Below are 144,179 nucleotides of genomic sequence, written 5' to 3' on the forward strand. Positions count from 1 at the left end.
AACACTGCAGCCAAAGTGACTTGCAAAACAGACAAGCTTCACGGCCCAGTCACCACTTCCCTGTAGTGCACCACTAACCATCTTCTGATTCTGTACTCAATTAGTTCAAAAAACTTGGGGCCGATCAGTAAGTGAATCAAGAGTAAAGCCTATAATTAACACTGGGGAGGACAGGAAGAGTTGCTATGTAACTTGCTCACTAAAACTCAGCAGCACCAGTTTATTTTCACCCCTTCCTGGGTGAGTTAGTGTGATGGTTAACCTTGACTGTCAACATCATAGGATTCAGAACCATCATGGAAACAAACGTCTGGATATGAGTATGGAGGAGTTTCTGGACTGAGTTAATTGAAGTGGGAAAATCCACCTTAAATGTGGGTGGCACCAATCCACGGGCTGAAGTCCAGGACTGAAGAAAAAGGAGAAAGTGACTGAGCACCAGCATTCACCTGTCCCTGACTGGGGATGTAATATGACCCACGTGCCTTAAGTTCTTGCTGTCATGCCCTCCTTGCCGTGATGAACTGTACTGTGGACAGTAAGCCCAAAACACAATCAATCCTTCCTTTGTTACAGTGCTTTGGTCAGGAATGTTGGCACAACAATCAGAAAGGTAACAAATTAAGTATGTTAAACAGTCAACACAAATCATTTTACTACTAGCCTGATTAGAAAGAAGTTCCTCCTGTTCAAGAGACCACGATCACTACCAGGGTCTTCACCAGGAGTGCCGACCCCACTACCAGACTGGCTTTACACAGGTTTAACAGACAGCTAAAGACTAAGTGAATGAAATGCCAAGAAAAGCCCCAACAAGCACCTATGTGGGGCGCTGACTGGTCCTTTGCATGCAGTCACTCCCAGAAAGACACAGTATTGGACCCAAGCATGGGTGGGGTAAACTCAAAGCTCAAAGGCTGTAGAGGCAGCTGAGGGGCTCACATTCCACCTCTGTCTCTCAAGGTCATTTGCCTTTCTACCTGTCATCCTACCACACCAAGACTTCAGCACCTAATGAGGGGGAAGCAACACCATTTCACAGGAACTGGAAAGACAAGCTTGTAATGAATATGCACAACGACTAGATAGTGTGGTGATGGACAGCAGACACAGGGCCTCATGTCCATCACTAGCCACTTCCCCAGCCCATGCAATGGACCTGTTAGAAAAAAAGGAAAGTATTTTTCAAGACTATTTTAAATGAGTAAGCCTCCTCTCCTGGTCATTTAGGAGCAAAAGATCAAAAGCTTTTCATCTGAGCCTTGAATCTTCTTCTGCCTCTGAAATAGCCCCAAACCCATCCTCATCCAGTGCCATGATTCTCCCTCTACTGCAAGAGCCCCCAAGCCACACTCCAGGCCTCTCCCTTACTGCCAAGGTCATTTCTAATCTGCCCAGCCATCTTACTCATCTTCCTTGTGTTTCTTTCAGCCTTTGCTTTTAAAATCGGTAAGAGCTGCATCTAAGAACCTACCATCCAAGCACACTAATGTTCTGTCTTCACTGTGTAAGCAAACCATACACTCCTTTGCCAGGAATCCTTCCCAAACCCTCAAGGCAACTTCTAGTCCTCTTTCAAAAACCCTCATCAACTAACTCCCTCCCTGAGCCACAGTTGTACCTTATAAAAATTTCCCATTTCCCTTGTTCCACCAGGCCAAGGTCATAAGGCTCCAGAAGAAAGAAGGTAAAAGATGGGACTCGGGCTTCTTGGCCCTAGAGCAGATTCTTTGCACTGAGGTGGAGCATGGGAAACTTTGCACATCAACCTGCCAAAGACAGCTAGGGTTGTACAGGCATTTGTATGAAACTATCCTAAGTAAAAAAAAATTGCAAGTAGACACTAAGTAGCATGTGAATGCCAACTACAGATGCCATATGTGAATGTATGACACAGTCTGAAAAAACAGGGACACAAAGTAGCTTTACTGTTTTCTGTAACCAATAGGCCTAGACTATCCTTCATTGGGCAATCTCACATTAGCAGTATTTATTCTTGGGCTGAAGCTGACAGCCATGGAAATTCTGATTAAGATTCACACCGTGCTACACTTCTATCTTTCTTCGTTTTAATGCACCTGCTGCCAATGGCAGTAGACTTCATTATCCTCAATGCTGAGGCAGCATACATAAAAAAATACAAACACGTTCATATCGATTACATGACTGGCTTTTTCCTTTGGAAACTCGATACTCAAGTCACCTCCTAGACGAAACCAACACCCCATGAGCTGCTCCTGCTGGAGGTGAAGAAGGGAGGGTAACTCAATCTGGGATCCTGAGGTCTTATTCAATCACTGCTCAGACCCAGTTTTGGATCAGGCAATCTCGAGGCTTTGTTACCATCTACTCAAAGACGCTCCAAATGAAACAAGATGGTTTCATGAGAATCCCCACACAACCAAGTCACCTATCGACAGCTCCCGTGAGTCTCCCAGCACACACAGCTACACTCCAGAGGGGCAGTTTCCATTCGGTGTGCTGAGGCCATCTTTAATTGTACTGTAAACTTCCAGCGCCCAGTTTCTCGAGGCTTCTTTGACCACCATCTGGGGAACTTACCTTCCTCTCTGGCTTCTGAATTTCCGGCAGGATGACACAGAATGGCTTGATGACTTCCAGAAATTTGACTTTGATGGAAGAAACAGAAAGAGAAAGTTAGGTACAGAGTAACCTGCGGGCACCTGGGGAGTCCGGCACGAGTGGGAGCCGGGAGTGGGGGCGCGGAGACCTAGAGGGTTCGGTCTCGGGGCGCGGGGACAAGGGGTATCGGGGCAGGCCGCGTTCCGCCGGGATCGGGCAGCACTGCCGGCGGGCGCCAAGCAAGAAAAGGGGACGCATCCGGGCTACGCCGGGGTGGCCCTAAGGGACTCACTCGCCATGGCGGCGGCTGATCCGACTCCACGCCCTGCTTCAGGTGCGCTCCACTTCGAGGGAGCCGATGCTGCTAGCTCCGGAGCGCGTTTCCTCAGCCGAGAGACACGTCAGTGATAGCCCGGCAGCGAGCGGGGCGGCGAGGCGGGGCCGGGGATGGGCCACCGCCGCTTCCGCTTCCTGCCACGCGCGCTCACCGCGCATTCGGCGCCAAGACCACAACTCCCGGCATGCAGCGGGAGCGGAGGCGTTGTCAGGAAGATGGCTGTAGGGAACGCCGGAACTGGGTGTGTGCAGCTGCGCAGACTCGGCCGGAAGTCCGGGCAGACTCCGGTCGTGTAGTTTAGGGACGGTGTACTTTGTGGCCAGACGGAGCAGGCGATTCGCCTTTCCGTGTTGGTGGCCTTCAGTGCCAGTGGTGGCACGTCGGCACCCAGTAGGCCTCGGCTGTTGCGCGACACGCGCGACGGGACAGCTGTGTGTTGAATCCTGCACAGCACGCTGCCTGCCGAGGGTGTTGTGGGCAGCCTCTGAGGGTGCCTTAGCTCCTGCCTTTGTCTGGCGGGTCGGTGTGGGCCTCGGCACTGCGCCTTCAGGGAAGGCCTCTTCCCCGGGTTCTGTGGAACTGGAGAGAGAGGAGAGATGAGGAAACGGAGCCAAGCCTGACTGCTCCAGATCTTCAGGATAAGGAATCCCGTTGGGCTGGAGCAAAGGCTGTGTGAAGGGTCGGGGTGAGGTGGGACACTGGAATTTGCTTTTGGAGGGATCTCTGATTTCAGTGCTGTTTGCTAAGTCAGAGACTTCTTGCTGTGTGCCTTGAGCGCTGGGATTCGGTTCCTTGCAGCCACGTCCAGACTCAGCGTTTGTGGTGGCCGTGTCTTGAGAAACCCTTGACACTAGGCCTGTGTCATTGAAGGGACATTTGGATTTAATTTGGCATTAAGTTGCATGCGGTTACACAAATCCTGGTAGGCTCAGGGAACTCACTGACTCAATGTGCTGTGTTAGCACAATTTCAAGGTTTCGTTTTGTTTTGGGTTTTGGTTTTGATTTTTTAAAATAGGTGTAGCCCTGACTGTTCCGGAGCTCACTCTGTAGACCAGGCTGGCTTTGAACTCACAGAGATCCACTTGTCTCTGCCTCCTGAGTGCTGGGACCAGGCGTGTGCCACCACAACCAGCCACACTGTTTTTTTGAAACAGGTGTGCAGTGTTTTTGCATTTGCACATTTTAAAGATTTTAAATACTAGAAACAGATGCCTAGGAGAGACAAAATCTGAATGAAGTTTTGATTAAATATTTCTTTGGGATTTATTTTTTATTGTGTGTGTATTTGCTATGTGTGAGTGCAGGTGCCCTTGGAGGCTAGAAGAGGTACCATCTGATGAGAGTGTTGAGAACTGAACTCAGGTCCCCTAGAAGAGCAGCAAATGACCTTAACTGCTGAACCATCTCTCCAGCCCCTTGATTCCGTATTTTAAAATACAATAAGCATGAGTCTTGTTAATCTTCAGGACAATGAAGAAGTTAAAATAGTAATGGAGTCCAGACCTCAACTTGGTTTAACACTATAAGAAGTCAGTACAAAATAAAATTTGTCTTTTGCAAAACAAAGTTCTGGAATAAAAAAGTAGCTTAATTTTTTTTTCCCCAGCCAAGAATTTGAGCATCTTATTGTTTGTAACAGGACAGTGGGTGCAAAAGTTTTCTTGAAAAGTCAAAGTAGAACTGAGAATGTAACTCTTATTGGCAAACTGCTTGTGTAATGTGTAAGGCCCTGTGTTCAGTGCTCACAAAACAAATAACACCAAAAATCAAATCATAATACCAAAGGATTATAGTGTTTCACACATATGTTTCTTCAAAATACTGTTAAAACTTGTGGTTTGAGTGGAAAAATTTTAATCATCAATGAGAAGAAAATCTAAGAGAACATCATACATTAACTATTTTAAAACTAAAGACCTCCTAGTGACTGGTGAAAGGCCTGGTGACTTAGGCCTGCAGTCCCAGAACTCAGGGGCTGAGGGAAGAGGATGAGCAGTTTGAGGACAGCCTGGGCTACAAGACACGAACAAAAGCTCTAAATAAGAAAGAAAGAAAGAGTGCCTGCCTGGCCGTGGTGGCACACACCTTTAATCCCAGCACTTGGGAGGCAGAGGCAGGTGGATCTCTGAGTTCCAGGCCAGCCTGGGCTACAGAGTGAGTAAGTTCCAGGAAAGGTGCAAAGCTACACAGAACCCCCCCCCCCCCAAAAAAAAAAAAAAGCAAAACAAAGGAAAAAGTTCCAAATTAGCATGGTAAGGATAAGACAGGCCGGGGCCAGTGAGATGTCCCTGGGGTAAAGTACTTCCATCCAATGCAGGCCGAACGGCCTGAGTCCTGAAATTTGGCTCCTAGCTTGCGAAGACACTGGCTTGAGAGAACAAAAGGGTGGCTGGGGTGCCCATGCTGGCATTGGTAAAGTACACAGGGTGGATGCATCTTGATAAATTTGTATGTGTGTGCACAGGATCCTTCGGGGCCTCTGTGGGCTTCCCTGTGCAGCCCACGAGGAAGAGCTCCCCCCTGGGTAACCACTGCCCCGATGTCTGATGTCTGTCAGTCACACAGATTACCTACCTCTTCTGGAACTCTGAAAACTGCAGCATTCCGCATGGAATTCTTCCACTCAACCTTACCTGTCAGTTTGTGCTCCTTGTGAGGTAATTTCCTCCTTTTCCTTGCTCTGTAATCTATAATTGGTCATCCTGACGCTGAAGACACATTTCCAGATTGGGCTGTTTTTTAAAACGCTACTGTGAATATTTTCATACGTATCTTTGGGCTGCCATGTTTTTATTTCTTTTTTTTTAAATTACACTCATAATATTTATTAATTACACTCATGATATTAATTGCATTTGTGGTAATCATTGATTACATTCACAGTATTCATTCAATAACTATATTTATGATATGATTTATTACATTCATGATATAATGTCCTGATACTACTGTCGGTTTGTGGGGCTTTTCCATCACACAAAACAGAAACTCTGTATTTAGGAAATCATTGCTCTATATTCTTTTCTTCTCCATCTTAATTTCTCTGGAGTTTTATTTGGGGACAGAATTACTGAGTCTGGATGTGTAGTCATTATTCCAAAAGGTCATGCATCCGGCTAAAAGCTATAGGATTCTATTGGAGGGGGTCAGAGAGAACGTTCGGAAAACCATCAGGTCCCTGGAAGCTGCACTTGAGCGTTCGGATATGGAGCTCTTCACAAACTGCTGCCCCCAAGCTTGCTTGCAGCTCGGTCCTCCCTGTTGCTCCACTGTTCTGCCACTGGGTCTTCTCTCTCCTTTGCTCCTTACCTCCCAGGCTTGCCTTGGAACACGCATGCCCCACTCAGCTCTTGAAGCTCAGCACAGATGTTACTACTACACCGAGCCTCCCTCACACCCCTAAGCTGGGACCAGTTTCCATATACTATCTGCTTCTGTGGCTGATGTAACCTGAGCAAACTCATGGAGCACATTTACTTTGTTAAAATTACCTCATAGTGGGCTGGAGAGATGGTTCAGTGGTTAAGAGCACTTACTGCTCTAATAGAGGATGCCCATTAGGTTCCCAGCACCCACATCAGGCAGCTCATGACTGCCTATAATTCCATCTCCAGGGAATCTGATGCCCTCTTCTAGCCTCTGTGGGCGTGTGCCCAAGCAAATAATTAAAAACAAAAGCTCAAAGCCAGATGTGACACACGCCTTTAGTCCCAGCACTCAGGAGACAGAGGCAGGCAGATCTCTTAGTTTAAGGCCAGCCAGTGCTATACAATGAGACCCTGTCTCAAACAACAAACCTCATATGAACTTGTCTGCCCACTCTCAAGATGACAGCGGCATCTCCAGGCCCTCATGTCTTATCCAGATAATTAGAACTACTGTCCTTGCCTCTCTGCCTACAGAGCGTGTGCCTAGGCAAATTTCATCTATGAATAAATCGAACAATCTGCTTTCTTATCACTGGCTCTTACAGCTGATAGTGGAGTTAGAACCACTGACATCCCCCCTGCCATTCAGTGGCTCGTGACACCACACAGAATGTCCGCCTGTACTTGTCTGTCATGCCATTTGGCAGAGCTACTGTGACTTGGATAGCTGTTCTCAAAAAGCCATGTGTCAAAGCCTTGCTCACCAGGTTGACCATACTGGAGAGGCAGTGACAGCTTTAAGAGGTGGCACCTAGAAGCCGGGCGGTGGTGGTGCACGCCTTTAATCCCAGCACTTGGGAGGCAGAGCCAGGCAGATCTCTGTGAGTTCAAGGCCAGCCTGGTCTACAGAGTGAGTTCTAGGACAGGCTCCAAAGCTACACAGAGAAACCCTGTCTCAAAAAACAAACAACTAAACAAACAAAAGAGGTGGGGCCTAGTAGGTCTTTTGTGGGGGGGGAGATGCCCTTGAAGGAAATTGTGGGATCCTTGTGCCTTTGTTTCCTGGACATGAAATAAGTGGATTTTGTTCTACTGGCTAGTCTAAAGCACTGTGTCATGGGCTGAAATAAGCCCCTTCTTTTTATAAGTTATTGACCTTGATTGTTTTCTTACAGTGGCAAGGCTGCTAGTGACTCAGGATCTTTCCTCTTGGAGTTAGGAACTCAGGTTTTCACCTGTTGGCCTTTGTAAGTACTGTTAAGACATGGTGCTTGCTAATTCATGTCTCCTGTTGCTGATACAGTTGGTTATTGGACACAGGGTCCACTTTCTTTTCCTCCTCCTCTCTCTCCTCCTTCCTCCTCCCTCCTCCCTCCTCATCCTGCCTCTTTGACACAGGGACTTAGTATGTAGATCAGACCGGCCTTGAACTTGCAGAGATACACCTGCTTCTGCCTTCTGTTATAATATGCTAGGATTATAGGTGTGTGCCACCATGCATGACTTTCTTCTCTCTCTCTCTCTCTCTCTCTCTCTCTCTCTCTCTCTCTCTCTCTCTCTCTCTCTCTTTCTTTCTAAAGACAGGATCTCATGTATCTCAGGATGGCTGCAAACTTGCTATGTAGCTATAAATGACCTTAAACTTCTGAGGTCTCCTGCCTCTATCTTCCAAGTGTTAGGATTACAGGTGTGTGCCACCACACCGAGTTTATGTGATGCTGGGATTGAACATAGGGCTCTGTGTGTGCTTGGCAAGCACTCTGCCAAGTGAAGCCCATTGCCACCCCAAATAGGTTTCCTTTTTTTTTTTCATAGAAGATATACTTACTTTTATTTTGTATGTCTGCATGTATGTATGAGCACTACATGTGTGCAATATCTGAGGAGGCCAGAACAGGGTTCAGATCACCTGGAGCTGCAGTCACAGATGATTGTGAGCCTCTATGTGGGTGCTGGGAACTGAATTCAGGTCCTCTGTAAGATCAGCCAGTGTTCTTAACTGCTGAGCCAACTCTTGTTGCGGGATATTTGATTGCACAGTGACACCGAGACTGTTAATAAAGTTTAACCTTAAATCAGGGCAGAGTTAGCGACTAGATGACCAGAATTAGCCATAGAGGTTTTGGAGGACCCAGGATACATACAGAGAGATAAAGGCAGAAGTAGGGAGGGGTTTAGAAAGATTTGTGGGCCCTTGTGGATAGGGAAAGGAGAGAGAAAGGAGGTCACTGGTTGCTTCTCCACCGCTTCTCTGATCAATCAGGTTTTTACCCCGATATTTGACTCCTGAGTTTTTACTACTAATAAAAAAATTCAGATAAACTCTTCAATCTTTTGCACCTCTTTTATTTTCTCTAATATTTTTTAGATTTGTTATTTTATGTGCATGAGTATTTTGCTTGCTTATAGGTCTGTTGACCACATATGTGCCTGGTGCCTGAGAAGAGGACATCAGGTCCTTTGGAACTGAAATTACAGATGGTTGTAAGCCACTTGTGGATGCTGGGAATTGAACCTGGGTCCCCCACAAGAACAACAAGTGCTCTTAACCCCTGAACCAACTCTCCAGCCTCCTTTTATTTTCTTTACTTTGATTGTCTAGGGGTTTACAGCTCGCACCTTCAAATGACAGAATCCAATTTCAAATGGTTCCATATTAATTCAAAATGTGCATAAACCCACGGGTAGCGGGACTTCCTGTCCTTTGCTGTGTTCATACAGCTCCCACCCATGGATGTCCCATATCCCACAACACTGGCTCCAGTTTTATTTTTGTTTGTTTGTTTGTTTTTAGGGATAGGGTTTCTTTGTGTAACAGCCCTGACTGTCCTGGAATTCTCTCTGTAGACCAGGCTGGCCTCAGACTCACAGAGATCTGCCTGCCTCTGCCTCGGGAGTGCTGGGATTAAAGGCGTGCACAACCACGCCCAGCTTACCAGTTTTACTTTTATCAGTTGACTTCTCTCTTAAAGAAAATTTTAAAACAAGAAAACCATTTTCCTAGGTACCAACACATTTCCCATTCTAGAATTCTTCCTCCTTTCCTCTGGTCCAGTTTGGGTCTGGCCGTCTTCCTCTGAGGGACCCCCACTTCCTACACAGTGCTTCTTCTGTGGGTCTGCTGGAATACAGTATGCCAGCTGCGGGCGTTTGAGGGTCTTAGTCATCTGGGTCGGTTTTGCAGGACCACTCTTGGAGATGCTGTTTTGTTATCCCTCCTCCTCTGCCCTGTGATGGTGATGTACCTGTGACTCACCTATGTGGGTTCCTGAAGCAGATCGGGTGGGGTCTGAGGCACCAAATGTTTCATAAGTACAGACACCTCTGCAGGGAAGAGGCAGGGACATGGAGCTCCCCCCCCCCCCCCCCCCCCCGGCCCAGTTGCAGGGCATTGGAACGGAGCTGCACTCAGGGACAGCAGGTTACTTGGAAATGTGTTAGATTGAACCAATCAGCTCTCTCTTCAAGGTGAGCTAGGCATTTACAGCTTTCACCAAGGTCAGAAGATTGACATATATTCTCTTCTCCCTCCTGGCACTGTGGTTGCTCTGTCTCACTCAAGCTACCGATCCCTTCTCTGTCAGCGCGTGATACGCTCTTCCTCTTGTGATATGCTCTTCCTCTTGTGATACGCTGTTCCTCTTGTGATATGCTGTTCCTCTTGTGATACGCTGTTCCTCCTGTGATACGCTGTTCCTCTTGTGATACGCTGTTCCTCTTGTGATACGCTCTTCCTCTTGTGATACGCTGTTCCTCTTGTGATACGCTGTTCCTCTTGTGATACGCTGTTCCTCTTGTCCCATGGTTTTGTTTCTTTTCATTACAGGTGCTTTTCCCCTCTAGACAAAGTTCCTCTGGGTTCTTTTTCTGTCTCCTGTGTTTTCTCGTCATGCTGAGCATATTTTTCCAGCAGTGTTTATTGTGCCTGTGCACGCCATCACCTCTGCATTCCTTCTGCTTCTGCGGACAGAGTTCTTCCCAGGTTGTGGACTGTTGTGGCAGGCAACCCCCGTCACGGTGTGTGAGGGAGTTGCTTTTATCATTGTGACAAGACAGAGGAGAGGAGAAATTCAAATGAAGAAGCATTGGTTTCACTGCCATGGCTGCTTGGCCCCATGCACATGGGCAGAGAACTGTGGCCTTGGAGGGGAGCTGTTGTCTTCCTGACCAAGCAGAAGCACAGGGCACAAGAAGAAGGACCTGGAATAACACACTCCCAAACCTGCCCTATTTCCCCCAGTCGGGACCCACCTCCCAAGGTTTCCAAGCTTTGCTAAATAGCACCTCTTACCAGAGACCAAGCATCACAACAGGAGCTAGTGGGGGACGTTTCACTTTCTTTGTTCTTTGCCCAACATAATATTTTTATTAATTATTTGGGAATTTCATACAATGCACCTCATCACACTTGTTTCCCATTTCTCGTGGGTCCACCCTCCCACTCTTGTGCCCTCCCCACAAAACCAACAAGTCCACCAAGTCCAATTTGTGTTGCCCACATACCCACTGGAGCGTGGTCAGTCTCCCAGTGGATGGTCCCTTAAGGGAAACTGAGTGTGCTGCCCCCGGCCCCCACAACCCTGCGAGAAGCCATCAATTGTGAAGAGGGACATGTCAGCATTTTTAGCATTTTTTTTTGATTGTTTGTTTTTCCAGATAGGGTTTCTCTGTGTAGTTTTGGTGCCTGTCTGGGATCTCGCTCTGCAGACCAGGCTGGCCTCTGCCTCCCGAGTGCTGGGATTAAAGGCGTGCGCCACCATGGCCTGGCTCTTTGTCACAATTTTTAAGGACTCTTTTCAATAGCTTCTTGTTGAGACTGTCTCTTTTTTTCTTTTTTGTCGGGGAGAGAGGTTGTCTTCAATGTCTCCCATTCTCAGTTATGAGTCTTTAGTCATTGATAGCACTGCAAAAGCTTCCCTGTCCATAGCAGCTGGCAGCAGCGTGGACCACGGACATCACCATGGCCCCCAGCAGCAACATGGACCATGGAAGTCTTTCAAGGAGGCTCAGTCCAGAAAACAAACCATTCCTCAACTTGGATACCTTGCTGCTGCTCAGAGTCAGGGCAACCATGCCGTTGGGGAGTGTGTCTGAGGGCAGGGCCTGTGCAAGCTCGAGGTTGCTATACACCACCCTGCCCATGGCCCGAGCCTCCTGGCAGACGAGGACTGGACCTACTGGGCAACAACATTCTCCTTTGTTGCTGGGGCTGAGCTTCCACACCTATGGCCACTGTCTTGTCTCTAATTCCTCTTTTCTCTGCCTCTCGCCATGCCGTTCTGCCATCTTCTTTTCCAGTTCCATGAAACCACTTTTTTAAAAAGCATCTTCCCATAAGACCTGCCTTTTAAAAGTTGTTCCAGAGATACTCTGTGCTCTTCAGGCTCATCTTCTACTGCCTCATCTCCCCTCGTAGCCTCTGTGGATCATGGAGGCTTCTCAGAGCAGCTCTGCAGCCCTATAGATGTGGCAGCTCCCACCATCTTGAATCTCCCAAGAATCTTTCTTATCAATGTTTCACTTTGAAATGGTAACTGTAACAAATTCCTGTGGTGATCAACTTACAAAGGGAGGTTTATTTTGGCTCCTGATTTCATAGCTTTCAGCCCTTGTTTACATAGCTCTGTAGTCTCAGCCCATGGCAGCTTGGTGCATCCTGCTGCCAGGGTGTCTTAGTTAGGGTTTCTGTTGCTGTGAAGAGACACCATGATCACCGCAACTCTTATAAAGGAAAAACATTTCATTGGGGTAGTTTACATTTTCAGAGATTTAGTCCAGTATCATGGTGTGCCAACATGGCATAGAGGCAGACATGGTACTAAAGCTGAGAGTCCTATATCTTGATAGGCAGGCAACAGGAAGTGGTCTGGCTCACTGGGTGTGGTTTTAACATAAATGAGACCTCAAAGTCCACCTCCACAGTGACACACTTCCTCCAACAAGGTCACAGCTACTCCGACAAGGCCACACCTCCTAATAGTGCCACTCCCTTTGGGGGCCATTTTCTTTCAAACCACTACATTTCATGTTCTGGACCCCAGAGGCTTGTAGCCATATCATAATGCAAAAATGCACTCAGTCCAACTTCAAAAGTCCCCATAGTTTCACATAACAGCCTCAAACTTATTCAAAAGTCAGTCTCTTCTGAGATTCATGCAATCTCTTAACTGTAATCCCCTGTAAAATCAAAATAAAAAAGCAGATCACATACTTCCAACATACACACACACACACACACACACACACACACACACACACACACACACACACACACAGGATATACATTACCATTCCAAAATGTAGGGAAGGGAGCACAGTGAGGAAATACCGGACCAAAGCAAGACTGAAAATCAGCTGGGCAAACTCCCAACTCTACATCTCCTTGTCTGACTGATGTCAAAACACTCTTCAGATCTCCACTCCTTCCAGCTTTGTTGACTGCAGCACACTTCTTTCTCTTGGGCTGGTTCCACTCCCTGTGAGCGGCTCTCCTCAGCAGGTATCCCACGACTCTGGCATCTCCAACATTTTGGAGTCTCCAAGGTAACCCAGGTTTCTCGACAGCTTCACACAGTGGCCTCTTTGGGCCTCCATTCATGGACACCCCTGACACATGCCTGGCCTCAGCGGCTTTCCTTAGACGCAGAGACATATTCTATAACCTCTTCTGTCCTTGATTTTAAAGCCAGAACCGCATGACCGAAACTGCCAAGTTCTGCCCCCTTATTCAATTACATCGTCACCAGCTTTCTGTCCTTCACTGCCTAAGCTTGGCTGTCCTGAAACTCGATATGTAGACCAGGCTGGCCTCAAACTCAGAGATCCAACAGCCTCTGCCTTCTGAGTGCTCGGATTAAAGGCGTGCGCCATTAAACCTGGCTCTAAGCTTTTCTTTGATTCCTTTTCACAAGTTGGAAATTGAGCAGGGTGGGATCTTGCCCTGAGGTCACCACTCCCTTTATCCATTTCTTAATCTGTTTTCCTCCTTGAACACAGGACTTAGCTCCATTCCACTTCCTGGTGCTTCTTTTCTACCTCAAAGTTTACATTTTCTTGTTCCTTTTCATTATAAATCAGTGTAAGAGAGACCAGTAATAACCACACAACAGAGTCTGTACTAGGCTCTTTTGAGATTTCCTCTGCCAATGAAATTACTCCAAAACTCTTCACTTTAGCCTCAGGCAGACTCTTCAGACAAGGGCAAAAAGCCACATTCTTCACCAAAATATCATACGAACAATCTCTAGGCAACATACTAAAATTCTTCTCCTCAGAAACATCTTGAGCCAGCCCCCGCCCCCCCCCCCCCCCCCCCCCCCCCCCCCCCCCCCCCCCCGGTTCAAATCACACTCAGCACCGCTGTCTTCCCTGCTTCTACTAGGATGGCCCAGTAAGCAGTACTTAAGCATCCCACTGCCTTTCTAACCCACAGTCCAAGGTCCCTATTCCTACCAACAAAAGCATGGTCAGGACTATCACAGCAGTACCCCAGTCCCTGGTACCGACTTTTGTCTTAATTTGGGTTTCTATTGCTATGAAGAGACACCATGGCCATGGAAATTCTTATAAAGAAAAAAAATTAATTGGTGTGGCTTACATTTTCATCATGGTGTGACATGGTGGTGTGCAAGCTAACTTGATGCTGGAGCTGAGAGTCCTACATCTTGACAGGCAGACAATAGGAAGTGGTCTGGCTCACTGGGTGCAGCTTGAGCATATATGAGACCTCAAAGACCACTTCCATAGTGACATACCTCCTCCAGCAAGGCCATAGCTACTCCAGCAAGGCCACAGCTACTCCAGCAAGGCCACAGCTATTCCAACAAGGCCACAGCTACTCCAACAAGGCCATACATACCTCCTAATAGTACAACTCCCTTTGGGAGCCATTTTATTCCAAATCACCATACAGGGTTTCCTGCTGCAGTCACCACAGGGCAGCTGGGGAGTGAGAAAAGAAAGAAGGCAGGATCCCAATATTCCCCTAGAAGGCATGCCCCGGTAACCTTACTTCAACTAACTCTCCCTCCTAATCATTAGGACCTAATGTGTCCACCATCACCCAATAGCACCTAGGCTTGTGAAAGTCTTTAACACGTGGTTCTTTGGGGGGACATTTATTGATCCAAAGCACAGAGTCACAGTGTCATATTATTTTGGTGTCAAGTGTCATCCTGGCCACCGTGATAAGTGCTAATGTCACTTTCCTTCATGGTTGGCAGGACTTGGCTCTGACTAGCATTTGACTGTCTGTGATTTTGACCTGTAAACAGTTGGCCAGAGTGGCCTTTTCTTCTGGGCCTCTTCAGTCATACTCCAAAGGCTCAGCTCCTCTGTAGCTTCTCGGGCTCTTAGGTGACCCACAGGGCTGTCCTTCCCTGTGTGACCCCTGGGGTTCACACATGGCTTCCCAGCAGCTCTTGGCCAGTTTGGTGTAATCTCACTTGGGCATGTAGAGGTTGGCTTTTGGAAAGAAACCCAGGTAAACTGTGCACAGAATCAGGGAGCGTTCTGGGGGGCTCTCTCCCTTTCTGTGCTGGCAAGATGGCTTCCACAGATGACTGTGCCCCTCCCTGCACTCTGTTCTGCCTGGATCTCTACTGCATCGCAGCAGGGAGCTGGGGCAGCTGGAAGGCCACCTCATTTGTTCCTGTGGTTGTGATTTGAATGTGGCTTGGCCACTCCCAAGTTCCCAATGGAGTTCAACCCCATTGAGAGATATTCGGAGCGTGGACACTTGGTCTGACTGTGGTTTTCAGAGGTGGGTTCCTTGGGAGGTAACTGGGATCAAGCCATCATAGTAAACCCTGTGATAGGATTCTGGTGTCTTTATGAGAAGAGGGAGGCCCAAGGACAGAGCCTCACACACCCCCTTTCTCTCACCATGCAAAGTCTTGCATGTCCTTTGGACTCTGACTATAAGAACTATGTGTAACACTGGATAAGGCGTTCAGCCTCCCAGAACCATGAGCCCGAATAAAGCCATCTCCTTGGTGACGTATGTAGACTGTCCTTTCAAGGGTATGAGCAATAGAAAGTAGACTAACATGCCATCTCCCAGAGGTTGCTGTCTGCACACTGGCACCGGCCAAGGCCTGGAAAGAGGAGTGCCGAGGACATCCCAGCTTCTTGGTGTTTGCAGAAGGCAAAGCTTGTTTAGTTGCGACCACATGACTAGAAATGGAAGCTCCTCAAGTCTTCAGACACCTCACACAGAGGAAGAGCCAGCTTTCCTGTTTTAAGAAAGGTTTCTGCTTTCTGAGTCTGTCCTAAATAACAGACACATTGGAGCCGTACTGTTGCCCGCGGCTCTGCTTTAGTCTCATCCATGTGGCAGCAGGTGGCAGCATCTCCATCTGCTGGAAGGCTTCTGGACCACCATCCGTGGCGTAGACATGTGTCCATGGGTGCCTGGGCTGCTTCCTTTGCCTCTTGTTAATCCTGCCACTGTGGATACTGGTGTGCACATCTATTTTAGTCCTCAGTTTTAATTCTCCTGGGACTATGCCCAGAAGTGACATTGCTGGGACAGATGGTGACACTAACCCACCTTTCCAAGGAACCGCCAAGCTGGTTTTCATGCTGGCTCACAGTCTGACCGGCTGCACTCCAGGTTCCTGACACACTCAGTGTCCTCAGCAGCACATGTTTCTTGTTATTGTACACACATGCCAAAACATCCAAGCGGCTGGAATGGATGGGCACTGAAAGCTAGTTCATCTTCTACCTCTGTGTGTAGATTCCTGTGTTTTGGTTTTTGCATCTGATTCTTGAAGGTTCTGTGTACATACGAGCTCATTTACACACAATTTCATATGACGTAGCGCAAATGGCAGTTTCCTGTACAGATACATCTTCAGCCTGTCCTTGGACTCACAGCAAACACTGGGGTTAGTGCCACCACTGTCAGCCTTGCTTCTTGATCCTTGTAGTGACTACGTAGTAGTCTTGGCATAGATAGGACGTCGTGTATGGACAGTACTGAGCTCACTTACAGTCTGTGCCAGCAGATATGAGGTTATTTTCATATACCTGCAGAGTCTGGAGTATCTGTAGGAACATAATCAAATGTGTTGAGCCAAAGTAATCAAAATTTTGTTTGAAAAGGGCATGTTGTCACGTCCTCTTGACAAGTTCTGATAATTCTTGTCCCATCCCAAATGTGCCAGAAGATCTGTTTCTGACCCTGGAGTGGCTTGTGGTACTTTCAACCCATCATAGGCAGATGTCAAGGTGTCAAGATGTCAACAACCATGAGAGTTCCCCCATGTTGAGGGCCACCCTGAGCTGGCTTCCCTGTGGGTACCAGAGTTGGCCCTGTGCTGGAAAGAGGCAAGGAATGCTGGGGTTGTAGTTAGGGTTTCTATCGCTGGGATAAAACGCCGTGATCAAAAGCAACATGGGAAGGAAAGGGGTTATTTCAGCTTAGAGCTTGCAGTCTATCATACAGAGGAGTCAGGACAGGAACTGATGCAGAGGCAGAGGGGAGTGGGTGCTCTTTGGGACCATAGCACGGAAGCCTGCTTAGCACTCCACAAGGCTGCTTTCCCAGGGGGACCTGCCATTTCCTGGTCCCATCATCTCCCTTTTCCTTGGTTTTTGCCAGAGCACATCCTTGAGGAGTCTTTTCAGAAGCCCACGGAAAATACATCTGGCAGTTCCTCAACACAACTGTTCATTCTTTGCCCTTCCCCTCAGTGAGAAGTAGGACAGAGTTCCCCTCCTGCTCTCACTGGCCCTGGGATATCTGGCCCTGCAGCTGGATTGCAGCTGCAATGGGAGAGCTGGCCCCGCCCCACAAGGGAGAGCTGGCCCCGCCCCGCAAGGGAGAGCCGGCCCCGCCCCACAAGGGAGAGCTGTCCCCGCCCCGCAAGGGAGAGCCGGCCCCGCCCCACAAGGGAGAGATGGCCCCGCCCCACAAGGGAGAGATGGCCCCGCCCCACAAGGGAGAGCCGGCCCCGCCTCACAAGGGAGAGCCGGCCCCGCCCCACAAGGGAGACGGCCCCGCTCCACAAGGGAGAGATGGCCTCGCCCCACAAGGGAGAGATGGCCCCGCCCCACAAGGGAGACGGCCCCGCCCCACAAGGGAGAGATGGCCCCGCCCCACAAGGGAGACGGCCCCGCCCCACAAGGGAGAGATGGCCCCACCCCTTACCACAGGAATGGGAGAGCTGACTTGTGGGCTCAGGAAAGCTAGCTCTGCCCCTCACCTGAAGGGGGGCAGTCCCAGCAAAGGCCCAAACTGACCAATTCAGCTACCTCCCGGGCACAAATTCATGGCTTTGAGTCCACCCCAACATCTACCCCACCTGTGATCTGCACATGAAGGAACTGGTCCTGTGGAACCATAGTCCCAGGATCTCCATGACTCAAGACAACAGCAGGATGTCCAAGAGGAGTTTTGGTGAGGGTCCAGTGTTGATGGTGTACCAAAAGCCAGAGGCCTTGAACCAGACCATCAGCTCATTACAATGAACATTTGAAAGTAAAGCTATCTGGACAGAAGGGTCTACTGTGTGACACACCACAGCTCCCAATGCCACTAAGATGAATGAAGAGTGATGGAGACGTGGGAAAGACAGAGGAGTGTTGTTGGTTGTTTTCTTTACTTTTTTGCTCTTAGCTCTTTTGGATCTTTTGGGGGGGCCCCCCGCCACCCAGCTCCCAAATAAATCACACATGGAGGCTTATTCTTAATTATAAGTGTCCAGCCTTAGTTTGGCTTGTTTCTAGACAGCTTTTCTTAAATTATCCCATTTATCTTTTGCCTCTGGGCTTTTACCTTTTCTTACTTCTGTATATCTTGCTTTCATTTTTACTCTGTGGATGGCTGTGTGGCTGGATGGCTGGCCCCTATCATCCTCCTCTCCTTTTTCTCTGGTTCTTTCTTCTTTTCCTCCCAGATTTCTCCTTCTATGTATTCTCTCTGCCTACCAACCCTGCCTATCCTTTCTCCTGCTTTGCTATTGGCTGTTCAGCTTTCTATTTACATCGTCAGGTGTTTTAGACAAAGTAACACAGCTTCAGAGTTAAACAAATGCAACATAAAAGAATGCAACACATCTGTGCATCATTCAACAAATATTCCACAGCACAAACAAATGTAACATACCTTAAAATAATATTCTACAATAGAGAAGCAAAGTGCTTTGTTTTTTTAATTAATATTTTTATTTTATTTTGAGAGGGATGCTGCGAGGGTGAAGGGTGGATATGGAGAGACTGAGAAATGAGTGGGATTTGGGTTCATGATGTGAAATTCCCAAAGAATCAATAAAATATTATGCTAAAAATACACATATATTTATTAATCTTTGAGAATTTTGTGCATACATACAATGTATTTTGATTTTATTCACCTTTTCCTACCCCTAACTCTTCCTAGATCTATACCCACCTCACCCAACTTTCTGTCCTCCCTTAAAAGTTTTTTATAGCCCACCAGGTGGAATTTGTGTTTCTTATATACTCACGGGTGTGGGGTCATCCAGTGGAACGCAGTGGACCTACCGGGGCCACAGTCTTAAAGAAAACCGGTTCTTCCTCCCCCAGAAGCCAAGGGTGTAGTTTAAAAGCCATCTATTTATTTGAATCTCATTTTTTTTGGTTTTGCTTTTGAGATAGGGTCTTAATCTAAGTCTGGCTGGTCTGGAATTCACTGTGTAGACCATAATAACCTCTGACCTGTGGCAATCCTTTTGCCTCTGTCTCCCAAGTTCTGGGATTACAGATATGTATATATCACCATGCCTAGATAAAAATTTTATTTTTTAATTTTTACTTTTAAAATTTCATTAAAAACCCTGCAAAGTAAAAAAAAAAATCACACACCAAAATTAACCAGACTCGAAGTCTATACAACTTGAACATATATACAGTTAGAGTTGGCATTTGAAATGAAAGATGTGAAGCTTCACATGATTTGACCCTTTCAGTATTGAATATACTTTATGATTTAGCCACCACCCAAACCAAAACATCCATGACAGAATTAGAAGTAGAAAAATAATTAGCTTTATTTCCTCATTCATAAGTCATGACCACTACTTGCATTTAGTCCTTTCTCATCCCCTTTACATTTAGATTTTAAATTTTTTCCTTTTATTGATTTTTTTCTTTTTATTTTCTCACATAATATATCCTGATTATGGTTCCCCTCCCTCTACTCCTCCCAGTTCCTCCTCACCTTCCTTCTCTGTTCTCCACTTACTCCTTTACTCTATACCTAATCTCTGTGGTTGTATGGAATTGTAGCTTGATTATCATTGACTTAACAGCTAATATCCACATATAAGAGGATAAATATATTTGTTTTTATGAGTCTGGGTTATCTCACTCGTTTCTATCCATTTACTGGTGAATTTCATGAGGTTTTTTTTTTTTTTTTTAGTGGCTGAGTGATATTCCATTGTGTAAATGTACCACATTTTCTTTATCCATTCATCTGTTGAGAGACATCTAGGTTGTTTCCAATTTCTGGCTATTATAAATAAAGCAGCAATGAACATAGAGCGAGTGTGTCTATGGTAGGACAAAGTATCCTTTGGGTATATGCCCGAGAGTGGTGTTGCTGGGTCTTGAGGTAGATCTATTCCCATCTTTCTGAGGAATTGCCACACTGATTTCCATAGTGGCTGTACAAGTTTGCATTCCCACCAGCAGTGGAGGAGTGTTCCCCCTGCCCCACGTCCTCACCAGCAAGAGCTGATGCTTGTATTTTTGATCTTAGCTATTCTGAGAGGTATAAGATGAAATCTCAAAGTAGTTTTGATTTGCATTTCCCTGATGGCTAAGGATGTTGAACATTTCCTTAAGTGTTTTCAGCCATTTGAGTTTCTTCTTTTGAGAATCCTCTGTTTAGATCTGAACTCTATTTTTAAATTGGGTTATTTTCTTGATACCTTGTTTTTTAAAGTTCTTTATACATTTTGGACACTAGCCCTCTTTTGGATGTGGAGTTGGTAAAAATCTTTTCCTATTTTTTAGGCTGTCACTTTGTCTGAATGGCAGTGTCCTCTGTCATGCAGAAGTTTTTCAGTTTTATGAGGTCCCATTTATTAATTGTTGATCTTAGTGCCTGTGTTAACAGTGTTCTGTTGAGAAAGTCTTTTTCTGTGCCAGTGAGTTCAAGGCTATTCCCACTTTCTTTTCTATCAAGTTCAGTGTATCTGGTTTTATGTTGAGGTCGTTGGTCCATTTGAAGTTGAGTTTTGTGTAGGGTAGTAAGTGTGAATCTATTTGCATCTTCTACACACAGCCATCCAGTTTGACCAGCACCATTTGCTGAAGATGCTGACTTTTCTCCAGTGTGTTTCTGACATCTTTATAAAGATAGCTTTCTGTTTTATAAAACACCACTAGATTTATGTCTGGGTCTTAAATTTGATTCCATTGATTGATGTGCCTATTTTTGTGACATTATCATACTGTTTTTATTACTACAGCTCTGTAGTAGAATTTGAGGTCGGGGATGGTGATACTTCCAGCAGTTATTTTATTATTCAGGATTGTTTTAGCTGTCCTGGTTTTTTGTTTTGTTTTGTTTTTTGTGTGTATGTGTTTATATGAAGGTGAAAATTGTCCTTTCAACATCTGCAAAGAATTGTGTTGGAATTTTGATGGGGATTGCATTGAATCTATAGATTGTTTTTGGTAGGAAGGTCATGTTTACTATGTTCATTCTACCAATCCATGAGCATGGGAGAGCTTTCTATCTTCTGATAGCTTCTTCAGTTTCTTTCTTCAATGTCTTAAACTTTTTATCATACAAGACTTTTACTTGCTTGGTTAGAGTTACCCCAAGATATTTTATATTATTTGAAGTTATTGTGAAAGATATTGTTTCCCTGATATCTTTCTCAGACCATTTGTCATTTGTATATAGGAGGACTACTGATTTTTTTGAGTTAATTTTGTATCCAGCTACTTTGCAGAAAGAGTTTATCAGCTGTAGGAGTTTCTTGGTGGAACTTTTCAGGTCACTTATGTATACTATCACACCATCTACAAATAACAATACTTTGACTTCTTCCTTACAATTTGTATCCCCTTGATCTCCTTCAGTTGTTTTATTGCTCTAAGACTTCAAATACTATATTGAATATGTATGGAGAGAGTGGACAGCCTTGTCTTGTTCCTGATTTTAGTGGAATTGCTTTGAGTTTTTCTCCATCTAATTTGATATTGGCTGTCACCTTGCTTTAAATTGCATTTATTATGTTTAGTTATATCACTTGTATCCCTAATCTTTCAAGGGCTTTTATCATGAAGAGGTGCTAGATTTTTTTCAAAGGCATTTTCTGCATCTAATGAGATGATAATGATGTGATTTTTGTCTTTCAGTTTGTTTATATGGTGGATTACATTTATCAAGTTACATATGTTGAACCACCCCTGCATCTCTGGGATGAAGCTTACTTGATCATGGTGGGTGATCTTTTTGATGTGTTCTTGGATTCGGTTCACAAGTATTTTATTGAGAATTTTTACATTTATGTTCATAAGGGAAAGTGGTCTGTAGTTCTTTTTTTGTTGGGTCCTTTTGTAGTTTAGAAATCAGGGTGACTGTGGTCTTGTAATACAAATTGGGCAATGTCCCTTCTGTTTCTGTTTTGTGGAATAATTTGAGGAGTATTGGCATTCTCTTTTGAAAATCTGGTATAATTGTGTGCTAAAACCATTTGGCCCTGGGCTTTTTTTGGGTTGGGAGAAATTTAATGACTGCTTCTATTTCACTAGGGGTTATAGGTCTGTTTAAATTGCTTATCTGATCTTGATTTACTTTTGGTAAGTGGTATGTGTCAAGAAAATTGTCCATTTCTTTTAGATTTCCCAATTTGTTAGAGTACAGGTTTTTAAAGTATGTCCTTATGATTCTCTGGATGTCCTCGGTGTCTGTTGATGTCCCCCCTTTCACCCCTAATTTTATTAATTTGGATATCCTCTGCCTTTTAGTTAATTTGGATCAATCATACTGATTTTCTCAAAGAACCAGCTCTTTGTTTCATTGACTCTTTGTATTTTGTTGTTGTTATTTCTCTTTTATTGATTTCAGCCCTCAGTTTGATTATTTCTTGACATTTGCTCCTTTTGGGTGTGATTTCCTCTTTTCGTTCCAGAGCCTTCAGGTGTGCTGTTAAGTTACTAGTATGAGATCTCTCAGATTTTTATGTAGCACTTAGTGCTATGAACTTGCCTCTTAGAACCACCTTTATTGTGTCCCATAGGTTGTGTATTCATTTTCATTCAATTCTAGGAAGTCTTTAATCTTCCTTTCTTGTTTTTGTTTTTGTTTTTGTTTTTTGTTTTTCGAGACAGGGTTTCTCTGCGTAATTTTAGTGCCAGTCCTAGATCCTGCTCTGTAGACCAGGCTGGCCTCGAACTCACAGAGATCTGCCTGCCTCTGCCTCCTGAGTGCTGGGGTTAAAGGCGTGTGCCACTACTGCCTGGCTCTAATTTCTTTCTTGACTCATTTTTTCATTTAGTAGTGAGCTGTTCAGTTTCCATGAGTTTGTAAGCTTTCTGTTGTTTCTGTTGTTGTTGAAATCCAGCTTTAATCCATGGTGGTCAGGATATAGGGTGTTATTTCAATTTTCTTGTATCTTCTGATACTTGTTTTGTTATACCTGAGTATGTGGTCAGTTTTGGAGAAAGTTCCATGAGGTACTGAGAGGAAGGTATATTCTTTTGTAATCAGTGAAATGTTCTGTAAATATCTGTTAGGTCCATTTGGCTAATAACATCTGTGAGCTCCAGCATTTCTTTTTAATTTTGTCTGGGTGACCTGTCTATTGGCTAAAGTGGGGTATTGAAGTCTCCCACTATCAATGTGTGAGGATCAGTATGTGATTTAAGCTATAGTAGTGTTTCTTATCTAAACATGGGTGCTCTTGTGTTTGGTGCATAGATGTTAAGAATTGCACTGTCGCCGGGCGGTGGTGGCGCACGCCTTTAATCCCAGCACTCGGGAGGCAGAGGCAAGCAGATCTCTGTGAGTTCGAGGCCAGCCTGGACTACCAAGTGAGTCCCAGGAAAGGCGCAAAGCTACACAGAGAAACCCTGTCTCGAAAAAACAACAACAACAACAAAAACAAAAAAACAAAACAAAACAAAAAAAAGAATTGCACTGTCCTCTTGGTGGACTTTTTCCTTTGATGAGTATGTGCTGTCCTTCCATATCTCTTCTCATTAGTTTTGGTTTGAAGCTTATTTTGTCAGATATTAAAATGGCTACATCAGTTTGGTTCTTAGGTTCATTTACTTAGAATATCTTTTTCTATCCTCTTATTCTGAGATGATGTCCCTCCTGATGTTAAGGTGTGTTTCTTTGGTACAGCAGAAGGATGGATCCTGTTTTCACATCCATTTTGTTAGTCTATGTCTTTTTATTGGGAATTGAGACCACTGGTCTTGAGAGATATCAATGAGCAGTGTTCGTTGATTCCTGTTATTTTGTTGTGTAGTGTTGTGTGTGCTCCCCCTATTTTGAATTGCTGGTCATGGATTATTTATTCCCTGTGTTTTCTTGGGTGTGATTTACCTCTTTAAGAGAAATTTTCCTTTGGGAAGGCTGGATTTGTATATAGACATTGCTTCAATTTGGTTTTTATCATGGAATGTCTTATTTTCTCCATCTATTGTGATTGAAAGTTTTGCTAAGTATAGTTGTCTGGGATGACATCTGTGGTCTCTTAAGAGTCTGTAGAACATCTGGCCAGCCCCTTCTGCCTTATAGAGTCTCCACTGAGATGTTAGGTGTAATTGTAATAGGTCAGCCTTTATGTGTTACTTGGTCTTTTTCCCTTGCAGTTCTTAATATCCTTTCTTTGTTCTGTATGTTTATAGTGTTTTGATTATTATTATGTGCTAAGGGAAATTCTTTTCTGGCATTCTGTATGCTTCTTGTACCTTGATATGCATTTCCTTCTTTAGGTTAGGAAATTTTTGTTCTATGATTTTGTTGAAAGTATTTTCTGTGCCTTTGAAATGGATTCTGCTTCCCATATTCCTATTATTCTTAGATTTGGTCTTTTCATAGTGTCCCAGATTTCCTGGATATTTTGTACCAGGAGTATTTTAGATTTAATATTTTCTTTGACTGAGGTATAAATTTCTTCTCTCGTGTCTTCAATACCTGATTCTCTTTTTTACCTCTTGTATTCTATTGGTGAGGCTTGTCTCTGAGGTTTCTGTTTGAGTTCCTAAATTTTTCATTCCCAGATTTCCCTTAGTTTTCTTCATTGATTCTAATTTCACTTTCAGGTCTTGAACTGTTTTATTCATTCCCTTCTATTGTTTGTTTATGTTTTCACAGATTTCTTTCTTTCTTTCTTCCTTTCTTTCTTTCTTTCTTTCTTTCTTTCTTTCTTTCTTTCTTTCTTTCTTTCTTCCTTTCTTTCTTTTTCTTCCAGAACTAAGGACCGAACCCAGGGCCTTGTGCTTGCTAGGCAAGCACTCTACCACTGAGCTAAATCCCCAACCCTTTCACAGATTTCTTTAGGGGATTTATTCATTTCCTCTTTAAGGACCTCTGTCATACCCATAAAGGCTATTTTAATGGCTGTGTTTGTGCTTCAGCTATGTTGCAATTCCCAGGGCCTAGTGTGGTGGGTTTCTGGGCTCTAGTGGAGACACACTGTCCTGGTTGTTTGTTGTGGATTACTACTTAAAGATGCATTAAATTCGTTTATGCTGTGGGATATTTGTTTAATGATGCAAAGATGTGTTGCATCCTTTTATGTTGCATTTGTTTAACTCTGTAAAGCTGTGTTACTTTGCCTTTTGATTGGTCTAATAAAGAGCTGAACAGCCAATAGCTAGGCAGGGGAGGGACAGGCAGGGCTGTCAGGCAGACAGAATAAATAAGAGAAGGGAGGATCAAAAAAGGAGGAGAGGAGGATGCCAGGAGTCAGCCACCCAGCCACCAATGGAGTAAGAAGTAGAGAAAGACATATAGAATAGAAAAAGGTAAAAGCCCAGAGACAAAAGGTAGATAAAATAGTTTAAGAAAAGCTAGCTAGAAATAAGTCAAGGTAAGGCTGGGCATTCATAAGTAAGAATAAGTTTCTGTGTGTTTATTTGGGAGCTGGGTGGCAGGCCCCCAAAGAGTCAAAAGAGGAAAACAAACAAACAAACAAACCCAACTACAGTTGTTATGGGTTGTGTTTTTATGCTGGTGTCTAGGCATTTGGGTTCGGGATGATTGTAGCTCCAGGTGCTGTTATCTGGTCTGGTCTTGGTTGGGTGTTTTGTTCCTCGGTTTCTGTCACCTTCTTTCATTCTTAGGAGGGTGTGGTGGCTGTATGTTGCCTGGTAGGGACTTCTTATGGGATTTTGATAGGTGTGGCCTCTGGGGGTTCAGGGTAAAATGTTTTTCTAGGTGTTGGGAGCTGACATTTATGAAAGGGGATGGGCTGGTGGGGGAGGGGAGGAGGCTGAAGGTGTCCACAAGAGGGAAGAAAGCAGAGTGTTCCACCAGGCTCTGCTTAGTTCCCTGGGAATCAGGGGAGGCCACAACAAGTAGTCTGCTGCAGAGCTAGGGGTGAGACTGGGGACTGGATTTGGAGCCGAGAGTGAAGACATGAAGCTCACCTTACTCGCTCTGCTGGCCTACTTGATTCTCTGGCAGGCTTGGCTGGTGGGTTCTCAGGGAATGCCTGTTGCAGCTGGGGGCTGGAATAAAGTGATGAGTTGCGGGGAGGAAGATGGAAGGGGAAGATACGTGTGATCCACCCAACGTGGGGGGAGGGGAAGGAGGAGGCCATAGTTGGTCTGCTACAGAGCTGAAGATGAGACTTGACTGGATTTAGAGGAGAGGACTGGGAAGTGAAGATCTGCAGTTAGCCTACTGGCTTCCCTGACTGGAGTCCCCACTCTGTTTTCCAATTGGCCATTTTCAACAGGAGTGTCTCTGCCTCTTGGGGCCTTATTGTGGGTCCCATATAACAGACTCATGAAGTCTGATGAGGTAGTAACTGGCTCCAGCAGGTGGAATCTCTCCAGCAAGTGTCTGGACTGGACAGCTGCACTTGCTCAGCCCTATCCTCAGGTATAATAGGTATGACTTAACTCTTGAGTGCCCAATCAAGGACCAGAGTCAACTGCCTAACCAGGATGACAACCCATGACTCTCCTACCTTTGGAACTTCCTGCTTACAATGTCCTCCTCCCTGGTGCCACTCACTATTAAGAAGCCTTGGGATGGTTCACAAAGGGATGTGAGATGTTGGTTAACAAACCTGGAAAGACCCAGAGGCAGGGCTGGCTTTGGGGATGATTTAATTTGGTTATTCTGCAATGCCATCATGACCTGGCTCTCTCTGCCCACTTTCCCCTTCTGCTATACCAGTTTTATTTGTGGTGGCTCCTCATGGGTGTGAAGTAGCCCCCAGCCAGCTCCAGGCATCCCTGCTCCTAGAGGCCCTCTGGGGAGCAGTGGTGACCTCTTCCTGTGTCTTCACAGGCAAGCAAGGTCCTAGGACACATGCTGCATGTGTATTGATGCCTCTGTCACTTTCCTGTGTTTCCTGACCAGAGAAAGAGAAGGTGGGGGAACCAGATATTTACATATCATGTGTGGATCATTGTATGGGTAACATAAAGGATTCTGGGTATGATAGGCAGAAAAATTATTCCCTTGCCACATCACATCTGTGCCAGAACCTGCATATATGTTGTTATATGGCAGAGACTAAGGTCACCACTGGCCTGAAGGTTGCCAATTAGTTGATCTCTACAAGAAATCCCCTGAATTGTCCAGGCAGGCCAATTTAACCATAGTTCTGAAAAGTGGGAGAGGGAGACAGAGAAGATGCAGGCGTGGCCGTGCAGTTGTTGGCTCTGAAGATGGGGGAGAGGGCTTCAGAACAAGACAGCCCAGAAGATTCTGGAGGAAGAAACAGAGAGGGTCTCCAGAAGAGTCACAGCCCCACCACCATGGATTTTAGCTCCTTGAGATTCACAAGGGCTCTTGAGTTCCAGAACTGTACGGGGATAAGTCTGTGCTGGTTTAAGCCTCTGAATCCATGGTAACTTGTTCCACTGAGGTTGTATGGTACCGCGGGAAATGTGGGCTCTTGGCATTTTTGCCTACTGAGATGAGTTTGGCTTTTGCTCCTCATGAGCTGAGACTTTATAGCTTGGAGTGGTGGTGCTTGCCTGTAAGCCCAGCACTCAGGAGGCAGAGGCAGGAGGATTGCAAAATTGAAGCCAGCTTGGGCTATAGCAAGACTGTCTCAAGGGTGGGGAAGGGGGCTGTGTTTGCTGATCTGCTTTGTGTAGAAAGAGGAGCCGTGAAGAGAAGAAGGGCCCGAGCTTGCCCTGCCTGGAAGCAGGCCACCTGCTGCCCCTTGCCATCTCTCCACCTGCCTCTGTCCCAGATGCTCACTCTCTGACATGGCATTCCCACATTTACCAGGCACTGGGACTCTTGTTCAACCGAAACCTACACTCACCCACAATGTGAAAACCAAAATGCAGGCGATCGTTCATTAGCAAAAATGTATTTTATAAGTCTGCAGTCAGAGCATTTCTTCATTATAAAGTCAGCCTGAGAACAATGCTGCCTCTTGCTGAGCACAAACTGAGTCAGTGAGGCTGACAGCTGCAGTCCTTTATCAGCCCAGCATCCAAATTACTTCCCCATTGTGTCTCCTGGCTCAGCGTCCAGCAATCCTGCGTCACAAAGATAAGAAGCCCCAGTAGTAGACATTTTATAAGGGGCCTTCTGCGGTGTCAGAAGACCTTCAGTGACAGTGAAGGGGTAACAGGAAGGTCTGTCCAAATGGAATCTCTAACAATAGTTCTCCAGGAGGGCAGAGCGGATTGGTTTGAATCACAAATAGGAAAGTCAGCGGAGAGGCCCCCGGAGCTGAAAGTGAGCACTAAAGCTAGCAAGCTGTCCTCTGGGTTCTGAGTGTAGAACAAAAGGAGTTCATGCCAGACATCTGAGATCCTGGATGCACCTGTTGGGAATAAACCTGAGAATGTTCCCAGCTCCTGCCTCTCCTCCAGCTCTGGGACTGTCTGCTCCAGGGAGACCAGCCACTGTCCTGTGTTCTCCCCCAGCCTTCCCTGGAAAGTTCCCTTCTCAGACTTCCTAGCATTGGCAGCAATGGCGTCCTAGCCCAGGATGGCTCTCACTACCTGATGATGCCCTGGAGGCATCTACTTATGTTCTCAAGGGGCTGCAGACCCAAGGGAGTCTTCACTGCCGAAAGAGCCCAGCACAGGGGACATTGGAACCAACTTAGACGCAGCCACTTCTCTCCCTAAGTCTGAGATTCCCCAAAGCCCTGGGTTCTGTTCTGCACTTTGTCCTGGGAACCCCTGACCATGGTAACAGTAAGAGGGCCAGCCGCTAAAGCCTGTTCATGGTATTTGTGTTGAAACTAGTATTCCACTTAGCGTTTCCTCACTCACTCCACACACCGACCCTGCAAAGGATATGGGGTTTTCCTTCCCATTCCGTATAGGAGGAAGGGAAGACTTGGAAAGTTCTGCCCATGGTCCTGGCCAGTGCGTTCAGAAGATAAAGCCACTGCGGCCCATGATCCAGGTGACAGGCAGCTTCTAACATGCCCAGGTGCGTGAGCAGGAACAGGGATTCTGGAAGGGGATCGGGGGGTGGGGTGGGGTGGCAGAGACCCCTTAGAACCTCTCCCAAGCCTGGTTGCCAATTTGAGGAGCAGCTCTGGCTTGCCTGAGAAAAGGAAACCTCAGATTACTACCCTCCACTAGGGGGCAGAATGAGGACACTGAAACGTGAAGTCCCAGACAGGCTCAGAGAGCTCGTTTAGACATACTGTCTATTCTGGTCACCCCAAACTCCACCCATGTGAGAGATACTGCTACAGAGACTTAGGGGGTGACCTCAGAGAGGTAGACATGGTCTCTGCCTCCCAGAGTGCAGCCTTCTGGGGGTACACCTGTGCTGGACCCCCAGAGTTCCCACCTTGGTGTCGGAAACAAGTTGCAAAGGCTCCAGTTTGACTGAGCCTGGCTCCCTGTCAGGTAGAGGTTGGAACCTGGAGAACACACGCTCCATGCAGGGTTTGCTCTTCTCCAGAAGAGCCCAGGGCATCCACCCTGCTTACACAGGAGCTCTGGTGAAGTTATTGGAGAACAGCCACCCGATGGATCTGCTGTGCATCCGGAAATATGAATGGAGGCAAAAATAGACGAGTTTCCACCTGTAACTGCACATCACCCCTAATATATCCGGGGGCGGGGGAGCTCACCGTGCCCTGCTTGGGCTGAAGTAGGCTTCAGCTCACCCTCCCAGCCAGGAGAGGGATCTGAAAGAGGCAGCAGGCAGCCAATAGGTGCCTCTTCTCTCCTCACTCAGAGCCTGGGTCCTCACACTTAGACCTGCTGTGTCAGCCAGCCTCGTCCTGAGGAAAGTCCTATAGAGCTGAGAGCTGGACGGAGGCCTTGGGCAAGTTCAGTCTAGACACTCAGTACTAACCCCCAAGGGGCCCCTCTGTGTCCAGGAACGCTCTGCTCACTGTGGCCCGTCGCAACAGAGCTGGGTTCCAGGTCCGAGCGCTTGGCCCACAGTGGGCACTGCTGCTGTAGGTCAGGGCTGTAGATCAGGGCAGTTCTAATAGACAGACTAAGCTGGGGCAAAGCTCCAGGAAGGATGGCCCCTCTATCCGGGCCCAGACCCACGCTCCTCCCTCTTTCGGCCCTGGTCACCCAGTTATAACCTTTATTCTCTCAGTGACAAATCCTGTGTGCGAGCAGTGTGCCCAGGCCGGACTAGATGTCCCAGACGTGCACCAGCTCTCCCACTTTAGGGCCTCTGACTGGCCTCTCCCACAATCTCATCATCAGAAGCACCCGTGGGTCTGCTCGGCAGTGCTCTTGAGTCCCCAGCAGAGCAGGCTGCTGCCCTCCATGTGCTCCCTGTCCCACTCACATGCACCCTCGCCATCCGCCCGGCACCGCCCTATCTACTTCATCGGGCTGCGATGCCCCTAAGGGAAGACCCTGTGCCACCCACCCCTGTCACTGCTCAGTACCGCCTTACACAGGGGCTGCTAGGCATGCAGTGAGAACGTCAGCGCCACACAGTATGCCGGGTCTAGCATTCGGAGGCTGCCAGGCCATGGCTCCTCCAGCCATGAGACCCTCAGCTTTGCCCTCTGTGGTCGCCGCCTTCATCAGTCAGATCTGAGGGCGGTGGGATGAGGTCTCGGGGGTTCATCCTAGCTACCAGGCAGACGTCATAGCTGTCATGCATGAGGACGTTGATGGCGACAACATTCCACTGGTTCTCCCAAGGGTCCAGCTCCAAAATTTCCTTGGAGATAACCTCATGGCGATCTGAAAGGCAGCAAAGTAGGGAGAAAAAAAAAAAACAAACAAACATGAGCGTTAAGCTCAGAGGCTGTCACCACTCTATCCAACTACATCCTCTTTGAGGGCCAAGGGTCAATCAACAAACCACTGAAAAGGTACTTAGGCATGTGGACACATGTGTCCTGATAGTTAAGAATTTAAAGAAGACTGCCATGCAGCTCACATTAAAAAATTCTCAGCACAGTTGGAGAGGTGGCTCAGCAGTTAAAAAGCACTTGTTGCTCTTGCAGGGGACCTAAGTTCAGTTCCCAGCACCCACACGGGGCAGCTCACAACCACCTGTAATCTAGTTACAGAGGATCCGACACCCTCTTCTGGCCTCCTGGGAGACACACACACACACACACACACACACACACACACACACACACACGGTACACATACATATAGGCAGACACTCACACATACACATAAAATGAAAATAAACACATCTTTATAAAGTATTCAAGGATTGGTAGAATACGTGCTTGTCTCACGTTGGAAGGATGTTCTGATGCTGTGGGAACTGTCTTGATTTTGTATGCACAAGAGGAAGAAGCACAGCCTGAGTAGTGTGACCTTGACCCAGCCATCGCCTTTCCTGGGCATATAGTTGGACAGATACTGACATTCAGCCAGGATGTGGGCAGGAAGCAGACAGCATGAGAACCTTGGGCAACTTGAGAATTTAGTAAAGGGGGCTTGAGAAAGATGTGGGCGGGGTTTAGGAAGACCTGTCATAGACGCCGCAGTGTTCCTGAACTGACAGCAGCAGGGGTCCGCAATCCTGCACTGGGCGGTCACAGTAACCTCCAGAGCCGTACTTTCTGGAGGGGTCTGCCTGACAGGAGCTTATGCAGGCAGAAGAAGGTAGATGCAGCCACACTTGGCAAGTGTGCGGGTGCCGAAGTGCAGGGATAAATGTCCCGTGCTCTATGTCGTTCTGTGATGGTCAGCTAGGCATGGCCAGGAGGAACTGTAGGAGGAAAACAGCCTAGTGTAATGATGTCCCAGAGGCAGGGGACAAGGCACACCATTCAGTGTCCTGGTGAAGACACTAGGTGATCACGCAGTAGAAGGCAGGCCTGCGGGCACAGGCTAGGCTTCCCATCAGGTGTCTACTACTGTCTAGGTCTTTTGTTTGGTCGACTTTTAGTAATTTATCTTTATTTGTGTATATGTGTGTGCGTAGCCACAGAGTCTAGACGAAACTATCAGATCCCCCAGAGCTAAAGTTACAGGTAGTTATGAGCTGTCCTGTGGGTGCTGGAAACTGAACTCAGGTCCTCTGCAAGAGCCACAAGTGTTCTTAACCCCGATACATCTCTTCATTCCCCTAATATTTTCATATTGATTTTTCTATATTCTTTAATTATGTAAAGATATTTAAAAATCTGTTTTTTATTTCTTTTTTGGTAAAAATACCAATTTTGTTTCTTCTAAAATGTTTTCATGTAAAATATATGAAATATAAACAAAAATTTACACAACTGTCTTATAAATAAAATGTTAATTTTAGAATAGTAAACTTTTTTTAAAGAAAGAAACTACAGCTTTTCTTAGAAAAAGGTTCTTTCTGAATACAAGGAAACGTCTGTAACAGAACTTTAGCCTGATACCAGTTCCGGCCAGCAGGTGGCGATGAAAGCAAAAATTCAAAATGCAGGCTGTCCTGCTTTATTTAGTCATTAATTCGTTCATTCCTTCATCCACTCACTGGTGCTGGGGAGTCCTAGAACCCAGGACCTCTCACACATGCTAGGCAGGGCTCCATTGAGCTACACCCGCACCCCAAATACTTTTCTAAAAATCAAGCTATTTAATCTCCAAGCATTTGTTCGGTCCCTTGTTCTTTCATTCACTAGTCTATACATCTGCTGTAAAGCCTGCACTTTGTTGCCCAGTGGGCCTGAGTGCATGCCTGTCAAGCCTCAGCTGGCCTCTGGGGCTGCCTGCCTTTCCTGGAAGGGCAGCCTGCTGGCCATGTGTATCCATGGCTGATAGCTCCTGGGTGGGTACGGATTCGAGGGCATAGAAAACTGATTTCAGCCTGGGCACCAAGGACTGGTGCAGGAAGCGAGCTGGGCCAACTGTGTTCATTCCTTCTGAGATTTTAACCTGGAGAGAAGGAGCCAAGTCACATGTGACTGAGAATCCATAGGGTCATTACCTAGGGTCATTACCTAGATTCTACTACTTGGCCCTTTAAGTCGCTGACCCTAAAGTCGCTGACCCCGGTGAACATCAAAGCCAGAAGGTTCAAAATGGATTATGTCTAAACTAGAGAAAATAGATACAGAAGGCTTCCAGAGGAATGTACTTAGGACAAGCTCTCTGCAGGGTGCCGGGACAATCGCCATTATAAGATGGCGCCGACTTCCTTGCATTCTGAAGATTTATAACTTATAAGACAATGCTTTCGATGAAATACGCGCCTCAGCTTTGCGCATGCGCAAGCTATATCTTGGTCCCTAGTCAATCCTGTGGTGCCTGGTGGTGGCAAGCTAATTTCAGCCAGTCAAGGAGCGATCCGTCCTTCTTTTCCCTATATAAACAGCCGCTTTTAGTGCTCGGGGCCCCTCGCTTCCAGCTCTCCCTTAATCAAAAGGCTCTCCAATAAAGTGTGATTTGAGAAGAATCCTTGAGTGGTGGTCGTTCTTTCTCGCTGGTCGAGAAGACCGCCGCACTCCAGGGGTGGAGAGTCCAGACAGGCAGGCATATCCCCGCTTCTCACTCAGGCCTGCTTGTAGATTGGGCCCCTGCTGGAGATCCTCACGGGTGCAGTACTGAAGTGAGGATTGTACTGAGCAGAAGGCCGAGGAGCGCCAGGCAGAAGTCAGCAGAGGGAGAAGTGATAGGTCTGAGTGAGGGGCACAGGGCTGAAATCCAGAAAGGCACTGGGTTGGCTTCTCTGATGTGCTTGGAACACGGAGCTCAGGAACTGTTCTAGTCTGTTCTGAGGCCAGATGGGTTGTGGTTTTCATCCCTGGATCCTTGTGCCCAGGCACCCTTCCAATCCAATGCGCAAACATACTTGAGGACGTATGTGTGGCTTACACTGAAAGAGCTTAACTAATGCAGAAGCAAGAGAGGACAGGTATGTTCAGTGAATGCTCCATTTGGAAAAGGGGTGACTTGGGATAATGTACCACTGCTCTGTGCCTCTTTTTCATTCTTTGTAATGTTCTCAGAGGGACTCAAAGGTCACATGTGATTGTATATACATCATCCGTGATCTTCAAGAGCTGTGCCTGGCACATGCCAAAGACAGGCTGACTATGAACACGCCATCGGCCCTCCATGTCCACTGGTTCTGCATCTGTGAACCTGACCAACCCTGGATTTAAACTATGCCAAGAAGGCACCTGCATCCATCTGTGTGAGCATGCAGATTGTCCTCTTGCAGGAACCGTTTGCACCGCTTTTATAATGCACTAGCTCATACCCGAAAGGCAGAGGCAGTTCTCAGACTGTGGGTCAGGTCTCCACATGTGCCACTTGTGAAAATTCTGGCAACAGCAAATGTCTTATAAATGCCCAAGGACTAGCAATTAGTTCAAAGTAAAATGCACATTGCATCTAAGACCTCGCTGGCGGTGCTCACCTGTGTGGCGCTGTGACCTCCTGGCAGTCCTGGTTCTAAACACACAACCCCGACAGTTGCTCTGCATTCATCAACCATACTGCCTAAAACACCTCGGCTCAGATTCAAGCCTGTGTACTGTATGCTAGGAACTGCAGGGGTTTGTTTTTGTTTTTTTAAATCTTATCTTCCATCTTTTCTTTATTTTTTCTTTCTTTTTTTCTTCCTTTCTTTTTTGACATGATCTCTCTATGTAGCTCCGAGCCCCGGCTGTCCTGGAACTCACTATGTAGACCAGACTGGTCTCAGACTCACAGAGATCCTCCTGCCTCTGCCTCCTGAGTACTGAAATTAAAGGTGTGTGTCACCATTTGCAGAAATTTCACTGCTTTTATTGCACACAAAAAATTTCTACTCTTTTTCTAATTTTTAGAGATTTATTTATTTTATTATTTTATGTGTATTGTGCACCACATGTGTGCCTGGTGCCTGTGGAGGTCAGAAGAAAGTATCAGATCCCCTGGAACTGAAGTTACAGATGATTATGAGCTGCTCAGTGGGTTCTGGAACTCAAACCCAGGCCTTCAGCCAGAGCACAAGTACTCAACCACTGAACCAATGCTCCAGCCTGAAATTTCTGCTCTTACAGAAACATAAGTGTTTAATTTGGGACACAGACACTTTTCCTGTTTTCCCACTGTCATTCCTAAACATATACTACTCAAATCCATGATGTCTTTGGGTTGTATTGTGTTACACTATCTGATTTCAAAAATGGCTGTCTATTTGCTGACTTGAATTTCATTAAAAAAAAATCACTAAATGAACTTTGGTTTGGGATTGGGACAAAATTTCCAACAATTTCAGAATTGGCTTTAAACATGCTTCTGCCACTGTGTTCTATGTGTTTATGCAAAATACCACTCTTGGTACTGATGAAAATGAAATTCGAATTTTAGCTATAAAATGTTGAAGATGCTCTATGTGGTGGTTAATATTGTCAGTCTGACAGGATCTAGAGTCACCCAGGAGACAAACCTCTGGGCACATCTGTGAGGGAGTTCCTACACTGGGTTGGTTGAGGTGGGAGAATCTACTCAAAATGCGGTGGCAGCATCCCATGGAAGGGGCCCTGGGTCAAAAAAAAAGGAGGAAGAGAGCTGCGCACTGGCGGTCATCTGATGACTGACGGACTTCCCCCGGACCAGGAGCCAAAGCAAACCTCTCTTTCCTTCCTTAGCTGCTTTAGTCAGGCATTTGACCACAGCTACGAGAAAAATAACTAGTGCACTCTATGTCCTATGCATCAATGCTTGGGCAAGATCTAAGTCTTTATACAAAACTAGACAAGCATACACACCTCATAAGCAAATTTGCCTTAATCTTTAATACTAGATGGTAAAGTTATATGTACGCCAAAGAAGTATTTGAAATAGATGTCTTCATGATTTGCTGTCAATACACTTTGATTTGTGCGCCCTTTTAAAGCACCTGTACCTAGGGTCATGTAATCTCGGGTGAAGAATGCTGCAGGTGGAAAAGCTTAAGAAGTCCCGATGCAAGGTTTACAGATGTGTGCAAACTATGCAAACTGTTGTCATCTGAGGACTGGAGCGTGTGAGGAGTCTGCAGTCCACCCCCCCACCCCCTGTCCCCACAGAGAAATAAGACAGCTGTTGAGAGAAAATCTGAAGAAACCCTCCACACTCACTTATACCCCACTGATATAGGTCACTATTTGGGGATCAGACGATGAGTGATATGCCTTAGTTTCCCACAGGGTGTGCTGTATAGAACACCTATGACGTAGGTGGCTGTAGAACAAACACATCAGCTTAAGTAGCTCCTGAGATCGGGCGGTCCCTGATTACCACTGGAACTGGGCTCACCGACCCAGCAGCTTTAACACCCAGACTCCTTCAGTTCTCACCCCACCCTTGTGCCCATAAGCACCTGATGGCCTCCAGGCAAGATGATGAGTGTTCATTAGTCAATCCCAGAACCCATAATGGCCTGCATCCTCCCTTGTTTGAGGAGCAGCTTGATCCTCTCCAGGCTGCTGCCAACTCCTTCTCAGCCTCAAGCTGGAGCCCTGTGGAAGCTCTGCCTGTGTTCCTCATGCACACACCCTTGTCTCATCCCCGGTGCGTCCATGCTAAAAGACATGCAGAATAGTCAGTCATTAGGATTGTTAGTCAGCCTCTACGGTGGTGACACAATGCCCAAGGCAAATAATTTCTAAAGGACCTGGCACTGATGGTCATGCATACTGTAGTAGGAACACAGGGTGGAGGAAGCTGTTCACTTTAAGGCAGCTGGGGATCTTGGAAGGCGGGTCTCACAGACACCTCCAAGGGTACCCGGGGATCTGGGAAGGGTGCAACCCAATGACTGAAAGATCTACCATTAGGCCTTATATATCCTAGAGGTTTAACCACCTCCCAACATCACCAAACCAAAGAGCAACCCTTTGACATACAGCTTACGGGTGTGTGTGTGTGTGTGTGTCACTACAGACTCAAGCAATAGGAAAGGACACAGCACGAGGTATGGGACTACAGGGACACACACTCTGAAGAGTCGGAGACACTTGGCTTTTCTGCCTTCAACACAGGTGCCCTGACCTTTGCTTTGTACGTTAGGATATTTTCTCCTTTCGGCGGTGCTGACATCACCTTTTGATGCTTTGTTTCAAGAATCCTTTCATCTTAGCATGTTTCTTGTGTATATGCTTGATACGGCCCTGGCTGGACTAGTACTGTGTAGCCCAGGTTGGCCTTAAACTCACGGTCCTCTTCTGCCCAGCCTCCCAGGTACTTATATTACAGGTCTGTGCCACCATGCTTGGCTGTCTTAGTTCTTCATAGAGAAGACAGGGATGCAGGTTCCACAGCCATCTTCTCTTGCTGGCTGATGTTTTCCTTGTTTGTCAGGGCAGCCAGATCTCCACAGCGTTACACATGCTCCCTACTTTAATGTTACCGAGATGGCTCAGTGGTCGCGGCTATCTTGAGATCTGGGGTTTGTTTTGTCAGGCTGGGGGTAGAGAATTTCCGCACTCCAGTGACCGCCCACTTCCCATTTCTCCCTCTGGGGTATTTCTGATGCTTTTTGTTTACAATCTTGAGAACAACTAAATAGTACTTTCAAACCGGAGGGATTTTAGGTTCAAACAACTAACTTAAAAGTTGTCCTGATGGAAGAATAATGAGAGGCTGGATGCAGTGTATCTTAGGGTTTCTATGGCTGGAACAAAACACATGACCAAAAGGAAACTTGGGGAGGAGAGGTTTATATGGCCTACACTTCTACATCACTGTCAATCACTGAGGAAGTCAGGACAGGAACTCAGACAGGGCAGGAACCTGGAGGCAGGAGCTGATGCAGAGGCCATGGAGGGGAGCTGCTAATTGCCTTGCTCCCCATGACTTGTTCAGCCTGCTTTCTTGTAGAACCCAGAACCACAAACCCAGGGATGGCACCACCCACCATGGCTGGACCCTTTCCCACTGATCACTAATTAAGACAATAACTTAGAGCCAGATCTTAGGGAGGCATTTTCTCAACTGAGATCTCTTTCTCTCGGTTGTCAAGTTGACTTAAAGCTAGCCAGGACACAGTGGTATAGAGAATGAGGCAGGAGGATCATTGCAGCCTAGAAGTTCAGTACCAGCCTGGGCAGAGCAAGATCTTGCCTTTAAAAAAATAAAGCAAAAAACGAAAAACCCACAAGACTAAATTCATATAAGGACAAATACTTTCATTTGTGCTAGGTTGGCTGATGTTAATAAAATGACTATTGAACACTGGTAGGTGCATTAACTGTTGAGAAAATCAACTGGCCCTTTGAACAAGCATCTAAGAAACGTTTTCTCCATTCATAGTGAAGGTAAGAGGTTCAGACAAGCTAATTAACTTGCCTATGGTTTTACAGCCCTTGGCAAACACAACTCCAATGTGTAACACTGTTCTGAGGGGGCTAGATAGCATGATCAATACGTTTAACCACAGAAACACAGAACCCTGGGCCAAATGAATCTAAGTATGCACCCACCCAAACATTTCTAGAGTGTACACATTAACTAACAATGGATTAGGGCAAAAGAAAATCTCAATAGAGCAGAAGTTATAGAAAGTGTGTAGCTGCCCAGAACACCACTGAATTCAGATTTCACTATCAACGAGCAAACAGCAGGATCAGGATGTGAATAAACACACCAAGAGGCTTCCTGATGCCACCTGGACTCTGGTGTGGAAGGGGCATCACTGATCGCAAGCAACACTGTTGACCGTTAGGCGGGACAGTAGCATGAGGTGAGTTAATACATCCAGTCAAAGGTGGCTGCTGGAGTATCGAAGAGTGAAATGGCCTGATTCTTACACTTCTTTAAAAGTACTATGGACGAAACAAAAAGAGAAGGAAAATAAAAGCATACTGAGAGCACAAATAAAAATGACAAACTAAAAAAAAAAAAATGACAAACTAGTTGGTGTGGCTATTGGAGTGACTGTGAGGGGAATCTTTTTGAAATAAGCGCTCTGACACCAGTGAGACAGAAGAGAGGAGATGCCACCAATGCACTGCAACCAGGACATCTCCTGAAGGGCTGTGATGAAGGATCCGGTGTATTCTCATTTTATACTCTAAAACCACACGGTATTGTGGCCAAGCAAGCAGGGTTTTGCAGAAGTGTACACGGCAGTCAGCAGGGTGTTAAGGGCAATGGCCCACTGTTTCAGCTCTTCCTCCAGGCCATTCTGGTCCAGGTAGCAAGTGAAGTCATGCTTGGCAAATAGGCAGTCCAAGCAGTGCTTTGAGTAAGTCACTAAATAAATGATAACTGGTCTTTTCTACCTTAGTCTACAAGATGACTGTATTATTCAAGGCCAGCCTGGTCGACTTAGTGGGACCCTATTTCCAAATAAAAAGTGAAAAAAAAAGGAGGGGGGTTGAAGATCAGCTCAGTGGTAGAGGAACTGCCCGGTATGCATGAGGCCCTTGGTTTAATCCCCAGAACAGAAAGGAAGAATTAGTATGATTTTGATTGAATTTATATGCTATAATTTCTGATCAAATTGGGAAGGGCTTACAGCAGAGACCCTAATTAGAAGCTAATTAGATATACTTCTCAATCTTGGGAATTGGGGAGGCCTTATTATCTTTGTGAAATCCCAGTGAATATACTAGCCACATGGAAAGCAGGAAATCACATTGGACTTCTGACCTCAAATCAAGAACTTTCAAAAGTGTGACAGAATCATTTGTATCAAGCTGAAAGCTGTCTCTGAGAGTTTCTCTTATTCTATTTGCAATTCTTTCTCTGTCCCCTGACTCGGGTGCTGAATTCACTCACTTTAGTTTTTCATATCCTCTCACATAATGCCTTCAAGTGTCTCTTCTGAGTGCTCTCCAACCATCTAGAAGATTCCGGCTATGGTTCAAATTTCTCCACAGTCTGACATTTCAAAGTGAATGATGTTTTAACTCAAGACTTGTTTAGAATGTTTACGATTTTCCAGTGGAGGGCTGGAGAGATAGTTCTGCAGTTAAGAGTGTATACTCTTGGGTCCTCAGTTAGGAGGACCCAAGTTTAGTTCCTAGTACCAAGTTTGTGGCTTACAATTGCTTGTAATTTAAGCTCCAGGGGATCTGATGCACACACACACACACACACACACACACACACAATTTTAAAAAATTAAGCTGATTGCCAGGTGGTAGTGGTGCATGCCTTTAATCCCAGGACTCAGGAGGCAGAGGCAGGTGGATGTCTTTGAGTTCGAGGCCAGCCTGGTCTACAGAGCAAGTTCCAGGACAGCCGAGGCTATCCAGAGAAATCCTGTCTCAGGGAAAAAAAACATTAAGCTGATAGTCAGACACCTTCAATCCTAGCACTCTGGAGGCAGAGGCAGAGGCAGGCAGATCTCTGAGTTCAAGACCACCCTGACCTACATTTCGAGTTTCAGGACAGCCAGAGCTACATAGTGAGACCCTGTCTCAAAAAAGGAAAAAAAAGCTGAATTATGAGTATGAATATATTGGTGTTTGTCTATCCTTTGACAATAAAAATTTTAAAACAAAATATATTTATATGTGTGTGAAGAGTTGACTCTCTCCCTCCACCATGTGGTTTCCAGGGATGATACCCAGGTTGTCAGTCTTGTTGACAAGGACAAGCTTCCTTAGCTCCTAAGCCATCTAAACAGCTTTTAAATTTTAACTTAATTGCATTGTGGACAGACATACAGTTCCTACAACTTCTATTCTGGAAAATGCATTGAAATTTTCTTTTGTTCTCTTTATGGTTGCTAACATGTATATTCTTAAAGTGTCCAACAGGAATTCATCCCTTATCTGGTCAGTGGAGGGTTCTATATTTTTGTTTGTTATGAGAGAGGGTATAGTTCCAGCTGGTCTGGAACTTGCTATGTAGATCTGGCTGGCCCAAAATGCACAGAAATCTGAGTGCCTCTGCCTCCCAAGTGCTGGGATTAAAGGCGTGTGCCCATGCCATAGGTCCTACATTCCTCTGAATTAGACTGAGCTCCACACGGGGCTTTCTGTGCTGAGGAATGCCCTCTAACCTGTGCTGGCCAATACAGGCAGGCTTGTGTGATGTTGAGCGCTTTGGATTGTTGTAGTGAGACTGAGGAACTCATTTTTTTAGTTTATTGTTATTAGCTTAAACTAAAAATTACAATAGTCACACGTGGTTATTAACGGTCTTGTTGGACAGCTCAAATGTAAATCTTTTTGCTCTCGTTTCTAGCAACTTGATCTCTGGGTTTCTGAGAAAGGCATCTTCAAGTCCATCCATCTTAATGGAGTTACTCCTGTATTCCACAGCTTCCAGTGTTCTTGCTTTCCATATTTCAGAGCTGAGTTCAAGTGCAAAGGGCTGGCTCATCAGGGTTTGGGGGCGGTAAGAACAATCTGGCAGCCTGTGGCACAGTGCGGTCTGTCGGGAGGACAGCAGCTCACAGACTGGGGCGCTGGGGCCAGAATGCCAGCACCACCCCTTGATATCACTGCTGTGTCCCCTTCTGAGTGGGGGAAAGGAGAGACCGCCTGGGCCCAACCCTGGGGCTGTGGGATACGGGTGCAGGAAGAGGGGGCGCTGCACCACCTCAGCAAGAACAGGAGAGGGCCAGCACGACAGGAGCCTAGCACAGCTCTTGTGCGCCTGAAGTGACTGCTCCTTCTCACGGTGACTGTCTTGGGATGGTTGTTTTTTTTTTTTTTTTTTTTTTTTTTTTTTAGCACGGCCACACTTAAGGTCTAGTTTGCTTTTGTTTTACTGGGAAGAGGGTCTCTGTGTTTTCCTTCAGATGAATGCAGGCAGACCTCTTAAAACGGCAGTCAGGCCGGGTGGTGGTGGCCCACGCCTTTAATTCCAGCACTCGGGAGGCAGAGCCAGGCGGATCTTTGTGAGTTCAAGGCCAGTCTGGGCTACCAAGTGAGTTCCAGGAAAGGTGCAAAGCTACACAGAGAAACCCTGTCTTGAAAAACAAAACAAAACAACAAACAAACAAACAAAAAATCCCAACAAAAAACGGCAGTTAGTTTCGATTGTCTTTTCTGGACTCATCACCCCATCTTCCGTGTGTGTGTGTGTGTGTGTGTGTGTGTGTGTGTGTGTGTTTCCTTTTTTTTTTTTTTTTTTTTTAGACAGTGTTTTTCTGTGTAGCCCTGGCTGTTCCGGAACTGGCTTTGTAGACCAGGCTGGCCTCCAATTAGAGATCCGCCAGAGTACCGGGATTAAAGACGTGCGCCACCACCATCCAGCTCTCGTGCTGTTTTTAAAAACCATGTGTGTGTTGCCTTTTCTAGGAGTCTGTTACTTCATTGACATGGAATAAAAACCACCGTATCAATCATAAGAGAAAGATGATAACCAGACGGGCTTCTCCCCAGAAGGAGGGTGCCCTGCACACACCGTCTGTGTGACCGCAGGTTGTCACCATTCCCACCAGCTTGCCTTGGCAGCTTGGTTTGTCCTCTTGGTGTCGCCCTTGCTACTCTTCTAAGCTCAGGGCTCCGGGAAACAAGGAACCGGGGCTGGCATTTGAGTTGACCTACTTAGGATGAAATATCATCACACTAACAAGGAAAAGGAACAGGAGGCTGAACCCCATGTCAGCTCTTTTCAATCCAGCTAGTCCCCAAAAATAGATGCGCCACATACAGCAGCAGCATATTCCCTGAAGGAGTCAGCCAGCCGTGACCACACCTCCAGCAGCCAGCGGTTCAGAACACTGTCTCATAGGAAATGGGCTCAGCTACGCCAGGGAGTAGATGAATGTGCACTGAGTCTTGAGGAATGAACGTCTGTGTATGTGGCAGACTGCCCTGGGATGCACCCCATGTTTTTTAGGGTGTGCTCTGTGCTCTGGGAGGTACTTCAGTGGAAACACTGGGGACCATTTTCATCTAGATTTACTCTTTAACGCAATCAGAAAACTGGAATCAATATTTGGGGGACTGTACACTGTTTTCCACTGCTTTGCCCATCAGTGATATGCTAACTTGCTGGTTTGTTATTAGGAATAGTGTTACTACTTAAAACCTTAGATTTATTTTTTAGTTATGTGCATGTGTATCTATCTGTCTGTGTGTGGGTATGAACAGTGCCCACAGAGGCCAGAGGAGGATGTCAAGTCCCCTGGAGCTATAAGTGATTGTGAGCTGCCTGACCGGGGTCCTGGGAATTGAACTCAGGTCCTCTGAAAGAGCAGTGCACACTGCTAAGTTCTGAGCCATCCCAGCCCCATAGGAACATTACCGGGGACATGTCCCACCATTTTATGTAAGGCACGCCTCACCTCTTCCATGTTTATGTTCCCTTTACTCAGTTCCTTGTTCTGTGTAACTCCCGTCACGGTGGTGACCAAATACCTGGCAGGAAGCACTTTAAGGAGGAAGACTTTTTTTTTTTAAGCTTAGGGTTTGAGGGAACATAGTCTGTCATGGTGGTAAAGGCATGGTGGCAGGCGGCTTCCTGGTGGCGGGATGAGCGGTGGCTTGCTCTGCTCATGTGTAGCAGACCTGGAAACAGCTGAAAGCAGGCCTGCTCCCCAGAGGCCCTCTCCCTCCCTCTAGACCCTCCCTCCTAAAAGTGTCGTAGCCTCCCAAAACAGCCCCAGCAGTCAGGGACCAAGATGTCACACATATGAGCCTGAGAAAAGCTGTTTACACCAAAACCATAACATAGGTTTATTTCAATTTCCATCTCACTCTGTGGTGTGCTCTACGCTCTGTCCTGTACGTGAATGACTCTGAAGAGGGGAAGGGGCCATCTCACTGCCCGGGTTGCTCTGGCCTACTGAGTGTGTGAATAAATAGTGAAGAGACCAGGCTACTTGGGCTTGTCCCCAGTCGGGGATTTGACCTGCTCTTCTGGTGGCGAGGAAGCTGCCTGTCAATGAAAGCAACACATTAACTGACCCTGGCTCAGGGAGAAGGAGCGGGCAAGAGGAGCATCAGGACAGGCATGGCCAGCAGGTGACAGCCTATCCACGCGGAGGGTCTTTGTGATCCCATAGAACACACAAGTTAGGGACCACACAGATAGGAACGTGTGCCAGCATTCATGCTTTGACCATGCATCTCATTAGTTAAGGATTTCATCAAATTGAAAGAATACACCTGTAAAATTATTTTTGATCAAGGGACAACTGGTATCCCATTAATGAACTGTAAACACATTCTTAGCTTTTCTAAGTTTATTTATAAGAGTATTGAATATGGTGAGGTTTTGTTTTTGTTTTTTGAGACAGAGTTTCATACACAGTCCCTGGCTGGCTTGGACCTTGCTATGTAGACCGGGCTGGCCTTGAATTCACAATGATCCACCTGTCCCTGCCTCCCAAGTGCTGTGATGAAAGGCATGTACCCCAATGTCCAGCTTGGAATGTTTCTATTAAGTTGCACAGATGCATTAAAATACAAAAATGAGCTGGAGGGACGGCTGGGCAGCTACTCTTCCAGAGGACCTGAGTTTGGCTCCTGGCATCGACATGGCAGTTCATGTGGGTCTGTGGTAGCTCTTTGCTCTGCTGAGTGCTATTCCCTGTGAGGTTCCTGAAACTTGCTTCTTTGTTCATCTCCTTAAGGACCTTAGAGTTGCTCAGCTTTAGAAATTAAAACTTGAAAGATATTCATGTTCAAGTTTTGGTGTCAGCATTCTTCTTTCTCTCTGGGGTAATTACAGACACATGCACCAGGTTACAGGGTAAGGGTATTTTAGCTTTGTTGTTTCCCAGAGTGGCTGTTTCATTTGCGTTCCCACCAGGATGCATGAGTCTGTTTTGTCCAACATTCTCATTAGGTCAAGACCTACTTGTCAAATAAATCTTCACATATTTAGCCTTTCTAATAGTTTGTAGTATCTCGTGGCGACTTTAATTCACATTTTCCTAAGGAAATGGTGTTGAACATCTTATTTCAGGTTTGTTTGTCTACTTTGGTGAAGAGTTTGTGCCGACCTTATATCCATGTACTTACTTCAGTGTTTTGCTTCTTTACTTGTTGGGTGTGAGTTGCTTCTCTCTCACCTACCAGATTCAGATTGCTGGGCTTGGGGACCAGTGCCACTGAGCTCCCTAACATCAACCCCCAGTACCACCCTTACTTCACTAGCCACATGCTCCTCAAATGTCAATTTTCTGGCCAGGAATTGTGGTGCACGCCTTTAATTCCAGAACTTGAATGGCAGAGGCAGGATGATCTCTGTAAATTCAAGACTATCCTAGTCTACATATCGAGTTCCAGGTTAGCCATGCTACATGATGAAATCCTGTATCAAAACAAAACAAAGGAAAGGGAAGCAAAAGATTCTGCCACATTTGTTTGGGTCTGGTTATGGATGTTTGATTTTTTTTTTTTTTCCAAACTCATTCTTGTGTCCTTCTTGTCCTGGATAGATTTATATCCACTTGACACAAGTTGGAGTCATCTGAAAAGAGGGAACCTTAATTGAGAAAATGCCTCCATAAGATCCAGCTGTAAGGCATTTTCTTAGTGGTTGATGGGGGAGGGCCCAGCTCATTATGTGTGGTGCTACCCCTAGGCTAGTGGTCCTGGGTTCTTTAAGAAAGCAGGCTGAGCAAGCCATGTGGAGTAAGTCAGTAAGCAGCTCACCTCCATGGCCTTTGTATCAACTCCTGCCTCCAGGTTCCTGCCCTGTTTGAGTTCCTGTCCTGACTTCCTTCAGAGATGAACAGCAATGCTGAAGTGTAAGCCAAATAAACCCTTTCCTCCCCAACTTGCTTTTGGGTGATGGTGTTTCGTTGCAGCAACAGAAACCCTGACTAAGCCACTTCCTGTCAGCAGTCCCAAACTGTGTTAATGACTGGCTTTACACTGAGTTTCCAAATTAAACGATGAACACTCACTTTAATCTTCTGGTTTAAAAATCATTTTGGCTCTTCTAGCTCATTTGTTTAGCTCTTCCCAAACACAGATCCTCAATGTATGTTGTTAGATTTATACACACAACCATCTCCTCAGTACACCTCCCTTTTGCATGTTTGAGACAGTCTCATGAGGCCCAGACTTTCTTTCACACTCTGTGTAGCTGAGGATGATGCTGAACTCCAGATCCTCTTGCCTCCATCCCCAAGTGCGGGGATTAGAGGTGCACCACTGCTCCCCTTTGTTTCGTCCTTTGGCTTTTGCTTTGTTTAGCTTGTTTGAGACAGGGACTCACTGTGTAGCCCTGGATGTCCTGGAACTCGCCCTGTAGACCAGGCTGGCCTTGAACTCAGAGATCCGCCTGCCTCTGCTTCCGAGTGCTGGGAATGAAGGATTGTGCCACCACCGCCCAGCTTGGATCTGGTGCAGTTATGTTTACATGCAGTTTCTTTTCTTGTTTTTGAGGCATGGTCTCATTATGTAGTGCAGGCTAGCTCCAAACTCGCAATCCTCTGAACTCAGCCTTGGGGTGCTGACGTTACAGGGGTGCACCACCACACCCAGGGGCAATCTGACTTTTGTAGACAGCATATAGTAAGATGCAGTTTATTTAGTCTTTTTTTTTTTCTAGGTTTTTCGAGACAGGGTTTCTCTGTGTAGCTTTGCGCCTTTCCTGGATCTCAAGCTCTGTAGACCAGGCTGGCCTCGAACTCACAGAGATCCGCCTTCCTCTGCCTCTGGAGTGCTGGGATTAAAGGCGTGCGCCACCACCGCCCGGCTAGTTTATTTAGTCTTAACAATCCTTGTCTTTTAGTTAATTTAATTAGACCACAGACAAGAGAATGGCCAGAAACAATATGTAAGTAAAGAGACTCAGTTTCTAGTGAAATTTTATTTATAAAACACAGTGAACTAGATCTACCAGGGGTAGGCTACAGTTTTCAAATCCCTGGTTTTGGCTATTATATTTGTTGTGATATTAACACGCTTGAGTTTAGGTCTAATTAATTTAAAAAATCCTTTCCCCCCCTTTCCCTATCTTTGTTTTTAAACTGTGTAAACATTTTCAATGTCCATTTTTACATTATCTTGAGGTTCTGCTGGGCAGATAGGGAATCAGGAAGCCTATTCAGTTCCCAGGGAAGGAGGGGAGGATGTGGAAGGAATGGAACTGTGGTGGGAGTGTTGGGGTGCTGGGAAGCCAGCTGCGGCTGACTGTGCAAACACCCTGGTGAGCGAAAGAAGAGCACCTCAGGCTCAGACTCTGGATGAAATCTAGGCAGCCAGGGATGGGCTGGAATGGAGATGCGGCAGGTCTGCTCCCTAGCATGCTTGCAGAGTTGCCCTGCAATGCTGGGGAGGGAGCAGCTGTCTGTGCTGTAGTGGGGATGTGGGGTCCTGCACCAGAAAAACCCGAGGAACTGAATTCCATGTCTTCTAAGAGCTCACGGTTTTCACAAAATGCCCAAGTTCCAAGATCACATGGTTCCTTGAAAAGCAGGATTCACGGGTACCAAGCATGGGCAAAGGAATCACCTGCTCTCCTAGGGTCACAGTTTTTGGGTATTCTTACATCTGGAATGGGTGTCTGCCACTAGGTGTCGTCTGCCACCACAGGCTTCATCTCTGGGATGAGTTCTTTCTGCCTCTTCCCTTGCAAAGTGCAGGGTTTATTTGGGGGTTGATGATGTTCTGAAATTAGATGGTGGGGTGGTCACACAAACTTTGTGAATATGCTAAAAAACACACCCCATTGTTTGTTCTTTTGCTTTTAGGGAGTGAATGTTGTATGAATTATATGCACTAATGCTTATTTTAAAGGAAAAAGTAAGAACTACCACCCTCCACTCCCTCCTAAGTGGTCAGCTTTGGGGTCTGACACTAAAGAACTGAGTTGAAGTACCCACAGGGAGAAAGTGTGGCGTCACTTCCCCTGCCCCCTTCCTTTGATCCCCAGCTGCCACAAACCCACTTCTGCCTTTTCCTGGGCTGTTACAACACTGCAGTGAGGACACTCCCATATGAGCTTTTGTGTAGAAATGGAGCTGGAGTCCCTCACGTGTGCACTAGGGGTGAACTGCTAGGTCACAGGGGCCACTGGAGGTTTAACCCTTTAAGGAAGTGCTGGCCATGTTTCACAGCAGCTGCACACTTATGCCCTCGCCAGTGGGGTATGAGGATCTGACTTCCCCAGACCTTGCTAACACTTGTTATTATCTAGCCTTTTGTGACAGTCACTCTGGAGGGGATGAAGTGTGACCTCATTGTGGTTTTGATGGTGTCCAGCTCTTGGCCATTGGTTTACATACATTGGAGAAAGGTCTATTCAGGTTCTTTGTCATTAGCAAATTGGTGACTCCCTCCCTACACCAAGAGCTACAGGCAACTGAGGAATGCTGGGGGGGGGCGGCGGGGGGTTTCCCCAAAGAAGAACACACCAACCGGTTAACTGATACCAAATGGTCAGCCCTGAAAACATACAAATAACATTATACAGAGTGATCGGGGTATTTATGCATTTAGGAAGGATATACGGGAGGGTTTGGAGGGAGGAAAGGGAGGGGGAAATGATGTGATTATATTATCTCAAAAAATAGAAGAAATAATTTTTAAAACTTGATTTGTCCTTTTGTTATTGAGTCAGATTTCTTTATGCAGTCTAGCTATGTCTCTTATTTGACAGATATATTATTTACAATGTTTTTTCTCACTGTCGGTTGTCTTTTTTTTTTTTTTTTAAGTGCTTTTAGAGTAACTCGCCTATTCATTGTATAATTCAAAGCCACAAAGATGCCTACTTGGTAGTTTTACCATGACATTTACATTTTTAATCCGTTTTGAGTTCATCTTTGTACATTGGTGTAAGGCAGGGTCTAGTCTCACGCTTTTGCACGTGTCCATCAAATCATTCCCGTACAATTCGATGGCGAGATTCTTTCCCAACTAAACCACCCGCACAGCTCTGTTGCAAACCAAGCGACTATGACAGCAGGGGTCACTTCTGAATGTTTGGGGCTTTCCCACTGAGCTGCTCGGAGTCGTTTGCCGGAACCCTACAGTCTGGACTCTCATAGCTCTGAAGTGAATATTTTGGTTCTTATTATATGGTCTCTTGCGTTTCCATATACATTTTTTCTTTTTCTTTTTTTTTTAAGTTTATTTATTTATTATGTACACTGTTCTGCCTGCATGTATGAGTGCATGCCAGAAGAGGGAGCCAGATCTCATTATGGATGGTTGTGAGCTATCATGTGGTTGCTGGGAATTGAACTCAGGTCCTGTAAAAGAGCAGCCATTGCTCTTAACCTCTGAGCCATCTCTCCAGCCCATACATTTTTTCTTATTTTTTTTTTCATATAATATATTTTGAGCATGTTTTTTCTTTCCACCAACTCATTTCAGATCTTCTATCCACCTCCCTGCCAACCAAACCTTATGCTCTCTTTCTTAAAAACAAACAAACAAACCACAAAAACACCAAAATGAAAATCAAATAAAAAAAACAAAACAAAAAAACCAATGAGAAAAAAAAAAGCCAAAACAAAACAAAAAGCCCACGGCGGGGAGAGGGGGAGTGGGGACCGGGACAGGGATGACAATGGACACACACCAAAAAAACCATGGAATTCTTCATTTTGTGTTGGCCAACTCCATTAGAATGTATATCATCTCATTAACCTACTTTCTTGGCTTATTATTTAATTTTCTGGATATTTTATTAGTTTTTGTGTGTGAGTGTTCTGCCTGTATCTATGCTGTGCACCATGTGTGTTTAGTGCCTGCAGAGACTGGAAAAGGGCACTGGATCCGATGGCACTGGAGTTCTAGACAGTTGTTAGCTGCCACATAGATGATGAGAACCAAATCTGTGTCTTCTTCAAGAGCAACCAGTGATGTTAACAGCTGAGCCACCTCTCCAGCTCTGGGCTATTATTATTGCTATTATTAATTATTTTGTGCTTTTTAATGTACAAGTTCTGTGCTTTTTGTTAAATTTATTCCTAAGTATTTCATTTATTTTGATGGCACTATAAATGTAATGTTTTCTTAATTTTAACATTTGGATTGTTTTTTGCAAGGGCATACAAATATGATTTTCTGCACATTACTTTTGCACCTTGCAACCTTTCTGAACTTGCTTCTTAGTACCAGTAATTTAGACAAATTCCCAGAATTTTCTAAATACAAGATCATGTCATATGCAATTAATTATTACTTTATAATCTGGCCGCTCATGTTTTCCTTTTCTTTTCTAATTGTCCTGAGCAGAGTCTCCAGCACAATGCTGAACAGTTCCTAGTTCTAAGGGCAAAGCTTTTGGTCTTTGCCCATTAAGCATGATGTTAGCTGTAGATCTTCCATAGATGTACGTTAGTGGTTCAGTGTGCTGAGTGTTTACGTTATGAGTGGGAGCTGCATTTTGTTGTCTTTTATTTGTCATCCGTTAAGATGATCATCCCGTTTTTTATTTTATTCTACTAACAGGTGTGTTATATTGATCAGTTTTCAGAGACTTGGCCAACCTTGAGTGTCTAGGAAAATCCTGCTTGGTCATGATATATACCCTCTTTTGTATGTTGCTGGGTTCAGTTTGCGAGTATTTTGTTGAGGAGTTCTGCACTTGCAATCTCTGATTATTTTTGGTGTGTCTATATGTGCCTCTGTGCCATGGGACAGGTATATGTACACACGAGTGCATATATGGAGGCCTGAGTTGACATCGAGTGTCTTCCTCAATGGCTTTTTTTTTTTTAAGATTTATTTTTATTTTTTATTTTAAAAATATTTAGTTGTATGGGTGTTTTTCCTGCATGTATTTCTGTGTATCACATGTGTGCCTGGTGTCCAAGGAGGCCAGAAAAGGGTGTCAGATCCTCTGGAAGAGGAGTTGCAGATGGTTATGAACTGCCATGTGGGTGCTGGAAACCAAACCCCAGTCCTCTGACAGAGCGGCCAGTGCTCTCAACTGCAGAGCCATTTCTCTAGTTCTTTATTTTTATTTTTAATTATCTGTCTGTCTGTCTGTCTGTCTGTCTGTGTCTGTCTGTGTATGTGAATGCAGGTGCCTGTGGAAGCCAAAAGAGGACCCCCGATCTTCTGGAGCTGGAGTTATAGGGAGCTGTGAGCAGCTTGATGTGGTTACTGGGAGCCACACTCCAGTCTTTTACAAGAGCAGTACATGCTTTTAGCCCTGGAGCCGTCTCCTGCCCAGCCCTTATTTTTTGAGACAGCATTGCTCTCTGAACTCACTGATTCTGCTAGACTGGCTGGGCAGTGAGTCCCAGGATCCTTCCTAGTGCTGCGATTACAGGAGTATTTCTGGCCTCTAACACAGGTTCTGAGGGATCAAACCCAGGTCCCCAGGCCCACATGGCAAGCACTTTACTGACTAAGTCATCTCCAGCTTCTGAGCTTTGCTTTTTTTTTTTCCCTTAGTTTGGTAACACTGACTTCAGTAAGTTGAGAATTGCCCTTCATTTGTGTCCTGTAGGAATGTGTGAGAGACTGGCATTATAAGCTCTGGCCTTGAAACAATGCTGGCTTCCTCAGCCCATGTTGGAGGTGGAGAAGAAAGCCTCCTGGGAGAGAGTTAGTGCTCCGTCAAGGACTGTGACAGCTCTGTGTTTTTCTAAGCTAGTTTGCTGCAGACTCCTGGGTGCCGATGAAGACAAGAGACTCTTGAGTCACAGATGAAGGACAGTGTCCTTTGCTGCTGCTGCTGCATGTCAACATTTTAAATGCCAGCTATCTGAGCTTACAATCTCAGAGTGACCTGAAGAGTACCAGCTAACACCTATGAGTGCTAGAAAGAAATCCTGGGCTTAGGAACCATGAGACTTTCCCAAGGGCCAGTGAGCATGTCTGCCCTTCGTTATGGAGGGAGATAATGTGTCTTCTAAGATCATCTGCTATACAAAAAATGCTTAAAAACCGGTCCAGAACAATGGCAGCCTGTGTCTCTGCCCAGAAGACAGGAGAACCCCACAAGCCCCACAGGGACTGGTCTCCAGCAGACTCCTTAGAGCTCCCCCGCCATTCCTCTTCATGCACACTTGATTTGCATATTGTAAGCTTGTTCCAGCTCTCCCAGTTTCATAGTCACATGATACGAAGGGTCAGAAGACTTTGCCCCTGTAATTCCTTGAAGAAGCTGTCCCTACCCACTGCTCTTCTTCCCACTCAGCTGCTTCTCCCAGCACTGACTCCAGCCCTATAAATAACATTTTATAACACTTCATTCTTGATTTCTCAGATGAAGGCGGGTGTGCTTGAGAAACTCTTTGAGTTTGTTCTCTGAAGATTCATGTTCAGGAAACTCTCCAGAGTGGTGGGGCTGGGAGGTGGCGGCGGGGCTCTGAAGAGGTGGGGCTTTGTAGAAGGTGAGCAGATCCTGGGATTGCTCTCCTCAGAGGGGGCTGGTGCAGCTCTCATGGGGCCTCTGACTAGGGAGGGCCCCAGATTGGTTGAGTGTAGCCTAGTTGCTCATGCCCATAACTGCAGCACTTAGGAGGCAGAGGCAGAGGCTCACTGTGAGTTCAAGGCCAGCCTGGCCCACATAGTGACTTCCAGGCCAATTCAGGCTACGTAGTGAGACCTTGTGTCACAAGGCAGAGACAAGAGTGAGCATAGCTGCTGAGTTACTCTGGCTTCCTATTTGCATGAGACCTCTCCCTTCTGCAAACACTGCCACCGTGGTGACACCATGCACCATGCAGTAACTCAGCTAAGGAGCTCTCTTACCAGAGGCCAAACAGTTGGGGTCACTTGAGTATGAGCTTCTCTTCTCCAAAACCGTAAGCTAAATAAGCTTTTTCTTATTGGCACCCAACTTCTGGGATTTTGAGATAGCCACAGAAACAGATAAAGACAATGGCACTGAGAACGCTTAGACTCCCATGTAGACTTAGTTTCATCTCTCACCCTTAGCCTGCCTACTTCCTACCTTCCCATTTTTGTTTTTTTTGTGTTGTGGCATGTCCTGTATGATGTAAATATATGTTGCTATGCTGGGCGGTGGTGGCGCACGCCTTTAATCCCAGCACTCGGGAGGCAGAGGCAGGCGGATCTCTGTGAGTTCGAGGCCAGCCCGGTCTACAGAGTGAGTTCCAGGAAAGGTGCAAAGCTACACAGAGAAACCCTGTCTTGAAAAACCAATATATATATATATTGCTATGATTGATTGATAAATAAAATGCTGATTGGCCAGTAGCCAGGCAGGAAGTACAGGCGGGACAAAGAGAGAGGAGAAGTCTGGGAAGTGGAAGGCTGAGGGAGGAGATGCCAGCCTGCTGTCCAGGGAGCAGCATGTAAAGGCAGCAGGTAAAGCCACGGAACATGTGGCGACATATAGATTAACAGAAATGGGCTGAGTTTAAGTGTAAGAGCTAGTCAGTGGTAGGCCTGAGCTAATGGCCGAGCAGTTTAATTAATATGAGCTTCTGAGTGATTATTTTATAAGCGATTGTGGGGTCCGTGGTGCTGGGCAGGACTGGAGAAATCTCCAGCTACAGTTTTGTTTTTTGTTCTTTTTTTTTTTTTTTCTTCCAAGACAGGATTTCTCTGTGTAGTTTTTGTGCCTATCCTGGATCTCACTCACAGAGGAACTCACAGAGATCCGCCTGGCTCTGCCTCCCGAGTGCTGGGATTAAAGGTGTGCGCCACCACCACCACCACCACCACCACCACCACCACCACCACCACCACCCAGCCATACCTTCCAATTTTATAGGACAATAAAGACACAACATTGGTTAGCTCAACATTCAGTTCTTCTGTCATCTTGGCTGAGCCACACTGGATATTAAAGGAATAAGACATGGTGTTTCTTTGATGCTGTTTTACTTTTGTTAGTTTTCACTGCAATGCTCTCAGGGTCTAAAACATTAAAAACTTTGTGATTTAGGGGCTGGGGAGATGGCTCAGCAGTTAGGAACCTTTGTTGCTTTTGCAGAGGGACCAGAGTTCATTTCCCAGCACCCATGTTGGATCCGATGCCCTCTTCCCCACAGGCTGGGATAGCTCTGTTCCGCACCTCACCTCTGCTCCCCAGGTCTGCTGTACAACAGTTATTTTTCTGGGGTTTCCCCTCATGCTCTCAGGAGTTTCTTCTTTCCACTCTGTTTAATCCTTTCCCTGGGACCTACTCTTTCCTGGTTTACATATAAAGTTTTGGTGAAACATCTCGATTTTAAAACCGACACAAAGGAGAAGGCACTCTGAGACACTGAATGTTAGGAGAATGCCCTCAACCTTGACTAATAGCCCAGCAGGTTCAGACTACGCAGGTGGAAAGTAGTTTTCCACAGAAATTCTGAATGCATATGTTTCATTTTTCTTTTAGCTTCTGACATCACAGTTGAGAAGTCTGATTCTTGGTATTTTGGGTAAAACTCTTCCTCTCTTTAGAACGTTTTGAGATCAAAAGTTTCTCTCTAATGTCATGGTGATGTGCTTTGGCTTGGTCTGTTTTTTACCTGCTTCCCAGGGCATTTGGTAGCTTCCATTGGTCTAGTGACTTCAGTTCTAGGATTTTTATTCATCTGCTCTATGGATGACACATTCCTGTCCACTTTCTCTGTTCTCTATGCCAGAGATTCTGTTACTCCAAGGCTGGGCCTCCTGGACTTCATTTCTCTCCCTCTGATTTTACAATGATTTCTTTATTCTGCTTTCTGGGAATTTTTGTCAACTATCTTTGCTAACATTTCCAGTGTAGATTCAATTTCCACTATAAATCTTTATTTCCAGGAAATTTCTTCACTATCCGTTCCCTGTTCCTTCAACACAGCATTTACCTCATCTCTCAGGCTGCAGCTTTTCCTGGCATCGTCCCTGGTCTTCTGGGCTACTCTGCTTTGTATGTTTTCCTCAAGTGTCTAGCTGTTGGCTCATCTTCAACATGAGATAGCCAAGTTTCAGCACTTGGGATACTGATGCAAAAAGATCACAAGTTCAAGGCCAGGGTGGACTACATAGTGAGACCTTGTCAATATATATATATATATATTTACACCCATACATCCATACACACACACCACACACACACACACATACATATATACATACATATACATACAAACATACATATACACATGCATGTGTGTGTGTGTGGGGGGGGTGATGGGATATCATGGGAAGTTTTTCTGTGAGTCTCATCACAGGAGGACTGACTTGGCTTTGCCCAATCACGGTTTCTGTAGGGTAAAACTGTCAGCATTCTGGATGTCAGGGAAGGAAGAAAGCTGGGGGTCTTTCTCTTAATCCCCATCTTTAGTATTGGGCCCCGACCTCAGCGCCTGTCCTCACTTCCGTCCCTTCTGGGATGAAGGCTCTGTCTCTCTATGAGATCGGGACAGGTGACCGGGTGGTTTCCTGTCTTTCAGTACTCTTCATGCTTCAATATCACCCTTACTTCTCCACCCAGAGCCACCTGCTGTTGCCAGCTCCTGGGGTGTGTGGGCTCTGCAGTACCCACTGTTTTCCTTCCTCCTCTCATTCCAGCTCAGGACTAAATTGTCTCAGGTCTTCACCATGTGCTCCTCTGCTTCCCAGCTTCCAACACTGTGTTGCTTTGTCCTTCCCCTTTTCTTAGACCATGCTGCTATTTCAGGGGGATTTGCAGGGAGGGGGAGGAAATAAAGGTGCTCAACTTGCTATTTTAACCAAGAACAAATCCCTGTTCATTGTGTGCTAATGTATCTATCTTTCAAATGCTGAAGATCTCAAGAGGGCACTTCAATGAACTTCTACCGAATTCACAATATTAAAAGAGATTGAAAGCTAGGCCTGGTGGCTCATGCCTGCCTTTGTAGCACTTGATAGGCTGAGGCGTGACAGTTGTCACAAGTTGGGTCTAGCCTGGGTAACACCGTGAATTCAGGTCATTATGGGTCACAGAGTGAGATGCTGTCTACACAGGGGAAGGTAGGGAGGGGATTCCTTGATTGTGGTTTCCTAGATAAGTAATGGAACAGTAGGTCCTATGTGTACATTGTCACACAAAGAGAGAAAATACAGTCTCTTTAGGTCTGGTGACAACCCCAGATCACAAGAGCATGCTGTCATCTGATTGTTACATTTTGCATAAAATCTCAATGACAATCCAATCAGCAAACCCCAGGCAACCTACCATCTTAGAACTAATGAATTAAAATGGGCTTTGGGAGCTCATGAGGTCCATTCTTTCTCTCCAGCTGGAGGCATCATCAGTCTGTTATAGAACCAAGGAGGGTTCAGCATGAGATGAGTTTATCAGACCTCTGAAAAGATGGAGGACATCAGGTTTTCAACTCTACACAAGGGAAGGTAGGATCCAGACATAAGGCAAAGCTGTCCACCTTCTAGTGCCTTAGATACTGGTGACCACCCATTCTCAGAGGACCCAAGGCCAGCTCTTCTTATATCTCAGCCCTTCTTTTCTGGTCAAGAGAAAGTCAACAGGCATGGGACCAACAAAGCTCACAGACCAAACTAGAGGAGAGCCCAGTGCTTGAACCCTCATCAGGCAATCTTTCAAGGAGCTGCACTTAGATTTCCTATACTATCAGTTTTCCTGCTACTGTGAGAGATTACAACCTCAAGCAAGGCTGATGTTCAAGAAATAAGAGAAACTAACTTTAAAAAAAAGACCTCTTTGGGGTTGGTGAGATGGCTCAGCAGGGCCAGTCTCTTCCTGCCATGCCTGACAATCTGAGTTCAATCCCCAGGACCCACATGGACAACCAGCTGCCAAAAGTTGCTCTTGGACCTCCACATTCAAGTCACCCCACCCATACACACACTAAAAATGTAAAGACCTTTTTGGAAAGTTCTCTAAAGGACAAATGGAGAGAAAGGAAAGTCCTGGGGACTTTCCAGCATACAGCAGTGAAGGGGTGAAGGCAGCCCAGGCCAGCACAAATCCTCCCAGTTCTAATAATGATCACATTCACCAGTGCTGCAGAATGGATTCTGGTTCCTCCGTCTACTAGAAAAATCTGCTGCAGAGCTACAGAGATGGCTCTGTGGTTTAGAGCACTTGCCCCTCTTTCAAAGGACCTGAGTTTGGTTCCCGGCATCCAGGTTGGGTGGCTCACAGCTGCCTGTAAACCCCGCTCCCAGGGATCTGACACCCTTTTCTGGCTTCCAAGGTCACCATGTGGCATACACAAACATACTTAAATAAAAAATATTTTAAAAAATGTGCTGTAGTAGTGCCGACTTCAGACAGGGCATCATTTTCACCTCAAATACTCAAATACAATCTCTAAGTATTCAGAATATTCTTTTTATTTGGATTTATATAAAATAAAATACCAATATTGTCTCTAAAATAACTTATTAATATCATCTAATACTTTGGCCTATTTTTAAATTTCTCACAATATATGAAAAATACCTTTTTATGAAAAGTTTAAATAAAGAACAAAAACTTACTGCATTTAACTTATATATCTTCTAAGTTACTTTTTTGGTTGTTGTTGAAAATTGTGTGTGTGTGTGTGTGTGTGTGTGTGTGTGATTCCTCAGGTACCTTCCACCTTTTGAGAGAGGGTCCCTTACTGGCCTCGAACTTTGCCAAGTAGCCAGACTAACTGGCCAGGGAGCTCCAGCGATCTGCCTGTCTCTGCCTTCCATTTCACAAGCACTGGAATTACAAGAATGCTCCATTATGTCTGCAGCATCCCCAGCTTTTAACATGGGTTCTGGGGGACTGAACTCAGGTCCTTATGCTTGGAATGCAGGTGCTTTACCAACAGAGCCAACTCTCTCTAACCCACTAAGTGTCGTCCCCCGTCCCGTGTCATGTCCCCGTCCCGTGTCGTGTCCCCCCCCCCCCCCCCCCCCCCCCCCCCCCCCCCCCCCCCCCCCCCCCCCCCCCCCCCCCCCCCCCCCCCCGCTCTCTCTAGCCCTGGCTGTCCTGGAACTCACTCTGTAGACCAGGTTGGTCTTGAACTCAGAGATCTGCCTGCCTCTGCTTCCTAAATCCTGGGATTAAAAGCCATGCACCACTACCGACCAGGTGATAGCAACATTACTCTCATCTAAATTAGGGGAAATGAATTCCAATGTTTACAACTAAACACAAGTGGCTAGTCATGGTTCAAGTCTTCATAGGGCTTACAACATAGATTTCTGCATCTTGTTTATCAAATACCCTTAAACACCTCATAAATACAATAATTGCTACTCAGCATTGTTTTCCCGAGACAGGGTGTCTCTGTGTAGCCCTGACTGTCCTGGAACTCACTCTGTAGACCAGGCTGTCCTTGAACTCACAGAGATCTGCCTGCCTGCCTCTGCCTCCCTAGTGTTGGGATTAAAGGTGTGTGCCACCACCACTTCCCAGCAAGTCTCTTCTAACTCACAATGAAAGCCTCATTCTCTAAGATAGTTACTTAAAACTGTATGCTTACAAAATGAAGGCAAGTCTATTTTAATCTGGTTTCTTTCAAACTTTTAAGTGCTCTGGGGCATGTGTCTCATGGGTATGTATCGGCTCAACACTCCAGTTGGTGAAGTCAGAATCAGCTAGACAGTCTACTATGAAGGCATTCTGCCTTATTTACTGATGCAGTCAATGAGACTTTAGAGACATCGGCCTCTAGATTTATGCATGCTTAAAAGCCTCCCTGCTCCATGTTGCAGAATGCAATGATGGTATTGGATGTGTATGTTCAGTAATAAGAATATACACTAGGCATCATTTTAGAAATGCACTCAAGCAATTTACTCCAGTTGTTGGTAGTGGGCAGTAGTGGGGTTTTCTGGGTTGGTAGCTAAAAACCTAACACCCAACGCTTCTGCTCATCCCTCTGCTTCCATGTCCCTTCTGTTTGGAAATCTTTCTTTTATTCCTACTAACAGGAATTTGCCTTCGTCTTCTATTTCTTTCCCCTTCATACTCAACTACTATGGGCTGAATGGCTGCCATGTGCTAGATGTATTAGACTCGAACCCACAGAATCCTCACCATTTTGTAAAGATGAAACCCAAGAGAACCAAGGGAGCTGCTGCAGGCCACTGGGCTCTGAAGGCCAGACTCTTTCCAGTGCCTCACTACTCCTAAAAGCAAGCACTGACCATCAAGTCATACAATGGAGGTAAAAGTCAAAGCCAAGAGGTCCATGCTGTATTTATAGTTAGAGTGGTACCTGCTCCATGAAATCCCCCGCAGACATAGAGCTTGCCATCCACAGCACCTGCGTTAGTGGAATTGGTTCGCAGTGAGAGGAGGGGACTTGGCATAGGTGGGCCTTCCCGCCAGAAGTCCCCATCAGGGTTGTAGATCTCCACCACATCAAGGCATTTCCGAACTTGTCCCTTGTCTCGGCCCACACAGCCAATTCCACCTAAGAGAATGAAGCACAGAAATGGGGTGTTTGGTGTTGTGGAATATTGTTTTAGAGTATGTTGCCTTTTTTCCTACTACTTTTGATAACAATGCAAAAATGTATTACATTTGTTTGATTAAATAAAATTCACCTGCGAGCAGGAGGCTGAGTCAGCAAGTAGCTGACAGGATGTGGTAGGGAGGAACCACATGTAGCGGGGATCCTTAAGAAGGATGGTTGGGTTTTTTGGAAGAAGCAAAGGGAGAAGGTTAGCTACTTGCTATTCAGCCTCTCTGAACAGGCAGAATTCCATCTCAACTTTTGAATCGTGAGTTCTTTAGAGGGATAGGGATCTAGATAAAGTTTCCCTGAAAGAGTTGGTGCCCAAGGGAACAGAATTCCCTCAGGTTGTTGCTGGTAATGGCGGTGATACAGTCTCTGATTAGGACAGCAGTTTCTCTTTCTTTCTTTCTTTCTTTCTCTCTCTCTCTCTCTCTCTCTCTCTCTCTCTCTCTCTCTCTCTCTTTCTCTCTCTCTTTCTTTCTTTCTTGGGAGGAAACGGTTTATTTAGTTTACACGTCCATATCACTGTTCATCACTGAAGGAAGTTAAGACAGGAACTTGCACAGGGCAGGAACCTGAAGGCAGGAGCTGATGCAGAGACCATGGAGGGATGCTGCTTACTGGTTTGTTCCTCATGGCTTGCTCAGCTAGGACAGCAGTTCCTTAAGGGGCAGCCACAGTAAATAATATAAAACAGTTAACAACAGTTTGGGAGCAGAAGCCTCACAGTGGACATCCTCTCCTCCTAGCGTGATTGGCAGAACAGGCTCGCTGGCCTTAGCTTTTCTTTGTCACCTATTTCAAAGGTAATTTCTATGTGACAGCAATGTCTTCTGACAGCAATATCTTCCGTGTGTTTCAGACAAGTTTAATGCCACTATAGTGCAGTATTTCCTGTTACTTAGCGTAAGATTCATTCCGATTAGACCATGCAAAGTTGGTTCATATAATGAGCATTCCCTTTCCAGTAAGAATATTGGTTGAATGGCTCAGACACCCGCCTCATTGAAAGCAATGATTTCCCTAACGTAGTCATCCAGGCCTGTTTTTTCCATGCCTTACTGCAAACTGGCCTCTTGTCTGCATTTGCATGGATACTTTTCCATTTGAAAAGAAGGGCTCTGGTAAATTTCAGGTTTGAGGTTAAAGGAAGACCAGAAGAAGTGGGAGGTAAAATGTCCAGGTCTCTCCCTTACAGCATGGTTTATTCAGCAGATGCTCACTAAATGCTCACTGTTGCCAAGATAATGTAAGTAACAAGGAGTCCAAAAAGATGGACAAGTCCCGCATCCCCGAATTCTCCCCTGCCCAACTCTTTAGAAATTAGTAGAATGAAGGCACGGCACAGTGGTGCAGGCTTTTAATACTAGCACTGGGGAGGCAGAGGCAGGCAGATCTCTGTGAGTTCAAAGCCAGTGTGGTCGACATAGCAAGTTCCAGGCCAGCCAGGGCTACATAGTGAGACACTGTTCCAAACAACAGGAAGTTAACAGAGTGGAAGCGACATACATGTAAATAGATAGAAAGTAAGGCAGGCATCTCAAAGGCTACTTCAGAATAGCCAGGTATGGAAATAGGGAGCAGACATAAAATGTACAGAATTAGGACTTTAAGTCCAGTTGTGTAAGATTTTCCAACCCATGTGATCAGAAACATCAGTCTGCATGTGACTTGTTTTTATTCTCTCTTCCTGTGGTGGTTTGAATGAGATACCCCTCAGAGTTTTTGAATGCTTGGTCCTGGCTGGTGGTGCAGTTGGGGGAGGTTTAGGAGGTGTGGCCTTGCTGAGGAAGAACGTCACTGGGGATGGGGCATGTCCCTGGGGGTGGGCTTTGAGAGTTCAAAGACCTGTACCATTCTTCAACTTTGCTCTCAGCTTCCTGTTTGTAGTTCAAGATGTGAGCTCTTAGCTTACTGCTCCAGTTGCCATGACAGCCTGCTTTCCCTCCATGGTAATGGACTCGTACTTCTCTGGAATGGTAAGCCAAAACAAACCCCTCCTTCCGTAAAGTGCCTCGGTCATGGTATTTTATCTTGGCAACAGAAAATCAACTAAGACACCTCCTAAGTCCCAAGACAACAGATTTTACATGTGGGGGTCATGGTTCCTGACCCACAGGGTAGCTCCTGAGACTGAGGCAGATCCCTTGGAAGAAGGGACAGTCTCGTAGCTGCAATTGTTCTCATCACTCCCCCATTCCATTTAGACCCACTGCTGATATTTGTAAACCATGAAAGGACAGTAAAGCGTTGGCCTTGGCTATACCAGCTCTCGGGGAGGATGCTCAACTCAAAACTAAGAAATGCTTATGGCCTTTATGATAGAGTCCACTTGCTGAGAAGTTGCTCACAGTCTCCTCCCTTCCTCACCGCTGATTAGACTCCACCCTTTGCTGAATTAGTCAGGCAGCATCTTCATCACCATCTGCTTCTCTTTGTCTTGTTCTCTGACCCCACCTTCAGCACCAACCACGGGTCCTGACACATCATGTGTCTGGAGTGAATGAATGAGTAAGACATGTTCCTTCCCCATGTTCTCTCTGCCATTCTTTCCACATTGTATTCCCTCTCTGTCTGGGTATTGTAAGCTCATGGAGGGCAAAGGTCACATCCTCCTGACTGGGCATGCCATACAGTACTCGATGAATTCAGGGATGGGAGCTGTGTGCTTCTCCATAAATGGGTCTTAAGTCAAGTTCTGAAGGTGATAACAGACTGGATGGGTCTCCCCCACTTTGCTGATGTCACCTGGCCAGTTCTCTTAGCATGAACCCAGAGACTGAGGATATGAACTCAGGAAGCACTTAGCTACCTTCTCTCTTATCTGCTAAGACACGTAATTTAGCCCACTATGAAGCCGAGTCTGGGCTGCTGTGTTCTGAAGGAGGGGACACACTGACCTCAGCACAGCTCTGTGTTCAGGGGCAGGCTCACTCTCTGTGGCACTGTGGTAGTGGGACACTTCTTAGTGTAGAGGAAACGCAACTTCCTACTATTGGACAAGAAGTCAGGCAGAAGAGGGTTGAATCTGTGAGAGGCAGGAGACATGCTCTGGTGCTGGCAAAGCTTGCATTGCAACCACGTTAGCCCAGTAAGTGAAGCAAGCAGTCTAGATGGAAGTCGCCAGGAGTCAGGCTGTGGCACCCAGAGCACCAGCCTCTTGATTCTAACTCCACAGACAGGCCCCTTAGGAAAGCTCCCCAATGTGACACAAGCGGCCAGCGTGGGTATCATTCTTGATTGTCTAGGATAATGAGAGTGCCTGTCACCTTTGCTCTGCTACCAAGTGCATGTAGTTACTACATTCAAAACTAACCTTGGGAAATGTGCCCATGCTCTTTGGCCAGTAGACGGTTCACATGCTCTGCCCCACCCCCGGGTGACCCGAGCTTACTGTGTGCTCTGTTTCTGTCCTGGCTGGGAAGCCTGCACTCATTCTCTGTGTCACTGGGTGCAAATTCACCTCAAGCACACTCCATTAGCAGCAGGCTTAATGAGCTTAGACTGAAGGTGAATCTTGATTAGATAAATAATCAAATAAAGGCCTGATCTTTATTAATAAGTCAGCACTGGCTCTACAAGCACAGCCTTTTGATGAGATGAAGCCTAGGGTGTGATCTGCAGCTGCAGAATGTCAATAAGTCAGCTCAGTGGCTTTCATCTCTGTGCTGCCAGAACTGCCGAGCATGACATTCCCTCACTCAAAACCGAGCAAAGGAACAGAAATTACCTTCATAGATCATGCCCAAATGCACCCCACATGCAAAATATATACCTAGATTATTCGGGTGTGGGAGGGGGAAGAAAATTACAACTTGCCACTCTTTCTTCATTTTATTCCTACAAAGATAAAGATTCCTTCCTCTGATGTTGGGCTATGATGGGTTCTTTCATTTCTGGTGGTGTGTGGGAGTCAGCTTGTCCTCCCACAGAGAGCCTGGCAGACAGCTGGCTGAAGACTGTCTTGGACTTGCCATCCGGTTACCCATGAATACAGTCCATACCCTTCCACTACGGGGCAGCCTCAAGGTGGCAGGCTTATTCTACCCTGTTCTGGGCTCGATCCAAAGCAAGAGAAGGATTTCATTAACATTTATGACAAACTACCAAAGTTGCTTGCATTGCTAAATTAGGCTTGGGGTGGGGCACTGACTATGTGGTGGCAGTGGTGGGGCACCCACATGCCATGGTGAAAGCATGTGGACCTTTAGAAACAGATCCTGGTTCACATCCTTGTAGCACTACTTGATAGCCAAATGCGGTTGATTGCTTAATTGTTCTAAGCCTCCGTCACTCTCACCTGTAAACTGAAGATAATAATGCCAGTTGCATAAAGTGTGACAAGGATCAAACTGCTTAGATAATAACCATGGAAAGGAGGAAGCAAGGAGTAACTCAGAGCACTCGTGGCTATCACCAAGGGAATTTTCTTTTACATATTTCCTCTTGTATACTGCATCGAAGCAACATGGCACACATGTGGCTGGTGCTCAGATGACTATTATTTTCTGTCATGTTCTGTGGGGTTTTAGTACACCAGTGTTCTCTGAAATTCTTGAGCGCTTGTGACTACTCTCAAGTGAATTTTTATGTGTACAATTGCTGGTTTATTGATATAGGGTCAAATGCTCCTAGACATTTCTTTTCAACCTGGGTAGAGGATCAGGTCAAGACAGCCAAAAGCTATGGTACTACATGCCTGTAATCCCAACACTTGGGAAGCTGAGGCAAGAGGATTGCCATGAGTTTGAGCCTAGCCTGGGCTACATAATAAGTATGAGGCCAGCCCAAATTACTTAATGAGTATCAATCCAGCCAGGGCTACAGAGTAAGGCTCTGTCTCAAAAAGCCAAAACCCATAAGGCATCAGATGCTCTCTCTGACCCCACAGAGCCACTTACCAGCCATAAGCATTTGGGCTGTGAGAACTGTGGGGAAGAATGTTCTAGAAATCTTCAGCTTCTTGGAGTCAAAGTGGCCCATCTCTGAGCTGCCCGGCTTCTTTCTCCCAGGTGGATCTTAGCCCCTGCCTACTAATGGGATGCTTTTGACAAATCTGCTTCATTCTCATGAAAGCTGTCAGCTCTCTGACCCTCCCCCCAAGTTATTTTAGAATTCTAGGTATCAAGCCTAAAACCTTAAAAAAAAAAAAAAATCAACTTGTCACTTTCTAAAGCCTAACACAGGGACTCTTGGGCATTTTCAGTAAAAAATTCTTACTTCCTCTTACCAAATTCTGGATAATGCTAGGCATTGCTAACCAACAGTATGCCTTGGGTTCAGAGAACTTGGGTTGGTGGTTCCCACACATTTCTCACCAAGCTGAGAATGTTAACAATCTGCTTTGCATTTTATTCGCTACTCAAGCAGAATACCACAACCCACTATCCCCCCAAAAACAAAAATCTCAGGAAAAAAAAAAAAAACCAGCAGAAAGACCAAGTTTCATGAATTAGAGCTTGATTTTGGAGAGAAAAAAGCCACATATTCGAACTGTTTTGTGCCTTCCAAGTCGAAGGTGAATAGACAGTCCTAGAATGACACAACCAAGAAAAGTAAGAAAAAGAAAGTAAGGACACAGGAAGCCCTGGCGCGGAGCCACTGGTGCCACGTGAGCTGCAGTCAAGTCCCATCCAGTAGACCGTGAGCAACCCTAGGCCGTCGTCTCAACCCAGCACTGGGCAGCGGTGTTTCTAGTCACACCCGGCCATTTCAGACCCTGACTTCATCTTTCCTGGTCTCTTCCCATACTGTGCCAGTGTGTACTGCAGGGCCTCCAAAGGCCTGAGGGTTGTTGAGTCCCCAAGGAGAGAACAGCTCAGGATGGGGCTGGAACAGCAACTCTGAGCAAGTTTAGCAGATGACCAGTCTAGGCCACAAGTGAGAGGCAACAGCCCCAGATGAATGGCACCATTGTCTTCCATGTTGTTCTTAGTCACCACTTCTGTAGACTGTGTCTATTTTCATATCTACTCCTTCCTCTAAAGGGGCACAAGGCTCTGGATAATCCAGGTCCTGCCCTCCTCACATCCCTGGCTTTCTTTTCCCGCCCTGCACCTAGGTTGAGACAGCTCAACAGTTGCCCACAGAGTCAAGACCTTTCTCTCTGTCCTTTTCTCAGGCTGCATTCTCTGACACTCCTTCCCCAGCTTGACATACTCCTGTGCCTTTAAGGCCTAGCTTGCCTATCTATATCCTCCCCAAAAGTCATTCCTGTCTCCTAGCTTGCCTACACCCTCCCAGAAAGTCATTCCTGTCTCCATGGATGAGACTTTGTCCCCTAGACGGAAATCAAGGTTCCTAGAAAAATGTGCTCTTGCTCTCTCCCTCTCTCCGCCCTTTCTATTAGATTAGCCTACAGCACCCTGAGGACAGAACTCCCAGCACTTTTTTTCTTCACTGAAACTGAGGTGAACGGATGAACGGCACTTTCCTCACCCTTTCCCAGGTCACCTGTTTCCCAATGACTAACTGTAGAACGAGGCAAGTGCCAAGCCCCAAAGAACTCAGCACTCAGTACCTGGATGGCTTCAGAAGCAGACCACGTGTGAATGAGACTTGATTCTTCTCCACGGGTTTGCCTGCCTACCAGGATGATTAGCCTCTCCTGACTTGGGTTGGACCACCTAACAGGATACAGACCAACTCCCCACTATTACCTCTGCAAAGATCCACCAATCAAATATATCCCAGCTCAAAAGCATAGGAGGCACAAAGCAGAAGTCCTTCAAGGCATGGTGTGCACCTTTGTATTTCCTGGGGTGCCAAGCCTGATGTCTTTCTCTTAAGTGGGGCTTGACAGAATTTGAAGAAAGAAGATCAGAGTGGGAGAGATGGATCAGGAGGTAAAAATATTAGATCTGTTCACTGGAGGACCTGAGTTTGATTCTCAGAATCTATGTAAGAAGCTGGATTTGTTTCTGTAATTTTAGGACTGGTCTTCTGAGTGCTGTTAAGGACACCTGATGAAAGAGGGTTAACATGATTTTAGTGCTTAGCTGGAAACAATTTATTACTATGTACAAGCAACGACGAGTCATTCACCCCAGCTGAGAGCCTCTTGGCCACTGAAGCTCTACATGCAGGACTTCTCTCAGAACAAAGAGGCACTAAGGATAACTTATTTGACCCTCTGGCAACAGGAAAGCACATTTTCGTCTCCATTCAGCATGAGTTTTAGGAATGTCATTTTAAGCAAGGAAAACTTAAATCTCCTGCAATCAGAGAAGCTCATGTCAGGCTGGTGCTCGCATCACTTGTCAGGACACTTTGACCAGATAATGGAGTGCACCGTGCTACAGCTATGAGAAGAAGCACTGTACTCATCCGGGTCTCTTCTAAACCAGCCCAGGGCTGGCTAATGCAGCACAAATTTAGTAAACACTCTGAGTATATGTCACCAACACAGACAGTGTCACAATATCTGTGTTCTCAAAGTTCAGCCTGATGACCATTCATTGCAGAACCGCCCAGCAACTCCCTACTATCAGGGTCCTAGCTCCTTTCAGACTTTGGCAGGTAGCTGCCAAGGACAGGAGCCAGGTACACGCCATTTTAAAGCATAGCCTAGGTAATTCACAATACACTTGTATTTTTAAAAAATGTCAAAAGAAAAGACAAAGTCTTGTTACATTGAAGTTTGGTGCTCTTATAAAATAATTCACCACTAAAGTGATCTTTGGAATGCATTTCCAGTAATAACTTGGACCTTTTATGTAACAATTCCCTTCATTACTCTTTAATGGCATTCAAGCTGAGTCAGTTTCAGACAATGCTATTATATTTTCAGCAAGGCAATGAGGCACAGAATGGCTTCCTGAGGAACAACATTGATGGTTTGGGGCATTAGCTGTGTGGGAAGACTTGACATTGACCATCTCCCTCTCTACAAGGAAATGAAAAGCCTCTATTTAAAAAATTTCCAAAAGCCCTCTAATCTGACTTTTAAAAAGTAGAACTTTACATGAAGGAAGATTAGGGGAAATCTTTACATGAAGGAAGACATGGGGAAATTCATGTTGGCAAACAAATGTTTACCAAGTAAGTATCTGCCACATAAAGCCAGCCCTTAGGTAAGGGACAAAGAGGTAAATGAGACGAGGTCTTTACCTTCTAAGTGACAAGAGCAGTGGCAGGGACAGGGGACCCTTGTGCTGTGGAGAACCAGCAGTTCATCTGACCAAGGGGTCACACAAGCCGCTGGGAGGAGATGGATTGCTGCTGGACCCTGAGGACCCTGAGCATCCCAGAAAGGAGGGTAGGGAACATGTGTCCAGGGGAGGGCCTGAAGCCTGGGGCTGTTCCCGGGGCTTCCAGGATGCAGCTGGACAAGTGGGGGTTGCACAGTGGGCAGAACTGCCTCGTGCAGGCGGAAGGCTTCTACGGGTGGCCTCTGCTCCTCACTTTCTACATTCTGTGAAGTTAAAGTGGAGTTTCTTTTCAATTTGACTTTTCAGAATATACACTTGATAGAAATCCAAAACATATATATGAATATTCACCTTCATTTCAGGAGCAAGCACAGATTATTCAAAAGCATAATTAACAGTATGGGATTTTAAAAGGTGCCTGCTTCTTTACACAGCCCACCATGTGCTTCTGTGCCCAGAGAATCCCAGGGCATCTTAGTAGGAGTGCATAACTAACTTTTGTTTCTTTGAGAAACTAATGCTTCTGCCCCTTGACTAGTTCAACATCATTCCAGAAGCTCTTTCCATCTAAATTTAAGGTTATCTGTAAGAACATGCTTTTCAAAAACAAACATTTCCTTAATTAAAAAAAAAATTAGTACAAGCTGGGCGGTGGTGGTATACACCTGTAATCCCATCACTCAGGAGGCAGAGACAGGAGGATCTCTGTGAGTTTGAGGCCAGCCTGATCTACAGAGAGAATTCCAGGACAGGCTTCAAAGCTACAGAGAAACCCTGTCTCAAAAAACAAACAAACAAACAAACAAACAAACAAAAATTAGTGCAGATTTTAACTGAGGCCCAAATTCAGAATTGTTTACAACTGAAACCAAACCTCGTGGGTGGGGAAGGGTCAGCATCTGACTGCTGAATGAAGGCTTTTGTTTTTAGTGTCTGCAGCACGAACATACTCTGCACGGTATTTTGAGTACTGCCCATGGGAAAACGTGTGTGTGCACCACACAGGGCAGCAGGTGGTGCGAGAAGCAGGCGGAGAAGGTGAGGTTCTCTAAGAAACGCCCCAGCACAGTGATGCCCCCTCAGGGGGCCAAACAGAGGTATCTGGGCTGATCACCATCAGGGCTCTAGTGTGTGCTGGACCTTTTACTACAAGTGATCTTAATCATTTTAACTATCACCTACCACACACTTATTATTCGGCACTTGGCAGGATACACTCTCAAGTGTCAAAGTCAATGAGTCAATGACTTAATGAGAGTATTAGAAAAACAGTCTTGGTAAGTGAGGTGGCCTGGACCCAGAAAGACATTTGCAACATATTCTCTCTGAAGTTTGGATTCCAGTTCTGATTCTTTGGGTGTGAGGAGACACAAACCAGGCAAGGGCAAGAGGGGCCAACATGGGCAGTGGAGGAGCTCTCGTGAGGGGGATGGTAGGGAACAGGTGCTGTGAAGAAATCAATTAAAAATGGCAGGGGGCGCTAACTAAGGAAGGGGAAGGGAAGAATACAGAGGGTCAGGAAGGGAGAAGGAATAAACACTAGGGATGTTTGAAAAAGCCGTGGGTAAACATATTACCTCATATTTACATAAAAACACACAGTGCATAACAATCCCGTCAAGAGCCATAGACTCTAACAAAATCCCTAGTGCCAAGCGTGGGAAACTTCCCTCTGAATTGTTGGTTAGGAGGTCCAAGAGACTCCCAGAACAATACAGGCTATCACTGTTGTCCTTGGTTGCTTCAGAACTTATCACGAAGATGCCACACACTTAGGGTGTTGGGCTGGGAAGAACGAGACTGGAACTGCCCTGGAAAACCCCTCCCTTAGAACCAGCTCTCAGGGGCTCACAAGGTCCTATGCAGCTGCCATGAACTCTAACAGCCACGGCAATATATCCGCAGTGGTGCGGCAGTGTCACTCATGGGTCAGGAAGTCAGACTTCCAGACCGCTGCCCAGCACACAGAGGCCAACCGTGAAAAAGGAAAATTGTGTCTGTATACCAGCGCCATGACAGAGACCTGAAACTCTATTTTGTAACATTTGGGATATATGGTGTGTGTGTGTGTGTGTGTGTATCATATATATATGTATATGATATACATGCTCATGGCCTAATTTCATGTATAGTTTGTAGAGATACACGGTTGTCTGCAGTGCGATCTTGTGCGTGTTGTATAGAATGCACAGAGAATCTTGCATAAACACCATGACGGCCACAAAAGATGACAAAACAGTAACTAGTATCAGAGGGAAGGATTGAGGACTGGGTTGTGGCTTGGTGGCAGGACACTCGCCTGGCATGAAGCAAGGCCTCAGGTTCCATCCCCAGCCCTGGAGAGATAACCAAGGCACCTGCCTAGCAGTTCGAAGGAAAAGAACCATCCAGGTCTGGTTTTCTGTGGCCTGGTTATCTGTGGCCTATTCAGGGGGTGAATAGTCTCATGATTCCCCAGCCATGGACATTATTACTCATATGCAAAGGACAACTTTTGCTGATCTCTCTCTCTCCCTCCTTCTCTATCTATCTATCTATCTATCTATCTATCTATCTATCTATCTATCTATCTATCTATCTAGTGTGTGTGTGTGCATGCATGTATGTTTTCACGTGTGTGTGTGTGTGTGTGTGTGTGTGTGTGTGTATGTATGTGTGTGTGTGTGTGTGTGTGTGTGTGTGTGTGTGTGATGGCATGTAAAAACCTGAAGTTGATACTAGGTGTCTTCTTTGACTGCCTTCCACTTGTTTATTGAGGCAGGTTCCTGACTGAACACTGAACTCCTCCTAGTCTAGTTATTCAGCTGGCCCAGGGTATCCCTTATCTCTTCTCCAGAGTGCTGAGATTACTGGAGCTATTGTGCTTGCCTGGCTTGTACATGAATTCTGGGGATCAAACTCAAGGTTGTAGGCAAGTGCTTTATCCACTGAGATGACCCAGCTAGACCCTAGTAGTGACATAATTTTAAAAATTATTTAACTTTGTAATTGAACAAATTTGGACTTGAACCCTAGACTTAATTCCACTATTTGTATAATGAAAATAATCAAAGAGAAGAACTTACTTAAAAATGATGTGTATGTATGTAAGGGAACGCACACACGAGTGCAGTGCCAATAGAAGCCCGAGCTATCAGATCCCCTGGGACTGGAGTTACAGGCAGTTGTGAGCCATGAAGGAGTTCTGGGAATTCAACTTGGGTCCTCTGTAAGAGCAGTCTATGGTAATATTTTATTTGTACTGAAATGTGATTTTATTTGTATGTTAGTAAATAAAGTTGCCTGGGGGTCAGAGCTATTAGCAAGCCATATCGAAAGCTGGGCGGTGTTGGTGCACGCCTTTAATCCCAACACTTGGGAGGCAGAGCTAGGTAGATCTTTGTGTGTTCAGGGATACAGACAGCATTGGAGACACACGCCTTTAATCTCAATACCAACCATAGAAGACCTGGAGGTCTGTACAGACAGGCAGTGATAAGGCAGTCATGTGGTTGGGTTTACAACCAGTGAGAAGACAGAACAGAAAGTCTTTATAAAGACAGACACACAGGAAGTAGGTCTCTTTCGGAGAGGTAGGACCACCGAGAGAGGAAGGGTAAGGTTTTTAGCTCTTAGCTCTGACCTCTTGGCTTTCTTTTTTGCATTATTTCTGTGTTTCTTATTGAATAAGACAGTTACTTCTACAGCAGTCTGTACTTTTAATCACTGAGCTATCTCTCCAGCCCCAAGAACTTATTTTGAGAACTGGGGGCTGAAGAGATGGCACAGAGTAGTTAAGAACACTGACTGCTCTTCCAAAGGACCCAGGTTCAATTCCTAGCACCCACATGGCAGCTCACAACTGTCTGTAACTCTAATTCCAGGGGATTCAATGCACATAAAAATAAAAATTGAAAAAAAAAACCCTATATATATATAAAAAAAGAAACACATAAGGGTCAGGCAGTGGTGGTGCCCGCCTCTAATCACAGCACTCAGGAGGCAAAGGCAGATGGATCTCTGTGAGTTCAAGGCCAGCCTAGTCTACAGAGTGAGATCCAGGACAGGCACCAAAGCTACACACAGAAACCCTGTCTCAAAAAACAAAAACAAAAACAAACAAAAAAAAATTGAGAACAGAAACAATGCTTTATTGTAAAGGGACTAGCATTTAATAGCTCTTCAATAAATATTACTCTGCATAGAAGAAATTTTTCACTAAGCAGATGGAAGTATGGTAATTTAAAATAATTTTTTCTTGATAAAAATGTTCTGGGATTTAGCTACTCAAACAGGCTGGAACCATGTATTTGGAAAATGTAGCATCTTTCATTTTCCAGACTCTGAGCCTGAATCAAGCTCTCAAGCCAGTTGATCTACTTAAGAGTTTGATGTATCCATGAAATAGACTTTGTCCATGTAATTATTTGAATAGTTCTGGGAAAGTAATAGGAACAAAATGACTCAGAATTGCAAATGCAATAAAGATGAAGCAAAAGGATATTGTAAACATAGATTTTATGGGGGATGGAGAGATGGCTCAGTGTTTAAGAGCACTAGCTGTTCTTCCAAAGAGGACCTAGGTTCAATTCCCAGTACCATGGTGTTTCACTGTAACTCCAATTCTAGGGGATCTGATGCCCTTTTTTGCCTCTTCTGGCAATGCACGAATGTGGTGCAGAGACATACATGTAGGCAAAGCTCACATGTACATAAAGGAAAAATTAAAAAGGAAAAATAGATTATAAAAAAAGTAGTGTTGGTCAGGCAGTGGTGGCACACACCTGTAATCCCAGAACTTGAGAGGCAAAGGCATCTCAGTGAGTTTGAGGCCAGCCTGGTCTGCAGAGTGAGTTTTAGGACAGCTAGAGCAGTTACACAGAGAAACCTTGTCTTGAAAAACAAAAACAATAACAAAAACAAAAAAGCAGTGTTGTGAAATACTCCTTTTGTACACTGTGAAGATATGTTGCTCTCATCGTTAATAAAAAGCTGATTGGCCGATGGCTAGGCAGGATTTTGGGGGCAGAGAGAATTCTGGGGAGAAGGTGGAGTATGAGAGGATAGCATGGGACTCAGAAAAAGCAACATGGGAAGTTCATAGTGAGAGGACCAAGCAGACACCATAACAGGCTGCTCAGTCTTCTCTCAGAGATCAGGCTTCAATTTCAGTTCCCTGAGACTGAACAAGCAGTTTTTGAGTCACAAACAAAGGGCAATTAATCAATCTCCAACACCCCCCCCCCATTAGCAAGGATGAGGAGGGCTGATACATGCAGTATTAGACCAGTCAGCCTCCACAGTCAGCAAATAACCACATAAGGACAAAGTCTGGGACTTGTCTAGGCCTGCCCCAAAATGGAAAACTGTAGCCCTGACCAGCTCCGAACTAGCCCTAGCCAATTAGAATGTACTAATATGATTGCCACTAGCTTAACCCAATCAAATGACCTAATTGCTCTAGGACTTCCCCTTGGCTGTGCTTAAAAGGAGCCCACACGTCCTTATTGGGGTCTTCACCATCTTGCCTTTGTGTGTGATGGCAGGCCACAGCATGCTGGAATAATAAACACTCTTGCTAATTGTATATGTGGATGGTGGTCTTTTGTGGGACTTCTCTAGGACCCTAACACATAGATGAGGTAAACGAGCCTCGGGGCAGCACATAGATTAATAGAAATGGGTTCATTTAAGTTGTAAGAGCTGACTGGAGACAAGCCTAAGCTATTGGCCAAGCATTTTTAAATTAATAACAAGTCTCTGTGTGGTTATTTGGGAACTGACTGATGGGATAGAAAAGTCTGCCTACAAAGTAGACTTTGGCAAACTTGTTTTCTGGGGGTAGATAAAAAGAAAGTAGTATAAAACTTGCTATTTCTATTTGTAAATGGTTCAAACCTGAAATAAAAGTCTCAGAAAAAAATACATTGGGAAGGAAAATTGCTGATTTAGAAGCATTTTTAAAGGCTCAGAAAGGTCCCAGTATTGGATGCATGCCTATTAAGGAGTGGTACAATTTGGATCAGGAGTGTCCACCAAAGGCCCATGTCCTAACTGTTTGTCGTCAGTATTGAGGGACTGTTGGGAGGTGGTGGAACCTTGAAGAAATGAAGCCTTGAGGCCTGGGGTTGACCTTAGTTGCAGAGGGCTTGCAAGGCCCTGAGTCCACTCAACAGCTCTGAAGAATAAAAAAGAAATGAAGCCTTGAAGGAGGAAGTTAGGCCATTGGAGGTCTACCATTGGTAGTATTGGTATCCCGGTCTCTGCCCTCCCTCTCTGATTCCTGCTGCCAAAAAGAGAATGGACTTCCTCGGCCATGTGCTCCTGCCATGAAGCACTGTGAAGCCACAGGCCTAGCAGCAAGGGGATCAAATAAACCCCTGAAACTGTGAGCCAGAAAATCCTTTCCTCCTTTAGGTTAACCAACCACCTCTGGCAGTTGTCACAGTGATAGAAAGCTGAGCAACACAGGGATCTTAAAGTGTGATTCTCCAGATAATCCCTAGAAGTATTTGGTCCATAGGAAAACCATTGTATGTAAAAGACAGCTGCTCATGGCAGGCCAGAGAACAAGGGTCTCCTAGAGCCATAGTCACTTTTTAGATACTTAAAAAGATAACCTCTCATGGTACTTTTCTCCTAATTACTAAATGATGATGACCATTCTAACCTGTTTATCTGTTACCTAAAACATTGGTTGTGTGGCTAATTTGGAATGTGGTATAGAGACATTTTATATCAATGTTAACAATACTGATAAAATACAATGTGAAATAAAATAAATAATAATAAAAAATAGAAAAAATAAATAAAATAAAAATACATGAAAAGTATGCTTGCATTGAGAGGGAGGATAAAATCTCCCTGGGATAGAATGGTGACCACTACAAGACCCAAATACAAATATCAGACAAATACCACTGTTTCACAGAGATGACACACTTTTCTCTTTCCCTATATGGGACTCAGGTCTGTGATGTCCATCAGGTCCAGGACTAATTAATTCCCTACAGTCCTTTTAGGAGTTTTGTCCTCTGAGAGGAAATTAAAGTGGTAAGCCCTCCCTAAGACAGATGAACACCAAGAACAGAGTCCCAAGGTTAATAATCCCAGACACAGTGCTCGCCTTTAGTGGTCCTCAAAATTTACCCCTAACTTTTTTTTAAACTTTATTTAAATTAACATTATTATTATCATTTTTAAAAAGACTTATTCATTTATTATGTACACAGAAGAGGGTGCCAGATCTCATTACAGATGGTTGTGAGCCACCCTGTGGGTGCTGGGAATTGAACTCAGGACCTCTGGAAGAGCAGTTGGTGCTCTTAACCTCTGAGCCATCTCTCCAGCCTCACCCTAACTTTGACTGATATAGAAAACAGTTAATCCCAGGCCTCCCAGGACACAGAAAACCAGGTTAAATTCCTTTGTTCAGGTATTTATGAACAAAAGTACAGCCTAGAATTTTCTGTTGTTATGCAGGTCTATGCCATTGTGGACACTTCATCTGAACCTGGATTAGTACCACAGATAAGTCAGAGCAATTTCTACCCAAGCAAGATGAAAGGCAGACGGACTGTTGAGGAAGTGCGAGGGCGTTGCTGGGACTTGACGTCACATCATTCCACCAGACTGCTCCCCCATCTTTTCTTTGTAACTATTAACTAGAGCGTTGCACAGTTAGAGGCGTTTATCAAGTCTTAAATCGACACAGCCAACTGACCTAAGAAATGTTTCAACGAATGCTTTACAGACAAAGGCAGGATGTGCTCATGTTGTTCAGCATGCAGACCCACAAGCAAAACCCCATCAGTAAGGAGAATGAGCAACAGTGGTGGGTATCTGGACAGCTCCTGTCAGTCTCCCTGCTGCTTGACTGATGAAGAAATCCAAACAGGGACATACAAAAGCCCCACACTCCTAGGAAAAGGCAAGTGTCCTACAGGCTCAAGAAGCCAGCCTCAGATTAGTTTCTGATAAGATTAATCAAGCAGCGACAGCCTTCTCCAGTGAACACGCCTCCGGGGCCCTTGGGGGAGGGTACTCGCCTTCCCTAAAATACAGTGAACTGACTCACCCCACTGAGCCTCCTGTAGGCCTGGCCACCTCAGTAATAAACATAAGCCACAGTTCTAAGTGACAGCAATCCATTCCAGCTTGGTATGTTTACCCAAAATAAGCTCTTGTTCACAGAACATCAACAGTTTGCCTTGGACAATAAGAATTACCTTTGACAAGCTAATTATTCCTGCACAAAATAAATATTAAAAGATTGAAAAATTAAAACCATGTGATCACTTCAGTAGATGCACACAAAGCATTTGACAAAGTTCAACATCTACTTGTAATTTAAAAATAAAACTCTCAACATAATTTGCAGAAAGAAATTTCCTTAAATGGGAAAGCTATGTGAAGATCCTGGGCCAGTACTGTAATCAGTGAGGAAGAAGAGCTTCTCCCAAGAGAACTGGGCTGGGCCATGGCTGCCCTTCTTCCCACGTCTACACAACAGGGCACTGAAGCACTAGTCAGAGAAAACAAACAAGAGGCCGGGGAGATGCTCAGCAGCTAAGAACCTGGTGCTCCTCCAGGGCACCCAGCTTTGGTTCCTAGCACCCACATCTGGAGGGTTACAATCATATGTAACTCCAGCTCCAGGAAATCTGGTGCTCTGATGCCCTCTTTTGGCTTTTGAGGGCAATTGCACCCAGCCAGGTACACAAACCTACAGGCACACACGGGCACACACACACAATTAAAAATTTTTTTTTTTTTTTTTTTTTGGTTTTTCGAGACAGGGTTTCTCTGTGTAGCTTTGCGCCTTTCCTGGGACTCACTTGGTAGCCCAGGCTGGCCTTGAACTCACAGAGATCCGCCTGGCTCTGCCTCCCGAGTGCTGGGATTAAAGGCGTGCGCCACCACCGCCCGGCTAAAAAATTTTTTTAAAAGAGAGAAAACAGATGAGAAATAAAATAAGTCATCCACAAATAAATAAATAAATAAAATTATCTACTTTTGCAGATGACACAATCCTATGCGTAGAAACTCCAAATAATCCATAAAAACTTTTAGAACTAACAAGCTGAATGAAGTTTTAGGAAACAAAATCAATGCAGAAAAAAATCAATGTGTTTCTTTGTGCTAAGAACACCTTATCTGAAAAGACAATTCAATATGTCATAGCATTGAAAAGGATAAAATAGTTAATAAGTTTAACCATGAAACCTACAAAACACAGATGAAAGAAACCAAGGAAGATACAAATAAATGGGAAAAGATTCCATGTTCCTATATTAAGAGAATTAATATGTGTATATTATGTGGAGTGACACAAGGATTCAAAGCAATCCTCATTAAAATCCCAACACTGTTCACATAAGTTTTAAGGAACAATAAATTCATATGTAAAATATATATAATAGAAAATTCATATATAAAGTTCATAATTTCATATGGAACCATAAAAGATCTTGACTTTCCAAATTATTTTGAGAAATAATGAATCTGGCACACAATTTCCTGATTTCAGATTGCATTACAAAGCTATAGTGATCAAAACAGTGTGGTTCTGGTACAAAAATACACACGTAGCCCACAGAACAGGACGGAGATCTCAGAAATAAAGCTGAACATATGGTTACATACTTTTTGACAAGGTGCTGGGAGTACACAATGGGGGAAAGGAGAGTTTCTTCAACAAATGCTGCTTGGAGTACTGTATGCTTGCATGTAAAAAATTGGACCCTTTTCTTGTACCATACACACACACACAAAAAAAAACCTCAAACGGATCAAAGGCCAAAACATAAGACCTGAAACCATAAAAATTATAGAAGAGAACACAGGAAAAGGCTGCTTCACATTGGCCTTGAAAATAATATGATGCCCAAAACTGAGGCACTAAAGAAAAAGAAAACAGACTATATCAAACCAAAAAGCTTCTGTATGACAAAAGTAACAACCAATAAAGTTAAAAAAGTATTTTGAAAGCACATATGTAACAATAAGCTAATATTCAAAATATATAAAGAACTTATATAACCCAGTAGTAAAGAACCTAAACAAGCTGCTTAAAAAGAGCAAAAGGCCTGCTGGAGAGATGGCTCAGGGGTCAAGAGTGCTGACTCTTCTTCCAGAGGACCCGGGTTCAATTCCCAGCACCCACATGGCAGCTCAGACCTGTCTGTAACTCCAGTTTCAGGGGACCCCGACACCCATGGCAAAAACACAAATGCACATAAAAATAAAAAAAAATAAATTTTAAAAAAGAGCAAAAGACCTAAATAAACTTTTTCCCTCAAAAGGAGACATACCATGTCCAACAGACACAAGGGAAGGCACTCAGTATGTCAAAAACACAGTGAGGTCTCACCTCACACCTGTTAGGAAGCTTGTTGTCCAAAAGCTAAAAGGTAGGTGTCGGCAGGATGTGGGGAAGCGGGGGCCTTGCACATGGTCTGCAGCAATGACAATTGGGACAGCCTATGGAAGACAGTATTGAGGTTCCTAAAGAGTGAAAACACCGGTACACTGAATCCTTCTTCTGGGAAACTCCTCCTCTGGGGGGAATGAAAGTACTTCAGAGCAGTATGCGTGTTGTTGAGCCGCAGCCCTTCTCCCAATAGCGAAGATACAGACAGCCAGCCTGAGTGTCTGTAAATGGGTGACCAGCTAGACACCACGTATGATTTAGGTTTAGGAAGGGACCTCTGTGCTAGGAGAAGGCTCAGCGGGCAAAGTCTTTGCGGCACAAGCACAAGGACCTGCATTCAAATCCCCAGATTTGTATGTTATTAAATAAAGTTGCCTGGGGGTCAGAGCTAATGGCAAGCTGCTGTGGATATTGCTCTATATAAATAAAACACTGATGGCCAGTGACCAGGCAGGAAGTAGGTTGCCAGACAAGAAGTAGGTGTGATGAGGAGAGAGGAGAATTCTGGGAAGCGGAAGGCTGAGGAGGGAGACACTGCAGCCACCGCCAGGAGAAGCAGCATGTAAAGACTCTGGTAAGCCACCAGCCACGTGGCAAGGTATAGATTTATAAAAATGGGTTAATTTAAGATAAAAGAACAGTTAGCAAGAAGCCTGCCACGGCCATACAGTTTACAAGTGATATAAGCATCTGAGTGATTATTTTATAAGTGGATTGTGGGACTGTGGGGCTTGGGGAACCTGGAGAGAAGCCCTCCAGCTACAGCAAGCCATAGCAGAAGCTGGGCGGTGGTGGCGCACGCCTTTAATCCCAGCTCTTGGGAGGCAGAACTAGGCGGATCTCTGTGTGGCCAAGGATACAGCCAGCATGGAGACACACGCCTTTAATCTCAATACCAACCATAGAAGGTCTGTACAGACAGGCAGTGATGAGGCGGTCATGTGGTTGGGTTTACGACCAATGAGAAGGCAGAACAGAAAGTCTATATAAGGACAAACACACAGGAAGTAGGTGTCTTGGCTGAAGAGGTTAGCTGCAGCAGTGAAGGGTAAGGCTCTTAGCTCTGACCTCTTGGGATTTCATCTGTGCATTGGCTCTGTGTTTCTTATTTAATAAGACGGTTACTTCTACAGTGCACTAAATGAAATAAACAAGAAACAGACAATTCCACAGGACTTTTCACATGTGGAATCAGAAAAGGCTGAATAAGTGGCTACCAGAGCTGGAGAGGTGGAGGAAATGGAGAGAGAGCGGCCAAAGGACACAGAACTGCCTCACACCAGAGCACCTCAGCATCTTTCAGTCACTTCATGTGGTTACTGAAATTCTGCAGTATTCCTTTTAATAGTTTTTCTTTAAGGATTATGAAATATGTACTTTTTTGTCTTATTATTTTGAGACAGAGTCTTATACTGTAGTCCATGTTGGCCTCAACTCAACTTGTAGCAATCCTCCTGCCCCAGCTTTCCAAGTTAAAGGATTACAGGTGTGAGACACAGCCCTCAAAAAAAAAATGTTCTTAATATTTCATAGTCTACTAAGAACCAGTGCTTTACAGGTCCCCCATGCATCCTCTTAGGCTTTATAAATCTGTCACATTTTCATGTCTATGTACACTGAAAACTGTTAAATATAATAATTTTTACTTCCAGTCTGCAAACATGTTTAAGATCTCCAGAGCAGAACATTCCACTTGTCCAGACATTTGCCATCTCTGCTGAGCTCATTCCACCCTGGTGGTGTGGGTTTTCACTTGGCACCTTTTCCTTCTGTCTGACTTCCATTAGCAGACACATTCGTATTCAGCGTCTTCGCTTTCCTTTGTCTTTGAATACGTTAATTTACGCCCACTCATGAAGGAGGCTTTCGGAGAAATGCAGAAGTCTAGGTTGATGGTTCTCTGTTAGCACTTTAGCTGTGTTTGCCCAACTCCTAGCTCTCCTGGTTTCTGGGCAGAAATCTCTAGTTATCCAGCCTGTGTTCCCCAGTAGATAATTCAGGGATTTTGCCTATTTGTTTTTTTTTTCCCTTTGTTTTTCTGCTGCTAGTTGGCAATGTGATATGAGTGTGGGTTTTATGGATTTATTCCATTTGGGGTTGGTTCACCTTCTTAAGTCTGTGAATTTACAACATTAAACAAATTTGGAAGCTCTTAAGGCATTATTAAATGATTTTGAGGGGCCCACACTTTGGTATTTGAGATTTGGGATCCCAGAGACATAACCAGGAGGCTCTTCAGATTTGAACACTTTCCTCTGTCACCCAGACTCCAACTTCTACGATGAGTCTTTGCATTCGCTGACTCTTTTCCCTGTTGGTTGCTCTCAGCTTTTGCATCCATCCCCCAAACTTCTTGGTTTGTGGAACACTATTTCCTGTTTAAAAATTTCTACTTTGTTTTCCTTTGTATCTCCTATTTCTTTGCTGAGGTTTTTCTATTTTATATAAATACACATACACATATGTATATTTTAGTATTTTAGAGTAACTGCTTTAAGGCCTTTGAAAGATGACTCGTGCCTGGCATGGTGGTGCACACTTTTAATTTCAGGAGGCAGAAGCAGGCAGATCTCTGTGAGCTGGAGGCTAGCCTGGTCTACAAAGTGAGTTCCAGGACGACCAGGGCTACACAGAGAAACCCTGTCTCGAAATACTGGGGGAAAAAAAAGGGAAGATGACTCATGTATTTATGTCTTTCCTGTCATTACTGGTGCTTTTCCCAAGTGATTCAAGATTTTCCTGGGATTTTTTGTTTTTGTTTTGTTTGTTTGTTTTTGCCTGCTGAATAAGAATGGATTGTGCCCTAGGTATTCTGATCATACAACTCTGGGGCTTATTTAAATCCTAGAGATAACAATGATCGTCTCTCCTCTCTCTCCCTCTCTCGTCTTCTCTCTCCTTCCCCTCCCTCCTTGTGACCCCTTCAACTTTAAACTGGTCAGGTGCAGGATGCCAGGTTCCAGCTGTCATCGTGCACTGTCATTCCAGCGTGGGCTCAGAGTTCAAGTGAGTCAGTGTTTGTTGATGCTTTCGTGAAGTCCATCACTTGGGTAATCAGCTGAGAGGCCTGAGCTGTGCTTGTCTGTGATTTTAGTTCTCAGTGTCTGTGGTATGAGAATGTCAAGGCAGGCATCGCCTGGGGTGAGCCTCGGAGTCCATGAGGCTGGCATCTCCAGTTTCTCTCTGTACTGGTTCTCTGGCTAGAAACCTGGGGTTCTAGTCATCCCATCCAGCCACACTTAGCTGTGATTGGCCTAAATGGCAAGGCAGGAGGGAGGGGAGGAGGGAGAGGGAGAAGACAGGGAGAAAGAGGGGGAGACTCACTCTGAGAATGATGTTTCCTTTCCAGTGATGGAGGCCAGAACTACATGGATCCTCTCAGAGCTGTCTGCACAGTACGGAACTGACTTTGGGGTTCCAGCTGACACAGGTCAGGGCACACAGGAGGGGAACCGTGAGAGTCACAGCAGCTCTAGTGCTCCTTTTGCATGTATAGCAAATGTCTTTTGTCTGCATGTTGGCCATGCTCTGCAGCGCTGTTCAGTGGGAAGGTAGGGTGACAATGCTTGCTCTATTTGCCTCAGGTGGAAACTAGATTTGTGGTTAAAAGTCTAACATCAATACAGCTAAGTCATCATTTGGTTAGAATTTGCCTGGAATAGACTTTCCGGTCAGGCCCTTAGACACCACAGCCTAATGAGGCCCTGCCTTCTAGTATTTCTATTATTTCATAACAGTGCTACAGGCTGGTGGCTAGGCCTTCAACATATAAGATTTTGAGGGACAGTGCACATCCTCATGAGAACCATCTGTAATATCAAGGGGCTCATGGAAGGCTGTTATGCTTACAATGCAGGTACCTGACATACATCTTACTTAACTGTTATAACTAACCTTACAATAATAAAATATTTACTAGACCAGAGTCAGGTGGAAGCCAAGAATTTAGTTCCCCTCAACCCTGAGGCTGGAACCTTCTTCACATTAGTGTACTGCTGCCTCTCTGGTGAGGAGGAGCCCCTGGCTGCTCTTTGGGAGATACTCTGCAGTCTATCCCGGAGGTGTTGGGTATTAAATCCACTAGAGTAAGGAGAGGACCTATCTTCACAGTAACTGGCAGGGATCTCCAAACACAGTGCGGGTATATGTAGCTACCCTAAAGCAGACAAGGTATCTGTGACTCATCCAAACCATCAGTTTCAGGGTTGTGAGTATTTGTCTCAACTCCAATGACACACAAAGTGAGCTACAGAAGTGAAACAACTGAGTTTCACTTCACTTCAAAGCTTATATATAAGTTTAGGATTAAGCACAAATGTTGGGCCAGGTGACTTGGGGGTGAATTTTACATACGGCAAAGCTTACTGCCTGATCATGAATCTGGTTCCTGGTTCTGGGAATCTAGAAGCAAGATTCTAAGTTACTAGTTGGTCTCCCCACTTCCAGCTTCTCCTGGCCTTTTATCTCCCCAGTTGCTTCTGTGTGGTTTCTCACTGCTTATATTTTCTTTTCTTTTTCCTTTCTTTCTTTTCTCTTCTTTTTCCTTTCTTTCTTTCTTTCTTTCTCTCTTTCTCTCTTTCTTTCTTTCTTTTTCTCTCTCTCTCTCTCTCTCTCTCTCTCTCTCTCTCTCTCTCTCTCTCTTTCTTTCTTTTTTTTTTTTTTGAGACAGGGTTTCTCTGTGTAGTCCAGGTTGTCCTGGAACTTCACTCTGTAGACCAGGGTGGTCTCGAATTTACAGATATCCCCTTGCCTCTTCCTCCTGAATGCTAGAATTAAGGGCATGCACCACCACCACCTGGCAAAGCAACTACATTTTGGTTTGTTTGTTTTGTTTTTGAGACAGAGTTTCTCTATGTAGCCTTAGCTGTCCTGGAATTTGCTCTATAGACCACACTGGCCTCAAACTCACAGAGATCTACCTGCCTCTGCCTCTCCAGTACTGGGATTAAAGGCATGCACCACCAACCGCCTGATTTTACTATGTTTTCTTAATTCTTCATCCATGGCCTTCATAATGTGGTTCCTAGTTGATATGGTTTCAATTTGAAATGTCCTCCACAGGCTTGCAGTTTGAAGGCTTGACCCCCAGCTGGTAGTGCTATTTTCAAGGCTGTAGGGCCTTTAGGAGGCAGGGTCGGCCTGGCTGAAGTAGATTTCTTGAGGTGGGACTTGGAAGGTCATATCCACCTCTGGTTCTTGCCACAGTTTTGCTTCCTGGTTCATCCCATGTGAACTACCACTGCCTCCCCCGGCCACAGACCATGCTGATGTCCCTTCTACAGTGGACTGGAATCCCTGTGAAACCCCAAGTCACACTAACCCTTCCCTCCGTTCAGTTGCTCCTGTCGGTGTTAGCCCGTCCACACCGGGGCTCTCTATCCCCACTGCTCGTATCCTCTTTTCCCGGCACCCTCATTCTCACCCCAAGCTGCTGCTGCCACCACTCGTCCTCCCCGATCTTTCCTGTGCCCTCCTGAAGCACAGTCCGTGTACTCTTTTCCCACCGACGGAAATGCTGTTGGTCTCTTTAACTTTCCCTTTTGCTCACCCAGTGGACATTTGTCCATGCTATGAAGAGTGGGCTTCTCAGGTTGCCTCTAAAGTGCCCTTTCCCACAGCCATCTGAAAGACATCATCATTTTTATTATTACTCATCTAGCCCAGCTGAGTTTCTTTGTTAGGGGGAGCTCTCCTTCTGGTTATAACAAAGAAAGGGATATTTATCTAGAGGAAAACTTTAATTATAATCGTGAGTCTCTTAACTGAGGTAATCATAAATTATGTTGCACAATTGTTCTTAAATAAAACAATTTTAATATTTGAGTATATGAATTGCTCTGCTTCATGCTGTGAAAACAGCCCAAGATAACAGCCTTCATTTCATGGTGGGTTTTTTTTTTCATCATCTCCATTAGAGGCCTGGCTTGCTTTCACCCCAGAGCTCATCTTTTCTGCCATTTCTTTGCCTCTTATCACCTCCCTGTTCTCCAGTCAGCCAGTCAAGCGGGTGGGAGGACTGAGACTCAGCAGTCCAGTCAGCCGCAGCATGCCCGTCCTCCCATCCTCTGGGGAGCTGGGGGTGATAGAGGGTGAGGTCAGAGAGAAAACACACTCTGACGACTAAGACTGAGGAAGCAGGAAGACGCAGGGAGTGGGGTGGGAAGGGACCTACCGCAGATGTCTGGAATTCTTACCAGCTGTTGGAATCTCTAGTGAAGTGTAGTTTTTCACCAGCCCAATGGGTAGTACTGACCACACATATTCAAGAGAGGAGGGGGAAACGCATTCATGGAGAAGTTACTTGGTAGTATGTCTTCAGAAATTTGGAGGGTTAGGCAAACTGAAGAGAACTGGCAAAATCTGTGGCATGGTTTACCCTGTTGCGGCTTTCTCTTTCACAACACAACCACAGTTGGCTGCAAAACCCCACATTTCACCAACTAAAATTGGACAAAGACTTCTTCTACTTCACCAGTCTATGTCCCATAGACAGGTCACTGCTGCTTTTGCATTCCAAGGCCCTTGAAGATGCCACAAAAATAGTTTTGCCCTCAAAGCCAATGCACTTTGACTTAATTGGCTTGTGCTCCAGAATATAATAAATACCTTTTGGCCAGTTACGAATGTGTATTTGAACTGGACCCAAGAGGAAGGGAAACTTTTGTTTTTCCAGGAGTAAACTGTTGAAGTAATGAAAGCGGCTATACCCTGAGCAATCTACTACTTACCCAGAACATAGATCTCACTGTTGACGACAGCTGCACTGAACCGGTACTTAGAGTACTGCATGGGTGCCCGCTCTCTCCATTGATCTTGGCTGGGGTCATATTGCAACAGTTTGTTGCTTAATCGATCAGGCTCTTCATCAGGAAGATCCATCTGTATGAAATATGACAGCGAATGTAACAACAGACCACTTAGAGGCTTTTGTGAGCATGTGAACACAATTAATCAAAGCAGACAGCAGAGGAGATGAATGGAGGTTAACTGTCTCACTCAGACTCACACACTTGCCAAGTCCTGAGACTTGGGGTTGTAAGTACTCTGTCAACATCAGAGGGATTTATATGTGCAATGGGCTAACGTGCTGGTTTATTAGCAATCAGTGATTTTCACATTTAGATACCAAAGAAATGAATCAACCACAAGATCTTAAAAAAAAAAAAAAGCAAAGCATGCTCTCTTGAACAGTGTATAAAGTAAACTCTAACCTCACCAAACTTCATAGTTGTGAATTTTAACAATATTCATGAAGAACTAATTTTAATAATTCAAAACACTTCTACTGTTTTAGTAATTAGAGGATTTTAGACTACAATTATGAGTCATATGTAAATAACCTGATTTCAATTTTCAAGATAATAGGATTAGCATAAATTGCTTGGAGTTTTTTTTACATATTCACTTATGTTATATATTGTATATTTATTTAATGATTAGATAGTAAAAATAGAATAATTTTATTCTTGCATAGATACAAGCAGCTTCTACCCACAAGCTTCAGGTAAAATAATGTTATTTTTATTTATGATATCTGGAACTTTATAACAACTTCGAGCTAAGAATTTATGTGTCCCCTTTTTGGGTCCAAGTTTTCGACAAAGAAATAACTGCCCCCTTAGGAACGTTACATGCACTTCACTTTAGTCTAGGCTTTAAAGACATTGGGAATGATGACAGTGTGGGCACTCAAAGCCCCGTTTCATGTGCTGTGTCCGAAGCTCAGTGAGATTGCCTCATTACACAATGCTCATTCAGAGACGGAAAGTTAGCAAATACTTTCTTTATTGCTTACTTTCTTCTGTTTTAGGTATTTAATCTCCACATTAGTAAAGCAAAGCTTCCAAGTTGTTTTGAGGGCTTGTTTATGCAAATTCACTGTGAAGGTGGATAGTTTTGAAAAATGAAACTACAGATAATGTCAGGTTCTGGCTTCTCACTGTGATAAAATCTGTACCATGTTTGATCTATAGAATGAATAGAAACATAAGAATAAAGTTTTCCAAGCTTATGAAGGGAATGCAAAAGCATGAGTTTGATCATGAGGCAAATCTGATAAAATAAGAGAAAAGACAGGAAAAATAAATTTACATCACAGGGGCAGCCATGGAATGAGAGTAATCTGTATTGGAAAAACTGGAAGGCAGGAGCACAGGGCAGCTGAGAAGACACCACTGTAAATGCCAAAGGCCCAGGAGGACCCTCAAAAGGACACAGGGCCACTGTGGTCACACTGCTGATCTCTGTATTGGCTTGCCTTCACTTCTCTGGGCTTCAGTAGTATCAACAGATTTCTGTTGATATTGCTGATGTCCAGCAATAACACTTGGTGTTTACAGTCACAACATACTTTCTTGGAATGATGGTGACACTACAGAATCAATATTCTGGTTTTCCATTTATGGTAAGAACGTGTGTGTGTGTGTGTGTGTGTGTGTGTGTGTGTTTGTACTTATGGTGAATGTGGGTGTTCATGTACATGTGCATATGCAGGCCAGATGTTAAGCCCAGGTGTTCCTCAGGAGGGTCTACCTTATGTTTTTGAGACAAGGTAGCTCGCCAAATCTGGAGTTTGCCAATTTGACTAGACTGGCTACCCAGCAAGCTCCACGGGCCCTTCTGTCTCTGTTTCCTCAGTACTGGGATTACAGGCATTTAAGTGGGTGCCAGGAATCAAACTCAGGTTCTCATGCTTGCACAAGCATCTTCCCAACTGAAACACTTGCCCAGCCCCTGCAGCAAGAATCCTACATGTAGAAAAGGCTTAGGAGTGTGGCCACTGGTCACACAGCCATCAGACAGCAGACTGGAATGAGGATCCAGTTGTTCTACTTAGATGCTCACTACAGCTACCCCTTGGCACAGGGATCTTTTCCAATCAGCCAGCAGGGGAAGAATTATGAAGTCCATAGCATAGCACGAATACTAAATGCACCCATGTCTATAAATAACATTTAAAAATCAATTTGCTAAAACTGCTTTGACACTTTCAAGGCTTAAGTTTATATTATATGATAAAAAAAGCATTTTGCCAAAATGTAAGCCATAACCTTTTAGTACTCAACAGCTGCCACATTTTTTCAGCAAAGCCAGACACACCAGGTAGGTATGCAAGGAATTTCTTAACCTGAGGGGTCCAGCCTCCGATGACATAGAGTTTCTTGTTCACTGTTACCACAGCATGACAAGCCAACTGCAGTGGAAGGGGACACACTCGTTTCCAGTTGTCTTGGTCTACAGAGTACTTATCAACACAGTTTGTAATGAGGTACTGGTTTTTAATCTTCATCTGTCCTCCTATGACATAGAGGTCATTATGGATGCTGCCCAGAGCATAGAGCTCTCGAAATTCAGCTGTGCATAACTTTTCCCAAAACTGGTTTCCTCTTTCATGATACCTGCAAATTAACAGAGAGAGAGAGAGAGAGAGAGAGAGAGGGGGAGAGAGAGAGAGAGAGAGAGAGAGAGAGAGAGAGAGAGAGAGAGAGAGAGAGAGAGAGAGAGAACCAGGATTAGAGTTACCATGGCAACAACTCACCCAAGAAACACATTTAGGTTTTTTTTTTTCCAACACAAAACAATATGACCTGACTCTTCTAATTGGAGGAGAAACAGATAATTAACACAAGACAGTAATATATATTTGCTTTCTTTTTCCCCAAGGATCAATGAACAAAACATAATATGCCAAAATATATTCTTCATCTCCCTGAAGAATTTTAGGAAAAATAGACACGTAGAAAAGAGTATACCTTAACCTGGACTAGTTTTTAACATTTCCTAATTCTGGGAAAGAAAATCAGGAACAGAAAATCTTTCAGAAAATCAGTTTTAACCTTAACATAAATGAATAAAGAGACAAAGATACAAAATATTCTGAATATTTAGATAAGAAATAGCATTTTAGTACAACATTAAAGGATTCATGGTTTTAGGCAGAGAATCTAAAAAGTATCTCAATTTAGAATTTCTAGCTGTAAATTGTACATAGGTAGAATTTTTGTAAAGACAGGGTCTTTCTGTGTAGCTCTGGCTATAGACCAGGCTGGCCTTGGCTATAGGGTAGGCTGCTCTCAGCATCTCAAGTGTTGGGATTAAAGGTGTGCATCATCTTGCCTGGCCACTCTTTAAGTTATAGTTTTGGTTTAATACTGATCAAGAGCATTGTGTTAAAAATCCATCTGTAGTCTCAGTATTTAGCCCAAACCTACCTCTCAAATGGTTGGTTATAGACTTGTGCCACCATGCTTGGCTTGTAAATATATTTTTTCCAATTGTAATTTGAGACATTTGGTATGAGAAAGACAAAAATACATATGGGGATAGTGGGATAAAATATCTGAAATTAAATGTCTCAGAAAATCTAGAAAAGTGTACGTGGAACAAAAACACAAAACCCAGGAACATGGAAAATAGGAAACAGGTGTTCTGCTTGGAAACAAGATGAAGCCTGGAGCATTTATGTGTGCTTTGTACAGAGTACAGTTTTTAAGGAACTCTACAGTTAGTCATCTAATCAGAGTCTCTCCCACTTGTTCTGGGCCAACTCTCACATTCCCCAGAGAACATTCTGCTTCAGGCTTGACAGGGAAGCTGAAAGGCATACTCCTTTCATAGAGGCATGTGTGGCTTGTCACAGTTGAATGCAGAGATTTCTCAAACCTTCCAGTGCCTGTCTTCTATGCAATTCTAAAAAGGAAGTCCGAGTTCCTGGAATCACAAGGGATATTTTCACTAATTTTTAATTTATGGATTTTTCAAAGATAAGAAAGATCTTACCAATATGCTAAAGTAAAGTTAACTGAGTGAATATGTAAATAGAACCAAAAATGGGTTTGGGTTTTCTGAGGCAGAGTTTAAGAAAACATGGTAGGATGAAATTGGTACTATGAAGGTTGAGGATGGTTTTCTAAATAACCTGCTAATCTGATTTTTGTTTCAACAGTTAGAACTGTAAATGAGGAGATAAAATGCTTAGATAAAACTATAAACTTGTGACTAGGAAATAGATATGACATAAAAAAGAAAGTAACGGTGACAAGAGCACTCAGTGCCAACAGGTTGACAGTTTACAGATGGCATTTACATGCTACTTACTGGGCAGTAGTGGCACATATCTTTGATCCCAACACTCGAGAGGCAGAGGCAGGAGGATCTCGAGTTCAAGGCCAGCCTGGTCTACAGAGTGAGTTCCAGGATAGCCAGGGCTACACAGAGAAACCCTGTCTCAAAAAACCAAAAAAATAAAAATAAATACATGCTCACTTATTTCATATGCTGAAGTGGGAAGATAAAAGAAGATGGAAAAAAACCGGCTTACCAGGGTGTTTGTCTATTTCCTACTTTAACTCAAGAAGAAATACACCTGCATGGATACATGGGCATCTATACTGTACAACACAGGCAATCTGAGGAACATCTGGGTAAAGATTAAAGGGATAAGAAGCAATGATATTAAAATTATTAAAGTATTATTATAAAATAATATTGCAGGGACACACCATAGGACATTTGGTTTCCCCTATTTATCACAAAATTGGCACCAAAGTGACCTATAGTGATGCCAGATAAAGGGTCTTGTGAGACAAGGATCTCAGGGACACAGGACTCTCAGTGCTCTCTGGAGTCCACTGTAGTGACTAGTTATGAGGAAGGATGTCTCATTTAAGTGCAAAGCAATGCTTCTGATAACCTGACTACTCGTCTTTCTGACAATTTTACATCAATGGTAAAGGTGGCAGAAACTAGTAACTTTTACCCTAATTCTGACCAGTGTGGAGGAGGTGTTTGGTGCCAGGAACCTGGCTAAGTCTGTGACAGTTAAAAACGGAAATGAGAGCCGGGCGGTGGTGGCGCACGCCTTTAATCCCAGCACTCGGGAGGCAGAGGCAGGCGGATCTTTGTGAGTTCGAGGCCAGCCTGGGCTACCAAGTGAGTTCCAGGAAAGGAAAGGCGCAAAGCTACACAGAGAAACCCTGTCTCAAAAAAACCAAAAAAAAAAAAAAAAAAAAAAAAAAAAAAAAAAAAAAAAAAAAACGGAAATGATGGGGTATGCAGTTAGACATTGCTGCAGGGAAGGGGAAAGGGCTTTCAGAGTGAGGGTGAAAGGTGTTTAATGCTCTGAACTGACACACACACACACACACACACACACACACACACCCCACACACATACACACACACACACATACACACACATACACACACACATCACACACATACACACACCCAAACATACACACACACACACACACCCCACACACACATACACACACACACATACACACACACATACACACACACACATACACACACATACACACACACATCACACACATACATACACACACACCCACACATACACACACATCACACACACCCACACACATACACACACACACATACATACACACACATCACACACACCCACACACATACACACACACACATACATACACACACATCACACACACACATACATACACACACACCACACACACTCACACCCACACACATACACACACATATCACACGCACATATACATACACACACATCACACGGGCAAACACACACACATACATACACACATCACACACACACATACCAGGGTTGATGCTTATTAACAATAATTTCTGGTGAGAAACCAGTAGACTGTCTTGATGAGGAAGAAAAGAGATAATCTGCAAAGCTCAAGGCTCTTTAATTAAGGTCCCAAGATAGAAAGGGCACCAGCACAAAGCATGTGCCATGCAAGAAACAGAACTGCAAGAATCCTGTCAGGAAAGCCAAAGCCTGTTCTTCCCGAAAGGCCTTCGTATTTACTTTGCGGTCTACTGATAATTCTGAGAAAAGATGCTCCTGTAGCCTGTGACATGCTTGGCCACCATGGGTGTGGGTCCAGATCATTATCCAGGACTCTGTAATTCCTCCCAACTAGGGGAGATTAGATACATTCCTTAAACCATGACTGTGTAAGAGACAGAAACGGCTCAGAACAGATGTGTAGTGCTAATAAGTGATGGAGAAATAGTAGACTTCTAAGTTCCTTCTTTGCTCCATCTTTACCGTCACAAAGAATTACATTATGATTGAAAAATATGAATAAACCCTGATGAGAGGGATCTGAGAAACGAAGGATTCTGAAGGAAAGTTATACCTCTTAGTACTTACTCTATGTCCATATTTCATACTCATGTAGTTAAACAGTAAGCACTCAGAAAACAAATAGATCATAAAGTAAATGTGTTTTCACAAATAAGATACAGATTTACCTACCTATGTCTAAGCAGGTACCTATGTAACTATGTAACTAAGTATCTATATAACTATGTCTAAGCAGGTGTTCCTGTTCCTCTTATAATTGAAGGTTCTTCAAAAGTTCTGCAATGCTGAAGGTTTAGGAAAGATTCACAAATTGAGGGCACAGAATGAAAACTTTCTGGTTAAGAAAAAGTTCTAGGCCAGGCGGTGGTGGCACACGCCTTTAATCCCAGCACTCGGGAGGCAGAGCCAGGAGGATCTCTGTGAGTTCAAGGCTAGCCTGGGCTACCAAGTGAGTTCCAAGAAAGGCACAAAGCTACACAGAGAAACCCTGTCTCGAAAAAACAAAAAACAAAAAACAAAAAACAAAAAAAAAAAAAAAAAAAGAAAGAAAAAGTTCTAGCTGGGCATGTTGTCACATGCTTATAATCTTAGCACTCATGAGAGTGAAGGAAGTAGGAGTTGGAAGTTAGTTTGGGTTATATAACAAGATCCCTTGTTCAGTTGGCATAGTGATTGCCTAGAATGAGGGAAGCCCTAGGTTCAGTCCCCACACATAAACTGGACATCCCAGCACTTGTGTAGGCAGGATGATCAAGGTCACCCTTAGCTACACAGTGAATTTTAGGTAAACCTAGAATACATAAGACCCCACCTTAAAAAAATTACTTATTACTCTAAATAATAACTAAAAAATAAAGTTTATATAAACAAACTTTTCTTGTTATTACAAGTTATATAATATATATTATGCCTGATCATATAATTAAAGCTAAGAGTGAAAAATACAATTGTATCATAACATAGATATATTTAAGTAATTAAAAATTCAAGTATATCTTGACAATTAGTGGAAAAGGCAGGCTGTGGATGGAGCTCAGTGACAGAGCACTTGCCCAGCATGGCCAAAGCCATGAGTTTGAGCCTTAGCACTAGCTAAAAGCAAACAAACAAAAACCAATAATAACAAAAAAAAAAAAAGAAAAGTAATTTTAAAATATGACTTCATTATAAATATTACATATGCTATATAATATGTTCTGTATACTACTCTTTATGAAAGATGTATACTACAATTTTTACTGTATATAATTTAAAATGTGACCCTTCAGTAGTACTTCTTCAAGTGCTAATGTCAAAACAAGATTTAAAAAATCATATAAAAACTGCTGAGGAGGCAGAGGCAGGTGGATTTTTGTGAGTTCAAGGCCAGCCTGGCCTATACAGAGAGTTTCAGGCCAGTCATGGCTACATAATGAGACCCTATCTCAACAAAACAAAACAAAAAATACAAAACCTGCTATGAGATACACACCTATAAATTTCAATATTCTTGTTCTTTTGCCTAGAGAGTCGAGAGGCAGTTGCTTCTCCAGCCACAATTACAGTATTGTTTTCCATGACTACCCCAGTGCACACTGTTCCCAAGCCCTCCCCATACTTCGGTGATGAAATAAAATAGGTCTTGCGTGACACAGGGTCATAACAAAAGCTGGCATCCCCATAGTTCCTGTGCCGTGATCGGATTCCAGAAGAATTGTTCCCAATGCAAAGCAGCAGGCTGGTGGTCTCCATGCCATAGCGAAGATTAGGGGAGTGCTGCTGGGGTGTCTTGATGGCTTTGAATGCATTCTGGATTATGTCAATGCAACTCCCATCACAAAGGAGCATCGTGTTCCTTCTTAGGGCCTGTCTTAGAAAGGAAGCATTTATAAGTTCCAGTCTGACTTGCTTCAAAAGCTCAACGAGATGCTCTGTGCGCAAGGCTTGGTTATGATTTACCCATCTCAGAACCAAGTCCAGAATGCTCTCTTCTCTGGATATATTCAGATCATCAGACTTAATAAGTGCCAGAAGCTGGTGAGCTTCGATGTCTAGTATTTCTCCATGTAGGCTTACCTCAGCAAAGTGCTGATATAAGTACTTCTTTGACTGATCACATAAATCTTCTGCTCCAATTTGTTTTGCAAAATAATAGATTCCTATGCAGTTGGAGGCATCCATGTGGTCCATCATATATTTTTGGCACACACTAAAGACTTCTTCCATCTGCATAAAATAGGCAGCCATTGCTACAGTCTGTACGTTGGCATTATTGATCTCCAGAACTGCACTGTACATGTAGTTTAGTATCACTGAAACACTTTCTGCTGTGATGTCATAGAGTATGACCTCCCTCTGAGTGCACTCGAGTAGTCCACAGGTGAACATAGCCTTGAAATAAGGACTAAATGCAGCGAGGACCAGTCTGTGGCAAGGGAATTTCTCCTCTTCTGCTATGAGCACTACATCAATCATTTCTTCTAATTCTTTCATAGTCTTAATTTTATCTAGTAAATTCAAGCAATGCTGGTGTTTTCCCTTTCCCTCAGTCTGGCACTCCATGATACACTCCTTGAAATTTGTAAGTAAGGTTTCTTTGATTTTAGCTTGATTCCTGAGGGGCTATTTGCATTTCTGATTCCTCACAAATCAACAGAGATGCCATGAAACAGTCCTGAGGGTAAGAAAAAAGGAAAGTTTTGTCTAAGAAAAAAAATTCTTCATACTTAGTGCATATCAATAATGCTAAGAAGTATTTATAAATAAATATTATACATTCAGAACAGAGCAATTTAAGACAACTACTTTGTATCTTAAAAAGACTTTGATGTGCAAATCATCAATTATTAACTGCTATTGCAATAGTTTCTAATCATCAGTGGGATTTTTTTTCTAGGACTGGAAAAATCTCAGAGTGAAGGAAGAAAGAAGTAAAAAGATAAGCACATTTTGTAATTCCATTTCTAGTTATCAAATGGGCCACCCTGCAGGCTGAGGGTACAGGGGTATCAGTGAATATCATTTCTAAAGAGATGCAGTGTTGATATGGGTTACATTCAATCCCTCCACAATACACAACCACATGTATAAGGACTAATCCATAGACTATGACCAGGGCTACATAGACCCTAAAAGTGAGATGATAGAAACAAAGTCCACACTCTGATTAAACTTTGGTATGGGAAAAATTATTCAGACTGGTAGGTAATGAAAATTTCATTTCTACTGAGCTTTAAAGCAAAGCCAATGGCTGCTGATCTGAGAATTCATGGTATTTAAAACTTAAACCTAAATGTGTCTTCCTTCCTTGCCTAGCTTTTCTTTGTTCCCTATTTCACAGTGGCACAGACTGAATTGCTTCTTGCCTTTAAAAGCCCTAGTCTAATTAAAAGTCTCTAAGCTGGTGGTGTCACCTTCGCCTTCCCCAGGCGATGCAAACATGAGGTTGCAAGGAAGTTAATTAGCTACTTTGATTTAAAGAAAGACATTCCCAGAGCCAGGAGCTCTTGTGAGGAGAGGGTCCTAGTCTCTATATCCTTTTCTAGTTCTCACTTGGCTACAAAGCTACAGGCAGTGAGAACAAATAATGATGGCGACAGAGTTGATGCTTAAGAAAGAAACGTGGAATTAGAAGGACAGGAATACATTTTCAACTAGAAAGGGTAGTGAGTCCCCAAATTTCTATAGCCTTGTAAAGAATTAGACATTTCATGAAAGATCACCTGATTTTTCTTTTTGAGTGTTGAATTAAATTTCACTTCAAGAAACAAGTGATATACACATAGCAAGGAGTTATAAATAAAGACCCAAGAAGCACTGTGAGAGCCTGTGACATAACAACCATCCGAGCTAAGAACTGAAATAGCCATAAAAGTCTACCTGCTGGGCCTTCTGGCATTGCCTTTTTCTGTTTTAACTTCCATAAAGCTTAAAGCTTTCTTGGAGATGGCTTTCTGGTTAAAAGCATAAAACTCTGATTTATTTATTTATTTATTTTTATTTTTTTATTTATTTTATTTTACAATACTATTCAGTTCTACATAACAGCCACAGATTCCCTTGTTCTCCCTCTTCCTGCCCTCCCTCCCCTTCCCCCCAGCCCACCCCCCATTCCCATCTCCTCCAGAGCAAGGCCTCCCCCAAGGATTGAGATCGACCCGATAGACTCAGTCCAGGCAGGTCCAGTCTCCTCCTCCCAGATTGAGCCAAGCATCCCTGCATAAGTCCCAGGTTTCAAATAGCCAACTTATGCAATGAGCCCAGGACCTGGTACCACTGAGCTGATTCATTTTTTTTTTTTATTTATCTATAAGAGTATCCAATTATGGGCACCTAAGAGATTGTTATATGTCTGAATTCTCTTATACACACTATGACTAGCCCAATTTACATTATATAGGTGTCCTGATGCTTCATCACACCTTTAATACATAACAGCTATTAGTTGGGGCTAAAAAGAACCCAAGCTCTTTTGTTGTTCAGATCTGAGAATTGAACCTGGAATATCACATGTGCTAGGCAAGCTCTTTACCATGGAGCCATACCCTTTGGCCCAAACATAAACCTTCTTTTAAGGAAATATGCTTTTTTTCTGTTTTTGTTTTTGAGACAGCGTTTCTTTGTATGTATAGCCCTAGCTGTCCTGGAACTTGCTCTGTGGGCTGGCCTCGAGCTCAGAGATCTGCCTGCCTTTGGCTCTGGAATGCTGGGATCAAAGGCCTGTGCCACCACCACCTGGCTAAGGAAGTAAATTAAAAAAAAAAAAAAACAACCTTAGTATTTTATTTGTATTTGTATTGATGTACAAGAATACCTCAAAGCACACCAGTGTCCATGATGCTAGCAGGCTGTGTACCTTCCAAATGAGATACCCTTGACTTAATATACCACAGGCAGTTTGGTCAGTTCCTAGAATGCTGATCTTGATAACATTAGAACTCTGATGCTTGAGACCCAAAGATTATAATCCTATGATTTCACATATTTAAGATAGGAGTCAAACTACCTGATGGACTTTTTGGTGCAATTTTTTGGCTATTGTGATAAAAACAGGAAGTTCATGCTAAATAAGTAATAAATCTATGTTTGTTCATAAATATGATATAGGTGGTACTTAAAATATTTTTCATTACTTTGATTTTATGTGTATAGGTGTTTTGTTCACATGTACAATTGTGCACTGTGTGTGTGTGTTACCTACAGAGGCCGGGCAAAAGTTGTCTGATCCCCTGGAACTGGAGTTATAGACAGTTGTAAGCCACCACCCTGGGAATCAAACCTGGGTCCTCTGGAAGAGCAGCCAGTCCTCTTAGCTACTGAGCCATCTGTCCTGGTGATAACCTTAATTGATTTTATAGTGGATGAAGCTGGGCTTCCCTTAGTATCCAACCGACCTTCCTGGAAAAAGACGGGTTCCTACATCCCTTACTAATGTTACTGGTTCAAGGACAGGCATGATACCCAAGGGTGGCTATAGCAATGAAATTCAGGTCTTGGCTCCATGGCTGGGAGGTCCATATGTTAGAAACTTGTTGCAGCCATGTCCCTGTGAGCCAGCATCAGGACAAAGCAAACCCAGGGAGGGAGGCAGAGTACTCAGAGCAATGTGTTGGAAAATGCATTTTATATTAACAGTTTATAGTTTGGAGGCCATTTAAGCTGATTTGAATTGGGGAATGCTATTATTTGTAATCTAGAAACCTTACTTGTATAAATGGCATTTAAGAAATGTTGAGAAACATGGCCCAAGGTAGCTGTAATTATGTCCATCACTAGGTTGTAGTCTTATATCTTCAGATACCATGCTGTCAAATAGAACTCTCAGAATCTCCTTCATAAAATGCACCAATCACAAGCTGGGTATGGTAGCATACACCTTTAATCCAAGCACTTGGGCAGAGTCAGAGAGGCAGGAGGATTTCTATGAGTTCAAGGCCAGCCTGATCTACATGGCCACTTTCAGAGCTAGGACTACATAGTGATATCTTGTCTCAAGAGAAAAAAAAAAGCACTAATCACGTAAGTTACTCTTTTCTATTGGCTTCTCTCGAAATGGCCAAGGCACTCTACATGGAAACAGACTGAATTGTGAACCCAATTCCATCTGACCCCAATGTCTGCATCCTTTACCCTTCTAGTGCAAGGGCTGGAAACCTAGGGCTAAGTGGTAAATATGCCAGGCAGGCCATCTGGGCTCTGTCACAACTACTCAACTTTGCTCTTATGGCACAAAAGCAGCCACAGAAAAAAACCATAAACAAATGAACATGACTGTGTTCAAGTAAAATGAATTTTGGATGCTGAAATTTGAATTTCACAAATTCAACATGCCCTATTTTCATGTGTCATGAAATATTATTCTTCTTTTGACTTTTAAAAGCTATTTAAAATTACGAAACCTGTTCTTAGCTCATAGACTTTGCAAAAACAAGTGGCAGGTTGCCGACTGCTCCAAAGCTATAAATAAATCTACTCTCAAGACTGTGAGTAGGACACTATCCTGTCTGGGTGACTAATCTCCATTTCTTTTCCTAAATTCAGCTGGAGAGTTTTGAGAATTGGTTGTCTGCTTTGAAAATATCAACTGTCTGTTCATATCTATATCTACATTATTATAGCTACAGTCAATCTCTTGAACAAATGGCGTTTTGGGATGTGGTTCCTCTTTCTCAAACATTGGCTTATACAAATAACAACAACAAAACCCCTTCAATTTCCTTTAAAAGAGAAACAACAGTTTCAAACACTTGGAAGAATCATTTACTGTGAATGGTTAAAATGGACATACACATTTGCTAAGTACCTATTCTTTCTAATTGCTGTTTATAGACTCCTGAAAGGTATTCTAATTGCTTTGGCTTTACAGAAAAAATTAATTTGCTTGTTGAAATCTTGAAAAAAAAAAATAGCCTGGATGTTAAATCAGCCACCACACTTCAAAAACACTCTCAGCATTGTCTCTACATTTAAAGAGCATAGAAGGTATTGGTGTGGCAGATGGAGGTTAAGCCAGCTAGCTGCTCACTTACTTGCTGTCATCTTAAAATGATTTAACCTTTCCTAAATCTTGGTTTCTTCATCTGAACAATGGGGATAAATCTTTAAATAAAGCAGTTTTTTTTTCAGTCTTTAGCCCCCAAATGGACAATAGGGATATTTTACCATCACAGTGACTCAGCAAACAATACTGCTCTGCAGTTAGGGACTGAACTTGGGCTTGGTTACCGAGGCCTTGGTCTGACTCCTTGTCTGTGGTAATCCAGTAATATGAACATGTTTCATAGCCTCTTTAAGTTCTAGCTTCTTCCCCTGGGATTTCTTTTGAGAACTGTGTGGGAATAGTTGGAAGAAACCAATAAGGTTATGCATGCAATTAGCTTTGCAAAATCTACTTGGTAAAGTGAAGGCAGGCCACACCTGTACAAACATTTTTCAAACAAAAATAATTTGAGTCCATACACAAATCACTTGTGGATACAGATACAGCTCATAAATGGAGAGAGCTGACAGCAACTTTTTCTCATAATGAGGGCAGAGAGTACATTCTCCTTTCATCAGCAAAACAAAATTGTATAAATGTTCTCAATGATATCAATGGGGAGTTATTCTCTGCTCCAATTTATAGCAGACTGAACTGATGCATTCATAATAATAGTACTCATAATAATGGAGAAAGATGAGTAGCAAAGATAAATATAAATCACAAGAATAAAGCCTAATTACTCTGCAAATTCAAAATGCAGTTACACCCAAGTCCATTATATTTAGTTTAGAGAAGTACACTGCTATAAATTTAATGGGGGGCAAAAATGTCAATTTCTTTACATCATAAATGTTTTGCTTTCAGAGACCAGGGGCCTCGAACCAGTCCAATGATTCTTTGAGATGAATGCCTGCATGTAAAAATGTATGGATAATGGGGTTTACTTCGTGACTCACTGTGTCACACTGCAGCTTCCATGACGAGCTTTCTCTTTCTCCCCCTTTCTCCCCCCTCCCTTTTTTAAAAAATTTTGTTTTGTTTCATTCTGGGGGAGGGAGATGGGTGGGACTGGGAATCATGATGGGAATGACACAAAGAATAAATAAAAAGAAAGTTAAAAAATGTTTTGCTTTTACAATATTTGATTTTATCATCTTTACAGTTGCTACTTTTTCTGAATAATGACTGATACATGACCAAGCTTTCCTTTCTAAGAAAATTCTCCATCTTCAGCAGAAGTTAGAGTAATTAAAATTCATAGCAGCACTGTTTGAAATAGCAAAAGCCACCTTTAGCAAAAACCACAATTAGCAGAAGACTATAATATATTCACTCAAAAGAATATTGCACAGTAGAAAAATTAATAAACATGATCTTCATGTATCAAAAACATGGTTATGAAAAAGACTAGAATACATGCTGCATACTACTGTGTTTAAAATATACAATACAGTATGCTGTTCTAATAGAGTAGTGTAGATAATATATTCTGACAACATAAATAGTTGGTGAATTTGGTAAAGTGTATTACAAGAATTTTTAATATTATCTCTGGATTGTTTTCTGTAAATATGGAAACACCAAAACAAAAAGGTTAAAAATTATGTATTTTTAAGAACCTGTACTGGAACATAAAGCAATGGAGAGTGGTTGTTTTCACGGGGTGTGGAAGAAAGGGAGACCAACAGCAAAGAATGACAAGGAGTTTCAACTGTATAAATGTTTAATTCCCCTAGCTGTAGGGTGAGGACTCAATCCACACTTCACTGTTCTTTAAGCCCTTTTGTATATCTTGAAAACTGCATGAAGTGTGCTTCTTAAAAGATTGTATTAATATTAATCACTTATGGCTTCTGAAAACCTTACCCGTGTTATAAATGATGCCTGTACATTATCTGATATGTCATATGCAGAGAAATAATAGATACATTATGAATTTTCATATATTGTAAATTTACATATCAAAGTGTAGGCAGCCCAAGTTATGAGTGATGAGAAAATACAGAAACCTCCTATGTGGCCTGAATGACAAGAGCTTTGAAATCTTGTGGAGATCCTCCCAACCCCATTTCCTTGTTAATTTCCTTAACATTGACCTGTGTGATGAAAGTTACTAGGTTCAGAATTCTTACCTGTTTATTTCCCCCATAAAAATGTTTGGAACAGTGAATAGGTTACAACCATGATAGAAATGATCAACACCAAAGCTTTGCTTTTTTATTTATAAAAAACAAACAAACAAAAAACCCCAAAACAAAACAAAAACAGAAGAGCAAAAAGTGACTAGGCTTCAAGATCTAGTTTTCCCAAAATTGCCTTTAACAGATTTGGGTTAACAAACCAAGAAATGTCAACATTATGACATCAGAAAATTATGTCCCAGTTCCTATGTTTAAAGCAAAGCCCTTTATTACGAAGGCCTTTATAAAGTCAGTGATTACCATGGAGAAAATTATTGCCTCACATTTAAAAACAATTATCAAGGGCCTGTTTTCACCACCACTCACTCCAGCGGGGCAGGCTCCTGGTAACCAGGCTCCTTCCACCACTGCCTGTGCCGTTTCCTGACTTTCCTTCCTGGTAGATGTTCTGTGGAGTCAGAGGGCTAGCAATGCTAATGCATAAATGTAATTCTCTGTGCCAGGAACATCCTTCTTCCCTTGTCCAGCTCTTCAAAATTCAGCTCAGAGACCACTTTCTTGAAGTAAAGAGCTTTATGTTTTATTCACTTCTCTATTTTTATTATGTCTGTGGTGACACTTGGCATGTGAGAGTTGCTTGGCATGGTTTGGTTGATAAATTAATGCTTTTTTTTAATTCTAGATCTTTCCTAATAACTGTATTCCCCCTCCTCTTTGTCTTAAAAATAGTTTTAGAGACAAGGTGTTTCTAGGTAGCCCTGGTTGGCCTCTAATTCACAGAGACCTTGCCTGCCTCTGTCTCCTGTGTGCTGGGATTAAAGGCACGTGCCACCATGTCTGCCCCCATCCCTTTATATCTTGCATGTATATGTCAGTTTTGGAGATTTTTACTTTGCTTAAGCCATGCTTCTAAACTTTACGTTATTATCCTCTTGTCCAACTATAAAATTCACACAGGTTTTCTTGCCTATAAAATTTGTTGCACTATGACACCTACTTCTCACTCCTACCCTCAAAATTAATTCATAGCCATTATTTGCTTTCTAAGATAGAGGCTTCATTCTTGGGGAAGAGCCAGCAGAAGCTTGCATCAGCTTCAATAAGCAAACTTGAAACATTTCCAAATCTATAGAAAAAAATGTAAGATATGGCAACAATGGGCCCTTCATTCCCATGTAACCTGGAAGGCCAACTGCAGCTCAAGCAGCTCATCTGCCCAGCTTTACTAAGACCTAAGGGTCCCAGCCATTATTCATCTTATGTTGCTTTTCACACCTCTCTCCTTGTAGATTATTTTACAGCCATTTAAGTTTGCGCCCCCTGGTTTATAATGTTATACTCCCTTGCTGTATTTTGTTTCGGTCACCACCAGCTTTCCCCAATCCTACATTTACCAACGTGGTAGGAGATAGCTCTGAAAATGCATACCACCCTAAATGTACTCTCAGCTTTCCCGCTGGTGTGGTTTCCCTGATTTGTTTAATACTAATAATTCACCCTCAAACATACACAAGGCATGTAATAACGAATCACAGAGATGATAAAGACAAATAAGCTTTCTTTTCTCTTTCCTTTGGTGCGCTGACAATGTTTTGCACTCGCAGTTCTTTATACTTTTCCAAGCGCTTTAATATGCATTATAGCTCATTAGTTGCTCTTAAGAATCATGTGGGGAAAATGCAAGGCAATTATATTCCTGGCTTTAAAGTTAAGAGAGTTGCCCAGGGATACATTCAGCGCTGATTGAATTTAAACGAACCGAACCCTGCATTATTAAGGGGCTCTAGGAAGGCAGGAGAGCCCTTGCCTCCATGGCTGGCGTTTAGAGTCTAGCTGGGACGGAACGGGTCATTTGGGGAAGGGCATCATCATGGAGAGCACGCAAATGAATCACGCCACAGGGAAGCAGCTGACCCTCGCCGGCCGCGTCCCCTCTCTAGGCCCTTACTTACTTGCTGCCGCCCGGCCCCGCTCGCTCGTTCCGCCGCGATGGCGCCGTGACTGGGCACGCCGCGGGGTCGAGGGCACCACCGCCGGGCCGGGCTGACCACATTGCCCGAAATGGGCCAGTGCGGACAAGCGCTATAAATAGACAGAGCGAGGGGGGTGCGGGGGACAGACGGCGCCCAGCGTGGACAAGGACGGCGCTGGCGGCCACCCTGAGGTAACAGGTGCTCCGTCTCTGCGCGGGAAGCAGCCCGGCCACGCGCGGCAGTCTGCGCCTGCGTAGGGGGGGTCTTCCCGCGCCAGTTCCACACCTAGTCCACGGCAGTCCCCCACCCAGCAAGTGCTCTGCGCCTGCGCGGGGTCTTCCTGCGCCAGTTCCACACCTAGTCCACGGCAGTCCCCCACCCAGCAAGTGCTCTGCGCCTGCGCGGGGTCTTCCCGCGCCGATTCCATACCACGGCGCCTCCAGGTTGCCTCAGGCAAGGACCGCCCAGAGACTTCCCGTGCCAGACCGTGTGCTAGGGACGACGATGGTCTGTCAGGAGCCTAAAGGACATCTTCTAAAAGAGAATTTGGAAGTCGGATCTTTTAAGGTGACAGATCTTTCACTTAGTTTTTCAACGTTGCAAACCTCAAGCCCTCTGTGTGATCTCATTGAGAATGGTCTATGGTGGGGTTGCTGAATAAACACAGGAACCCAGTAAAAATAAAATTCAGACATACAACCTCTATTTTTTTTTTAAAGTATAATATGGATATCACATGACCAATTCACAGTTAGAAGCAACTCATTGTTTTGGTTTGGTTTTCTATACTTTTATTCATTACAGCTGGCAACCGGACCTGAATCAGCTCCTGATTGTGGGGGCAGGTTGCCTTAAGAAGCAGATATGTCCCCTACTCCCGAGGCAAGACTGAATTCTGTTCTCAGCTGAGGGTACTGCTGGGATAGGAAGCTTAACCCCTGAAAAGTGTAACAGAGCCTCTACTTTGTGGATAAGGAAGCAGTATTAAGTCAGTTAGTGTAAAACAAAACAAAATGACTTTAACACGATATGTTACCTTACATTTAACATTTCACTGCTCTGGAGATCAGAATTTTGCAAAATGTCTTCCCAATGGGTTGAAATGAAGGTGCCAGTGGGCATGTGTTTCTAGGAGAGAATCTGTCTCCTGGATGTTTTACGGTTTCTAGAAACGGTTCTGATTCTTTTGGGTGCGATTCCTTCCTCTTAAAAGTCAGGATCAAGCTGGGGGTGGTTGGGCATACCTGTAATGCCAGCACCCAAAAAGTGATGGTAGGAGGATCAGGAGTCCAAGGGTAGCTTGGGGCACGTGAGACACTGTGTAATACACCCACTTCCCCAAGCTGAGGTTGTAGAGATGAGTCCTTCTCAGGTTGTATCACTCCGGGGCACATTCTTCTTTTGCCTTAAAAAAAAAAATTCTTTGTGGTAAAATATGTACAATATAAAATTTGCCTTTCATTTGTTTTAAGTGTTCAATCTAGCACCCATAAATATGTTAACAATGCTGTGTAACTACTATAATTTGTATGTTGAATATCCCCCAGAAGTTTGCATTTTGAAGGTGTGAGCCCCAGGGTGATGCTATTGGGAGGCGCTATGACCCTTAGGATGTGGGGGCCTGATAACTCCTTAGATATTTGGAGGATGTCTCTGATGGAGTCAACAGGACCTCAGTTGATCTTTTTACCTCCTGTATGAATCAAGCTGTTTACTCTGCCACTTCCCACCATTACCATCCAGTTTACCTACCAGAGGTTCAAAGCAATGGACTCATCCAGTCTTGCTCTGGAACCTCTCCCACTTGAAATAAAATAACCTTTTTTTTTCATTCTAAGCTAATCATCTCAGATATTTTACTAAAGTAACTGGTATCTGAGTAACACAACTGCAATCACCATTTCCATTTCCACCTTTTAAAAATTATGCCAAAGTACTCATTAGAAAGTAACTCCCCATTTTTCTCTCCTCACAAGTACCCAGTCATCTCCATCCTATTTTCTGCCTGTATGAACTTACCTATTATACATACTTTATATAAGCAGAAGCTTATAATATTTATCCTTTTGTTACTGATTTATTGAACTTAACAATGTCCTCAAGGTTCATACATATTGTATCATGTATAAAAATTTCCTTCTGTCTTAAGAATTGATACTACTCTATGTATTTAATCTACAAATATTATATCGGGAATATTTTTGTCATTTTTCTTTGTTGAGGGAAGAACTCACTCTACAGCTGGTACTGCTCTCAGACTCATCATCCTCTTGCCTCAGTCTCCCTTAGAACATAGTAGCATTGTTCTCCCATATGTCTGTATCCTCAAGTGCACATTTCCAGTTACTTGAAGACATTCCTCTCTCCCTATCTCATAAACACCCCTTGATCTGCCAGCTCCATTTAGATCCTTCTACAATTATTTCCATTCTGCTTTTGGTTTTCTTTACAGAATGTCAGTATGAAGCCAAGGAGTCTTTCTTGGCTGGAATTGAAACCCTCTTTAATTTCCTTGTTGGCTATTTTATTTCACCTTTTATATTTGTTTCAAGAGGAAGTGGGGTTGTGTGAAAAAATCAGAGCTTGGAGTCCAGAGGCCAATTTAGATCCTGTATTTTATCCCTAGGTGACTTTAGTTGATCTCAAAATACTTGTTTGCCAAATGATTAATCAAGTGTTAATATTTAGCCAACATACTGACCCATCAAACAACACTAAGAGCTCTGAGGCTTGAACTTGGATGGTTGTTGGTTGGCCTCCTGCACCTGAGTCTCACTTGCTCTGTGTGTGTGTGTGTGTGTGTGTGTGTGTGTGTGTGTGTGTGTGTGTGTGTGTTTTCCTTCCCTCCCCTCCCCTTTTCCCTTCCCTTCCCTCCCCTTTTCCCTTCCCTTTCCCTTCCCTTCTTTCTCTTTTTGGTCCCTGCTGGTTCTTGTCTAAAAGGCACAGAGTATTCTTGTCAATGCCTAGCACACTATGCTCCCACTGCAGAGCCTTTTAGTGTAGCAATTTCTAACACTCACTGTATTTCCCCCTCAGTGCTAGTCAGTTTTCTGTCACCTTACACCTGAGAAAATCAACTTGTAAAGAGAAAAAGGTTCATTTTGGCTCATAGTTTTGTAGATTTCAGTTCATGATCAACAGGCACCATTGCTATTGAGCCTGTGACAGTATCGGGGCAGAAGCATATGGGTGCTGTGGTGGTTTGAAAGAAAACAGCCCCCAAAGGGAGTGGCACTATTAAGAGTGGCCTTGTTGGGGTGGGTGTGGCCTTGTTGGGGGAAGTGTGCCACTGTGGAGGCTGACTTTGAGGCCTCATATGCTCAAGCCATGCTCAGTGTGACACTCAGTCTACTTCCTGTTGCCCACATATCAATATGCAGCAGCTCCTTCTCCAGCACCATGTCTGTCTGCATGCCACCATGTCCCACCATGATGATAATGGACTGAATCTCTGAATTGTAAGCAAGCCACCCAATTAAATGTTTTCATTTGTAAGAGTTGCCATAGTCATGGTGTCTCATCACAGCAATAAACACCCTAACTACGACAGGGACAATAAGCAATAAACGACTTGTTTCATGTCCTGGAAGTAAAAGAATGACAGGAAGAGACTGAGATCCTACAAATTACTTTGGGGACATAACCCTAATGATCTGGAGACCTCGTCCTCGGCCAGTGGTTCTCAACCTTCCTAATGATATTACCCTTTAATACAATTCCTCGAATTGTGGTGACTCCATCAATAAGATTATTTTTATTGCTTTGCTACTGTTATGAATCATAATGTAAATATCTGTGTTTTCTGATGGGCTTAGGTGACCCCTGTGAAAGAGTCATTTGACCCCAAAGGGGTTGCAACCCACATGTTGAGAACCACTGTTCTAGGCCCTACCTTTTAAAGTTTCCATCACCTGCTAGTTGCACCGAGCTGAGGAGCAAGTCTTTAGCACATACGCCTTTGAGGATATTCCAGATCTGAACTATAGCACACAGCAACCCTGAAAGCATTCATAGGTCAGAAATACTGTCCACTTCACCTTTGCAGCATTCATGTGCTCTGCTCAGGGAAGGGTCACTGATTCCAATGATTGTAAGACAAAGTGCTTATATGCAAAGTAAGGTGGGCCTGGAGCTGGGACATCCAGTGTCCTGACCTGACTCTGTTCCCTGAAGCCTCCTTACTTCCTGCAAGTCACTCAGATTCCTACAGTAGTAAGTAGATAGTAATGAGTCTATTTTACATAAAAAGCTGGTAGGAGGATGAAATAGTCCTGCTAGTGAATGTGCTTAATAAACTATAAAGTCACACCAAGTCATTTTTCCTCTGACAGGTGTGTGATATTGAATCGAACTCTTTCCCCAAAAATCTTGCAAATGGGCTTTTGTGCTTTTCCTCCGCGTTTGTTCTTGAGTGTGCTTTCCCTTTCTTATAAATTCTCTGATTCTGAGCATGTGTCCCTGGTGTGGCCCTTGGCCTTGGGATACAGAGTCTGGAATCAACTGTCATCTGAACTCAGATCTGTGACTCGGCACTGTTAAGTATGCTTCTCTGACATTCTGGGCTTTTGCACTGTTCTTCTGACCTCTGTGTCTAACTTAAAGGGCATGCATTTCCCCATATCTCCTTCTCTTGGCAGTTGCCAAGATTTTCAGCTTGCCTGTCCTTTTATTTGTCTCTCAAACTTTAATAAAACTGTCCTTGATCTTCAAAAAGATCTTGAAAATGGAACAGAAAGCTATCTCCTATTCATAATCTATTTCATCCCACTGAGCTAGATATGGACCATACTTCTTTTGTTGGCATTCCCATTTTAGGAATCTATCACACAGAAGCTCAGAGAACAGTTATTACCAGTTTACTAAGCCCCACTGTTCCATTTCTGTGAACACAGCCTATTCAGACATCTTTTCCATCCTGAGGGCATTTGAGGCTACGTACAAGTTAATCACAAAACCTTCTGGAAATCAAATTTCCCTTGTTTGGGATGATTTCATTTTTCTCAGCCTTGAAATACCCAATCCCAAGTATATGAGTACTCAAACTCTGCTTCAGTACAGTTTCAAGTAGTTTCTTGACACAAGCATGATGAGTTGCTATTGTTTGTTGCATTATTAAGCAGTAATCCAGTGATCCTATATATTGTTTGACATTATAAATCATTAGAACGAGAGCTCCTGAAAATACAGAAAGCGAATTTTTAACACACATTTGCCTGGGTGGGAGCTTTTTAAGGCTGCTGAAGTGGCTCTAGGTTTCAGCCACCCAGCCTTCTCCTCTCATCCACCTGCCCCTATATAGGCCACCACTACCTCCAAGAAGTAGCAAAGAGAGGATATCAAGCCTTTCTTTGTGAGAGGATACCTCTGTGTACACAAGATGATTTACTGTGTATCACACTGGCTTTTACTTGCACAACAAAACCTAGCTGTCAAGGGGAAGGGATTGGGGGATTTAGTTTATCCTGGACAGCAAATAGTTTTTTCTATTCAGAAGAAGGGAGATACAATATTATATCTTCTAAGTAGGCAACACTGTATACCATTCACACTCTATAACTCAAACATTTATTTTGCTTTTCACAATGTCTTGTACCTCTCCTTTCTAGCTGTTTTCAAGTTTAGTTTTGCATTTGTGCATTTATTTGTGTAACTAATGGCTTCTCTCTCCAAATGCTATGAGGGCAAGGAGTGTGTATGTCTCTACTTTCAAGCCTAACACAGCCTGGTGCAGAGTAGATGCTTGATAAGCTGTGGAGTAAATGAATGTATGTAATTAGGGAGTCCCTCATTATCTCCAGGGCCACTTTGTGTCTTCACCAACACACATTTCTAGCAGAACACTGATGCTGTCATCTGTGTCCTCAAAGCACTTCAGCTGTCTCCTCACTGGTAAATAGCCTTGGCCGATGGCACTACAGTGTTTCGGGTCTCTCTCCTGCTGGATGATGAGCTTCTCCTGGGAAGAGTGGCCCAGCTCATTACTGCATCCCTAGGGATCAGTACATGGCTGGTTCATAGGCTGCTGTGGTTGGATGTTCCCTCTAAAGCTCATTTTATATTTACTTGCCGCTGTGAAGATATTGGGAGGTGGAATCTATAATAGGTGATTAGACTATGATGGTGCCACCTTCACGGATGGGTCAAGGCCGTTATTGAGGAAGGAAGTTATTTCCAGAATTCTACCCAATTTTCTCTCTTTGTCTCATTTGTGTTTGCTTTTTGCCATACTATGATGTCCAAACTATGTGGGCCCTTTGAATTTAGAACTCCTAACTTCCAGAACTCAGGGAAATAAGTTTCTCCTCCTTCTTAAATGTCCATGGGCCTGTGATATTCTGTTCTGGAAGCAGAAGGGTTAAGAAAGGAACACTCAACCGAATTCATCAGTGTTTGAAACGAATCCTTCTATAGAGAACAAATGGAGAGTTTTGCTTTCCCATGTTTCCCTCTTGCTCATGCAAGAATCTTCCCTTCTGAAACATTCTTTTCGTGTCATGGTGCAGCCCTTTCTTTCCACTTGTTAATGCTCAGGTGGGAGAGGAAATTTTATGCCGTGTCACACAGGAAGGCCTGTCTCATCAGTGCAGCCGTTGGCCCCAGCTTCTGTCTGAACCCCCTCTTCAGCTCTGGGTTCATCCTTGCCAAGTCATTTGACATTGGTATTGGAAGAGCTGTCTGTTTTTCCATGCCTCCAGTCCTTACACACATTGACTGAGCATCCATTCCGTGCCAGGTAAGGCTGGATGTTGATCAGCTGTGGACAAAACAGATACAGTTTCTTGGAGGTTATAATCTGGAGATATATACTATATATATTTTTATTTTATATGTTATATATTATAATTTGGAGATAGCAGATGATGGATATTTAACATCTGATTCCCCCTATCTTCTACTTTCATACAGAGCTGTTTGGTTTTTCATAGTTTAGGAAATTGCAAAAATTTTTGTTCCCTTTTCTGCCTCTCTTAACACCTTTGCCGATATTTCCTCTTTGCTGCTAAGTTTGAAATGTGTGACCTCCTCCTGTGGAGGTCATTTCTGATGTTGTCAATCTCTCTATGCTAACTTGCTTTCCATGCTCTTTCCCAACTGTAAGTGTTTCCTCTTCCTTGGAAATGCTATGTTCCTTCATTGATGATGGTTTTATGTCATAGCTTTGCTTGGATGATTTCAGAGATTTATTATGCTCTCAAAAAATATTGTACTCATTGACTGGAGAGGTTAAGAGCACTTGGTGCTTGTGATGGCTAATCTTGGTTGCCGACTTGACTATGTTTGGAAGTAACTGAAACCCAAGCAGCTGGGCACACCTGAGAGAGAGAGAGGATTTTCCTTAGTTGCAGTATCTGAGGTGGGAGACCTGTCCTAACTAGATCATTCAAAGTCAGAAGATGCACCATAAATCTGGGCCACACACCTTCTGGTGGCAGCCCACATAAAAGGACATGGAAGAAGGAGGATTTTACTTTCTGTCTTCCCTCCCTCTCACTGGCAAGTTCATTTATCCTGAGCCCTTCCTTCGCTGGAGTTAGAACCAACTTCCTCTGGATTCTAGTGTGGACTGAAAACTGGCAGATCTCTAAGACCTCCCTGGGACTCCAGCATCAGATTGAGACTGCCAAGACATCAAGTCTCATGGACTGAACTACTACCAGATACTTGGCCTCTCCTTCAGGAGACAGCCATTGTTGGACTACTCAGACCATAGCCTGTAAACCACTCTAATAAATCTCTTATATATATTCATACATATAAGCCTGTAAGCCATTCTAATAAATCATATATATATATATATATATATATATATATATATATATATATATATGTATATATATTCGTTGTATTAGTTCTGTTCCTTAGACTAACACACTGCCCTTGCAGAGGATCTGGGTTTGGTTTTGTCTAAGTTACTTTTCTATTGCCGTGACAAAGCACCATTACCAAGGAAACTTATAGAAGAAAGAGTTTATAGGGGCTTACAGCTCCAGAAGTTTAGAGTCTATGATCATCACAGCAGGGAGCATGTCAGTGGGCAAGCAGACAGGCATAGCACTGGAGAAGTAGCTAAGAACTTACATGTCATCTACAAGCGTGATAGGATGGGAACTGGGAATGTCATGGTCTTTTGAAATCTCAAGGCCTACTCCCAGGAACACACTCCTCCAACAAGGCCACACCTCCTAATCCTTCCCAAATAGTTCCACCAACAGGGAACCAAGCATTCAAATATCTGGGCCTGAGGGTGGGTGTTAGCATTCAGACTCGCCCCTTGGGGACCCACCCAGCATCCTGATGTCATCTTATGTAAAGTCCCCTTTAAGAAAAAAATCCTCCCTCTTCTTCTCTTTTTTCTTCCTCTCTTTTGCTACGGGGTAATGCACACTTCCTCTCTTCCTTTCTTCCCCTTTCTTTTTCTCTTCTTCCCTGCCCTTCCTTCTCCTCCCCCCCCCCAGTAAAACTTTCCACATGGATGCTGTGCCTGCATGGTGTGAGTAACTTTCCACCTTGTCCCACTGCTGCCTGCTGCTCTGCATGGTGTGTCTCCCTCACCCACCGTGCTCCTGGGCTTCATCCGCCAAGGTAAATTACCATGTGCTGGTATTTTACAACAGTGGGGGCCATTTTCATCCAAACCACCACATTCCACTCCCTGGCCCCCATAGGTTTGTAGCCATTTCATAACGCAAAACTCATTAAGTCCAACTTCAAAAGTCCCCATTGTCTTTCACAGTCTCAATGCAGTTTTAAAAGTCCGAAGTCTCTTCTGAGACTCAAAGCAATCTCTTAATTATAACCCCTCATAAAAGAAAAAAAGCAAATTACATACTTCAAACATACAAAGGCACAGGTTATATTATTACCATTCTGAAAGGGAGGAATCTGGGCATGGTGAGGAAATGCTGCACCAAAGCAAACTCCAGATCAGATGTGGCTCCACATCTGATGTCAAAGGGTTTAGATGGCTCTTCCCTTCCACCTTTGCTGACTGCAAAACACCTCTCTCAGGCTGCTGCTTCCACTCCATGTGTGCAAATCTTTTTGGCAGCTACCCCATGGATCTGCCAACTCCAACATCTTCTGCATCTCCAACACAATCCAGGCTTCACCTTCACAGCTTCACACAATGGCTTCGTAGTGCCTCTGTGCAAGGACTCCTCTCCTACATGCCTTGCCTCAGTGGCTTTTAATTATAGATGAAGATCCCACAACCCTTTTACTCATGAAGAACTCTAAAGCCAGAACCATGCTACCAAATTCCTCTGCCTGCTTGAGAATGGAACCTAGTACCCTCTTTGAATTAAATTTGCATAAGCTTTAATTTGTGGTTGCTCTTTAGGAATGGATAATTCCTTAGGTCTTCCCCCCCCCCCCAAATTGTAGGTTTAGCTAGGTAAGGTATTGCTCTAAGGGCACCATTCCCTTCATTTCTCTTTATCTCTTTCAGCACAAACCAAGGTTCCAACATTAAATTATGTGGTGTTCTTTCTCCTCAAACTGTATAATTTGTGATTTCTTTTTGTACCACTTGCTCATTTTTATTATAGAACTGCATAAGATTGACTACTAATAACCGTGCAACAGAGTCGATATTAGGCTGTCTTAAAATCTCCACCGCTACTGAAATTAGTCTAAAACTCTACAGTTTGGCTTCAGGCAGATTCTTAGGACCAAAGCAAAGGCAGCCACATTCTTTGCCAAAATATCACAAGAATGGTCTGTAGCTCAGTTACTAATATTGTTCTCTGAAATCTCTTGAGCTGGGTCTCCCTGGTGTACATTGCTCTCAGCACAACTGTCTTTTTAGCTACTACTAGGATTTCCCATTAACCCCCGTTTAGAGCATTCAACTGTTTTCACAGTCCCAGAACAGTATATAGCCAGGCCTATCACAGCAATAACCCACTCCATGGTACCAACTTCTGTCTTAGTTGCTTTTTTACTGCTGTGACAAAGCACCATGTCCAAGGCAACTTATAGAAGAAAGTGTTTATTAGGGGACTTCAGTTTCAGAGGATTAGAGTCCATGACCATAGTGATGGGGAGCATGGCAGCAGGCAGGCAGGTACTGCTACAGTTGTACCCAAAAGAAAAAAAGAAAGAAAGAAAGAAAAAAAGATGCAACTGGTAAATCTTCTCATTCAAAAGCAGATATAATTGACAGTGTATCCCAAGTCTCTCACTCCCAGCTCTTCATCCCACAGGCATTAATTTCAAGTTTCTGGAGTATTCTAGAAATATACGGTTATGGAGAGTTCACCAAAGATGACCACACAGACACAATTTATAGGCAATTGAAAGTCTTTATACCAGCTAGCTGGGACTATACCCAAGTGTTCAGGGACCTAGGTGTGCCACTGAGTGTCCAGAATGTGGGATTTTTAAAGGAAGAAACGATGTCTTGGCATCTCACTTAGCAGCTGCAGGGAGGCTTGGCAGAAGCAAGCAGTTTAACAGATGCTAAATAAGTGGTTAGTTGGAGGGGGTCCTTCACAAACAGTTCAACAGAAGCTAAGATAAGTTAGCTAGGACATCCTCACTTTGGGTTCCGAGAATAGAGCTGGGTAATCTTCTGTGGAATTCTTCATCAAGATCAAATTCTAGTTAAACCTCAGTAAAAATAAAAGATAGAATACCTGCACTGTCCTGCCCTGTCACATTCTACTAATTTAATACACAGAGGTCACCAAGATGCTTTCTGTATGGAACCGAGAATGAGGTCAGGAAGATCAGTCAAAAAATATTTGAGGAGTCTAAAGAAATGTTATGAGAAATGCATGATCAGCAAAGAAATGTGTAGAGGGAGAAATAAGATGCCAAGTCTTAGAGAAGAGGCTGGAGAGTGAAAGACAACTGCAGGGTTAGTGAATGACTTTCACAAGGTTCCTGCAAGAATAAAAATACCTATGATGGAATAAAGTTACTGAGTTGAGGTTGGAACAGAGCTTCCCCCACCCCCTACTTTATGAGTTTAATGTTGTTTCAGATGATCAAGCCATTTAAAGCAGTTTTCTTGCTGTAGAACAATCCTTTCCTACACTATGAATATGTATTACTCTCATTGGTTAATAAAAAGCTGACAGGCTGGTAGCTGGGTAGGAAGTTAGGCAGGAAAACCCAACTGAGAATAATGGGAAGAAGGAGGGCAGAGTAGGGAGAGATGCCACCCAGCCGCCGAACAAGCAGGGCATGTAAAAAATGAGGTAGCAAGTCATGAGCCACGCAACAAAGCTTAAATAGAAATGTGGGTTAATTTAAGTGTAAGAGTTAGCTAGTAACAAGCCTGAGCTATTATCTGATCACTTATATTCATATTCAGCCTCTGAGTCAGTTATTTGAGACCAGGCATTTGGGATAGGAAACATCCATAATTTTGTTATACTGTATATATATTTCTACTCTTTCATAGAGTGTTATGTTTATGCAGTTCATTTAAAAATGTAATATATAATTAAAAATTCAGATTAATAATAATCTATAATAACAAACATAGTCATGTTAGGTTCTCAGGGTTATACAGAGATATGGCATTCTAACTTGTGGCTGAAATTTCCACATAAAACCTGATAAAGCTTTAAAAAAAGATTCTAGACACACAAGAATGGAGTCAAGCACAGTTTCTTGGTAGCTGCCTTTTCTCTGGTGAGCAGAGGTGTGGCTCCTTTAAGAGATGACTTTCTGGCTTGATGCTAGCAGCAAAAACAGGCAGCTCTTTTAAGAGGTCCTACTACCAAACACTTATATGGTGTTTATGAGCAGCTGGTGGCATGCTACTGGGTGGCAGCATGGACCTAGAAACTTCCTCGAGTTGGGGCAGTAAACATAGCTCCAAGATCTGATGGTAAATGTACCTCTACCATGAGACTAGACTCTCAGGAGACCAAGGAGGAGGAGCCAACACCAGCACGCCATGAACTAAGTTACACAGTAGTTCTTTTTTGCTCATGCAGAAAGAAAAAGCTACAGATGCACTGTAAGGACAAATTCAGAGAAAAAGAGTCTCTAAATGTGTCACAGTATGTTTAAAAAATATGCATAGGCTTGGGAGAGAGGAAAAATATATACAGTCTTAGATTTAAAAATATAGTTTTAAAATAAAATAAAGTCCTTTTAAAAGGAATAAAGTAATAAAGAAAATAATCCATGTTAAGATGGAAAAATACACAGAAAGTCTGGATACTATATGTTATTGTGTTGTCTTTAAATTTTTAACTACTAATGAACAAATGATAACTGCTAAAGGACATTTGATTATGAAATCTGCTAGATTAAACCAACCTATATATTTTAAAAATATCTTGACTTCAAAATTTAAGTCAAAAGATATGTTACTTTAGGAAAGAAGTTCTGCTTTTATTTCCACAGGAAGTGAGAAGTACTGAATTCATTCTGGGTTAAGAAAAATCAGGTTTGATTGAGGAAGACCCCTGAAAAATCTCTGATGGGAACAAATGGCACAGATGGTTTCAGAGCACCTCTGTTACAGTTTCGTCTGAGTTCTGCATCCAGAACAACTTCAAGGCTGCTGGCTGAGATGATACATTTTCACAGAATACTCTAGTCAGGACTTGACCATAATCCTAAATTTTCTCAGCCCCCCCCCCAGAGGTTACTAGCACCCCCGATCAATAGGAAGTAGTCTAGAGAACTATGCCCCTATTCCCAAAAATAAATTATGAATGTTTGTTATCACTTAAGGAGGTTGGTTACAAGTTGTTATGGATAATGGTCAGGAAAAACATTAAACAAAGGTGATTAGATTCAGGGATCTTGTTCTGAAAAGAAAAAGGGGGGTATAGAAATGATAGGATAAAACAGATTATTGGATCTACTTTAATCCAAACAACAACTATTAATCTGACATTTTATATTATTATGGATTTTGGTTTATTGATACAAATTTAAAGTTAATTTTGTTATACTGTATATATATATATTTCTATTCTTTTATAGAGTATTATGTTTATGCAGTTCATTTAAAAATGTAATATATAATTAAGAAATACAGATTAATAGTCATCTATAATAACAAACTTATAGTCATGTTAGTTAGGTTCTCAGGGTCATACAGAGATATATTTCAGATAGATAGGCAATCTTCAAGCATTTCAAAGACCTACAAAATATGGCATTTAAAATGTTTTAAGAACTTAGACTCTTCTCAACAGTGAGATATGTCTGCTCCTGGCAGTGCCAATTACTTCAAAGAGGATGATGAACATTGAAGAAACTACATATAAAGTTTTTTTTCTTTATGACAAAAGCTAGCCATGTGGGCAAAGAAATTGCCCTTGCCTCAGTTGCTGATAGTTACTGTCCAAACTGGACCAGCAGGACACAAAAAGGTGAATGCTGAACTTTGCCAAGACAAGGTAGGACAGTCTTTCAAAGTTTCCTGCTTCACAGGAAAATCTGTCAGATATGCTAGGCCTGTAGACCAGAGTTGGATGCTCCAATGTCACAGAGGAACTTTGGGTGACTGTCCAGCCAATGAGATGTCCATGTTATTAGGTAACATTTCACCCTTCTGGAGTCTCTGATGGAGTTGAAGACTATAATTCAAATGGTTAATTATAATTTTCCTTAGTTATTTTAGAAAATAAATTAGATACAAAACTTTAGACTCACCAAGATAAGATAGATAATTAAGTATTTTCTCTAATTTTGCCAAATGCAAATGGATTGGATATTATTACTGTAATTCTTACTTAATAACTGCTTTTATTATATATAGTTTTACTATATTAAGGTTAAAACCTTTTTTGATTAAAAAGGGGGAAATGCTGTGGAACAATCCTTTCCTACACTATGAATATATATTACTCTTATTGGTTAATGAAAAGCTGACAGACTGGTAGCTGGGCAGGAAGTTAGGTGGGAAAGCCAAACTGAGAATGATGGGAAGAAGGAGGGTGAAGTCAGGACAGACATCAACCAGGTGCCAAACAAGTAGGGCATGTAGAAAATAAGGTAACAAGCCATGAGCCATGTGGCAAAGCATAAATAGAAATTTAATTAATTAATTAATTTGAGTGTAAGAGTTAGCTAGTAACAAGCCTGAGCTGTCATCTGATCATTTATATTTATATTCAGCCTCTGAGTTGGTTATTTGGGATCAGGCAGTAGGAATAGGAAACATCTGTTTATATTTTTCTATACATGGTGGTCAGGAACTTTGAGGAGAAAGTGCTTAGAAAAGACTGAGAGTCTTGTGGTAGTCAGATGTAGACAAGGCAAGTCTTATTTTATTCATCAGCTACTTTAAAGGACTGTGCCACATGTTCCCTCTAGCCACAGGAAGGTTGAGAAATATAGTTTAGCTCTACATCCAAGAAGAAAGGATTGAGGGAACAGACCAACAGAAAGTGGAAACTTTGTGTGCAGACCAGCCATAGTGGACGGAGGCTGCTAGTTTCTGCAGATGATCTAGAAAATATGTTTCAAGTTAGAGCATTTAGGAAATTCTGAGCTGTATGTCCCTTTTTGGAGAATCAGAATGTGACAGTAAAGATTCTAGCAAAGCCTGCAGCTAATAGACAAAGTATTTCCTAGCTGTTTCTGACTTTGAGAAGATGGGTTTGCAGATGATGATCCTGTGGGTCACACCTGGCAAACACCGAGCAAGCCTGAGAGTGCCTCAGGCTCAGGCAAAAATATGATAGGACAGGAGCTTAACTTTATTTTTTAAAAAAGAAAAGCAAGTTATTGATGGAAAGGGAGAGATTCCCAGCACTGTAAGGGAAAGGAGATGAAGAACCAAGGCTGAAGAAGTCAGGAAGAACAGCAACCAGCTGATAGGGCAGACATCTTTACTGGGAGACACAGAGGAATGGACCCCCTTTCTGTAAGGAAGTGTAAGAGCGAAGAAATATAGGGGTTTGTAATGATCCCCTTAGCTCACTGGACAGGGCTAATGAAAAAACAGTTTCTAGAACAATACTGTGTAGGATCTCTCCAAGTACTAAATGTCTAAACTCCTTTCTATTCTTACAGGAAATGCATGGAATTCTCCCGAATAGGTTTCAAAAATTAGCACACAATTAGATTTGTAAATTAGTAAATCCCCATCTCCCAAACCTGATCAAAACAGTGGTAACAGAAAAGGCAGGCCCATCTTGCTCACTGATTGAATTGCAGTCAGCATCCCACTCGCTCACTCTGTGCTTTGCTCCCCTCCCAACTCTGATTAAGCCTCCCAGCAGGTGGCAGTGCCAGTGATTAGGGGGTTCTCTGAGGCTTGCAGTTTGCATAATGCCTTTTGCTCATTCTCTCCTCAATTCTCATGCCAGCTGAGAGGCTGCTGTGTCTCAGGACCATTCAGCACCCAGGGAGCTGATCACAGAAACCTCATCCTCCAGTTTTACATTTCTGTACTTCCTCCTTCATAAGCCCCTACTTACTATTTTTCCTCTCCATCCTTAGATGCTAATTTCAGTATTTCCCCTAATTGTATTGTCACCATAGAGTTGAAAGAAGGTAGGGAGGAAGGAATAAAGAAAGGAACTTTGAGACACTGTCTTAGATTCTCTTTCCTTATTAAAGAGTTGAATTGACCTCTTAAATTTATGTGCTGGAATCCTAACTTCTGTGCCTTAGAATGTGGTCTTATTTGAGATGGGGTGCACAAGGGCATTCAAGCGGACACGGAGTCCTTCTGAGTAGGCTCTGCTTATATGGCTAATGAATGTCATTATAGAAGGGGGAAGTTGGAGAAAGGCACACACACACAGACTGCCCTGTACAAACCAAGGAGAAGCTTGGGACATAATCCTTTCTTCTTGGCCCTCAGGAGCCAGCTCTGTTGACATCTTGATTTTGAACCTATCACTACAGAACTGTGAAACAGGAGCTCCTATTGTTTAAGCCCCCCCCCCATCCGAACAGCAGCTTTAAGTAAACAATGACCTGCCAATTTTCTTTGAGTGATGTGATGCAAGCTGCTGCAAAAACCCCCTCAGGTGTATTATCTTATTCACACAGTGTTTTCAACAGCAGAGTGAAAACTGCCAAACTCAAGCTCATTCTACCTATAATAATTCCTTTATATTAAAAAAGATAATGAGGTTAGTTTGATGTGACTTGTCTATATTTGGGGTGTGTGTGTGTGTGTTGTGTGTGTGTGTGTGTGTGTGTGTGTGTGTGTGTGTGTGTGTGTTCCTATTGGCCTATAGAGATCCTAACAATGTTTTCTATGTGCACGCAAACCATTTATTTGAAAATACATTCTAGATTTTTCGTAAGGGTCAATTTTAGGTTCAATGATCTATCTAAAGCAATCCTCACTCACTTTTTTTTTTTTTTTTTTTTTTTTTTTTTTGAGACAGGGTTTCTCTGTGTAGTTTTGGTGCCTGTCCTGGATCTCGCTCTGTAGACCAGGCTAGCCTTGAACTCACAGAGATCCACCTGACTCTGCCTGCTGAGTGCTGGGATTAAAGGTGTGAGCCACCACCGCCCGGCCTCACTCACCTTTTATAAATTGTAACATGTAATTCCAGTTTTCTAATATTTGAGAATTGCTGTAGTTTATAAACATGGTTTTCCCCTACAAAAGAACTCATGTTGAAATGTACTTCTTACATCCAGCAGTGTTGGGAGGTGGGGGCTAGTGGGATAGCCTTGGGTTGTGGGGATAGAGCCTTATGAACAGATTAATACTGTCTCAGGAGAGTTCTTCTCGTTGGGGTGGATCAGCTGCTTCTAAGACTGCTTGTTACAGAGCCAGGCCACATGGTGCCCACTTGCCTTCTGTGTTCTACAATGGCTTTTCCCCAAATGCAGCCACTTGATCTTGGACTCTCCAGCATCCAGAACTGTGAGTCAAATAAACTTCTTTAAAAAAAAAAAAAAAAAAAGGTAGTGTGGTAGTTTGAATGTAATTGGCCCCCATAATCTCATAGGGAATGGCACTATTAGGAGGTGTGGCCTTGTTGGAGTGGGTATGGCCATGTTGGGGGAAGTGTGTCACTGTGGGGGTGGGCTTTGAGGTTTCCTATGCTCAGGATACTGCCCAGTGTTTCCATTGACTTCCTGTTGCCTTCAAGATGTAGGGCACTCAGCTATTCCTCCAGTACCATGTCTACCTTCATGTGACCATGCTACCCACCATGATGATAATGGACTGAACCTCTGAAACTGTAAGCCAGCCCCAATTAAGTGTTTTTCTTTATAAGACTTGCCATGGTCGGGCTGGAGAGATGGCTCAGAGGTTAAGAGCACTGGCTGTTCTTCCAGAGGTCCTGAGTTCAATTCCCAGCAACGACATGGTAGCTCACAACCATCTGTAATGAGATCTGGTGCCCTCTTCTGGCCTGCAGGCATACATGCAGACAGAACACTATACATTTAAAAAAAAAAAAAAAAAAAAAAAGTTGCTATGGTCATGGTGTCTGTTCACAGCAATAGAAACCCTAACTAAGACAGAGACACTGGATTAAGAACAAATACAAGACACTGTGATGTGACCCTCACCCTAGTCCCTAAATTACTTAAGCATGTAGTCCTAGGAACAGGAATGGTCTTTTATATATAACCATGGTGTAACCGTCAACACCAGGAAGCTTAACACTGCCATCAAAACTATGATTGTGGCATGCACCTGCACAGCCCCGTCAGTACAGAGGCACATGCAGTCTATAAAATAATTGTCCTAGCTCCTAAGAATCCTCCTCAGTCCAGGATTACCATTGCATTTACCTAGCAGTTCTATTTGGTCTCCTTTCATGTGGAATATTTAACTATGCAAAGATGTATTACATTTGTTTATGCTCTGGAATATTACTTTAACCATGTAAAGGTGTGCTACATTTGTTTATGCTGTGGAATATTACTTTAACCATGTAAAGGTGTGCTACATTTGTTTATGCTGCATTTGTTAATGATGTAAAGATGTGCTATATTTGTTTGTGCTGTATTTATTTAATTGTATAAAGATGTGTTGCATTTGTTTCACCTTGCCTGTCTAAGGCACCTGATTGGTCTAATAAAAAGCTGAATGGCTAGGCAAGAGAGAGATAGGTGCGGCTGGTGGGCAGAGAGACTAAATAGGAGGAAAAGTCTAGGCTTGAGAAGAACGAGAGAAAAGAAGAAGAGAATGAGGGAGAAAAAGAAAGGGAGACACCCAGGGCCAGCCAGGCAGCTGCCAGGCAGACAGACATGGAAGAAGCAGGAAAAGTAGGACATACAGAAAGAAAAGGTAGAAAGCCCTGGATAAAGAGAAACAGGTTAAGTTATAAGAGCTAGCAAGAAATGAGCCTAAGCTAAGGCCGAGCATTCATAACTAGTAGTAAGCCTTCGTGCCATGATTTGGGACTGGTTGGTGGCCCAAAAGAAAAAGCCTAGTGCACTTTCATCTGGACATTTCCTTGGCATTCCTTTGCCTGGCCTGACCTTGATGTTTTGTTTGGTGGTTTGAAGTTCAGGCTGGTTATTTTATAGGACTATTCAGCTCGAGTTTGTGTGATGTTTACTCCTGCTGAGATTCTGTTTGTACTCTTTTGCCAAGAGTTTCAGTGCTAGGAGCAGAAGCATCTTTCCCAAGGAGGATGCAAAATAAATCTAGCTAACTGCACAAAGCAGTTCTGCCTTCTATTGTTAACTTGCTGGAGCAGGTCCGTCCTGCCCCGGAGCTTTTTACTTCCCTGTTCTTGTGCCAGGGAGGCTTTAAAGGTCTTCCTCCCAGGTATTAGCAGTCATCCCAGTTGATGCCAAGGAAGCCTCATCTTCGTGACTTAGTTTTGAAGGCGGCAAAAAGCTTCAGACAAAGGATCCCTGTCTAGGTTTATATCTTAGTTCTACTACTCATCTGCCTCCTCTTCTTGAATAAGTGTCTCTAAGAGCATTAACCTTGACATATGATGGATTTAACCAATCACCTTGCAAGACTACTGAGATCAACTAGGATTATACCTAGAGTGACGGGCCTGTAGTACACAGTATGTGCTATACTATCTCTGATTTTCTTTTCCTTCCTTCCTTCTTGCCTGTCCCTGTTGTCACCCAATGTTGTGGCACCCACATAGACCTGGTCTGCACAGAAGACCATTCCATCAACTGAGAAGTAGCTACTGATGGTTTCTTACCTGGTCCCTACCTTGAATGACCCTAGGCAGAAAGTGGCCTTGGCTTTTTTGCTTTCTCCTTGAATGCCTTGAGCATCCAATGACTGATGGTTGAGCTATCCCTCAACTAGGAGAGCCTAGGTTGCAGTTCAACTCTTCTCTCCAGCTGTTCCTGCCTCCATGACAGGTGTTGATTCCTGTACATACCCAAGAGGCTACCTGCCCTCTCATCTCAGACTCAGAGACTGTTTCCTGGGGAGCTGACCTGTGATGCCTGATCACATGTCTTTCTTCAGATGTTTAGTTAGTGTGGTTCACTTAGGTGTAAAAGCTACACTGAAAAATATGTCCAATTATAAGAAGCTACTTCCTGGGCCTGGGCAGACGGCTCAGCCATTAACAGTACTTGCTGCTCTTGCAGAGTTTGGTTCTCAGAACCCACACCAAGCAGCCCACAACCACTTTGTAATCATCTTCAGGGGATCCAACACCCTCTTTAGGCTTTGGTAGGCATACACAACTTGAGCATGATAATTCACACACACACCACCACCACACCACCACCATCACCACACCAGATACACATAAATAAAAATAAAATCCATCTTTTTAAAAAAGAAGGTATCTTTAATACAGAAAAATTGAAAGTAAAATGTATTTGGAATCTTCATGTTTTGTAAACACCCTCCCACACTTCCAATGGTATGTGTGCGAGTGTGGAGATGTCTTCTATGCAGATGGGATTGATCCTATGCTACATGCTGGACTGTAACTGTGGTGAATGAAGGTGGCCAGTTCTTGATTCCTATCTTAATAGAATCCATTCATACATGTGACTGCCTAGGGGGAAAAAAAGACTTCCTTATAGCTATTCATGACTGTGTGACCTAGTTATGGTCAGTGGCATGTGAGAGGAAGTGGTATGTGGTGTGAGCAGCTTCTGGGTCACAACCTTGAGAGAGGGACTTGCCTTCCCCTTAGCAATGTTGTGTTCCCCAAAGTGGCACTTGGGGAGTTGATAGAACCATTGAGAAGTGAAGTCTATTGAAAAGTCTTTGTCACTAGATGTGCCCTTGAAGTAGCCTGTGGGACCCTACCCCTAACTTTTTCTTTGTTTCCTGGCCATATGAGGAATGTTCTTGCCATGTTCTCTTTCAGGAGGCTCAAAACACTAGGGCCAGCCAATCATGGAGCAAAACTATAAATAATCCTTTACTCTTTATAGGTTGATTACCTTGGGCATTTTGTTACGGTAACAGAACTGACAGTACAATCCTTTGTCTTTTCCACTGTTGACAATACTAAAATGCTTTGAGTATAAAATAGCAGAACTAAGTGATTGCTTGATTTATTCATGTTAAAGGTCATATATTAACTTCCTGTATGGGTAGTTGAGGTATCAGATTTCTTATACAGGTGTTGGGATGACCAAGAATTGTACTGTGCTTACCTTAAGCTTTAGATGTCCATGAGGCACCAGGTGAGAGTTCAAGGGTGCCATTGGAATATAGGTCTGGTCCTATGTGGTAAGGGACTTTCTTTCCTTCTCTTACCCCTAAACTTGGAAGTTTTCATGAACAGTTCTGTTTTCCAATTTTCCTTTGGTATTCAAGAGGACATGAGTGCTCCGAGGTATGGTGGAGGAGAAAGTTTATTATAGATATATTGGAAAGCACAGCCAGAGACTGGAACTTCTGGGAGAGTCTAGTGCTGCAAGCCACAAGAATATATTATAGAGAGTCATCTGTATATAATAAAGCTATATCTAGAAAGATCAAGGAATCTTTCTAGAGGGAAGCCATATATCAGAGAATATTTGGTGTTATTCAGCTTTTACTGTATCAGCTGTCTTCTGCTTTGAATTTCTTGTGTGCTCATATACTATGAGGCCTTAAAGGCAAATAGTATAAGCTTCTCAGACCTACTGCTGATCTGTACTAGATAACACCCCTACAGAGTTTAAGAGACAGGCAGGAATGTAGATGCATAGCTTTGTTTCTTGTGCTAATGAAGCTCAGACCATCCCTTTTCTTCAGGCCTGGTGGCATTCCAGAGCTTTGACTCACAACAAAAAGGTTGTTGTTGTTTTTTTTTTCTTTTCATATCTAGGTGGAGTGAAGGCTGGGGCAGAATTCCTGGTCCGAGCATAGTTGCATGGCCAGAGAAGGGAGAATAGGGCAGTTTTTGGATGAGTAGGGATTGGGTCAGATCAGGAGGAGAGGAAGGAAAGATGGAGGATGGAGGAAGAGAAGATGAGGATGAGGTTGAGAGCATAAGAGCTTCGTTATTACTAGGGCTATGAGAGGACAGAAAAAGAAGGGAAAGAGAGGAACTGAGCATCAGAACGGAACTGAGCTTTGTCCTAGAGAAATAAAGTGGGTGGACAGAAGAGCTCAGTGTACTTGGATTCCTTTCCCTCAGATTACCCCACCACTGGCCATAGCATCTTCCCCAGGACTCTGGGAGGGATCTTCTCAGGGCAGGCCCCTGGGATAATTCTGATAGTCCAGAGTGGACTTGACACTGAGCCATGTGAGGAGACAAGGAGGGGAAAGGAGAGGGAAGAGAGGGGACCAGGTGCAGCAGACAGGATGCCCAAAAGAGAGTAGACAAAAGGGCCAGGTTACCAAAATGGCTGGATTATAGAGGGAAGGGCAGCCCAGGGGTATGCCAGCCAGAAAGGCCCCTAATAGATATGGCTGAGGGATTGCAGGGAGAACCTGGTGGCCAGGTCCAATTTGAGACATTAAATAGGCACCTCAGTCATTTGGCCCAGGTTTGAAACTAACACCCAGCCTTTTGTTGATAATAAATAAATGATAAGGGACAACTCAGTCTTCTCTATGATACTTCCTGCTGACACTGGGGTGTTATTGTTGGGGGGCAGGGCATGAAAGCCAGATTGCTGGCCCCATCAGGGAAGAGCAGGCTGTTTCAGTTGCTGCCCAGGCTCTGCAGGACCATCTGTGGCTAGGGAAGTGCAGGCAACATTTTGGAGCATTTTATAAGGCAGGACCACCTGGGGCTGTCTGCTTTGAAGTTGTCTGGGATGCAGGTTTTGAGGGAACACCTAGAGCAGTCTATAGTTGATTTGAAATCTGCTGGTACAGATAGACTAGGGAGAGAAGGTAAAGTTAAGGAGTTTAAGGGATAATTTTTATCTTGGGTGTACACTTGAAACTTTTAGATCCATGGTCCTCTTAGTTGGGGAAGGAGAGTCCCAAGACCAGGGGGAGCGAGAGATTCCATCCTCAAGAATAGGCAGGTGGGGAAAAAGATTGTTGATTGACAGTACTCATCTGGAATCTATTTGCCTGTGAGAAATGGATCCAAGTCAATTCCCTGAAGCTTACAAGAATTTTTTTTTAAGTTTACAAAAAGAGGTGAAAGTTTTAGATATGTTAGCATTACCACTGTTTGTAATTTGTACTGGAGTCCACATTGTAGAAAAGGCAGTAGACTCACGCCGTTGAGTCATAGAAAAAGCTTGGGAACCCAACAAATGATTTAGGGTTAAAAGCATGAACATTCTTTCCTGAGGGTTGCATACATGGATTGGACAGAGATGTTCTTAGCATGACTGAGAAGCACTTCAAATCCATTCTTAGGAAACAACCAAAGGAAATTTAAAATTTTGAGCTTGTGACTATGATAATTTTAGCAGTGCTTTACCAGAGCTGGATTAACAGCTTATCAGAACTCTGTTGATTGTTAAAATTCTAAACTTTTGAAGTCTTAGTACAGCAATAGCTATACATACATAGCGAGGGAAAGAATTTCTCATATGTATTTGTGCTTTGTTTGGTTTGGTTTTGTTTTTTTCCAGACAGGGTTTCTCTGTGTAGTTTTGGTGCCTGTCCTGGATCTCGCTCTGTAGACCAGGCTGGCCTTGAACTCAGAGAGATCCACTGGCCTCTGCCTCCCGAGTGGTGGGATTAAAGGTGTGTGCCACCACCACCTGGCAACATTCTTATTTTTTTTTTTTATATCTATACACCTTAAAACACTTTAAGACCATCACAACTTGCTTATTCTTTTATATCCTCAGATCTTTACAACTTGTATTTATATGCCTTAGAACATTTTCTTAGACCCTCAGAACTTATATAAACCTCAGTTCTTTTTTTTTTTTTTGTTTTTTTTGTTTTTTTGTTTTTCGAGACAGAGTTTCTCTGTGTAGCTTTGCGCCCTTCCTGGAACTTGCTTTGTAGACCAGGCTAGCCTCGAACTCACAGAGATCTGCCTGCCTCTGCCTCCCGAGTGCTGGGATTAAAGGCATGTGCCACCACCACCCGGCTAAATTTCAATTTTTTTTTCATCTAATTGTTCTGGTGGAAGCTCCACCTCAGCCCCCCTCCCCCATCTTCCTCTCTCCAAACCCTGCTTCATCTCAGAAAGCCCACCAAACACAGCTCCTCCCCCAGGGATGCTCAAGACCACTCCTACAGGGTATTTAAACTGCCCCTCAGAGAACAGACATGTGGTTTTTTGGTCTCTCTTCCCTTCTCCTGTGAGGGGGCTGGAAAATCATCTGAGAGCATTTTACCCATTAAACCTGAGCTTTTTCTTAGTTCAGTTTGATCCAGTCTGATTTAGATTACTGCGTCAGCAGAGAGGCTTAATATTGAGGTATGGAGGCTTTTCACTAATTATTTACCACGAGACACAGGTGATTGATTATTGACAGCAGCCACTGTAAAGCAAGTTTCTTTATATAAAGGAATACTAGAAAGTCACTTTAAAACCTGTTTTGTGAATTTATATCTTCTTAGAGCCTGGTAGCAAGGTAATCTGCCTTTCTCAGCTTGAGGCCTGATTTTACTTATGAAGAGAAGTGAGAAGGCAGCTGAAGCCTTGGGGGAAGGAGCTGATATGCTTGCAGCTGTTAAAGCTACAGTTAGTCAATATCCTCAGAGATTGAGAAGGATAAATTATAGCTGGAAGTATAATTGAGATGGTCTATGTGTCAATTAAAATGACAGACTTCCCCATAACCTGGAGAGGTTACCTCGGGCTCTGGTGGTCTCCATGGTTTTGTTGAGGCAGTAGTCGTAGGTCTTCGGCTGTTGGCCAGGCCATGAATATGATAATATTAGCAGTGATTGTGATGTTGGTAATATTTAACAGCGTTTAATCTTCAGCTGCCACGAAGAGCACTGAGCCCTCTGCCGTTAGGTCCAGGTCTGAGGAATTTTTCCAGTAAAGGAACTTGGGAAATCTGACCTTTCTTTGACCAGGTAGAGTAGGGCACTTAACCCAAAAGTGTACGCAGTTTGAGCAGAGCCCTGGCAGCAGGCAAGGCATGGGGTAGTTTCGCTCAGTAGTTAGCGTCACCACAATACAGGTGGAGTGGACATGCCCCATCCGCCTTCTTTGGAGACCATCGGGCTCCCATTGGGAAGGGGCATTTGTCTCTGTAACTATTAAACATTTTGAATGCCACAGTCAACAAATCTCTGAAGAGTTTGAGGACCATCTATCTATTAAGTGTATCTTATTTACTTGCCTTTAGTCTTAGCTTGGAAAACACATACAGGAAACTAAAGAAGGCCCATTACTTAATGAAAATTTTACAAGTTAGTAGCTTATGTAAGTTAGGATTTTACAGCTTTATTCCTGTTATGGTCAAGCTTTAAAAATTTGAGTTGAAGATCCTTTAGCATCAAAATAAATCATAAATGCAGTACACTTTAGTCTATAGAGAGACTGGGAACTTTACTGATCTTTTTATAATGTACCATCATAGAGCATCATAGTTTTTTTTTGTATGACTTAGTTTATTCAAATAGCTAAAGCTTAGCAAAGTGAGCAAAGACAAAGAAGCTAGACAAATATTATTGTGAACCTGAGTAGACCTTAGGAATCTTATTTATCAAATATACCTAATTTATCAAACATGTTATTTATCTAAATTTTCTAGAAGCCTGGCGTTGAACAGTTAGCAAAGACATAAGTAAAGTGTCAATCTCTAAGTTAGCTTTCACTAATCTGAGTAGACTTTTATAACCTTAAAATTTTTCATCATACAAAAATCCATACCAATCCAAAATATTTTGGAGGCCTGCTGTTTGCTTAGTCTAAAATAGGCAATACAATGATAAACAGAGACCTCATAAGGACTAAGAAGTTTTATAATTGTTGCTTAGTACAAAAATCTATACCAGTTCAAAAAATTTTAGAGACCCATTGTTTCCTTAGTCTAAAAAGAGATACAATGATAAACTAAGGACTCAGTAGGACTGAGAAGTTTTGTAATTGTTGTTTTATGCCATGTGGTCACCTTAAGATGATGAAGTCACATGGCATGTACTCTTTAATCTTAGTAAACATGGTTGCCAGCCATGTGGCTGCTTACATCTTGATGAGGTCATCAGCTAAGACGGAGGAGAGCCACATGGTTGCTTTTTAAAAACATCTATTTTCCTAAATAAGAATTGAATCTAAGTTACATATACAGCATATTCTAAACCAGAGTTGAATCATATTTATAACCATATATAGATTTTAATTATAAACCTTTAGTTAAAAGTTTTAAGCCAAATTTTGTTACAGGTTTTATAGATTTTAAACCATGCCCGAGGAATTTACAAATTCTGAGATAGAGTTTATAGCATAGTCAGAGTGCAGAGAAATCATAGAGATAAAAGATTTTTAAGACTGGGAAGTAGAATCTTAGAGATGAGACTTTTGGAAGTATAGAGCAGAGCAAGTTTAGATGTAAGAGATTTGGGGATCATTTGTTTGTATAGTTGTTAAAATTTGTGAGAATTGGGGAATCAAGTGTGTCAGTTTCGGGCCATTGATCTGTGCTGAGGCAAAGCTGTAGAAGTAAAATCTGAGTCCATGGAGGAAGAGAGAGACCGTTGCAAAATGGAACGCTGAGTGGTGTGTGTGTGTGTGTGTGTGTGTGTGTGTGTGTGTGTGTGTGTGTGTGTATGCCTATAAGCTCCGAGAGAGCTAAAAATGGGAGCAAGCTGCAGGACTGTAGGCTTGGGTGAGGGAGAGCCAGGAGAGTGCAAGGGGAAAGAGCCGGTAGGTGCAGTAGAGAGGCAGGTGCAGCAAGTGGCATAGACAGGGAGAGGAGAAAAGGGAGATGTCCATGTGGGGGAGCAGGCTACAGGAGCCAGAGAGGTGCTCAGGTGGAGGTCCTAGCAGGCCAGAGCCCAGGGAGAGAAGAGACAAATGGTTAGAAAGCAGGTAGAGGGAAGCAGCAGCTGAAGAATCAGACTCTAGGATTTGCGATCAAATTTTGTGGGTGGCAGAAGCCGGCAGAAGCCGGCAGAAGTCGGCAGGAACAAGTGATCTGTACATACCTTAGGAGAGTCAGATCAGCCACTTGGTTGGAGCAGAAGAGTTCCTTGGGGGAGAGAACTCATTTATGTCACTCCCGGGTTTTCAACAACAGACGAATGAAAAAAAAAAGAAAGAAAGAAAGAAAAAGGAAAGGACCATAACTACTCCTAGGTATGGTAGAGGAGAAAGTTTATTGTGGATGAAAAGAGCATAGCCAGAGGCAGGAATATGAGTCCAGAGTGGACATGAGAGTCCAGAGTGACATGACCCTGAGACATGTGAAGAGATGGGGGAGGGGAAGGAAGAGAGGAGAGGGGAACCAGGAGCAGCAGACAGGAGGCTTGAAAGAGAGTAGACAAAAAGGAGCAGGTAACCAAAATGGTTGGATTATATTAGCAGTTTGGGGTAGGGGCAGAGTGTGCCAGCCAGGAGTACCCTTTAACAGGTAGGACTGAAGGATGCAGGAAGAACCAGGTCCACTTTGACCTGTTAAGTAGGCACCTCTGCCATTTGTCCCAGGTTTTAAACCTAACAATGTGCAGCATGAATCTTGAAAGTTCTTATTAATAAGAACTTTAATAATACCCGAAGCCAGGTATTGGGGTGACTGCTGGAAGATCAGAGAAGCACAACAAGCCACAGCTACCTCACCTTGCCAATTCCTCAGCTGATCCTGTTTCCTCAGACTGGATGCCTTTCAGCTGAACTGTGTTGCTCAAAAGCCTAAAAATTTAACCAGCTCTAGTTCCTGGATTTCACGCCTTATATACCTTTCTGCTTTCTGCCCTCACTTCTTGGGATTAAAGGCGTGAATCACCATGCCTGGCTGTTTCCAGTGTGGCTTTAAACTCACAGAGATCTGGATGGATCTCTGCCTCCCAAGTGATAGGATTAAAGGTGTGTGTGCCACCATTTTCTGGCCTCTATATCTAGTGGCTGTTCTGTCCTCTGACCCCAGATAAGTTTATTGGGGTGCACAATATATCAACCACAACAATGTGTATGAGTGTTTTGCCTATGTGTGTCTTTGTTCCATGTGCATGCCTGGTGCCATACGAGTGTGAGGACCTGAACCCTTGTCCTTTGCAAGAGCATCAAGTGCTCTTAATCACTGAGCAGCCATTTCACCAGCCTCTGGTTATTAATTTTTGAAAGCATTCTAGTTTATAAAAATACTATGCTCAAGGACACAAATTAAGGAAATACAAAACAAAGATGGCCTAGAGAGAACTGTTGTTAATGGCTGGTTCTGCTTCTCCAAGTCAACTTCACGGTATGATAAATACCGCATTTTTCTTGTATGGAATTTGTATTTTAATCTTGTTTATACAACTTTTAGACACAGAGATTTAAAATTCTTACATAATCAGATTTATCCTTTTTTCCTCCTTAGATTATCTAGGGTACACAAACTTAGAAAATGATTCCCTCGACACATGCAGTTAAAGTTTATTAAGGTATTACAGTGCACGTGCACATGCGTGTGTGTGTGTGTGTGTGTGTGTGTGTGTGTGTGTGTGTGTGTGTGTGTTAAGGTTTTTATTTAACAGCACTGGGTTCTGAACCTACAGCCTTATTTCTGTTGGTCAGTGCTCTACCCCTGAACCACGTGCTCGTCCTTACATTAAAATTTCAATAAACCTGAATAAACCATGGTGAGAGAGCACCCACTCACTTTTTCTAATGGCAGTTATTTTCATTAGCATCTACTAAGAATTGATGCTGGGCTGGAGAGACGCTCACCAACTGAAGCCCGCATGCGGCAGGATTGTCCATGCTTGCTTTGCTCTTCTTTTCAGATGCCCTCTCTGCACTTCTGTCAGAACTGGTGCCCACTGTCTGCTCATCCCCTTTACTGTGTTCTTTAAAAACATTTTGGCATGCCTCTACAATCCCAATAGTGAGCTCTAGTCCAGCCCGGGCCACCTAGTGAGACCCTGTCTCCAACAAAACAAAAAATGTATTTAAACCTATATTTATTGTTTATTGTGGACTAATCCTAACCATACCAAAAAGCACAACAGCAGCCATGGAAACAAAGCTCTTAGCAAGTGTTCTTAGAGAACAGTGGCCTCACTCGTGAACATGCACAGTATCTCCTACAAGGAGTCACACCTCGTTTTCCATCAGGTGATCGAATGTCAACTTATAGATGTTTTTTGATGTCAATAGACACATCATAATTTTTGGCATCTCCATCATGTTATACAGACAGCACAATGATTTATTGGACTGCTTTTCATAGCCAATTGGAAATTTTTTAATTAATTAACTTATTTTCATGTATATTTGTGTTTTGCCTGCGTGAATGTCTGTACCATATGTGTGCCTGATGTCTGCAAAGGCCAAAAGAGGGCAGCAGATCCCCTAAAACTGGAGTTACATATGGTTGTGGGTACTGAGAACTAAATGCAGGTTCTCTGAAAGATCAGCCAGTGCTATTAATTTCTGAGTTATTATTTTACTGTTATTATCCTTGTAAGTCATACTTGTTGATCTTGGGATGATTTTTCTTTTCAGAGATTCCTAAGAATGGGATTTCATAGACAGAAGACATCCATTCTTTATCTTTCAGACACTGTTTTATTATCAGCAATTCCTCCTCTTTCCTGCTGTTTTTTCCTCAGTGGTTAATATCGATTCTTGTAAAATGGCCTCTCCTTACCATCTCATTTTTGGGCAAAACCTTCCTGTATCTGAGTTTGCTACATATCTGTATGTGTGCGGTAAGCATTTCTTGTATTTGAATGTTGCTTCACAGGTTGCCTTCTACGTTCAAGTCACCTTGCCTCCTCTTTCCAGGGCCGGAGGGTTCACTGAGTGGTACAGTCCTATGCCATCACACACTATGTTGCAAGTTAAATGTATGCACACTTGACTGCCATGTTTTAGTTAGCTCCGTGCAACTGTAACAAAAGACCTGAGACAATCGTTTTAAAAAGGAAGAAAGATTTGTTTTGGTCCATTGTCTTGAAGGTTTCAGAATATGGTTAGTTGATTTGATTGAATTTGGGCCTGTGGTGAGGTAGCACATTACAATGGGAGTGTGTACTGGCCTGGATTGAAAAAAGAAAAAGAAGTCAGTGTCCTCCTGTATGCTTGATGGAAGTCCTTGATGGAAGGCCTCCCACCAGGCTCCACATCTACTGCCATGAGCTGCAGCCAAGCCTTTAACACAAGGACCTTTGCTGGATGTGTATCCAAATCACGGCTTCTCTATGCAGACCATCACCCAGATACATGGATGAATTGGCTGCAATAATCACCACACATTGCAGTGACCTGGAGGGCCGAGGAGGCTGGAGGCATTTTTCTTTTGTTTTTGTTTGCTTGGAAATACATCTAAGTTAGGTGTTGGTACAGTTGAGGGAAGGGCAATCATCTGTCCCTTATATACGCGTACCACCACACGGCCTGTCACCACTGGCTCTGGGGTTCCTGCCAGTTTGCCAGCAGGTGAGCTGTGAACTTCACCTGTCTGACTTTGCTTCATTATACACGAATCTCAATGTGGCTGCAGCTGATCTGGCTGTGAGGTGCTCAGCTTCTGAGCAAGAAGAGTTAAAGGGAGTGAGGTCTGGCAGGCAGGCAGGCAGGCCAAAACCCAGTGTTTCTTTGCAGTGCTAGCTTGGGTCCATCACTAAGTTCTAGAAAAGACCCAGTGTTGTAGGGAATAACGGCACAACTGTGGATTTTTTTAAGAGACTTGTGAGCCTTTGTTCAGCCTAAGAAGTGTTTTCATTGAAATTATTTCTGACCTGTTTAGTGGCTTTCCACCCCCACTCCCTCCTGCCCCTGGCCTGGAGTCTTTCAATCCCTTCAATGAGCTATAACCATGAAAAGGTGAAAACCACTGAGATAGGCCGTTTAGGGCCAGGGTGGTGAGATTGAAATGTAACCGTGCAACTGACAGAATGATTCATTACCTTGTAGGTCCTTGGAAAAGAGCAGGGTTTCTCAAAGTGTGTTCCATGGGATGATATGAATCATACAGATGTCCTAGGCACACAGAGTTCTCAGGGTTCCAGGCCAAGTTGGCTTAGGAAACGCTGCATATTAATACCCCCTCTCGGAGCTGTACAATGTACATTAGCATATTAAAAGTTCTGAGCAGTACAGCAGTAAAGAGTCCAGTTTCAATTCTTCCCACTGATTAAGCAAGTTTATTAGTCCCAGGAACAAATTTCTTTTAAGCCAAACAGGTTTCCCTTAACACCAATTTTGGAAAGGACTCAGGACACTTAATGGAATTTTCCTTCTTCTTTGGTCATGGAGTCCCAGCAACCCATTAGACCGTGTGTCAGTACTGAACACAGCAGCTACCTTTTAAAAGAAATGCAATCAAAATCCAATTCCCGTGAGTTTGCTTATTTGTTCAAAATGTCATTGGTGTGTTTAGATGTATTAAATACAAGAAATGGCGTGCCTTTCAACTCCCACACGCCATTTGTCATTTTCTGAAAATGACCTTCTGATGCACTCATTGATGGATTTTTTCAAACAATAGGGATAAGGCCACTCTTGGGTCTGCTGTTCTGTGCTAAGTGGAAAAATGCCAGAGGTATTTCAGTGTGGCACTGATAGAAAAGAGAACTGAGAGAATTTGAGAGGTCCATTCATACTGTTTGTCTCTGGACACTCTGTGGGCATAGCTGGTCGGTGTTATCTCAGTGTTAGGTAGCCAAGGTAGGGCAAGTTCCATCCCAGGCCCTGGAGGCCGTGGTGGCTCAACCAGGAAGCAGGCCATCATTTCATGACAACCTCTAGTATTTTGCTAGGAACACCAACCCAGGCCCAATCCAGCAGTGGCCGTCCACAATGGCAGCAGCACTGCTCTTGTAGCATGCCACCTCAGAGCTCAGCTGCTCAACCCTCACCATGCACTGTGGCAGGCTGGCTGCATTAATGCCACCTGGGCTCCTCCTCGGCTCTGCTTCAGGCTGAAGAGGCTCCACGTTCACTGCAGGTTGAAGGGCAGTGGGGGGACACGTCTGCACTACATGTCTCTTCTTGTATCAGTGGAGCGCCAGGCGTGTTATGGTAACAGCAGAAGCAGAGGTGGTGGATCTGGCTACATGAGGACTCTCAGGCCTCTGCTGACATCATTAGCTAAAGCATATCAGAGGATAGGACAGATAAACAACCTGGGTGCAAGGTGCACAGCAAAGGTCTGGATGTCCTCCCACTCATGATTCGGGAGCCAGTGACCCAGCTGACCCCTTTGTGTGAAGGGCCCTGTCCAGGAGCCACAGAATGATAGTATTGCCCCCCTTTCATTGGGATGTTTGATAACTCAGCACCAGCTCTGTGAAGAAGTTCACTCTGGCTCTGGCCCACCTGAGAGTGGGCAGCTGATTTTGTTTGTTCGTTTGGGGCCCTTATTCAATGGCTGAGCCATCTCTCCAGCGAGGCAGCTGATTTTGAATAAATGCATAGCAGCCCGGGGATGAAGTTAATTTTATTGTCAGTGTGGTGGAGATGTCCAGATAGCTGGTGGAACCTAGTTTTCTGTTGTTTTTTTGTTGTCTAGGGGGCATCTAGATAGGATCAGCATTTGAACTGGCAGACTGGTTAAAGAGGATCCTCTTCACTCAAGCCATTAAAGGCCCGCAGAACAAAGAGCAGAGGGAAGGAGATCTCTCTTGCTCTTCCTGAGCAGAGCATCTATCTCCTATGGCTGGACATGACAGCCCTAGTCTTCAGAGCTGATGAGGAATTACATAACTGGGTTCTCTGGCTCTCAGGCCTTTGGACCAGGACAGAACTGCACCATCAGTGGCCTGTATCTCCAGCTGCAGATGACAGATGGTGGGATTTCTTGAGCACCATCTCAGTGGCGGCCAACTCCCATCATTACCCATTACTCATTCCTCTGTCTCTGGGTCTTGCCTCCATCTTTGACTCTGTCTTTATCTCTGTCCCTGTTTTTGACTCTGTCCTTGTCTTTGTCTCTATTCCTGTCTTTATCCCTCTCTGTATCTCTGTCCCTATCTTTATATCTCTATCCTGTGTCTCTGTCTGTCCCTATTTCTGTCTCTATCTCTCTTTTGACTCTCTCTTCCTGTCTCTGACTCTGTGTCTCTATATCTCTGTATCTCTGCCTCTTTTATCAGTGAACCCTGGCTAACAGCGGGGTTGGAAGTCTGGTAGATTGTAGTGATTTGAATGAAACTGTCCCCCATAGGCTCAACATTTGAACATTTGGCCCCCAGGCGGTAGCGCTATTTGGGGAGGTTTAGGAGGTTCAGCCTTGCTGGAGAAAGTGTGTCACTGTCACTTAGACGGTGAGAATAGAGAGCCTCACCTGCTTCCAGTGTGCTCTCGGCTTCCTGCTTGCAGTTGAGAACGTGAGCTCTCAGCATCCTGTTCCTGCCGCCAGGTCTGCCGCTTGCTGCCATGCTTTTCCTGCCACGATGGACTCTTATCCCTAAGGGAGCCATAAACCCAAATAAGCTTTTCTGGAAGCTGCTTGTGGTCACAGTACTTTATCACAGCAACAGAAAAGTAAGAAATACACAGAGGAAGTGATCCCCAGCCTTGTGTTGTGCCTCCGCCTCTGAAGCTCCATCTCTGTCAGCTACTGGTTGACAAGATGCGCAATGCCTCTGTGTATACCAGAGGACTGTGTCCTGACCACCCTCGTCGTCTTGAGCCCCTCCTGATGGAGGATAAACACAACCGGTCAAGAGGTAACTGGATACTTCAGGAAAGGGTTAAATATTGAAAACATTTGATAACAGACCTGAGGCAAAAACAGGAAAAAAGAATAGGAAAGAGTGGAGGCAATGTTCCTTCTCAAATGGCCCTTCTCCCACTCTGGGCCTGGCTCCGTGTTGTGCTGGGTCAGGGGACAGTGGTAGATGCAAGGCAAACAGAGACTCACAAAGGCCTGTGTGCCAGGTTGCCCTTCTGACTGTGGGAAGCCTTGTGCCTCCAGGTGAGCAAGTCCAGACTCGCCTGCTGCTGATCCCAGACATATGGCCTCTGCCTCAACTGACTTCAGTGAGTCCTCTCTAGACCAGCCACACTGCTGGCCCCATAACTATTGATGTGATCATCTGGCCCACACCAGAGGAGCCGCTGAGCTGGCCCAGGGCCTGTGACAGACAGTAACTGCTCACCCTGTTAAAACACTGAAGCCCGGGGTTCTTTGTGAACAGAGGGAGTAAGTGCTTCCCCACCCTGCGTTTTACAGGTAAGGTTAGTGCTGTGTGTCCTGGCAATGTAAGTGAGCAGAGTAAACTCGTGGTTTATGTAGTCTTTAATGCTGGCAATCATTCTGTCTGCAGTTAAGAATGCTTAAGATGCAAAAAGATAAGCATTAAGCAAAAGCAGTGTTGGCGAATCAAAGTGGGTAGGGAAAGAGAAGGGGATCAGGGAAAGGGACAGGTAATGCTATTGTCTTTGCTCTGTGAACCAGTGGGGACTGGCAAGAGGAAGAGGTTAGAAGTGTTAAGTAACTGGGTAGATTTAAAGCAATCCCAGTACAAAACGTTGGTCTTCCTGGTAGGAGAACTACAATAAAATAAGGGAAACAAGCCGGGCGGTGGTGGCGCACGCCTTTAATCCCAGCACTCGGGAGGCAGAGCCAGGCGGATCTCTGTGAGTTCAAGGCCAGCCTGGGCTACCAAGTGAGTTCCAGGAGAGGCGCAAAGCTACACAGAGAAACCCTGTCTCGAAAAAAACAAAAAATAAATAAATAAATAAAATAAGGGAAACAAGTGATAAAATCATGGTTGTTTGAATGATTACTACATAAAAATGTTACCAGTTAATCTGTGATGTCTACTGTGAGACACATTCTGATGTCAAAGATGTTAAAAGTGAACAAGTTCAAGAATTTTTACAATGCTGCATCTGAAAAAAAAATAGGACCAAGATCAAATGTGTCACACCAATAAAAAATAAATGAAATAAATCACTCATTAGAAGAAAAAGATTTTCAGGTATTAAGTCCACTAAATTGTCATGTTGACTCCATTAACTATTCTGTAGCCATTATAAATAAAGATGTTATAATTCTAAGGAGAACACATGCAACCTATATTGAAAAATACATCACATTGTGTGACTACATGTGTGATACTACACAAGTGTGTGTGTGGTGTTTAGAATGAGAAAAGTCCCTCATATCCTCATGTATTCGGACGCTTGTTTCCCAGCTGGTGGTGCTTGGGGAGGTTATAGGGAGAGCAGCCATGCTAGAGGAAAGGGTTTGAGAGCTAAGAGCCTTGCTCACTTCCAGTTCTCTCTGCTTCATGTTGGTGGATGAGGATGTGATCTCTTCATCTCTTTGCTTCCTGCCTCCACTCCCTTCCACCGTGACTCTTCTGCCTTTATGGACTCTCTCTGGAGCCATGGGCCAAAATAAGTTGTCTTGGTGTTTTATAACAGGAAAAGAAGAACAACTAATACAACATGTTTAGATGTGTATAAGTACTGGAAAAGCCATGAAAGTATAAAAACTTGTTTAAGTAAAAGGAATTGCCAGTCATTAGGTTTTAGCAAATTATTTTGATGATGTAAGCCCTTTTTAAAAGATGCCAATGAATATCCTGACATAAATCTGTGTGTTCATTATAGAGCACAACAACCATGATAATCTGGGCCATGCACAGGTCCATGTAGGGGCATCTAAGCGTGAAGTGTAGGTGTGTGTGAATTGTGTCACCGTGTGATTACTCGGTGTTGTTTTCCATTACTGTGACAAAATATCTGAAGTGATCATCTTAAAAGAAGGAAAAGTCTGTTCTGACTTGCTGTTGTCAGAGTTTCAGGACATGTTTGGCTCTGTGGCTGTTGCGGGCCTACTGTGGCACAGTCCATAATGGCAGAAGCACAGAGAAGAGATCTGTTCCACTTGTGGTTGTTGTGAGGCAGGACAGGAAGTATACGTCTCAGTATCTCCTCCTAGGACACAACTTCCCATGAGCTAACTATACCCTGCTAGGCTTCACTTCTTCAAGGTTCTCCCACCTTCCAATAGCACCCCACAGTGTCAGCCAGACCTTCAACATAGACCCTTTGGGAGAACTCCAGATCTAAACTGTGGCACAGTGCCTGTGGCTTACATTTGAAAGGATTAGCCGAGTGATGTGAGTTTAGCAGCCCCTGGAGCGTGTATCTGTGGACTTTCTTATGCTTTCAACACTAGCCTCACCATGGGAGATACTCCTTACTGTTCTCACATCTAAGTCTTTGGTGCCAAGATAAAAGTATAGATGCAAACTCATCCAATCCTCAGAGAATTACATCCTTCTAAAAGGAAAAACAGGAGGACAAGATAACCAAATCCTGGTAAATCATTGGTTTCAAATAAAGAGATAAAAGCTGGGGTTGTCTAAAGGACACATCCATGGCCATACAGCTACCCAGGATCTCCCTTTAGAATAGTGCAATCTACTGCTTTCCAAGAAGAACAATGTTAATTTCTTCTACTTCCACAATCCAAATTTCATTAGATTTGGGACCATGGGCAGTTTAGGATGCCATATTTCGTGGGATAGATTTTATATCTGTAGATTTATCTACCAGGAGCCTGTAAGATCTTGTACATACATGGTCTGAATGATGACTTCTGCACCATCGCATTGAAACAGTTGCTGACTCTTTTTATCTGTTCTTTCTCAAAGCCACTGGTCCCTTTTTCACAATTGCAGCTGTTTTGCTGAACTTATTTTCTCACTGGGAATGAGCTCTGTCAGCTGTGGAAAACAAAACCAAAATTGCAAAACTTAACAGTTGCATACATCTAAGAATAACAATGCACGCAGCGCTTCTTATATTAAAAAATCTTCCATCCACATGTTTCAAAGCCAAAGTGCACCACACTTCCAAAATACTTGTATAAAGCTTGGGGAAACATAAGCAGGCATTCGTGAACTCAGCAAGCAGATGGTCCCCAATCCAGATGTGGGGAGAGGCAATAGTGTTTTCCAAGTTAATCAGATTTTCACAAACAGTAAACATGGTGACTGAAGATTCTGAGTCAACAAAGGGAGCCAGAGTCGAGTCTGATTGTGACCTGGAATAGAAGAAGACCATTGTAGAGAAGGGTTAAAGACTTTAGTCATACACATGTATTTAAAAACGCCAGTATTGTGTCCAGCATTGCATATGATGGATGGTTAGTGCTGTTATTGTGTTAAACCTTCGGTCCAAATGTGACCAGCCACAGCAGGTACCCAGAGTGTCCCTGGGAACTTTGCCTGCCCGCCCGCCTACCTGGACTATGGCTTTTTATTTTTATTTTTAACCTCCGCTGGGGATTGGGAGGGTTGTATGATTTATTGCCACTTTGAATGCAGGAGACTAATAGTTATAAGGAACCTGTCTGCTGGGAACTGTCATTGCTTCACCTTCATTAGGGAATGAGGGCATGCTGTCAATGCTGCTGACACTGGCAGCGCTTTGTGGGTCTCTAAGTCCTCCTGCATAATAGGGTGTATAGTTAGAAACATTTTTTATTATATTATAATCTTAGTATTGGGAGATTCCTTTGAGTTCTTTGGGGGTTTTTGTTTGTTTGTTTGTTTGTTTTGGTCCAATGGCCATTTTGTAACTCTCATGTCTGACGTTCAAAATCAATAGAAGAGGAAGATGAATAAAATATGGCCTCAAATAAGACTGTCTCTCATACCCTGGCTGACGGGGAAAAGGAGGGAGTAGGGGCCTAGGTTGTGGGACCGACTGTTTTTAGAGTAGCTCAAGGGAGACAGTCAGTAATTTATTATTTTATTTTTGTATTATTTCTAATTATGTGTAGGTGCATGTGTCTGCATGTGGGTATGTACACAGGTGTGCAGGTGCCTATGGAAATGAGAGGTGTCAGTTCCCTTGGATCTGAAATTACAGACAGTAGTGAGTTATCTGACATGGGTGCTGGGAATCAAGCTCAGGTCCTCTCCAAGAGTAGTAAATGTGCTTAACTGCAGAGGTATCTCTTCAGCCCTAGAAATTTAACTCTTAGTATTGACTGACTTACATTAGGTAGACTTGAAATCTCCTATTGCTTGTGTGTGCATTCACACATCCAACAGACTTCCAGAAAGTCACCATAAGCGACTGCTGGTATTGGATTTAACCTCCAACATAAGTAACTAATGAGTGGACAGAACGTATGAGGCAATGGGCTTCAGACACTGGGTAGTGAGTAGCTGAAGGCCATGACCTCGGAAGCCAGGCAGCACTCACCGTAGCCTCCATATGTATCTTGCTTTCTGCTTTGAGACTCTCTCTCAGCCGTCGTATAATAAACTTTATCTAACGAGCCATAGTCTCCTGGCAGAGGAAACAAATGAGTCTGTGGCTGATACGACAGGGAAGTTTGTGTGCCAGTGCATGGGAAGGAAAGCAGAGAACTCATCCTTGACGATGACTAAGAGTTCCCTTCCTGTCCTCAGCCAGGCCCTACATTGGCTGTGCTCAAGACCACATACCACAGGTTCCTGGGAAACAGAGTTGGTCAGAGATTTCAGAAGTCACTCAGCCCTGTGTCAGAAACCTAGGTGGACAGGTATGACACACAATTAAAGACCCGGAAAGGCCACTTGTTAAGTAGGAGTAGGAATCACGCCATAGATTAAGGTTGTGCCCTGTGATGAGAAACACTGAAGAAGACCTGTATGGAAACCAGACCTCAGTGAATTCGAAGTGATGGCAGCAAGCTTGCTAAGTAGAACTCGGCACTCCCCACAGAATGATAACAAAATCCAGAATCTGTTAGGGTATTGGGGTTCACAAGGGGCCAGCATACATTACAAAATGATTTCTATATGGGAAGGAGAAAAACATGTTTATCATCAAAGAAGGAAAACAGGGTTTTTGTTGTTGTTGTTGTTGTTTTTTGTTTGTTTTGTTTTGTTTTGTAAGGCAGACCCAGAAATGAGCTAGACATTGGGATCAGCATTGGAGCTTTACAGATGGGCCAGGGGGATTGTTCAGCTAATAAAGTGCTTGCCATGCCACCAGGAAACCTGATTTTGTTCATCCAGAATCCACATAACAATGCTAGGTATGAAAGTGTGTGCCTGAGATTGGAGGGTTCCTGCAGCTTGCTGGCCAGCCAGTCTGTCCAAATTGGTGAGCTTCGAGTTCAGTAAGAGTCACTCTAAAAAAAAAATGCATGGAGAGCAATTGAGGAAGACACTCCATGTTAGCCTCTGGACTCCACATTCATGCAAATAAACGTGTATGAGTGTTTTGCCTGCATGTATCTATGTGCACCACATGTGTGCCTGGTGCAACAGAAGTCAGAAGAGTGTATCAGATCCCTTGGAATTGGGGTTATGGATGGTTATGTGGGTGCTGGGAACTGAATCCCGCTCATCAGCAAGTGCTCTCAACCACTGAGCCACCACTCCACCCCCAAGAGGAAGTCTTAAAAGCAGAACAAAGATACTACATCCAGGGAAGCCATAAAAAGTAATAAAACAACTAATACAAATAGTAACAGATGGCCTGGAAGATTCATCAGCACTCAAGCCCGACCTGTGTTAAATCCCTGGAACCCACATAAAAAGCCAGGTGTGGTGGTGTGCACTTTGATGAGAAGGGAGTCCGGCAGGAGAACACCAGCATTTGCAGGCCAGCACAGCAGCACAGCAGCACAGCAGCAGAGAGACCCTGCCTCAAATAAGATCGGGGAGAGCTAACTGACTGGCACACGTACTGTGGCATGCACCCCCACCCCCCAAAACCAAAGTCGTAATAGAGACATTATTTTCAGAGAGCTCAAAGAACACTGTTGGAGTATTAGAAATAAGGTTCATCAGGAATAATGCCTGTCTTAGGATGAAGGAATGACATCTTTAAAGGACTAAGTAAAAAAAAAAAAAAATTAGAAAAATCTATCAAGGTTTTTCAAGGAAGACAGGCCTAATTAGTTTTTGGTAACCCTTCAATGCACAAGAAACACTGAAGGAAAATTTTCAGGATTGCTGTGGATTAAATGTTTATGTCCCCTAATATTTATTGGCTGAACCTGAGTCCAGAGTGTAGTGGTATTTGGGGTGGAGGGGGCTGTGGGAACTTGAGGTAGATTAGGTTATGTGGATGGAGCCTTCACTGTGTGATTAATCCTCTTACAAAAGATGAAGATACATGAGAGCTCTCTTCACACCCCAAGGAAGGCCGTGTAAGGATACAATACAGGAATAAGGGCTTCACCAGAGGCCAAGTTAGGCTGGCACATGAACCTTGGACTCCCTGCCTCAGGGACTGTGATACATCAATGCTTTTTCACACCACCCAGCCTGTTATGGTTTGTGGTAGGACCTGAGCTGACCAAGACACAGATGAGGAGCAAAGATCCCCTTTGGGATTCTCTGTCTTCTGGAACAGCTGAGGACTCCTAGAAATATAAGTAAGTAGGGAACAAAGACTGGTTTTTAAAAATTACTTTGAAAAATGACTGGCCAGTTAAAAAGGAAGAATTGAGGGGTTTGTATATATACAAGTAAAATATATAACATGTCCTGAAGGTTGGTGAGTGATTAGACAGAAACCTACTGTGAAGTCCCTGCACCCAGGCTATGTGGGAGTCATTTAAGGCAGACTATAACAAGCTAAGGAGACATGATCCTCAGAGAGATCACCAAACACAATATGAGGAGTTAATACTAAAAATACAATAGAGGAGATAAAAGGAAAAAATTTAAAATGTCCTGTTCAGAAGGAGTCTGGAAAGCAAGAAAGATAAAATGGTCAGAAGGGACAATAGAAAACAATCCATAGGGTGATAAACTTAAACCCAGCCAAAAAGCAGTTAAAAAGAAATGATCTAAGCCCACTAGTGGAAAGGTAAAAGTTGTTTGGATAGAAAATTGAGACCTAACTTTATGATGCATGAAGAGATTCTCCTTAACTATAAGGCTAGGCTTAAGAAAAAGAATGGGAAGAAGTAGTGTGGCTGTGACATCTAATGAATCTTTTCTGACTACTTGGATTTAGAGTAAGCAGGTGACTTATCTCTGGGTTTGTCTGTGAGGGAGTTTCCAGAGAGGTTTCACTGAGGAGGGAAGACTCAGCCTGAATGTGGGTGACACCTTCCCATGGGCAGGGTACCCAGAATGAAACGAGAAAAAATGAGGAAGCCAGCTGAGCACCAACCTTCATCCTCTGCATCCTGACTGTGGTCCAGCTGCCTCAAGCTCCCACCTCCCTGCCTTTCAGCCATGATGGACTGCAAACCACAAGCCAAAAACCCTTTGTGTATGTGTGGGGGGGGAGGGTATGGGGAGAGGAGAGAGAGAGAGAGAGAGAGAGATAGAGAGAGAGAGAGAGAGAAACTTCTGTCAAGCATTTTTTCTGAGCAACAAGAAAAGTCACTAAAACCACAATGAGAAGACAGTTGTGCTGCTATGTGAAGGCTCTTGCTACATTGAGGCAGCAGATGTGCCTGCATCTTCAAAGATAAAAATATGGAGGAAAGAGTAATTCTTCTTCAGTTTTTACTGTTCTGAGTGTTTAAATCCACAACGCTTTAAAAATATGTGAAGCAAGAACGTGTAGTGCTCAAAGAAGAAGCAGTCAAACCCACATGATTCCCCTCTCGGTAGCAGAGCTAGCAAATGGAAAGGAGCAAGAGTGTATGTGATTTAAAGCACAGTACCAACTAGTTTGCCCAAATAGACACTTTAAGAACCTTATTTCCAGCAAGTGTAGAATTACATTCTTTCTAAATGGATACAATTACAAATGAATCACATTTGAGGCCATAAATAATTTTAATAAATATTGGCAATCTAAAATCAGAATATGTTTCTTGATCACATGAAAACTAATCTAGAAATCACCCCCCCCAAACAAAAAAAAAAGAAAAAGAAAAGAAAAGAAGAAGAAAGAAAGAAAGAAAGAAGAAGAAAAAAGAAAAAAAGACCCTTACCAATATTTGGGAATTAAAGAATACACTTCTGTATCATCTGTGTGTTTAGCTGGGAACTTTGCTTCAGCCCGGTCCTCCTTCTCCGACCCCGCCCTCAGAAACCCAAGTGGCGGCTCCTCCCCTGGAGCTACTCAAAGATGGCTCCTACAGGGTATTTAAGGCCCTTCCCTGGGAGGATCGTTGTGATTTCTCCTTCCCCCAAGATCACCCAGGAATGCTTTGCTCATTAACCCTGGACTTTTAATTTGGCTTGTTTTGGCTTATTGCATTGGTGGAGAAACCTAATACCAGGGATTCAAAATACTTATCACTATGGGTTTAAGCAGAGTTTATAAAAGACACCAGAACTTGTTTTCAGCTGAGAGATAATGAAAATATGAGATATATTAAAAATGTCAAGATGCAACCAAAGCAGTTCTTGAATTTATAGATTTTAAAATACATTAGAAAAGAAGAGCCAGGGATTCGATTACACTTCAAGGAGAAAGAGACTGGAACTCCAGGAATGTTGAAAAAAAAAAAGAGTATAAAAAAGACAAAAGTCAGTGAAAAGAAAAAGAATTAAACAACTGGAGGAACAAAAGCAACAGCTCTTTGACAATATTAATAAAACTGACAACCCTAATGAGGCTGAGGACGCTAGGAGGAGAGGGAAGACTGTGTGAGAGGAGGAAGAAGCCGAGAGGGAGACTGTGTGAGAGGAGGAGAAACAGAGGGAGACTGTGTGAGAGGAGGAAGAAGCCGAGAGGGAGACTGTGTGAGAGGAGGAGAAACAGAGGGAGACTGTGTGAGAGGAGGAAGAAGCCGAGAGGGAGACTGTGTGAGAGGAGGAGAAACAGAGGGAGACTGTGTGAGAGGAGGAGAAGCCGAGAGGGAGACTGGAGAGTGAGTGACAAATACAAATTGTTACCAACCACTTGAAAAAAGGGTATCACTAGGGACATCTCATGAACTTCTTGGGTATGAAAATACTTTGAGAAGACATAACTTTTTGAATCTGACAGAAGTAAAGAAAAATCTGAGTAGCAATTCTTATTAAAGAAATTAAATTTATTCAAATCATCCCACAAAGAAAACTCCAGACATAGATGGCTTCCTTGGTGAATTCTACCAATCTTTCAAAGAAAAGAAACATATGCCAAGTTTACAGAAACTCATAAATAAAAGAGGAAGACATGCTCCACGTGCATTTTGTGCAACCA

The 144,179-nt window shown here is 43.7% G+C and overlaps 2 protein-coding genes across 2 annotated transcripts in view; both read right to left on the minus strand.

Moving 5' to 3' along the window:
• Sec61a1 (SEC61 translocon subunit alpha 1) overlaps positions 1-3,046 on the minus strand; it is a 16,786-nt gene extending 13,740 nt beyond the window's left edge. Inside the window, exons 1-2 of the mRNA XM_028854246.2 lie at positions 2,876-3,046; positions 2,563-2,630 (exon numbers count right to left, since the gene is read on the minus strand). Coding sequence (XP_028710079.1) covers positions 2,563-2,630; positions 2,876-2,882 — 75 coding nt within the window. The 5' untranslated portion in view covers positions 2,883-3,046. The remainder of the gene's footprint in view (positions 1-2,562; positions 2,631-2,875) is intronic.
• A 24,728-nt stretch (positions 3,047-27,774) lies between these two features.
• Kbtbd12 (kelch repeat and BTB domain containing 12) lies at positions 27,775-101,954 on the minus strand. The gene is made up of 6 exons (XM_028854260.2): positions 101,722-101,954; positions 92,139-93,320; positions 86,690-86,960; positions 84,291-84,441; positions 58,759-58,956; positions 27,775-30,614 (listed from the first exon to the last, which is right to left on the minus strand). The coding sequence occupies exons 2-6, from the start codon at positions 93,206-93,208 to the stop codon at positions 30,421-30,423; spliced, it is 1,884 nt and encodes a 627-aa protein (XP_028710093.1). The 5' UTR covers positions 93,209-93,320; positions 101,722-101,954; the 3' UTR covers positions 27,775-30,420.
• Positions 101,955-144,179: the final 42,225 nt, after the last annotated feature.

This window comes from Peromyscus leucopus, chromosome 3, assembly GCF_004664715.2.
Source record: "Peromyscus leucopus breed LL Stock chromosome 3, UCI_PerLeu_2.1, whole genome shotgun sequence".
In the NCBI taxonomy this organism is placed as follows: domain Eukaryota; kingdom Metazoa; phylum Chordata; class Mammalia; order Rodentia; family Cricetidae; genus Peromyscus; species Peromyscus leucopus.

What these genes read in the sequence shown, in the direction of transcription:
- Kbtbd12 (XM_028854260.2), bottom strand. Translation starts at nt 93,208, where the DNA reads ATGGAGTGCCAGACTGAGGGAAAGGGAAAACACCAGCATTGCTTGAAT. An exon ending in AAGAATATTGAAATTTATAG is followed by an intron (nt 86,961 to 92,138) that starts GTGTGTATCTCA and finishes GTTAATTTGCAG; the next exon opens with GTATCATGAAAGAGGAAACC. An exon ending in TCGGAGGCTGGACCCCTCAG is followed by an intron (nt 84,442 to 86,689) that starts GTTAAGAAATTC and finishes TATTTCATACAG; the next exon opens with ATGGATCTTCCTGATGAAGA.